This window comes from Cyprinus carpio, chromosome B9 (assembly GCF_018340385.1).
Source record: "Cyprinus carpio isolate SPL01 chromosome B9, ASM1834038v1, whole genome shotgun sequence".
NCBI lineage: Eukaryota > Metazoa > Chordata > Actinopteri > Cypriniformes > Cyprinidae > Cyprinus > Cyprinus carpio.
Genome location: NC_056605.1, coordinates 30,270,966 through 30,415,144, shown reverse-complemented (window position 1 = coordinate 30,415,144; position 144,179 = coordinate 30,270,966). Strand labels below are relative to the sequence as shown.

Here is a 144,179-nt window from a genome sequence, read left to right as displayed (position 1 = left end):
GAGCTGGATGCTGATTGGCTGTCGCTGTTGATGGAGACGTCTGGCACTTTGCTGCGCGGCTTCTGTCAGGAAGAGCAATGTCAGTCGACAGCGACACAAACAACCCCTTTCTGCCACCCATCCAGCTGACATGAAGGACTAAAAATAGTCCCAAAAAAAGGTGGATGATGTTTTCTGACACAACGTGTCAACAGCAGCATTTATAACACATACTGATATGAATGCTGCATATATATGGAAAACATTAAATCCCCTTTCAGTGCTCTGCTTATTTACAATACACAAGTCAACTAATAAACTGACTCACATTTGAGTTCCACTAGAAAATATAACAACATGTGGGATTATTATAACGACATGAGAGCGAGTAAATAATGACTAAATGAGTCTTTACCTCGTCTTTTGTCTTGTGTCTTGTTTTCTCCTCTAGCTGGTTTAGTGCTGGTTTGGGGCTGGTTTTCAGGCTCTTGGTCTGATCTGGAGGGATGAGGACTGGAGAGGGTGTGGAGGAGGCTGAGCTTGATTTCGCCTTTCCATTAATCGAGCCATTCAGTCCTGCTTCAGAAAACATGAAACAAACACATCTTTAGTTACAGCATGACCCTGTTCTGTAAATGTGAATAAACTGAAAATGAATGAGCAGATCATTTTTGTTCACACAACAAGTAGACAGCAAGGAAACTCACTAGCTTTTAAACTTTAGGATCATTTTCCAAATCATCTAAAAACAGTGAATGTGAGATGACTGTGAAATCAGTTAGGATTGTTTTCATCACGAGTGCAGTAGAGGTGTAAATAGATGCCGTCTATATGTAATAGATCAGATAAAATCTCAAATGTGTTTATTAAAATGTCGAAGTGACAGTGTGAGGTAAAAGCTGTAAACCGTAAATACAGTTTCACAGTAAATATCTGAATGCAGATGCACTCGTCATATACTGAAAAATGTAATAAATATATAGTAATGTACACATATATCATATGAATATAATATGTAGAAATTGTCAAAAGTTCACAATTTTTAAATGTTTTTAATGAAGTCTCATGTGATCAAAAATAGTCAAATCAATAATATTGTGAAATACAGTATTATTGCAATTTAAATTTATTTAAAAATGTAATTTATTGCTAAGATCAAAGCTGAATTTTCAGCATCATTACTCTTCAGTGCCACATGATCCTTTAGAAATCATTCTAATATACTGATTTACTGCAGTATTTAAAGAAACATTTCTATAATTATCAATTTTGAAAACAGCTGTGCTGCTTATATTTGTGGATATGCTCAGTTTTGCTCCTCAATTATTACTGATGCTCAGTTATTAAAAATTATCAATGTTAAAAATGTTAACATATACAGTATATATAAAAATTTTATATTAATATAAATATTTAAAACTATACAATTCACTTTTTTATTTAAATTCAGATACAATCAAAGGCCGCACAACAAATACTCCAATTATGTATAAACATTCAAACTTTTAATATTATTTAAATGTGTCACTTTATAGGAATAAGAATTTTTTTTTTTTTTTTTTTTTTGCATTGCAGTAACAATAATTTGGGGGTAAACTGTCACAAAATAATGTGCGTTTAATTTTCAGGAAAAAGAATGCATAATGACGTCATTGATTTTATTGGGGTTGTTTTAACCACACCAGAATGTGTCTGAATAAAAGAGTAGCGTTCTGCTGTATTTTAGTGGAATAAGTCATTTTCCTGACATTTATTAATAACATATTTTTTAAATCACAGTTTTTACATTATTTTCATAGATACTTGTCTGTGTTAAATGAAATATGAGTATATTTTTGATCTATATTTTAAAAGGATAAAAGCAATGCTTCCTCAGTATTTGGGTCAAATGCCATTTATATTGCTTATACTGTGGATCAGTCTTCATGTTAAGGAGCACAAAGATGTCTAAATATGCTGTCTGTGTAAACAGCTCACTACCTTTAGGAATGAAAATACACTCAGAGTATTTGAGAGGTAATGTAGCACCTTTCACCGGAGCGCGTCTGGTTGCGTGAGACTGAAGGAGGGTTTGCTCTTGGTTCAGGGCTGGTGCGCTGAATAATGCCGGCAGACTCAGAAGATGAGGGAAAAAGGCCGCCGACCCTTGACCCTGAGCATCTGCAAAACGCCACCAATCTGTGGAAACAGATCAAGTTTAAAGGGAGAGTTCACCCAGAAATAAAAATGGTCACGGTTTACTCACCCTCATCTCATTACAAACCTGTACGAGTTTCTTACATCTTTTGAGAACAAAGAAGATATTTTGAAGAATGTGGGCTACCAAACAGTTGACTTCTATAGTAATGAAAAAATCAATGGCTACCGTCAAGTGTTTGGTTACTAACATTCTTCAAAACATCTTATTTTGTGTAAAGCAGAAAAAAAGTAACCCTACAAATCAGAATTGCAATAATGAGTCCACTTTTTTGAGTTTTAAATGAATAAATCTACTGTAATACAGTGTTTTATATGAATCACCATAAATGAAAGGCAGTACAGTAGATACTATTATGTGTATAAATATTATAAATACACATTACTGTATGATTTCTTCGTATGTGTTACAGTTTTGTATTTGCTACGTGTTAAAAGTATTTGTGGTTCTGTATTGATTTTATTTGAAATTTTGGAGAGAAAAAAATTGCTTAAATGTCAGAAAACTTAAAAAATCTACAAAAATAAAAATCCTAAAATAGTTTTCATTTTTAGTGCTATATATAATTAATTTATCTAAAACTATATATAACATAGTAAACCCCCCTACTGCCACAATCAGCTAAAACTGTATTTATTTTCATTTTTTTCCCCTCCGGGCCGGTCATGAATAAGCAGCTATGGATGGTCGGATTTATTTTTTGGCTCATAACTTTTGAACATACAGGTTTGGAACAACTTAAGGGTAAGTAAATGATGACAGAATTTTCATTTTTGGGTGAACTATCCCTTTAAGCTTTCCTAGGATGAGTCTCTCATTCTTTAAAAGTCTCAAACTGGATGAAGTCTCAAATAATCTTCAGATTTCAGACGTTAACTTTCAAGTCAAATCAAGTCTTGACAAACTTCATTAAAGACTTTTCTTAGGTGCCAAATGACTCCAAATTATTAAGCAGTAGAGATTTGCTATGTACAGGTTTGGACAAAGTTACTTTTAAAAGTAATGCATTACAACATTACGTTACTCCCTAAAAAGTAACTAATTGTGTTTTTTTTTTTTTTTTTATATGGAAAGTAATGAGTACTTTTGCATCATTTTTTTCTCATCTGGGCTGGCCCTGGCAAATGTAAAAGAAGCCCTTTCACATCAAAAGTGTAATGAATAAGGGCCAGGCTGAAGGAAATGTAAATTCAAACATTTCAGCTTTGCTGCTATTCTGGATTGCATAAAGAAAAAGATGCAGGAGAAGAAGGTTCAACACTCGTCAGCAGCAAAAAATAAAACAGATGTTTTATCTAAAGTCATTTTTGTTTATTAGTATCCTTGAACTGGATCATCGAATGTCAGCAGTAAAGACAATGTTTAATAAAATGGGATTAAATGCATCAATAATGTGTGTTTGCATCATATTCTGAGTTTGCATTTCAGTGTTTTTATTAATTTTGAGGAATACTGAAACTGTTTTGTACTCAAGTGAGAGGAGTAAATGCATGTTGACATTTAGTCTAAAACTACAGTAACATCATGTTCACAAAGCACACATAACGCCTCTGCACTTACTCCTGATTTCTCTCAACATAGGGTCAAGTAAATAAAAAGTAATCTGATTACATAACCCGAGTTACTTTTTATTATATTTTTAATTATTGCATTATACCCCCAACACTGACAGTACTGTATGTGTATAATTAAAATGACATGTAACATATACAACTTTATATAGAAAGCTATGCTAAGAAGAGGTGTTTTAAAGCATATTTACATGTAAAACATACTACATAATGTTAAGGCCAAAAAGTGCTATTTCTGCATATTGTTCTCTCCTTATCAACAACACAGGACACAAAATTAGCTTCACCTTTGCTTGAAGCGTCCATAAAATGCACAAAAACCTCTTTAATTTATCCTCAACTGTGCCATAACCACAACCGAACTAGCTCATAAATCCTCAGCGAGCAAACAAATCTATACAAACAGTCAGTGAGTGATGCTAAATGATCCAGAGCTAGAGAAAATCCATCTTGTGATTACAAGCATCTGATTTCATCTCCTAACAGCGCCGCTTTACTCCATCCACTCTCATTTCAGTCCTTCATTATAAACACGCTAAAGATGGTAAATCTAAAGCAGACATTACACACCATTTTCTCCAATAGCCTGCTCACACATGGCTCACAGATCCGGCTGAAAACACTCGGTTCTGTAAACAACCACTTTATTACAAATAGTAAAGCATGTCCTGCATCATATGAATACAAGAAACAACCTTAAAAGCATCACTTTAGCTTGATTTGACAGTTTCAGTGTCTGATTGTCCTTCAGGACAAGGGCTGAGGTTTGCGCAATCGCCATCTCTTTTACAGCAACAATCTTGTTCAGAAAAGAATCATTGTGTGTCATGAAGTGTGTAAGTCTGTGAGGGGCTGAAGTCGCTGCAGGAGGTTAAAGCAGATCTCTGACCCGAAGCATTCAGGTCTTTATAAATGTCACGGCCTCAGCGTGGACCGCCGGACTGATGGAAAGCACTATAAAGGTGAAACATGCTGCCTATGTGCTCACAAAAACATGTCCAGATCACATTTCAACCCCCCTCCTAAAAAAAATAAAGACTACATTGTGATATTATTTTATGTTTTCTTTACTCTAACGGATCCAGAAATTTCACTGCTGAGGTATTGCAACTGCAAATATACTTTAACATTTTAACTTGACTTAAGACCAAAAAATAAATAAAAAGAAATCTAAAATACATTCAGATAATACATTATAAAATATTCAACTTAAACATGTTTTTGAATAAAAATGTTTTCTGGCAGTATTCTAAAAATTACAGTCCGACAGGATGTGTATAATAATATAATTAAAATCTAAATGTTCAATTACAATTAAAAATTATTAAATATTAATAAATATTATATACACATGACATTATATACATATAAAAATATAACATTTTAAATAAATTATATTATACTTATTATACAAATGAATAAATGCATAATTCTAATTATATTTATATAAAAATTATATTGACAAACATTTTTGTTCTTTAATTTAAATCATGATACACAACAAACTACCATGATGTATGAATATTTCAAAATATAATGTTATTTTAATGTCACTTTATTGTAATGCAAATTATTTTTTATTTTTTTAGCATTATGATAAGAATTTGGGGGTAAAATGTGCATAATGTTCAGGAAAAATAAAGCAGAAAATGATCTCAAAACATTTTCTTGCAATTCAAGCAATTTTGGTGTTAAATATCACACAGACATGTTTCTGACAGGTTTCATAATATTTAAACAACACTGTAAATCTGTTGTATGGTATGTAACTGTGAAAAAAAAAAACACCTGAAGCTACTTCCTCTGCTAAACATACCTGGTAAAGCACCGATCTGAGAGCGGGCAGCCAGAGCGGCCGACAATCCCAGAGTTCCCAGACCTCCGAATTCAGAGCGGACAGGAGAAGAGGAGTGCAGACTGAAGACTGGGTGATGGATCATGGGAAAGGCACCGGAAACTGAAGAAATTCCCAAACCCTGATTGCCAACCATTTGAAACAAATGACCTGAGAGAGAGAGAAATCATAAAATATCACTCATGCATGTGTAACAGTCTGATACATAAAGCCTGTCAGAGAAATAAGACCATTTGCAGTAATTAGAAAAGAATGTGTGTAGTTTTACATTATTACAATGAATTAAAGGGGGGCTACAATGGTGTTTCATGTATTCAGAGTTGTTCACAGTGTTAAAGAGATGGATTCTCATGCTAAACATGGCCAAAGTTTTAAAAAATAATTTGGACGAGTGACGGAGAATTTCTGTGCTGAGAATCTTACTTCCGGGTTGGTACAAGTTTCAGCTGTTTTTTTTTTTTTTTTCGTTTGTTGACGTAGACAATGGTGGAACTCCTTATATGAGCATTTCTCTCGGAAAAGCACGCCCACGCACACGTTGGCCAGAGGAGAGCGAGACCGTGCTCATCAACGCGCTTCATCAGGAAATCGGCAGCAGCGCTGCATAGGATTTGTTCGAGAATGTCTCCAAATAAGTGTGTTTTTTGGATGTGAGGGAAAGTTTACCGTGTTCAGCTTCCCAAAGAACCCCGCGTTACACGAACAGTGGATGCAGTTTGTTCTTCTGGGGCAGCAACGGAGTGTAGCAAGTGCGTTTGTATGTTCTCGTCATTTCAGTGACGAATGTTTATAAACAAGGCCCAGGTCAACGCTGGATTTGCACATGGTTTGCTATTAAAACATGGAGCGGTCCCAGTGATAAAAGACCCCATTCATGTACAACTGCATCAGATTTCTGTCTTTTGTTGGAAATCCGCACGTAAGTGAATATATGTTAATGGAAACAACACGAAACATCAGTATTATAGCTCCGCCCAGGAGCTCGACTTTTTCCGGAGAGAATCGGAAAGCTGTATTTTTCTTTTATAAATTTGAGAAAACTAAAGACTTTTTGGAGATATGAAGGATGCGGTACTACTGTATAGGTACTCGAGATTAACATGAGATTAGGTGAAACTGTGTGTGTTATGTACCCTTTAAAGAAGTTGTTCACAGATACAGCAAAGTGAAAGAAAATTCTAATTGTGACTTTTCCTGATAAAATGCTATTTAAAATGCAATTAAAACATTCTAGATTAGCTGTGATTGCTTGTAGGCCTGCATATTTTGGCCAAAATTGTGTAATTATATTTCAACATGGCTTTATGATAGTATAATAGTAATATTGTCACAATTATAATAATATATTATTAAAATGATTGTTATTATTTTTTTTTTTATTATTTTTATTATTATTATTATTATCATTGTTCTTTTATTATGGTTTATTTTTTTGTATTATGTTAAGTATTATAATAATAATAATAATAAAACCCATTATTATAAAATAATACAAATAATCATAATGATTATTACTAATATTAATATTATTATTACTAAAATATTTGAAACACAGTACTTAAAAAAAAAAACTTATAATAATTTTCAGAATTTACGGTTTGATAATCGCACCAACCCATATCAGTTTTGGCTTTAATTTCATTAACCGTAAATCCCTACTACATGCATGATTTCTATGAAATGCAAAGTAATGCTGGTTGGCGGGTTTGTTTTTAAGATATAACCCATAATATTGTCAATCAACGTCACTGTATTTCACTAATGCACAGTTTCTATAAACTGCATGCATAAGTTAAAAGCCATATTAAAAAAAAAAATCTCACTACATTCATACTTTTACTAAACCAATGAATTCCCCTATTTTGTGGCTGCTCAAGTGGGTTGTAGGCTGTTATTTTTCCTGAAGTCATTTACTGCTAAAACTCCTGAGGGATTCGCAAAGAATAGAGTAAGAGCACAAAAGCTGGACACAGGAAAAATCCCCTTCAAGAGAGACAAAAAACCCTTGTTCCCCGAGCTGCTGTGATGGCCGTTTACAGGCAAAAAAAAGACACATCTTTGCTTTGAATCTCATTCTAATGAGCTGCATATTTAGCGTCAGCTCCTTTGAGGCCCGGCCCGTCGATACAGAACGAGACGGCGAAAATAAATGGCTGGAAGAAACGTCCAAAAGCCCGGTCTCCATCCCCTCCCGCTGTCCCCCTCATCTGCACTGCAAGAGGCAATGACATCCGCAAATAGCCTTTAAATATTAATGCACTCCAAGCGGAAGAATAATCAAAGCCAAGAGGAAAGAAGTAAAAAAGAAAGAAAAGGAAAAGTATGAACATTTATTTGCTTTACCACTCACTATTTTTGCTCTTTCAATAATTCAGCCAGAAATGAACATTTTGCCATAATTTATTTCACCACGTCATTCAAACACTGTATTATTTTCTTGTTAAACAAAAATGTTGAAGTTTAAAAATATGACCTGAACAAGTCTAACTTTTACCGTTTTGTAATGCTCATGAGATTTTCCTCAGTCGATTTATAAATTATTATCTAAAGGGATGATTTTAGCCATCAGGTTAAAAAAAAAAAATCACTTAAAAATGAGGTGGGCTGTTTGTAATAACCTTTAATAAGGAGTTTTGTACACCAGTATAAAGCACATTAAATGTGACCAATAAAAAAGTAAATACTATGTTGCAAATATAAATTAAAAATAATAAATGAACCAAACCACATTAATATTTTGTGTTAAAAAAAAAAAAAAAAAACTTATATAAAAATATATATATAGAAACGTTTTCTTGCAATTTTCATATTAAATATGAACCTAGAAAAATATAAAATTTAACCATATAAACTACAAAATCTGTAATATGAACAAACTGTACCACCGTAAACATAATAATGTCACACACACCTGACTTTTGCTTTGAATTCATTACTCTGGTCAAAACAGGTTATCTGAAGCAAAATATCTTTGTATATGATTGTCTTTGTGTGTGTAAAAGGAGCAATTCATATACATTATTCATCAGTGAGAGTGAAAAGCTCTAGTAATTGCGTGGAACAAACCGACGGATTCTCTCTTGGCATTTCTTATCATGAGCGAGAACAAAGAGGCGAGGAGACAGGACAAAAAAAAACATGCACAAATCACAATTTATAAATTTGCATATTATTTTGTGGTCAGGCTAATCTGACAGCGTCTACATCAACAGCAGACATTCACCCGGCGGCAAAAAATGTTTAGAAAAAGGACAAACCGCCTCTGATTGGATCATTTCTCACAGGCTAAACAAGAGCAAGAGGCCTCATATTGGTGCTCATTAATAAAGTAGCTCTTCATATGAATCCAATTCATTTTTTCTTAAACTTTTTTTTTTTACCAAATTAATTTTTTATAATAAATTATTTGTACATTTGGTTTTAATGGTTAAACTAAACGTTGTTAATGAAAAACCATGTCTAAATAACAAATCATGAAAGGTACACAAATTAACAACAAATTATTAAATGTTTAATAAAAATGACATTCTAAGGCCCTATGATTTTTTTTTATTTTTTGCCCAAATTTATTATTATTATTTTATTTTTACATTTTTCTGAACTCCATTTTAATAAATTAAATAAATGTTGATTTCATGTGAAATCTAAATTGTTCTTAAATTCCATGTTTGCTATTTTAAATTTTAATTGATTCAATTTTTTAAATAGTTTCATTACATTTTAAGAATCAAAAAGTATGTATATCAATTTAATTCAATAAAACTTCAAAATAAAAAAATAAAGATATATTCATTTTTTTCTGTTTTGATTTTTCTGTATTTATGATTTAATACAAATTTATTAGTTGTGATAATCAAATGAAGGCGCAAAACTAACACTTTATTATTTTAAAATGTAATCAAGTGAATATTTAACTTTTTTTTGCAAACAGTGCTGCACAACAACAAAAGAAATAGTTACATTTCTTAGACAATTTGTACTTTTTATTATTATAATTAGTATTAGAATTACTATTTATTATTATTAATATTATATTATTATTATTAGAACACCAAAGTATTTCTGTCACAATATATTTGGTCAAGTTAAACTGAACTTTTAGTCTGATGGCCTGGACGGGGTGATTGTGTGTTTCTTACTGCTCTTGCTGTGTGTTGTTGTCGGTGAGGTTTCTGGGTTTGCTGCAGCTCTTATGGAGGTCTGACTGGAGGTCGGGGAAACCAGCCTCTCTGCTGACTCCATATCTGACAAAAAACATGAGCAACAATCAGTACAATCAGCAGAATCACACAAACATTATGCGTTTAGCCTAATCTAATCCATCTCTAATCATTCAAATGGCCATCAGTAAGAAAATAAAAGTCCATGCACACTCTAAATAAAGCAATGTGGCAATCATTTTTTACTATAAAACTACATGCATTTACAAAATAAGAAAACATTTTTCTTAAAAGAAAATAAATCCTCTCTCTCTTTTTTTGCATTGTGACAATGGCAAAAAACAAAAACAAAAAATATGATATAAATTTCCAAGTTTATACATCATGATGGTTTTTGATTTATACTTTTAAATGTATTATTTTAAATTAAATACACAATTTATTGCTTCTGAAATTAAAACATGCTTTACTTTCACAAAACAATTAACCAAAACAAAGATATGATTTAAGTTTTCAAATATTTATACATCATAATGGCTTTTGTTTAACAATTTAAAATTTATTCAACATATAGGTTATAAGATGCTGTTATGCAAAAAAATAAAAAGGATATAATTAAAATGTGAATTAAATAAATTAATTAATTAATTCATTAATAAATGTGTTTAAAATATATACTACAGATTTGTCTTTAATGCTATGTTCATAATGTCATTTCACAAAGCTTCTTCAATATTGAGAACAGGAGAGAAAAAAAGAAAAGCATGAAAATAAACTCACAGTAAGTGTTTAATTCTTGTAGCAGTGCACAGGGATGCATCTCCTACAGAATGCAAATGTCAGCCTCATTAGCGCTTAGGGTGCATCTGCATTACAGCAAATCACACCGACTGACAAGCAAAATAATTTGTGATTTTTCACAGACTGCAAAAGAAAAGTGATACGGGTCTTCTGTGGGCGGCGCTGACACACAAATAAAAAAGACTCCATCTAAACGATCTAATGAAATTTGCAAGCATATTTAAAACCAATCTCATTTTCCATAATGCTTTTTCTTCCTCAGTGAAATCTTAAACATGATTTCCTTTTGAGCCAATTTACATCTCATCCTTTATTCGAAAGAAAACTGAACACTGCAAATAAGTGCAAAGGTTTTGATCACATTTCACTAAACTGATAAGATACAAGAAATCACAGGGATAATGAGATAATGATGTTTCCATTTTTAATTAGCTACTTATTTGATGTGCATGGGTAAATTGACTTAACCTTTTTTTTTTTGCATAATTACTCAATTTTTACTTGTAATGCATATTACACCTTTGCATTCTAATGATTAGATACCGATGTATTAAAAGCAAAAATAAAATGACAAAACATTCTTGTAAATATGCAAAAATTTTATTTTTTTAATTTTAACAGGCTCACATTGCACAGGTAAATTATTATTATTTTTTGGCATAATTACTCCATTTTTACTTGTAATGCATATTACATGTTTGTATTGTAATGATAAGATGCATTTTAAAAAAAAAAGGAAATTTCTTGAATATATGCACAAATCAGTATCAGTCATTAAAAGGATAACAGTGAATTTCTAGTAATAATAACGAGATATTATAGGGTGGCTTCACTGCAAATGAACAACAGAGAGATGAACGGTTTGTTTAAATTGAGGACCGCTTTAATGAGCAGGAACTGCTGAATTAATCTGACATGGACTGCAGCAGATATTGACATGCAGCTGATGAAGCACACGCTGCTAGTGAAGAACAACACATAATAGAGTCAAAATGAAGCAAGAGAAAACATCCAGAGCAAATGTGTGGCTCAAGTTGCTTGTGTTTGTTAACAAGAGTCCATGTGAAAATGTCACTGATCACTGAAATGCCACTGGGTGAACTCACAAAAACAGCCAGAAACATGTCCATATAATTTTTCCATATATTTTAAAGAAAGATAATATGTTTTGATTTATCTTTTGATTAATGTAAATGATGCCAGTTTTAAGATAATTAAGACTTTTTTTTTTTTGCATTTTTTCCATGACAATTAATTGTTATAAATGCATATATTATCGGTGATTCATGCTAGATTTTACTTTTTTTTTTTTTTATTAAATATATATTTTTACATGATTTGTAAATTTAATATGAATTTAAAATATCTTATGAAAAATATTTTTATTTAATATATTTCATATTTACATAAATGCGTTTATATATAAAAATGTATATATAAAAAAGTATATAGATATATATATATTATATATATATATATATATATATATATATACTATATATATATATATATATATATGAATATATAAAGAATTTTTCCAACACCGTTTGGTGGCATTATGAACTTGAAATATATATATATATATATACACACACATATATATATACACACACATATACAGTACATACACACATATATATACACACACATATATATATATATATATATATATATATATATATATATATAAAAATATATATATATATATATATAGCCTATATAGATATATATTATATATATATATATATATATATATATATACACACACATAATATACACACTATATATATCACATATATAGATATATATATATATTATATAATATATATATATATATATATATATATATATATATATATATATATATATATATACACACACACTGATGAGAATCTAACAAGAATCAATCGTGAAAATAATTTCAAAAATATTAATATATAAAAATTATTATAATTATTATTAACCATTCATTATTAACATAAAATGTTAATTAGTTAATTCGCTACATTAGTTAACTAACTAAAAATGTAAAATACTTATAAAGCATTTATTAATCTCAGTTAATTTAAATACAATGTTAACAATTATTTACTTACTGTAATGAATTTATTGCTCATTGCTAATGCTACTTAATGCATTAACCAGTGTTAACTAGTGGAACCTTATTGTAAAGTGTTTTTTTAAATATTTATGAATATTATGATTTCAGTTTCCTGACAAACATGGTCTTTCCATGAGCATCACACACTCATCCACCATAAAACAACCCGGCACGATCCCAAACTCTGACACACAGGATCAGAAACATAATAACAAATGAGTTAAGAGGCTTTTCTCTATTCTTATCACATCTCGCTGCAGGATCAAAGCCCAGCTCGGTCGAGTCGCACAGACAGATGAGAGGAGATGGACAGCCGAGGTCAGGCCGTGCTCTTTACACACACGTCTCTGACACTTACTGCTGGCTTTTACATCAAGCCTGAGGAAAACAGGAAGTATAGAGACCAAAGAACAGGCCGTGTTCAGAGAACCAACCCAGCCATAAAGCTAAACCACTACAATTCACAAGAAAGCCTGGAGATATCCAACCAAAAACAGACACGGATCATCTGAGACTGCAAGGCTGTCATTTATTACTATTATTAAATAAAAATATGATAATGTAAAAGGAATAAGCAATATTTTGTACATAACACAGAAATTAAAATTATTGATAATTACATGTAATTTATATTTTATTAGAATTATGTATAGATTTAATATTTTTATTATTTTTGTTAAATTATTATTATTATTTTCTATTACTACTACAATAATAATTTAACAATAACAATTATAAAAATGTATAATATTTATAAATAGTTATATATATATATATATATATATATATATATATATATATATATATATATATCTATATATATATATATATATACACACACATATACATATATACACACACACACACAAATATACACACACGTATATATACACATGTGTATATATATATACATAAATAATCAAAAACAATATTATAATAATAATAGTAGTAAAATGATGATGATATGAATAGGATTAATAACTCAAATTATATTATTATTATATTATAGTTATAATTATTAATTGTTATAAATATGTATAATGTTTTTAAGCATAATAAACTGTTAATAATTATTAGTAATATTTATAAACAAAATAATAATAATTATTATTATTATCATCATTACTACAGAATTATAAACATTTGTAATTATAAAAATGTTATTTTATGACTATAAACAATAATATTAATAGAATAATTTTTTTAAACATCCTTCTGATGTTGACTTTACATTTTTAGCATTATTAGCACTTCTCGTGTCATTGTCTCTTTAGGATGAATCGCTTTGTTGTACTCCTCATTTGAAAGTCACTTTTGATAGAAGCATCTTCTAAATTAAATATAAAAACAATGAACATGGCATGTCCAATCAGAATTATTCCTTTGAACTATTTGTTTTTCTAAAAGATCATATTGCAAGATCTGAATTGCTCAGTGAAGTCTGCAGGAGCCCATCATCGCCACAGTGATGACACTGACTTTAAACCACTTCACTTCAGACATGAAAACAATTCTGGACAATAAGAATCTTAAAGAAAGTTCTTATTCAAAATTGGTTCCTTTTCTGAAGAAAAGAGCAGGTTAAAGGGATGTGACGCTCCTCCTGACTCCAGTCTCTCCTCAATATCAGCTCTCTGCTCTAAAGTGAGATTACTCCTCAGTCTAAAAGCACTGACGCTGCACAGCGCTTCCTTTCATTCCATTTATTATCGCTCGCATTTCACAAAGAGCAGGAAATTTAGGAGAACACACTCTTAATGTTGGTTTAAGACCAGTTCAAACCTACAATCAATGAAAGACATTTAGCAGATAGATGAAAGTCAGAATTTTTTAACATCTGACAAGAACGTATCAGGCTCATACTTCACCCCAAAATCTAAAGAATGATTACAGTAAGCTCCAAATGTATGACATCACACTGAAATGATCACATTTAAAATGTAATTCAAACCAGGAAAGAATAAAAAAAAAAGAGAAAAAAAATTCAAAAAAAACATGATAAAGTAAAAGGTATCAGCAATATTTTGTACATAACACATGAAATTAAAAACATAATTATTGATAATTATATGCAATTTATAATATTTAATTATAATATTTTAATTATTTTTGTTAAATTATTATTAAGTCTAACCATTTTAATTATATATATATATATATATATATATATATATATATATATATATATATCTATATATATATATATATATATATATAGATTATATATATATATATATATCTATCAATATATATATTAGAAAATAAATAAATATTTAATTTCTATTATACAAAATATACAGTATATTATGAACAATGAATATATAGATTACTTTTAAAAATTTACCGGGAAAAAACAATTGTCACGATGCATTTAGATATGGATATAAGACTTTAAAAACACGCTTAATTGTCATGGAACTCATTTTCTTCATATTTTCTCTCTGTTGATGTTGAGCTGAAACATGACCTAGAGACGTTTTCATAAGACTCACACAGAAAGAGAAAATTGCAGCTAACACTTGAGAGACACAATTACTCCAGGGTTATTACACCTGATTACACAAACGCTTGTTTACAGCCGGCTCAAATCATTCCTGCGGCTGCTTTTATGCCTCTGGTGACATCACACCATCATACGTGTCTGATAAGCCAATATCAAGATCCAAATTAGGGTCATGAAACACCAGCGCAAACATCCAATTTATTTTTAATCAAAAGCAAGAAAATGGAGGAGAATTCAGCTCAATTCGGCCTCTGCTGAATTCAATAGATGGGAAATTACAACACGATGAATATTAGCATGTCTTTTGTGAGATTACAGCCTTTTGCTAAAGATCATTAGAGTAATTAGTCTAAATTACAGGCATTTATGTCAAATTGAGAACTGAAGCCCACGAAAGTCTTAAATAGGCAACTGATCAATGAAGTACAAGGCTGCTTTAACAAGCTTCATTAATTTCTGAATGTGTTTTGAAAACACAGCTGGAAAGAAAGACAAAAGATTGAATTTTAGGAAAGTGTTTTTCAAAAGTGTGGAATGATGAAGTGTTGATTTAATTTAAAAGGATAAATGGCTTGTTGCAAGTGTTTCAAAATATTTCAATTTTTTTTAAGTGATTTTTAAAACATTTTATAACAGAAAGAAACTATTTTCTTCAGTTTAAAAATATTTGTATAATATAAAACTTTTAATTTTTAATGTTTTTTTTCTGTTTTTATATATTGTTTACTGCAAAATCAGCAATACTGCTAATAAATGGTGCTGTCAAACGATAAATTGCACCTAAAATAAGTTTTTGCTTACATAATATATGTATGTGTACTGTGTATATTGATTATGTATGTATAAATACGCACACAAACAGTACATATTTTGAAAATATGTACATGTTTTTAAATGTATATATTTATATTCTTATATTTTGTTATATATAATTATATTTAATATATAAACATTTTTTTTTTTCTTAAATCTATACTGCACTGTGATTCATGTTTGTATATTTATTATATATATATAGATATATATTATATATATATAATATATATATATATATTATATATATATTATATATATCCATATATATATATACACACACATACATATATATATATACATATATAGATATATATATATATATATATATATATATATATACATATATATAACATATATATACATATTAATAAACATATAGCTACACTATATATTATATATATATATACACACACATACATACACACACCTACATTACACATATACATAAGATTCATAATTTTCACATTAAATGCATGAAATTGCCTACAAAACCACCACTGGCTCTGCACTCCTTTACCTAAATTCATTACTTCAGATTATGTGCCTCTATGAAGCTTGCGTTCTGCAAGTGATCGTCCATTTGTTTATCCCAAAGAAGCACAAAGTCACTTTCACAGACTTTTACAGTAACTGTTCCCTCCTGGAGGAATGACCTGCTCAACTCAATCCCAGCAGCAGAGTCCTTAACCATCTTCAAGAATCAGCTAAAAACACATCTCTTCCATCCTTATTTGACCCTCTAACTCTAGCACTCTCTATTCTATTATAATCTACTTTATCTATTTATCTTCTTTTTTTATTAAAGAAACCCTAGCTTTCTATTTTTTCTATTCTATCTACTTGTTTTTCTTTGTGTGTGTGTGTACATATTAGGGGTGTAACGGTAGATGGTACATGTGTACCGATCATTCCTTCCTCTGTACTGCTTGTTTTAACGCTTATTTTAGATGTAACAAGTACAAGGTTGTAGCAAGTTTGTGTTTTGATTTGTAATGATGGTGACATTCATTTAAAAAAGACAAATGTTGGTAATCTCGTCAAGAACAGCCTAATTAGACAAGAGGAGAGCGTATGACCGTCATGTAAACTGACCAATCACATTATTTTGTTTGTTTTAACACTGTCCAGCTACCCGAAATAGTTTATATCATAATAATAAACCATTGAAAAACTCACTTCAAGCTACGGCCCATGACTGGATGTACAGAAAACACTGAAGAAATGATTGGAAATGTCTAAATTTGTTCCTCAATATTGTAAAGATGTGTTTTCCCTTTCTGACAATGTTAATAAAGCAAAGTCTTACGAATGCATCATTTGCATAATTTAAACTTCAATCACAATAGCAAATAGTCAACAGGCGCATTTCATGAAAACAACAAAAAGCGACTTCCTGTGCAGCAGGATGATTTGCATGCAAACAGGTGGAATATAGATGACAGGCAATCACAGACAGGAAAACAGAGAGCTCCAAATGAAACGGAGGAAAGGTGCAGAAGAGCAGAACCACCGCATCTTTACTGCCCATCTCTAATCACATTCAGTCATATGAGAGAGCGAGAGAGCGAGAGAGCAAGAGAGAGAGAGAGAGATTATTTCACTGTGTGAAAGTAGGAGAACCGAGCAAAAAAATGTGCATCTTGATTTCCTCCCCCAAAGCTGTCACTGGGACGATACCTTGGCAAAAGGTACACCTTTGTACCTCTTTTTTTTTTTTTTAACCCCTAAAGGTCCATATTAGTACCTTTTAAAAATAAAAAATAAATAAAATAAATTTATAGGCACATAGAAAAAAAAAGTGATAAAAAAAAAAGTGATAAAGTGGCAGGGTTACTGGTTTACTTTGGACATATTTTTAGGACCTTTTTTTTTTCTTTTTTGTATCTCATTTTTTTTTTTTTTTTTACATTTCTATGCATTTTTCCTTAATATTTGTTGTATAACTTTTAATTTATCTTAAGCTTAAGCTTTAACAGCACTGGCTGCACGCTGTATTCAGGGGCAATAAACACAGAACGAGTCTTCGCGTCTAAAAGCACGAGTTGCAGTGCTCAGGAATGGTTTTAAAAAAGCGCAACATAGAACATTTTTGAGACGTGATGCAATAATGACAAAAACGGGAATAACAGAAATAGGCAAGCAGCAGAATTGATAGATATGAATTCCAAGTTCTTCTTTTAAAGATCAAGTTGTGATAATCGTGTGAATTCTGTGTGAATGGCCCTTTATTCAGTCTATTTATTTAGTAATAACTGAAGTGAAGCTGATTTTAAAGTCCTGACCCTCGATAGCACCTTAAGAACAAGGACGTCAGCAGGCTGTTTGGATGGACGACACTTCAGACGTCAGCCATGACCAAATAAACTATGCAGACCTGCTATTTATAGAGAAGAGGGCAAAAGGGTCAATATAACTTTGCGTTGTTTCTCTGGGACTGTTGGAGACAGAAATCAAAAAGTCAAGATCAAGGTGAACAGCAGTACGACATGAAGGTCTCTCAGCACTGGTGGAGGAGTTTATACATGTGTGACATTTACATGAGTGTGTCTGAGCTAAAACGAAAACCATTATTCAGCCATTTGACATTATTATATATATTTCTCACCATTTATGTCATGAAGCATCATTTCAACCAATCAGCCATTTCAGTAGAGTATGATTAAAAATGTAAAAAAAATTAAAATAGGGATGTGCAAAATTGCATAGTAATAATAATAATAATAATAATAGAATTAACATGCATTTGTTTATAATTTTATTGTTGCATTTTGTGTTTATTCTCTATTTTTAATTTTTTTTTTTTCATTATTTTAATTCAATTTTGTATACTCATAATTGTTAAACATTTTCATATATAATAAAATATATAACATAAAATATTAATATAAACAATATTGGTAATATAAACCATTACATAAAAATATAAATAAAGAAATATTCTTAGTATTAATAATAATAATAAAAATAATAATAATAATAATAAAATTTTCAATCATATAAAATAATATAGAATTCAAACAAATATAAAAATATTTATGTAATATTTACAATAATAAAAAAAAAAATGCATAAATATATATTCAGTCTAATAAAATTTTTTCTCTTTTCACAAGTGATTATTTCTCTTTTAAAACTACTCTTATTTATATTATAAATTTAATTAAATTTTATTATCTTTTTTATTTAGTTAGAGAATGAGGTACACAGAGTGAATCTGAAGGAATTTTCTGCCTCGGCTCTCATCCAAGGACTCGGATGAAAAATGGATGCGTGTTTTATGTGAACAACTCCTGAAATGAGTTATTGAGTTATTGTGAGTACTGGAGCGAATGTCATGGAAGAAAGAGAGAGACGGAGAGAACAGAGCGTTACAGAAAAGCTCTCGATTCAGCAAGAGAACGGTCACGTTTACAATAATACTTCCACTGAAATGTGGAGGCCAAGCATGTTGAGTAAGGCTTTAGAAAAAAAAAGGATCAAATATGAAATGCTAAATAAAAATGGACTTATGAATTACCCTAAAGACATATATATCATATTATATATATAGTTATATATCTATATATATATATATATATATATATATATATATATATATATATATATATAATATATATAATACTCTGGTATGTCATGAAATTCAACCAATAACTGCAACACTTTACATTACAGTTTCTTTAGTTACCATGAAATCGATCACAGCGTTCGTTCAGTCAGGCCGCGTAGGCATAGTGCTGCGACCAGCTGATGTGGTCAAATCGCTCCAATCACTATCATTTTTTTGTTAGGGGAGGTATATATGTGGGTTTAATTATTGGTAAGTATGGTCAAACTGCTCACAACCCTCCCTCTCTCCCCATTATAAGCATGAGCATATTACTGTGCACCTTCTGGCCATCGTCTTCTCTGTTTCAGATCACTAAGGCTTTCAAGTCCCGGCTGGCATGGACCTCACTGCTGAGAGTCACTCATCCTCATAACCAAGCTACAGTAAAGACGTCCCACTGCCACATCTACACGATTACCACTGTTCGCTTTTAAAGACATTACTAAGTGTCTTAATTGTCTATGTATTTCCAAGCTGATGGCTCCGGGGGGTTAATGTTAAAGCTCTTGTGTGTTCAAATAATTTTGGAGCAAGAACCCCCATAAGGAATCATACCGCCAAAGATAAATTGTGTTTCAATAAACTCGAGTAACTCGCCAAGTGGTCCTGTCTGAACTATCATTAATAAATGCTTTAGAAGTGTTATTGTTTGTTTCAACATTTACTATTAGATTACTAAAATGAAAATTTAAATCATAAGACTAACTTGTGTACAGACAGGCTCAAATGTCTACTAAAATCAGATGTAGATAAACCATTTAAAAAAAAAAATATTTTGGAGTCAAGAATTATGTAGAGAAATAAGTTCTAGACCAGAGATAATTTGTCATTTTTACATTTATTTTTACAATTATTTAACAATTTTGCACGCCATTCTGATATATAATCAAATACATCACATATATAGTAAAATATGCACAATTTAATTTAAATAAGCACATAAATAATAATAAATAATAAATTAATAATAATAATAATAATAATAATAATAATAATAATAAACATTTTTGATTGTACAAAATTATATTAAAATATGTATGAAGTATATTTAAATACATATTTGGCTCAAATATAACAGACTAAAATCAACAAGTCAAATTATGTTTTTTGGAGTCAAGGCTTATTATGTAGACAGATAAATAAGTTCTGAACCAGATACAATGTTTTTAATTATTTACCTTATTTTTATAATTATTTAATGCAATTTTGCACACCCTTTTCATATATAATATCATATATAAAAAATATCTAATATAATAAATATGTAATAAACATACAAAAAACAACAACAATTATTATTATTAGTAGTAGTAGTTACATTTTTAAACATATAAAACCCATATATAATAAAAAAATTATACATGAAAATATTGAAGTACTAACTATATTTAAATAAATACATATTTACACATGGATAGGCTCAAAACTAATGGACTAAAATCCAAATATAATTTTTCTTTTGAAGTCTTGAAGGTAAAATATGTTATAGCATCCTGTGTGACTCTTGACTTAAATATCTTTATTGCAATGATTTTGTGTTGCCAATAAAGAGCAAAGCTCAGAACATCATGAAGACGGTTTTAATTTACACTCTGCAACAGATTCAAATCCCAGAAGAATATGAGCTTGATCTGCGGAAATTAGTTCTGATGAAACAGACACATGCAAAAACAACCACAATGGTACATTCTCCCATGAGCACCTAAAAACGGCCCCTTTTCTCTCATCAAGATGATTACAAATGGACTGCTGCTCGTGTACCGTACATGTGCCTGCAATTACTGCATATGTAAACTCAAGCAGACATCTTCAAATATTCCAAACTGTGATTGGTGTTAAGATTCAACATGTCTCTAATTGGTTATGGAACAAGTCCAAGCTCAACAGACAGTATGTGGTTGAAAAGCAGACAGATCTTATTAGAATAGAGATAAAAAAGCAGCTTTTCTTTCCATATACATAGAGGAATTCAATTTAAATGACACATAGGGTGAGAAAGCATACTGTTCACAGATAAAAGTGAGAAGAGTCATTTATATTCCGGTGCCATGAAATGAAAGGAGGGTCTGGTCTTGTTTGTTCATAATATAAGAATCCTGGTTTCAGGTTTGTCCCATATCTGCCTTTAGCTGTTTCTAAATGCTACTTTATTGACAAAGAGGGAGTCAGTTTGATACCTGGTGTAACTAGGTCTCCATTATAGAGTCAAAGTAATGCCATTCAAACAAGCAAATAACTGTTTATCTGACATTTTGTTGCATTATAAAAAAAGCCTTAAAATAAACATTAATAAATAAAATCTAATTTGAAAAAAAAAAGAACTAATAATTTAAAAACAGAATGTTAAAAAAAATTAAAGGTTTGGAATGACGAGGCTATTTTTCAGGGAAAAGGAAAGATTTTCAAGCATGTTTGGAAGAAAAAAAAAAGAATTATGAGTATTATAAGAGGTCCATATGACTTGTGTACTATATTTAAATTCTCATTCCCCAATCTGCATATTAAACTGTAAGACACATTTATATATGACAATACACAAAAATAAATGTGTTTGGCATCATCTGTGTCTTCAGACGGCTAAAAAAATCATATGGACTATGGATTTTTATTTTATTGTTTTGCTATTTTTTGTTTTGTTTCTTTTTAAAGCTGGACTGATATTGTCACAATGCTGCTGTTGCATGAAAAACAGTCTTTATTATTCCTTTAACAGTCTTTTATTATGTGACAAATTGGAAAATTCATTTGTTTACTGCAACAGTAAACCACAGCAAATAAAGCAGGCTCCCATAACAATGAAATAACGGTGGTGCTGGTTATTAGCACATTTCAGACACAGTCATTTGGGCTTTGACTGAGAAAATAGCTCACAAAGGCATGAACAAAGACATAATCAGCAATCTAATACTTACTTATCATTTGGTCTAGTAGTTCTGTGGTGGGATAATAATATAAAATCACTTATTTCTAAGACAGAAAAATGACTTCTCACTGTATTGAAAGTCAAAAATGCAAAAATGGACAAGATGTGTGACGGCCTCATCTTTATATATATATATATATATATATATATATATATATATATATATATATATATATATATATATATATATATACTATATATATATATATATATATATATATAAAAATCAATACAAAGTCAATACAACCCAGACAACATTATATATGAGAAACAACATGGTTTCAGCTGAAAACAATGTGTTTCACTGATGAGTATTATTCTAGTATAATTTTTGTTATTATGAATAAGATTTTATTTTTAGTTTATCTTTTCACTTTAAATTTAGTTTGTGTTTTAGTGTTGTGTGTTTGTTATTTGTATTAGTTTCATGTTTTATTTTTACTTTTTGTATTTTATTGATTTTAGTTATTTTAGTAGTTCAAGAACCTAAATGAAGATGGGAAATTGGCCTTTTTTTTGCAGTTAAAGTTTATTGTATTTTCAGTAGAATTTTTTTTTATGGATTTTAGTTTTAGTTAACTATAATAACCCTGTTACTATATCAAAATAAACCATTAAAAAAAAAAAAAAAAAAAAAAATCACAAGACATGTATGGTGTGTGTAAAGTTTTAAAGGTAAATCTAACTCCAATTAAACAAGCAATAAATCTGTAAAATGGCAAGGATCTGTTACTGAGCTAAAGGCCCTAAATATTATGTTTCATAAGTGCCAAGCAGCGAACCCTGTGAAGCCCCCATATTTATTTTTTCCATCAGGTTGAAAACTCCCCTGACACACAAGCAGAAATACTGTGAAGCTCAATGTTCACCCCCTCACAGCTGCTTCAGACAGATGTTCAAAGTAAATCAAGTTTAACCTCTGAAACATCTTGGCGTCTCCAGTGGAAGACAAGAAACCACAGCAGCTGCGGTTCAATACGGTCGCCGCTCCTCTTCAGAGAGTTTCATCTCATTCTGTTCACAGATTTCAGTTACTCACAGGAGTCGCACATTCACACATGAAAGATTCAGACAGAGACAACTGCGTATACATGAAATAAACATCCAGTTGTTAAGGCAAAGACATCACTCTCTTTATAGGACATGGACAGCTAAACTGACTCACCCTCAGGGCATCCAAGATGTAGATTTGGAGAAATGTAGCAGTGCACTTGTTCAGCAATGGATGCCCTGCAGTGAATGGGTGCCATCAGAATTAGAGTCCAGACAGCTGATAAAAACATCACAATAGTCCACAAGTTATCCACACCACCCCAGTCCATCAATTAATGTCTTGAGAAGCCAAAAGCTGTGTGTTTGTAAGAAACAAATCCATCATTAAGACGTCTTAAACTTCAAACCATTGTTCACGGCTGAAATACGAGTCGTCTATCCATAATATTACTTCATCCAGTGAAAAAGTAATCTTGTCTAAATCAGGAGAGAAATCTGCACAGATCAAGCACCGTTTACAAGCCAGAACAGTCTAAAACAGCTCTAAACAAATATGCAGGTGGATTTTGATGTCAAGGACAATAGCAGATGGACTTTTTCACTGGGGGAAGCGTTATTATAGATTATGGACTCGTATTTTAGCCATAAGATACAGTTTGAAGTTAAAAACACCTTAATGATTGATTAGTTTCTTACAAACATGCAGCTTTTGTCTTCTCCAGATGTTAACTGATGGACTGGAGTGGTGTGGATTACTTGTGATGTTTTTATCAGCTGTTTGGACTCTCATTCTGACGGGACCCATTCACTGCAGAGCATTCATTGCTGAGACACTGGTGCAATGCTACATTTCACCAAATCTGATGAAGAAATAAACTCATCCACATCTTGAATGACCTGAAGGTGAGTTAATTTAGCAAATAGTTATTTTTGGGTGAACTATTCCTTTAACAAACATAACCTGCTCGTAATACCTCAAGCTATTTTATTATATGTATTTTATATTTTACAACTGTATCTATCTCTAACATAATTTTAAACAGCACAAACTGTAATCCATCTGTTGCGATGCTTGTATATATATTTTACAAAGCCCATCTTCTGTCAACAGCTCAATGATGTATTCCAATAAAGCATGCACTGCTGCTGTTTAAATGCTAAGGAACAAATTGCCTTGTTAAAGTAATCATAAATCATCAACACCATCAAACACACTGGCACTGCCCTTGGCCAACGCTCATTCATCTCTAAAGAGCAGAGAACGCTGCCAAGAGTGCTGCATGCTTGTTACACCATGAAGGATTCATCACATTATAGTGCCACTTTAACGCAAATGACTGCAAACGTTAAGATGCATAGTTAAAAAATACAGCCCTTTAAAAACAAATTATGAATGGCATCAGCTCGTCTATTGCTTGATGTAAAATCAACAGGAAAAGCTGGCATTGCACAGGTCACTGTAAGATATTGCATGCACAAATGATTCCCAGCGCTGACAGTAAACATTTTCCAGTAGCACAACATGAGATAAAATTCCCAGGGCATCTATCACCAATTCTAATCTGAAGTGATTTATTCAGAAGGATGCAATCTGATTGGATGGCTAGTTTGCAGCTCTGTTGTCACCTGCGGCCTCATGCTCATGCAACTGAGAAAACAGGATTATTCTTAGCAACAATAAACTGCTTCTATGACAATTACATATTTGAACAGTAGCATGAGATCATTTTTTAAACTAATGTTAAAAAAATGCATGTAATTTATTAAATCATAAATATACCTAAATAATCATGAAAATGATCCTTTTTTCCCGAACAAAAGTAGAACTTCACAATTAATGTATAAAAACCAATTTATATAATATACCAATAAATATAATTTCTCCAAATTAGCAGAACTATCAATGCATTTCATTTATTCTATATTTTTTGAATACTTAATCTTTTGATAATCTGTATCTTAAAATTGGAATTTCCCAAATGGGAAAAAAACCTGTGCACGCTTAACAGAATCTTGTATTTTTTTCCTGAAAAAAAAAAAAAAAAAAAAAAAAAAAAATGGCACTCAATTTTCAAACAATGACAAGCCGCAGTACAACACAATGTGCATTCTGGTGCAGGAAGACACAGCGCGCATGACAATGAGGCCGCTAATGAAAATCAACCATCAACCTGCGATACATGCACATTACACCAGAGCCTTGATGTTATTCAGCGCTCCGCACGGCTGTTTCTGTTCATCGATTTCCCATTCTCAACATGGAATATGGATGTCAGAGAAATTAGAACCAATATTTGTGTGATTACGAACCTGAAACCGTTTCATCTGTTTAGATGGAAAATCACCATTAGAATTTCACAGCAAAAACAATGAATTCAAATGCACATCATGCTTAATCTCTCCTTCAGTCAGCAGCACAAAAACGTGCTCTGTGTTTGAACAGTGAATGCTGGGTAATTACTTCACTCCATAAAAGAGCCTTTAAATCATTAAATGTAATCCATTAAAAATCTTGTTTAATGATCGGGATACTTTAGTCCATTAATTATGCTAATTGTTAAACAAGGCAGGGTAAACAAGAGCTGCAAACAATTCCCTTTTTCCTTTTTAAATTCAACAGCACATTGTTTACCGTACGGTCTTTCATGCAAATACAAAAGGCATAATTGTACGGATAATTGTGAGTTAAAGATTAACACTGCTTTAATGAGAGTAACCTTGTGCATACTGTAATTCTGTTGCATTTAATACATAAAGAGCAATAAACGTCACTTTATTATAATCAGGGCCTGAACTTAGTTTGGGAAAATTGGGGGGAATTCCCCCTTTTGGTGGCTCTTATGGGGGGGATTTTTTTTATATGAGGGGGGAGTTAGGGTATTTTTTTAGGCATATTTTTAAACTACAATCATCCAACCTAAATGTTTCGTCACCCAGTGTATTTGTGTTTTACAATTTATAATATTGTTGATTTATATTTATATTGTGAGGAATATACTTAAAAAAAAAAAAAAAAATTCAAACTCTGAATTGAATTTATTTGAACTAAAAAAAAAGACAAGTAAGTTGTTGTCAAGTTGTTCCTCTGAAGGTGAAAAAAAGAAGGAAAAAATAAGAAAATAAAATTGAGCAGAGCACCAAAATATGTAATAACATAACAATATGCAACTATATATATGTTTTACTAAAACATTTGAATATACAGAAAATTTGAGACTGTGACCACTGAGTGATGATAAACTAATCATTGACTTGATTTTTCTGACATTGAAAGCAGACTTTGACTTTGATTGAATGGAAGTTTGAATTGATTCACTGAAATCAAACCGATTTGTGCAAATGAATCAAACTTTCCAAATCTAAAACTGTTTTTGGTAATGCATTTTTAAAAATAATTCTATATTTCAATACTGACAAAATTTAACAAATTCTAATAAACCTTTCTGTACTTGCATAAAGACATACATAGAGACACTACCAGTGTTCACAATCACAGCCTGTCCTAAAACAGCATGGTCTGATCCTCTTCCACATCCCTGGTAAACAAAGAGAGACTGCTAATTGATCAAGTAGTGGCGCTGGATTCCCCCGAGCGAGGAAGGTCATCCATACTCGCTCGATGTGGGGGAGAAACAGCGCCGCTACTCCCTCGCTGCCATTTTTCTTCACTGACAAAGACTCCATCTGCCACAGAGCCATTTGCAGCCTGTGAGTCAGAATATCAATGATTTCCAACCATTCTGCAAGTCTGCTTTCACCTTGGCGTCACCTCTGCGAGCGGCGAGAAGAGCTGACGGCACAGATATTCTCTCTCGGCACCGCGGGCATCACTCTCATCCCGCTAAGTGCCGTTTATGCAGCTCGAAGAGGAGAGCGGATATTACTGGAGTTGTTTCAGACACACATCCCTGAAGCAGCAGAATTTTCCAGCGGCTACTTGAGTCAATTTTTCAGAGGAACGAAAACAAGGTTGAAGCTACTTACATCAACTCAATGCTACTTGAATCAGTTCCTGCAGCAGCTTGTATCAAATTTTCCATGATCGTTTCAGATATAAGTTTATTGCACTGTGAAACGGTTTTTTTTTCTTTCTTTCTTTCTTTCTTTCTTTCTTTCTTTCGGTCTAAAAACTATATTTTTGGTCTTTTGAACGAATTTATGAATTTGCTCAAATTGTCTCTCAAATTAAAGTAACTTTCATTTTTATGAATCAAAATGATTAACACTTTTTCTCTTCATTAAATTGTAAACAGTGTGACAATGTTAAGATATTTATTAACATATTTAACTTCTTACATTAAACATTTCATTGGAAAAAAAAACTTCAATACAATATCAATTTCAATTTTTTTTTTTTCAATACATGTACCTTAATATATAATATAGTAATACAACAATATTTATATATTTTATATATTTATGAATTAATTCAGAAATTGTATTAAGGCATTTTACTTCTTACATTTTACATCTCATTGAAATTAGGTCTCCTTTCATTGGAAAAAAAAATTAATAAGTAATAATTTTCAGTTATATACACCATAATATGTAATATAATATAACAGCATGACTTTATTTATTTTTTTCTTATTTTTCTTATTTTTATTAATCTATAAATATTTAATTATTTTATATAATTCATGTTTTTTATATTTTACTTCTCACATTTAATTGAAATTAATACTCCTTTGGAAAGAGGAGGAAAAAAAACAGCTTCAATTCGATTTTTTGATTTTCAAATTTTCAATTAGATGCTCAATAAAAGGTAAAATAATAATGTAATAATATTTAACTATGCTACAGCATTTTAATATAAAAAAGAAAATCTGAGACTTCTGTGAACACGGAGTGATGACAAATGAATGACTTTGAAATTTTCCATGATCGATTTAGATAAGAATTCACTGTACTATGAAATGCACTGTAACTTTCAAAACTCAGAACTTGTTTCCCATTAAAAAAAACAAAAGGCAAAACGAAGGAAGGTGAACGGACCAGAGGAGGCTGTAACGCTGCGTGTCAACCCTTCCCTCCATGGAGTCTCAGATGGACAGATTTGGACAACCCTATCTGTGTGTTTGTCATGGTACTTAAGGAGGTCGACCTCACCTGACCTGCTGTAGCTTTGTCCCAGCTGAGCCCCACAGCTACCACACGCTCTCCTCTAATGAATCGCCACTTCACCGCCGTGATTACAGCACCACAAAACACACTGATTAGTGGCGGGATTGATTTTTCCAGAGATAAATCTCATAAGGTTCTGCTGTGACCTCAGGTCACAATCATCTCAGCAGTGCTTGAGAAGAACATTATAAAACACCTCTGTCTGTTTTCATCCTCCTCCCTGAACACATCCAGTGATACAATCATACCGAAAACCGTTCCTCTGCGTTTGCATTTCATTTGTGTGTTGTTTCAATGTTGCTGTTGGTAAATAAAACTATTAAAATGTTTTTCAATAACTGAAATAAAAACTTAAAATTAGAAATATTCAATTAGAAAAGTTTAAGTACTAAAATGACTAAAATTATAATCAAATTTAAATCAAAGCTAAACAGAAATATTAAAAAAAATGACAGCATATAAAATTGTTAAAGAAACTAAATAAAAAAAGTCTTATAAATACTGTAGTGGTATTACTAGATAAATTGTTGCTTAAAATTAAGTAAACATTAAATTAAATTAAAAAAAAAACTAGTTGCCAAAGCAAAGTTTCTAATTTTTGTTTAGTTATGGTTAGTGCTAAAATGTTTAAAATGATAAAAATGATAAAATATTTTTAAAAAAATGTAATAGTATATGTGACACCAAATTAATAAAAATGGTTAAAAATAAATATTTCCAACACATTACTTTTGCAATACTTACAAATATTTTTTTTAAAAAGGCATCCTGAAATAAATTAGTTGACAAAGCTTTCCAAATTATAATTATTTTCTATCAAGAAATAAGCATTCAGTATTCATAAAATGTTAGTTTGGTTCTACAGGTAGGTTTGTGAGGGAACTGCAGTAAATTTGTAATAATTAATGCAATCATTAAAAAAATAAATAAATAAATTAAATCAAATAATATAATATAATATAATATAATGTAATATAATATAATATAATATAATATAATATAATATAATATAATATAATATAATATAATATAATATATATATATATATATATATATATATATATATATATATATATATAAAATTATCTATTTGTTTACCTACATGTCATGTGACCTTTAACCAAGAACCATGAAAATGCAACGTGGTGTTCAAAATAATATCAGGGATACTTTAAAGGGATACTCCACCCCAAAATGAATTTTGTCATTAATCACTTACCCCCATGTCGTTCCGAGCTCGTAAAAGCTTTGTTCATCTTCGGAACACAATTTAAGATATTTTGGATGAAAACCAGGAGGCTTGAGACTGTCCCATAGGCTGCCAAATAAATAACAGTTTCAAAAGTATGAAAGACATCGTCAGAATACTCCATCTGCCATCAGTGATTCAACCGTAACGTTGTGAAGCGACGGGAACATTTTTTGTAAGCAAAGAAAACAAAAATAATGACTTTATTCAACAATTCCTTTGTCAACAGTCTCCTCTGTGTCTCTCCATATCACCGTATGCTGTGTATGCTCTTCTGTATCAGCCGTGCCACAAAGTATTCTCGTCGCTTCATAATGTTACAGTTGAATCACTGATGGAACCACAGATGGACTATTCTGACGATGTCTTTCATACCTTTCCTGGACCTTGACACTGTTATTTATTTGGCAGTCTATGGGAAAGTCTCAAGCCTCCCGGTTTTCATCCAAAATATCTTAAATTGTGTTCTGAAGATGAACAAAGCTTTTACGGGTTTCGAACGACATGGGGCTAAGTGATTAATGACACAATTGTCATTTTGGGGTGGAGTATCCCTTTAAGCAAATATTTTTGCTGTTCAGCTAACAAGTATATGTTTGGGGGTCGCTCCTCTACATGATTAGATGTGACATTGTGATGCCTTGAAAGATGGTCTGAAAGCAGCTTCCTCAGCTTTCTGTGAAGTCATTTACTGCTGTTGGTTTCGGACACAGCCATGAGAGGCAGTGACCAACTAAGCTAAAGCATTAGGCTCTACTCTGAGTTTGTGTGCAGCCTCCCGCTGGCTTTGACCTTAGAGGTGCGATCTGGTCTCTCTGATGAGCGTGTCATTACAGCTCAACACATTCCTGACCTAATGAGCCGTCTCCTCTGATCGCATAACAGCAATCATTCTCAAAGACAGCGCTGAAGGACAGACACACACGTAACCATCAACACAACATGCTTCCAGCTTCACAACATGGTTTATTTTGCCATAATGAACAGCTGATTGGATTTTGGACCACATATACACAACTGTGTCTAGATTTCAGTATGTGTGAGGTTTCACTTACTGTCAATGAAGGCCTCTGCTTAACCTCTGTGACATCACTGTGACATCATCGCTCCAGAACCTGGAATAAAATGCATGAGGAACAATTACTATAACTGATAAAAAAAAAAAATCATTACTCCTCTTTTAAAGGTTAAATGTGTTTTGTTTTTATCCGATGATAACCCTGTTTAAATATCCATAATATGCTGGTTGTCATGTTTTGAAGCATGGCTGCTGGTTTAAGCTGGTCATGTGCTGGTCCTGAGCTGGAGGTAGTTGCTTAGGACCAGCACATGACCAGCTTAAACCAGCTCAAACCAGCAGCCATGCTTCAAAACATGCCAAAGAAGACATGGAAATGAAGCCACAAGTATTTTAACATCTGCAATTAATCTTTCTTACAAACACCATTTATTTACATCTAAAAACTTCAAATAGTAAGGTATGGAAAATAAACCACCTTCAATGAATCAAAGCTCCTTAAAAGGAATAGTTTAAACCAAAAATCCCACTACCAACAACTACAAAAAAAAAAACGTGACCATCAGGCGACAAAAATCATGTTAATATTAGTTTATAGGGTTTCAAAACATGCTGAGAGGAGGAGGTGCAAATGAACTGCAAAAGACTTGATGAATTAACCAAAAAGACACCAAAGACCCTTGAGTTTCTAGTGTCAACATCTTTATGAACCAAAACCTACTGGGATTCTTCAGATGTTCAAAGTGTCAGGCTCTTGTAGAGATCTTTCTTAAAAAAGAAAGGTTATAGCCATGTCACAAAGATGGGCCAAGAAATACCGGAAGATTTTTTAAAGATTAGCAGGGCAAAGTTTGAACCTTCTCAGGTTGCAAATGAACTTAAATCTGCCCGTTTCTGGAAGACACTTCCTTCAGACAGTGGTACAAGAAGCATTCAAGAACATCATGATCTTTATGCAGCACAAGAAATCGCCTGTTTACAAGTCAGTCGCTGTATGGCTAACCGGAAAAGGCTTCAAAGAAAGACCCACTTGAAACTCTTCCCAGAAAAGGGAAAAAGGGCCATAACTTCCTTAAAAGTATATTTAAATAAAATAATAAATAAATAAAACAAATAAATTAATACTACAACAAAAATAAAGCAGAAAAATATAATATAAAATATTATTTTAAATTTATATCATTTTAAAAAGTTATTTTGCGTAGTTGCATGGTAATTTATTTTCTTTGTCAAACCGTATACATTTTTGCTATTAAATTAATTATTAAATTACTCTATTCTGAAAACTATTATGAAATATGCTTTGCCAGCCAAGTATTTGTTTGCAATATGTTGATGAATGTTCATTAAGTTTCTGTCCTGTCAAATTTGACTAGATATAACCTTATTCTTTAACATCACAGGACTTAATTTCATTTCATTCAGCAGCAGGCACAGGGAAACCCTCTCAAATGACCAACTACACAAAACACTCAGAGAGAGGCAGACAGATAAAGACAGACAGACAGAGATAATGAAATTGGAGAGAGACTGACTGACTGAGATGAGCTTTACACGAAAATCACGTCATTCCTTATGGTCTCTCTCAACACTGACATTTATGGAAATTACCACCAGATGAGCAAAACAGCTGAAGGGAAAAAACAATCGCTGCTGCCTTGAAAATGCACTTTGAGCAATATTAATCAATGTGAAGGCTAAAAATCCTCACAGATATCCTAGAACAGGCATCTGTACTAGCACATGCTCATGTATTGAGTGAATTATAAAATGAAGTGAAAAATAAAACTGCATTCAAACATTGCTAAAAAAAGTTCATAAAAGTACAAATCAAAATGACTAAATTTATAAAAATAGTCTTCCTTATGTTCATTTAGTATAGAAACCATGCCTATAAAGCTTAAATTAAGTTTGGGAAAAAATATTGTTAAATGATAAATTCAATTACAAAAATTGAAATAAAAAGTTAAATAAAATATATAAATTTTAATTATATTTACATTTTTAAAAATATATTCTTTAATGAAATACAAGTGTGTGTGTGTCTCTCTCTCTCTTTCTCTCTCTCTATATATATATATAAATAAACACACATATGCACACATATACACACAAATAATAAATATTCTTCCTTATGCCTAATAGTTTAAGTTTAGGAAAAAAATCTTTAAAAATGATAAGTTAAATTAGAAAAACTAAAACACATACATTTTTAAATTAATTATGTTCTTTATTTACATATTTACAATTATATTCTATACTATTTTTTAGTTATATATAAATATAATATATTATATAGACAACAAGCAGTCCTGCAGAAGCAAAACTACGAATACCTTTTATTATGTGATTCTGCTAAACACAAGCAGCAGAGGCATATTAGGGGAGGGATATTGCCATCCTACAGAGCATTTCATTGGATAACTCATGCTGCTGTGTGCATGACGAGCTATAAATATATTTTCCCACAAGATAAAGCATGCAAATTTCAAATTCAAAAACACAGCTGTTCATAAAGTGCTTGTCTCCCTGCTCCCGTTAAGAAACTCTACATTATGACAGGTCTTTACTGACGGAAGGACTCGGTTACTTTTATGAAGGCCATGTTTTATCCAGGTGCTGGAGGTCACTGCAAAGAAAAGCTCTTTCCATAAACTCTTTGAAGCGCAGAATTAAAGACATGGCTTGAGTTACAGATTGCCTCGCTGCCACTGTTAAAAGAGAAAGAGAAAGACACATTGTCTTCTCATGAAACAGGACTCATAATGATAGTTAGGCACAGCTGTTGAAAAAAGAGACTTTCCTGTTCATCCACACCCCACCCAGCTTTAACTCCAACAGACGTGATGAATTTATGAGATTATATGATTTCCTGGTGACACAGGAACAATATCACGCCTGAACCTTTCATTTCAAGACTTTGTTTGAGTTCTTCACACCTGAATTGACCTGAAATTCAAGAATCCAGTGGCACTTTCACAGAGAAGGCAAGGAAGGCCATGCCTCAAAAAAAAAAAAAAAAAAAACACTGACTGACTGAAAAGATCAATATAATATGTTAAGCACTAATTTTTATACAGTGACTGCCAGATTAAGTATCTCATTTGTTCTTTTGTTCTGTTCACACTGAGCTTCTAAAGCTGATGTAAATGTGATGAGTACCAGCAAAATACAGGCAAATAAGAGGAGGTAGTGCCTCCATAGCACTGTGTATGGCTGATTAACCTTTCAAAGCCTCTCTATCAGAGTGTTATTTTAGTATACACAATTACAGTTTTTGTTAATAATTTGATTTTTTTTAATTCAGTAATTTAGTGGTAAGTTATTAAAAAAAACAAGTACATCAACAGTCTCATTTTATTCATTTTTACTAATTTTAATAGATTTTTATTTTTGTATTTTTGTTTATTATTTTTAGTTATTAAAGTTAAACTAAATGTAAGTTTAATTTTTATATTAAATTTAATTTCAAGTAACTTTTTAATGATTAATATATATATATTTTTTTTTAGGATTAGTTTACTATAATAACCATGGTCTATCATGTTCATAACTGGTCTGCAAATCAGCTTGTTTTGTTGTCTGCATCAAATTACATTTACATTTATTTTAAATACATCCATTAAAATGCAAGTAAAGTGTCTAATTAATTAATTAATTTTTGCACTGAAATTTGCATAGATTTTTGTTTGTATATGCTGTCAATTATAGTTCTTAGAAATAAAATCGGAATCGGCAAAAAATCGGTATCGGCAGGTCACACTTCCAAAAAAATTGGAATCGGCCAAGAAAACTGCAATCGGTGCAATTTGCATAAGTAAAATTAATGGATAAAGTACTTGCAGAAAAATACCAGTATGATGTCAGAAAAAAAATTATTTAAAGCAGCAGCTGCATTTTTTTTTAATTTTTTTTATTTATTTAATTTAATATTATTTTATTTTATTTATTTATTTTGTAAATTGCACATCACTTTGGTTTACTCTGTGGTTTTTAAAGTAAAAAATAAATGTATTGATTGGATATTAATTGCTACTAGGGATGTCAAATTTCGATTATTTCCATGATCGATCGTCGTTTAAATTAACGATCAATTAATCGTTAACCATAATGCTGCAAAATGCTCTATTGCATGCACGCAGTCACCGGCATGACAGGATGTGCCAAAGCCCCACACACACAACGCTTTCTCACTTGAATTAAAGGGGTTTTAGTCTGAATAAAATGCTAGTAGCAGGATTATAAAATGAATAGATGTGTTTAAGATCATTTGATAAAATGAAGAGAGCGCGCCATACTTTTGAGGTAATTTTAGTTTGTTGACTCTTTTCTATCCCGCACGGAGACCGCTGAAACGCGCCTCTTTAAATGATTTTGTGGTGCTCGTTGTTGTATTTTAAAACACAATTGCAATGTTTTCAAATGACATTATGGTATTTAAAATAAAATTATCCCAAACGGAACTGTGGTGCGCGTGTGACTGTGCGCTGCACATTAAGTGAAACTACATCGGCGCTGCTGCAGCAAAACACTGTTGCTCACATTAATTTGATCCTGCTGGATTCTGTCCTATAAAATGTCCGATTTTTAATTTTTGCATTCCGGTAGGCCTGTTTGTTTTTAAAAATCCGGCACATAGTGCATTAGATAGTGACAGTGCATGTGTGCAGACGAGGACGAGCGAGCGCGGCTTTGGCTAGATTTATTTGGAGGTTATTGCTCATGTCTCATTCGGCACAAATCCAAATGTTTCCATATTTCCAATGTATTTGAATATTAAACTATTATTTATAATGTTAACTAGGCTTGTACGCATTAGCATATAGACGGAAAAGATCATCCTCTTCATATGAGCAAAAACGTCCTTGGCATAACAGCAGAGTGAACCGGTATAATGTCTATTTAAACTGACCAGTGTAACCTTTTAAATGTTTAGTTGACTATTTTATTTTGATAATGAACAGACTGCGATGTAAGTTTGAATCGCTAGAATATACGTGTGCAGCAGGCTCCGGCGCCATCGAAACAGCTGAGACATTAATAAAAAAAATAAAAATAAAAAAACTTTTCCGCAAAAGTGTTTACTTTCATTTGTGCGCACACACACTAAAAACAGAAGATTTGTGCTCTTGTAAAATAAAGCAAACAAACAGAATGCGTTGTCCATCCTTTTTTTCCCGTGAACTTATGGAGCGCCGCCACACTTCTGTTTTTAAATCCGTTATCTTAACTATTTAAGTCGGATTTATTTCGCATATTTAAAAAAAAAAAGATAGGTATTTTTATGTTGGGCCTATTACTTATATAGGCTATACATTTGCCTTTAAAGCATCATATTTTGTCCCAGGGCATGAGAACCTGTTCACTAGTGAGGTCCATGCAGAAACTTTAGTGACATCACTGAATGTTCCGGGAAAAAACGTATTGTCAGTGTCGGTCACAGCGCCTATTAATCTCTGTTTTGAATCCAGCAATTATTTATTTACAAATTATACGCTCTGATTATGACAAGTGTGGTATAAAAGCTTTGTTTATTAGAGGAATAATAGGAAAATGTTAGATCGTGACCATGCTCTGGATGCGCTCGAGCCCATAGCCTTCATTTACGCGGCTTTGTTCTGGTTTGCCGCGGTTAGTCACGAATTTCCACAAATTCAATAACATATAGGCATTGTTTCTATTCCTAAATCTTCACAGTCCTCTAATTTCGCAGGTTTATTTTATTATCTTTCACTTTTAATCACTGTTTTCGCATCTCTTACTGTGGTAAAACATGGGAAGGGAAATTAAAGATTTCATGAATTAGGAATTTGTTCGATTTATTAGAGTTTCCCTTATTTAGTTAAATCATGGGTTATTTAGGGAACAAAAATTAATGAAACATGGACAATTGCCACAAATTAATAAGTCGTAGGAACGAATTAACAAGTAATAGAATAGCCTTCTGTCCTGTGTCCCGCAGCCCTGCAAAGCGCATGATATGCTTTTTATGTTGAAGAACTTATATGTTGTTTCTATTTTAATGTAGGCTACTTTAAAGTTTAAATCACGTTAAAAGCTTAATTTATACATTGTGAATGAATGATGATGCTTTTACTGCTACCTTCACCGTCACTCACAGCGCTCGCACGTGTTTTGCGCATGAGCCGCACGCAGCCCAACATTAAAGCGGTTAACCGACCATCGACAGCCTTAATCGATTGCAACTCTTATCGACAATTAATCGATCGTCGATTAATCGTTGACATCCCTAATTGCTACTAAAACATTTTAGTCATCTCTGATAATTTTTTGAACAGGATATATTTCCATTGTCATTTACTAATGACAGGTAAAATTACTGGACATGTGTTGCCTCATTTTTTCATTAGTGTTTGTGTTTTATAAATCAGGTGATGTTGTTGTGATTTATGTATGGATAAAGACCTGTGTTTGTGTGTGGATGAGGTAAACAGCTCACGGAGATCTGCGGTGTAAAGTCAGTAATTACTGAGTAGAATAGATCCACAGTGAACAAGGGGTAATTAAAAGGGCCGCAAGCATTCAGAGAGGAAAAAAACAAGAGCAGCACATTTCACATACAGGTCACCTTCACATGAATCTCCATAATGGGATGTTCACACATGCAGCGATCTTATCTCCGCTGGTCTGTTCTGTTGGCTATTCCTTTCTAACCTTAATGGTCATAAGATGTCAATCTGATCTAATAATCTATTAAAATTTTATATTCTGGAAGAGAAAGTGTGAATAACCATACAGCCATACAAAATACTGACTCAGACTCACTTAGGATGCATAGAATTAATTTCTGATCTTTTTCCATGCATTTTTTACATTGTGCATGTAAACAGAGACAAATTGTAAATGCAGAAATCTCTCATATAGGGCTGCACGATAAATCGAAATGAAATCGAAATTGCGATTAGACAGAAGCTGCAATTATCATGCATATCTTTCAATGAAGCCCGGTTCTGTGATCAGTAGTAAATCTCCATCTGAAGGCCAGAGGGCGCTCTCACGTGGAAACTCCAAATATGCTTGCAGAAAAATAAACAGGAAGTAGTTGCTGAATAAACAGAGGATATAACTGCTTTCACTGATTCAGCGTGACTAATAAACACATGACTATGGCAATATGTGGTTTATTTGAGTTCTTATTATTATAATTTTCATTATAATAAAGCATATCTATAATGCAATGCTATCACTGCTTAGAATTCTATGAAATATGTTGTGTGCCTTATTCTGTGTAAGATGCCACATAATCTCTCAGAAGGATTTATTTCAAACACTCGGCTGACATTATGAAGTGAGTTTGGAGTAAAAACGTTATTTAATGTGGTATTTTCTCATGCTTTCGGATGGAGCAGCATTTACTACACAGAGCCATAGTTCACTGAGAAGCTACGCAAAGAGCTGTCATTATTGTGAACTAGATAATGAATTAAATATAATACTACTACTACTACTAATAATAATATTATATATTACAATATAAAATATATAATTAAGAGTAAAATATCTCATTCACTGAAATCAAAATTATTTTTCTTAGCAGACATTACTGCAACTGATAGCCTATGACAAACAGTGCTAAGCAGTAATAAAGAAGGTAAAAGAACAGGCATTTTAACCAGAGCTCTTAACACCATAGGAATCCTCAGTCCCTCCCTGAGCAAAGGACATGTGACATCCATTTACAGCAGATACTTAAGTGACAGACAGACTTAGAGAAAAAGAGAGATGGAAAAAATAAGTGTGAGAGAGGGAGACGGTCATTGACCATGTTTTTAATGTCTCATGCTCAGCAGTGTTACACTTAACCTAGTATCACTGACCTGTTACTAACAGCATAACATCTGGGAGGGCTGCACAATTAATCAAATAAAACTGAAATAATGTTATGGATTTCTGAGATTATGAACTAAAAAAAAAAAAAAAAAAAAAAAAAAATCAAAGTAGGCACACCACAGCTCCAGAGATGGAAAAATATTTATGTTGTCACCACAGGTGACGTTTCGAGCTTAGACGCTCTTCATCAGACAAAGAAATTATCAAAGAGATTTCTGAGATCATCAAATCTCATGAGCCATGATTTAATTAAATAAATATAATCGCTGCATGTTGCAGAGTAAAGTGCAGCACTGTGTTCATTTACACGTAAGCAGCTCATGATCCACCAGTGTTTTTAGCGTCTCAAAGCGACTCGTTTCACAGTAAATGCTGCTTTGAGACGATTTAACATGCATTTGGTAATGTAACATGCACCAACCCTCTTCCAATACTTTTAAGGAGAAGCGCTTTAAGGGCACCATGCAGTTTATCACCAAAATAGAAGTTTGATGATATGACATTAAGAAATTAAGACAGCTATGAATACTAGTATTGTAATTTTACAGTTGCAATGCACAATAAAATGTTTTATTTAGGAATTTTTCTATATATAATTACATACATATAACGTTAAATAATATCAATAATAATAATTATCATTAATATTATCATCATTATTATTTTAACTTTGCAGATATTTTTATTATTATTAGGTTAATTGTTATATTATTATTAGTGGTCGACCGATATATCACCAAGGCCGATATTTGTAATTTTTCAAATATCGGCATTGGTCGATACGTTTTTCTGCTTGGCCGATGTGTTCGAGGTGGGACTTTTATTTTGACGGGGCGACAGAGTTTTATTTTGATGGCGCTGAGAAAGGCAGCACCTGAGCGCACACAGCTCACATTCTCCCTTTTGTTCACTGTCGTCGTTAACAGTTGTGTGTAATACGGATAGAAGCCTGTCTAATAATCAGATAGAATGGTTAAACAAAGTATGTTTATTTTACACATTTATTTTTTAATCCATTGTTAAATGAGTTCACATTTCTTTAATAAAAAAATGATATCGGCTTTATATCGGCCCCCTGCTTTCCAAGATATCTTTATCGGCTGTCAAAAAACCAATATCGGTCGACCACTAATTATTATATAGCCATCTTCATATATAATCACAACATTTTTCCAAATTGTGTAGTCCTATAATTTAACTCAGCAAACCCGGATTTAAAAACAAACAAACATACATAAATCACTATGACCATTTAGATAAATAAAATAAAATACATTATTATTTATTAATTTATTTGTATTTTAATTTTTTTTAATACCATGTCAGCTGCAGGGCTATCTTCATGGAGAAAACAATAAATAGCATTGGTCATACAATTAACAAGAAGCTTTAATGGCCTTACAAGACATTTAAGGTTAATACTAGAGTGTTCTATGCCCTAAATGGCAATAACATAATACTAAGATATATATATATTTTTTTTACCTAAATTGTGCAGCCCTAACATCTTGTCCATTTATTCTGGCCAAGAAGAGTCCACTTGTACATGAAAGTGCCAAACACAGTTTGTTTTGCGTTCACATGCTTACCAAGCACCTTAAACAAAACTAAGTATCTTCTGAAGATTAAAAGCCACTAACCGGACACACCCCAGTAATCCTGCTAGTGACTAGTGCACTCGACTCCTAGAAGCTGCTCACTGTCAGACAATCTGAACTTGCAGTTTTAACAAGTGCTTTTCAGATGTGTGCATCACGCATCAGTGAACGGATCATGGGCGGTCGTGGGTGTGCCGTCTGAGACTGAGACTATACTTAACTCACAAAAAGACTCATGTCATGTCTGCAACCTTCCAAAACATCAACCAGAGACAAAGAGGAGATATTGAATTATGCATTCAAAGCCGTGTCACATTTATCCTGCTGCACTGGGGGCCTAACTGCTGTCTTCAGACCCCCAAACAACTCTGCAGAAGACAGACCTCCCGATTCCCCCTGCAGGAGCCCAGCTTCCTGATTAATGAGCGTTAGATTGTGGAAGAGCGAGCAAGAAGTGAAAGATGGATGGTGCAGCGCAGACGCAAACTCGCATCAAGAAAATTGCCCTAATTACTGATGGCCCTGTGGTTCATTTGCTTTAAATGCACACAATATCCCCCTTTTTTCCAACCAGGAAGAACATTCTCCCCTACAGCCTCATCCAATGACCTCATTCTCAACAGCACTAGTCATTCCCAATCAGTAAAACATCTATATGGTCTTCCCCTCCAAGAAGACCTGTGCACATGACAAAATGAATGCATGTACTATGATAAAGTTAAATAAAAGGGCTTTTTAAAGATCAACTAAAAAACCTAGTCTCACATAAAGATTTTTGACTGCTGGTATAATGTCTTGTCCAGTTTGCAACCAACTCTGGCAAAAAAAAAAAAAAAAAAGGTTGTGATTATATCTCAATACAGCCATAAAAAACAACAGCAGCAACAACATTTTTATATATTAATCAAAAACAACAACAATAATAATTATATGTACTATTATTAATAATAATAATTATTATTATTACCACTACAACAAATATCTAAAAATCACTAAATAAAACCTAAATAAAAAAAATATTATAAAATATTTAATATATATTAAATATACAACTGAAAAAGTACAGTACTAATATTTAGAGCTGGCTTAATTTCTTTATTTTAAAGCTTTTATTTTGACAGAAAACTTTTTTTTATTTTATTTCAATCACAGCCTTTGTGATTTGATAATGACACTAAGCTGCAGTTTCAGTTTTATTTTTATTCAGCTCTAGACTGTGTCACAATAAAATACCGGGGATGAAAAATAAATTCAAATAGCACAAAACTCTCTGCTGCAACAACACTCTGAAGAAAAATAGTGTAAAATGTGAATAGACTTCATAAGAATTTCTGTCTGTCCAAAATAATCAATCCAATTACTACTGTATGTAACTATTAATTGAAAATTGGTGTCTTTTATCATACTGCTGTAATAGTTATAGTAAAGCTATAAACCAGGTGTCCATCTCAAATTCTTGCTCAAAAGAAATAAAAGTAACTGTAACATAAGCCTCTCGTGGCTTAATTATCACTATATTAAATTAAAGCTGATAAACAAACAAATGACAGAGTAGGCTAATAGTCTCTGTCCACTGCAATCACAAGCTGCACAAGTGTTCGTTCTGCATTGAAAATGCATGCATCTGTGCAGTATGCGAGTAACATTTTGAATAATCAGAATCCAAGCAGTGATTCTGCTAGCATTTAAAAGTGCTGTTTCAAGCAGGATTACTGTAACCTTGAGCTAATGTTGTTGCCTGCCAGGAGAGCGGAGCCTGATAACATGCAGCACATTCAAATGGCACCGTGTTATTTTTCATCCCTTAAATACCAGACTATGATGCAGAGCGGTTTGTATTCATGGGTGGTTGTTGCACTTTCAAGGATGGCAGTTTTGAATAAATCTGTGTTGACCTTCTGACTGTAACTCTGCTTTATTATTTGAATCTCTGGCCAGATTAATTCACAAAACTGTCAGTATAATCTAATTCCCCCCATCACTGTAGGTCTTCCAGCTGTTTAAAGTGATGCATTTCAAAAGCAGGATCCATCTGTGTATGTGCTTTACATATTAGATTCACAAGTCAATCAGGTTGTGCGGGTGAATCTCACGAAACCTATCTACATGTCCAAGTACCAAATGAAGAAAAAAATAAATAAATAATATATACTTGTCTTTTTGATGATGTCATTTTTATGACAATTAGGCCTGCAAATGTTACTGTAATGCAAATAATCTATTATTAAACAAATATTAATTATTATAATATTAATATAATATCAAAGTGTGCTTAATTATCAACATAATTATGAAAAAAAGGGTGTGTTTTTTTGGGGGAGGATCTTATCATAAAAAAAAAAAAAAACACTTGAGCTTTTATATTTAAAACTATTGGAAAGTATGTATGTGTCTTTAAATGTCATAAAATAATTATGTTACAATGCAATGCAATGAATAAAATATTTTCTGTTTTTAAAATGCAACATTTTTTCTAATTAAAAAAACATTTTGATGTAATTTTTATGTGCAAATTCTGATTACTGTAATGGAAATCATGTATTATATTAATCAAATATTATTTGATATTAATATGTACAAATGTTGTAAAATTATAAGGCTAGTCATGTACTGGCTTCACAGTGATTTAAATAATTAAAAAGTTAAAGTAAAAAGTGATTTACCACTATCAAGAATTACCATTAATAAATAAAGTTGAGGTACATTACAGTAATAAGCTTTTGGGGCAAAATGTTCCAAAATTATTATTATTATTATTATTATTATTATTATTATTATTATTATTATATAATTTTTTTCCTGATTTTAGACCAAAAAAAAAAATTGACCTGAAATGATAAAGGATCTTATTTAAAAAAACTTGAGCCTGTTTCTAATGTTTCAGAAAGATCAGCACACAGAGACATACAGTAAAGACTCTTTGACACACTTCACTCTTTATTACTTCTTCAGCTATTGTTAGTTCTTGCATAATAGCATCTGTACTTCCTCTTTACCTCACGGTGACTAAACTGTTTCTGAACACCTAATGTGTATGGCTATGCATGTTTTCAAAGGCCAAAAGATCAAGGAAAACTAAATTCCCAGGAAACATGAACTGATATGCTACTGAAATAAACAGTATAAACCTTGCCTGTTCTGCAATTAGGTCATGTTGATTTTATTATTTACAAAATAAATATACAATATATATATTAAAAAAACGAACGCAAGGGTTTTTTACAAATGATTCTGAGAAATGTCTCAGAAACTGGTTTCAGTAGTGAGAATACGAATCTTTAATCACTGAAGGCTTTGATTGTGAAACGGTGTTTTCCTTTCAACTGGCAAAATAAAGGTACAACCACAAAACAAGTCCTGACAGCTGTAGATTCTTCCTGCAGCCGAGATACAAGTACATCACAGGCCGCTTTTGTGTTCAGCTGTAGCTCTACAAAAAACCAACAATAGACATTTGTTTGCACTACAAAACGTGAGTTTGAGAGAATGCATTAGTATAATCCATGTCTCCGAGTGTGTGCGTCTAAGCAAGGAAGAAAAAAAGAAAAGAGGAGGGTCTTTCTGTTCCTTTCAATTCATTTCCACTAATGGCTTCCAAGCATCTTCACCCAATCCGGCAGCTGCTGCATCAGCGAGGACGAGAAGAGATGCGCATTCCCAGTAGAGATGCGAAGAACAGCAGACACTCAGCAATACAGCTGCTGCCACGCATTAGCTCAAAGACACAAACGCAGAACTGTGCTTTAAAGCACTTACCATCAATAACAACTATCCCGAACGCTCCCCAGACTAACTAAAAGAAGCACTGCCGCTAACTTAAATGCATATTTCAGGAGTGTGACAGTATCTCAGCTGCTTTCTTTTTCAGATTTTCCAACATGCATTCAAGTCAATCAGTTTGCTCAGACAGAATCGATTAAAAAAAAAGATTCGCATAGATTTTTTTTTATATCTTCTGTGTTAAAACAGATCTTATGAAGCAGTGCTGAGACTTCATGCAGCTGGTATTGAGAGCTCAAATGCAGTGAGGTTTAAGCTCATTTCACGGATCTCTCGTGGCTTACAGCACAATGTCATGCTGTTAGGAAGATGCTCGGGTCTCTGGCGTCGTCCGTTCAGCCGCTGTCACCCAATAGAGCAGAGCATTTGCAGAAAAAAAGGCAAAGACAAATGGAGAGGGAGGGAAACACACAGGGCGAATATCACAAACTGGTCCCAAGTCCCAAAAACAAAAGAAAAAAAAAAGCTGAATTTTGACATTTCCATGACAATTTAGCACCACATTCTCATTACTGTAAGATTCTGTAGTTCCTATTATTCCCAACAGCAATGCTCCTTCCTCTAACTCAGACTTATTTATAATAACATGACAATGACAACAGTCTCAGTCACTGGACTGAATCTGAATCACATCTCTGGCTCGTGAGACTTGAGATCTCAAGATCTTGATCACATGCGCCGTTTCTAACTGTCGACGAATCTCTATACAAGCAAACACAGAAAGTTCAAGAGGTCAAAAGAACATTACAATACCTCGTTCCATTTAAACAGTGATTATGGAGGCATGTAACACTTCAAAAGTCAAACTGATCAAGGCTCAGTATGGAAACTCCTTTCAACAACCAATGCATTTATCTAATAATAAAAAATGTAAAAACACAACATCTAAGGAGGACGAGATGCACGTAGGCTGAAACATCAAACCCTGAACAACATCTGTAACATCAAACCTCTCCCACCCAGCTGTTTCCTTTCCTTTTTAACTTTAATGATTTGTCTAATGTATTCACAGAAAACACATACAGCAGACCAACAGATAAATACAACTTTCTGTCTGTTTGAGTGTTGATTACTGTGACAATTTCATGTTTCTCTCCTCTATTACTAACTGCAATCGACATCAAAGAGGAGTTAGAAAGAAAGAAAAATTATCTTTACAGTTAGTTTTTGCCTAATTATTTTGTTTTATTATAAGCTCACTTTAACTGATAGACGCAATAACTGTAGCCTACTTAAATATCCATCAGTCGTATAGCAAAATCACTGAAATAAACTACCAAAGAGTTTGATAGCTAACATCAAACGGCGAGATACACACTTATAAAATACATAGATTTTAATTTTCTTTTTGTTTTGAATATAAAAGCATCACGGACATGTCCAGCTGATGCTAGTTACACAAAGGGACTCTGAGCACTTGACGTCCCAGTAATGACAGAAAAACTACTTCACACACGATTTTAAGACTTAAAAGCCAAGTTTTAATTGAAATACTTTGACAGGTTTCATATACACACTATACCCGATGACTTTAACAACAGATTGAGCTCAATAACTGATCTTTCGGTGAGTTTGTGACCGTTATCAACCTGATTCAGCGCGCAAACAACAAACAGCAAGTACTGTACACAAACCAGGACACGCGGTCTCCTTCGGGTTAATGAAATAATTCACTCACCTTCCGCTTCCACTTGGAGTTAAATCATCCGGCGACCTTGTAAAAGGTAACGTTAACGGATAATTTCCCACCGGTTTCTGAGGAGTCGCAGCAGAGCAGCGCGAGACTCGTGCGTGCGCGTGAATCCTGAACGGCGGAGTGAAGCTTCACGTCCGACTGCGCTTGAAGGAAGCGGCGTGACGTCACCGGAGCGCTGGTTTAACATTTCAGTGCTTAATTTGTGCGTTTTCACTTTCATGCAGAACTAAACTGAAACCGCTACGATCACGCAATCTTTCCTTTTGAAAGGCTGATATCTCTGTTTAATCCGAGGAAGGAGACTTTAATTGCTTCTCTCTATTTTAGGACTGGCTATTTGATTTTTTTATGATTACATTTCAGAAACGGACGAAAAAAACAATGGCAAAAAATGAAACATTATGAATCTTGATTCCTTTATTGCTTAGCATTTTAACCGACTTAAAAAACAATCACGCTTACAAATGTGTGACCCTGGACCACAAAACCCTTAATAAGGGTCATTTATTATTATTATTAATTTTTAATTATTTTTTTATATATTTTTTTGAGATTCATACAGCATCTGAAAGTTACAAAAAAGCTTTCCATTGATCTATGTTTTGTTATGATAGTACAATATTTGGCTGAGATCATCAAAAAATTAACTTTTGATATATTTTTACGGTAAAATATCTTCATGGAACATGATCTTTACTTAATATTCTACTGATTTTTGGCATAAAAGAAAATTCATTAATTTTGACCCATACAATGTAATTGTTGGCTATTGCTACAAATATAACTGTGCTACTTATGACTGTTTTTTTTGGTCCAGGGTCACATATAGTAGATAGGCTATCAGAAACACTTTTTGCATGTCAGTCGTCAAACGTGTTTTTTATTTTAATGAATTAATGAATTAATTTAAATTTTTACAGCTTGATAGACGTGAGATTTCAGATAGCAAAAAAATTGCTACATGCAATTCACATATTCACATATTTGTGAGGAAAGAAAAGAAAAGAAAAAATCCTGAAGTGTATCAGTCAGCTTCAACAGCACTGAATGTGACAGTGAGAACACCTGACTTAAACCAGCAGACCAGCTGACAGGTGCCCAAACCCCTCTAAAACCAGTTTAGTGAAGCTGGGAGGCCAGCTAAGCATTTTAGGCTGCTTTGAAGCTGACTTTCTATAAACAGTTGGATTCATGAATGATTAAATGAAAATATTATTAAAAAGCACCATTGCTTGGAAAGAAAAAAAAATCGCCTTTTAGATATTTAGACTGCTTTACCAGCACAAAATGATGTGGTCGATATATTTTTATGAGAAGGTGAAAATTACTGAATTAACTGTTAAAATATTGATATGGTGTTTTTATCCACGGGGCCTGTGATTTCACACCTCGCTCCTGTTAACAGTAAGAGACCAATTTACTGACAAAGTCACTCCTGAATTAAAGATGTGAAAAAAATCCTTATTCAGCTCGCAGAATTTAAAGCAGGTTTCGGTGGCTGTTCACACTCCTGCGAGTTCATTGATTTTACCCTCGTATTCTTTTCAGGTTTGTGCGTTGCTTTTGGAGTGGCGTCGGGGACCAGCTCGCCTCTTTCTTCAGATGCATTTGTCACAGCAGCGAGATGCTGTGATTTTAATTGTATTGGGGAATCTTGATTGGGAAAAGCAGAGGGGGAAGCAAAAGCTCAAAGCAAATTCATTACCGCAGAGGCCGTGCATACCGAGCTTTTCTGCATGCAGTGAAAATGTCAGCCTCACCTCGGTCATTTGTAAAGTAATAAGCAGAAGCACAATGACGGCGAGGCGCAGCAGCGCAACGGGGGGAAGGGCAAATCTGCCTGTCGCCTTAAAAAGGATTTTTAAAAGAGTCTTGATTAGAAAGTATAATGAGACTGAGAGCAACGCTGCACACTATCTCTCCAGAGGCTGATGGAAAACAAATTAATGTAGCTATTTTGTTTTAATTCCTATTTTTCCACATTAGTCTGCGGTGCGTCCTGAGGAGTTGTCATCATTGTCCACCAGAGCCCATGCAGCCAGAGTTATTGATTTTCTGTAGACACATCAAGGGAATGCAGAGAGTAATCTCTTTTTTTTTCCTAAAAATAAATAAAAAAGGAAGAAGACAAAAGGAAGGGTTGAGGGAAAACATTTTATTCCACAGACGTATCATTCTTGTTCCAGACCTAGTGTATAATTTGATCAAATAAGAATAAACCAACTAACACCGCAAATTTCACAAAATTAATAAAAATGCTTTGATAATATGTTGTCATTTCCTGGAGGATGATGATATTGGTTAACACAAGACGTTACTTAAAAGAATAGTTCACCCAAACATGAAAAATTGCTGAAAAATCACCCTCAGGCCATCCAAGATGTAGATAAGTTTTTTTCTTTATGGGAACAGATTTGGAGAAATGTAGCAGTGCATCACTTGCTCAGCATTGGATGCTCTGCGGTGAATGGGTGCCGTCAGAATGAGAGTCCAAACAGCTGATAAAAACATCACAGTAATCCACAAGTAATCCACACCACTCCAGTCCATCAGTTATCAATAGTTCCTGTGGCTCAGTGGTAGGGCATTGTGTTAGCAGCACAAAAGGTTGTGGGTTAAATTCCCAGGGAACACACATACTGGTAAAAAAAAATTAAAAATGTACAGCCTGAATGCACCGTAAGTTGCTTTGGATAAAAGAGTCTGCTAAATATGTAAATGTAATGTAAATGTAACATCTTACAGAAGTGAAAAGCTGTGTGTTTGTAAGAAACAAATCCATCGTTAAGATGTTTTTAACTTTAAACCATTGCTTCTGGGCAAAATATGAGTCCATAATCCATAACAACACTTCATCCAGTGAAAAAGTAATCTCCGATTGTCTGACATTAAAATCCACCCACATATATGTTTAGAGCTGTTTTGGACTGTTTTTGCTTGTAAACAGTGCTTGATGTGTGTATTTCTCTCCTTATTCAGAAGAAACGACTTTTTCACTGGAAAAAGCAATATTATGGATTATAGGCTCGTATTTTAGCCAGAAGCGATGAGTTAAAGTTAAAAATAAACATGCAGTTTTTGGCTTCATAAGACATTAACTGATGGACTGGAGTGGTGTGGATTATTGTGATGATTTTATCAGCTGTTTGGACTCTTATTCTGACGGCACCCATTCACTGCAGAGCATCCATTGATGAGCAAGTGATGTAATGCCAAATTTCTCCAAATCTGATGAAGAAACAAACCCATCTACATCTTGGATGACCTGAGGGTGAGTACATTTTCAGCAAATTTTCATTTTTTCGGGGGGTGAACTGTTCCTTTAAGATGTCACAAGAAAATTCTCAAGAAAACATGTTTTGTCTGAATCATTTGGACTGGAGAAAGAAAGAAAAGAATGACCCATATACAGTCTTCTTAAGCAGGCCTCTTAGCAGTCACCAAAGATTTAAACAGTTACTTTAAAATTTTGACCTAAAAAAGGCTAAATTAAGCAACACACAATTACACCGTTTGTTTGCTATTAAGTTATTAACCTGGATTAAATTAAAGACAGAGTAACTGTGGCTTTGTCTCTCTGGTAAATGTTCTCTTAAATAGAGTAATTGCTCTTTTATCGCAGATGAATCTGACAGCAGCAGGAATTAATAACTGTCAGATTGTAGAGTGCGTATCCTTTAGATGGGCGACTATTCAGCTGCTTGTTGACATGGAAAATGTATTCAAATATTCAAACGATTCATCTCTCAGTGGTGGTTTTGAGTTTGTATTTATGAATAAAAAATACCCTTTTATTTCAATGCACAATTTAAATATGCATATTAATAATTCATGCATTTGAAAACAAACAAAAACAGTACATTTTGATTGGGCATCAAAGAAGGATTGGTGTGAAAAAAGAGCATTTGAGTTTGATTTATTTATTTATTTATTTGATGGATAGAATCATTACTAATTTATATTACCCAAAACATTATGTGAAACACAGAGAAATTAGATTCTGACCTTGCAATACTGACAGAAAAGAGATGTCAGGTTCAGTGACCTCTCAGACAAACCTAATGACTGTGTCTAATTGTACTGATTTGTAAGAGAATGTACAGTCAGCCGGTCATATTAGAAACTAAAAGGTTGATCAGAACCTCAATACACTAACCAAATACTTAAATAAATCAAGCTGAAATGACCGTACACTAAAAAAATTGTAGGCTTCAAATGGTAACATCTAAATGAATTAAATGAATAAAAATATCATTCAGCATCACTGAATGAACCTAAATATATTAACTTAATTTTTCATAGGTTATATCAGGTAAATTGCAGGTTGGCACTTTTTACAGTGTATTATGTGAGAAAAAGCATGAGATGTGAATTTAGAAGTAAAAAAAAACATGCTAGTAAAACAGCTTTTTACTAAAAAAAACAGACAAAACAAAACAAGTGACCTTTGACATAGGCACAGAGTGACCATGGTGGTGATATTAAACCAAGATGCATGCAGTGATATTGGAAAGGAAGGATCCATTTTGGAAACCAGTGTTTGGTTTAATTTAGCCTTAAATAAAGCAGCTATCAAAAAAACAAACAAACAAAAAAAAAATCTAAGACCATTTTTTAACGGTCCCATCAATTTATGAAAACATTATTTCTGAATTGTATCTGAATGTTCACAACATCTCATTTTTTTCTTGCTTTCTTTTTAATGGAATGTTCCATTTTGCAAACATTATGGGAATGTTACTTTTAAATGTTCTATGAGCATTGTAAAATTAGCAGTAAGATTTAAAAAACGTTAGATGAATGTCCAATTAAAACATTTCAGAAAAAAACATCCTATTAAAGAAGTACAGTAAATATTTTTTTATAGTAACATTTAGAGAACATTATTAAAGACCAGATAACTTTAAATAAACATTCAATTAATGTTTCTGGACGTTCATAACTTTAAGAGAACGTTCCCAGAACATTAGTCAAAGTTCTGAGAACGTTCACTGTTACCTGAGAACACACACACACAAAACTGAACATGACTTATTTAATCTTCCAAATCAAGAGAACAATCAAGCCATTGCAAGAATCAAGTGTTATCATATGACCCTGGAAAATCCCCAGCTTCTGTCAGGCAACATTAAGACCTGAGAAGGAATGTTCCATTAAGGAAACACATATCATCCAGCAAACAGCGAGAGCAGTGTTGATTTGACAAGATGAATGAGTGCAGGATCACAGGACTTGTATTACCCAGCAGCCTCTTGGTTCCTTCCGTGGCTCCTCCAGTGGGCAGCCGTCTTAATGGTGCTGCTTGTTTTGGCTCTGTTAATTGGAGCATGTTCACAGATGAAGTCCATGCCGGAGATGGTAGAGCACGAGAACAGAACAAAAGGAAAAAGAAGCACTATTGTTAAGAAATAATCATCAGTTTTGCTCGACCAAACGAAACAAACAGGAGCAGATGTGAAGGGAAACTCACTTTGAATGATGTTTTAGACATACTTGTCCTGATTAGCTGTTTGTCCTCTTAAAGCAGCTGCGTATTTGCGTAGCAGTCATAGAAGACTGTTTTTTCGCCTTTTTTTAATTCAAAGAAACAAATATACTATATTTTAGTTAGATTTTTTTTTTTACTTAAAGTTTTGTATTTTAATGGGATTTTATGGTTTTAAGTTATATTTATGCAGTAGTTATAATCCATTTTCCCCTTTTTTACTACTTTTTGCGCATATACCTGAAAACGAAATTTACAACCTAAATTGTTGTAAATTTAAGTTTAAATAAAAAAAAAAAAATCTTGAATGCTTTGGAGCAAAGACTAAAGTCTGGTCTCTTTTTAAAGTTTATTGTTATGAAAAAAATGCACAAAAATTCTATTTTCAAATTGGGTTGGAAAGAGGCGGAAAATTTCCGGTAACTTCCCGGAAACATTCCAGAAATTTTGGAAACATTGGCAATGGATAATTGTGGAAATTTTGGGATAGTTTCCTGGAAATCTGGCAACCTTTACCCAATTTCATGGCATTCCGATGAAGAAAAAAAATCTATAATGACCAAAGAGCACCAGAGGTTTAATGTCCCCAACAACTTCTGTAGTCCAATTTAGACACTTGCTAGCAACTGCCTTTTTCAAGGCAAGTAAAATCTGTCATGGCGTTCTGTGTGCAAACACCATATTGTCTTAACAAAGGACGTGAGAAAGCGGCACATGTCTGGTGGTGTGCACACAGCGTCTGGCATGCACATTTCCATGCCAGCTGTCGGTTTGTGTCTTGTCATATTAACACTGAACGCTGTCCCTTTTAATTAGCAGTGTCAGGTCAGCGCTAACCTTTTCCTCCTTCTTGCATCAGCATGAGAAAGCGAGAGATGTGCAAACGAGATGCTTTCGGTGTTATTTGATCAAAAATAGGTCATTACAGCCATAATCATAATAGTGTCAGCCTCGCCATAATATATGCTGCTCTGAAATCATCCATCTCCTGGACAACAGCAAAGTAAAGAGGGAGACGGAAGACAAAAGCAAAGGTCTGTTTGAAAAAGCAAGCACCGTGCGACACCATGTAATTAAGGGGGGGGAAGCTGGTGGCATCATTTTAAAGGACTCTGGCTTTTTCTGCATTAGTACCAAGAGTTCAATTAATCATGTAAATCATATAATTTGAGAAATGCTATGCAAGAGACACATCATAGATTCATTTCCAATGCTGTAATAGTTCTTTAAGCAGCAGCAGGGATTCATTTTTTGATAGAATGAAATTAATCAAACACTGGAAGGGTCACCAGATGAGCAGTAAATCATCACAAAATAAACAGCAATTTACTTAGGATGGAAACAGAAGTCAATTAAAAAATAAAATAAAGATGAATGAATGAATAAATAAAGTCTATTTTAGGCCAGTTACATTTTTGCATTATTTATGAAAATTAAAACATGTTTTCTTTTTGTATTTTCCATGAGATTCTCTGTAATAAAGTAATTGTAACTTGCAAAATTATTTTAATCATTATAAACAAAATGGTAGTACATCAAACACTTTCATTATGCACACGTTATTTGAATTTTGAATATTATTATATTTTTTTCATGAGAATTAGATTGTTTTGCATTATGGTAAGGAAAATTTGTGGGGGAAAATATGCTTTATTGTTATGCAATTCATTGATATGTGATGACTGATATGTTTTTTTTTTTTTTTTTTTTAAATATATATCTTAATGCTAATACTAAAACAACATAATGATGACAAATGGACATAGACAAAATTGTTGAAAAATGCACTTATTTTTAAGTTTTACATTTAAAAAGCACTGAAAAATGTATATTTATATGAATATTTAAATAAAACAAAAATTGTAAAAAGGGTTTATATTCTTTAAGCAAAAATATATTTTAGAATTTTTTACATTTAAGCAAAATTTAATTCTCAATTCTTTCCTTTGATCATGGGGTAAAATATGATTCACTTATGTGAGATTTACCCTTGTAAGAATACTGCTCCCCAGTTGAAATCTGATAGAAAAAATGGACAAGACACTCAAGGGAAACACTTTGGTTTGTCTATTGTTTCATTATTATTATTAGACTCTGTCTCTTTCTGCAGGAGGCTCCCCTCCGCACTGCCCGTTTCTCTGAGAGCAGCTATTGTGTCCTTCTCTAATAAATTAGGCTTTGTTGACCTGGCTTTTGTCATGTCCTAAGAGCTCCAGACAGCAGGCTGAACCCTGGGAAAACCAGAAACCAGTACAAATCACAAAACAATCCTCAGCTGCCTGCAGTCTGACAGCATTGCTGCTCTTCACACCCACAAAACCCTAGCAACAGCATAGTAACATACCGACAACTACTCAGAACACCCTGGCAACCACATGACAATTTCCTAGAAACCAAACAGAACACTGTAGCAACCACATAGCAACACACTAACAACCACTCAGAACACTTAGCAACCACATGACAACACCCTAGCAACCACACAGCAATACACCTACAACCACAAAAAAACACCTTGGCAACAACACAATGCCCTGGCAACCACATACCAACACAATAATGACCACTTAGAACACCTTAGCAACCACATGTCAACACCCTGGCAACCACATAGTGACACAAAAACAACCACAAAGAACACCTTATAATATGGTAATACTCTGGCAACCGCCTAAAAACCCCTAGCAACCACAAAGCAACACACCAGCAACCACTCAGAACACTTCAGCAACACACCAACAACCTCCATAAAGAAAACTTTTGAAGCCACATAGCAACACCCTGACAACCACCAAGAACACCCTTGTGTAAGCACGTAGCACCACACTTACAACCACTCAGAACACCCTAGCAACACACCAACAGCAACCATAAAGGAAACATTAGAAACCACATAACAACACCCTAGCAACCACACAGCAATACACCTACAACCACAAAAAAACACCTTGGCAACAACATAATGCCCTGGCAACCACATACCCACACAATAATGACCACTTAGAACACCTTAGCAACCACATGTCAACACCATGGCTACCATATAGTGACACAAAAACAACCACAAAGAACACCTTAGCAACACACCAACAACAACCATACAGAACACATTAGAAACCACATAGCAACACCCTGGCAACCACCCTGGAACACCCTAATAAGCACATAGCAACATACTAACAACCACTCAGAACACTTTAGCAACACACCACCAAGAACCATAAAGAACACCTTAGAAACAACCTCGTAACACCCTGGCAACCACATAGAAACACAAGTAACAAGTAAGTAACACTTGTATACTGTTGCTCTCTCGTTTGTCTGATTGCTTCTATTGTTCTCCTCATTTGTAAATCTCTTTGGATAAAAGCGTCTGCTAAATGATTAAATGTTAATGTAAAAGTAACCACAAAAAAACCAACTTAAAAGCCACATACTCTACAACAACCTAACAATCGCATAGCAACACGAGCAGCTACGAATAACACCTTAGAAACCACATAGCAACACCCTGGCAACCACCAAGGACTCCCTCGTAAACACATAGCAACATACTAACACCAACTAGCAACTACATGGCAAATTCTCCAGCATTGTAACAGTGAGTTTTGCACATGTAAACACCAAATCCAGTGTTTTCTAAGGTTTCATAAGACTGGATACAGATGCAGGAAGCACAAACTAAAGTGTGTGTGTGTCTTCAGGTGGACTTTGCCCTGACAGTTACTTGCAAAATGATCCACTAAACCACGCAAGGGATAACAGTGTTTCCCATCAGCACAAAGGCACAGTGAGATATTCAGTCTTTCTCATCAGTTCACAATAGATTCATAATAGAACAGCAGGACATGCCTTCTCCATGAGGAACAATCCAGTTTTGGTGTAGCTGACTTCATTTAGTTTAATTGTTTGTAGTCTTAACACCAAAATATCACATGAAATATGATGAATAGGATTTCATTACTTACAACATGAATCAGTCCTTAAGACTGGATTTGAAAAATAGATTTGTGTGCAGTGTGAAGCCTAATTACAGTCATTCATTTTTTGCTTTTTTTTACCACAAGTGCAATAAGAAAATCAGACTTTGTGTCTTTCTAATCGTCACATATCCTTGTTCCATCTTGCAGCTGAGTTTGGTGTTGTTGACGTGACTACAAGTCATTACTAATTCACCCAGCATAAACATAAAACCATAGAAATATGTGCAAGGTGAGCGCTTTCAGTTCCTGTCAACAGCAGAGTGTTTTATCTGTGGGAATCTGTGTGAAAGAGGCATATCATTGGTTTCTTCTGAACTCTTTTACCCTGCACTGAGAACTGTGGACTTATGAAAAAAAGACACAATGACACCAGCAGCTTCCTTACACTTCAACATCCTGATCCAGACTGGACACGTGACATGACTAAAATACATGTTCCTGTGGCTCAGTGGTAGAGCATTGCGTTAGCAGCACAAAAGGTGGTGGGTTTGGAACTGGTTAAAAAAATTTATAGCCTGAATGCACTTTAAGTCACTTTGGATAAAAGCGTCTGCTAAATGCATAAATGTACATGAACTTTCACAGATAACTGCATTCTTTTTATGAAATGACCATGCCCTGAAAACCACATAAAATCACACCAACAACCACAAAGTACACCTTATAAACCATATATAATTTTTTTGGCAACTACCCAGAACAAACAGCACCTTAGAAACCATATGGTAACACCCTGGCAACCAACCCAGAACAAACAGCACCTTAGAAACCATATGGTAACACCCTGGCAACCAACCCAGAACAAACAGCACCTTAGAAACCATATGGTAACACCCTGGCAACCACCCAGAACAAACAGCACCTTAGAAACCAAATGGCAACACTCTGGCTACTGCACAGAAAACTTAAGCGACCACATTGCAACACACCAACAACCACTCAGAACCACATAACAACATCCTGGTAACCACATAGAAACATACCAACAATCACAAAGATCCTCTTATAAACCACATGGCAATGACCCGGCAGCCACCAAGAATACCTTAGTAACCACATAGCAATACAACAAGAACCACTCAGATCACTTTGGCAACCACATGGCAAAGCCCTGACAACCACATAGATTCACATGAACGGCCAAAAAGAATATCTTAGAAACCACATAACAACACCCTGGTAACCACCCCAAACACCCTAGTAACCATATATCAACATGACACCAACCACTCAGAACACTTTAGTAACTTACACAAATAAGAACTGCATTCTTATTATGAAATGACAATGCCCTGAAAGCCACATAAAACCACACCAACAACCACACCTTAGTACACCTTAGAAACCATAAGGCAACACCCTGACAACGACCCAGAGCAAAGAGCACCTTATAAACCATATGGCAACGCACTGGCAACAGCACAGAAAATCCAAGCGACCACATAGCGACACACCAACAACCACTCAGAACCACACAACAACATAAAGGTGAACACATAGCATCACACCAACAACCAGAAAGAATACCTTAGAAACGACATGGCAACCATCCAGAACACCCTAGTAACCACATAACATCAAACCAACAACCACTCAGAACACTTCAGCAACCACATAAATACACCCTGACAAGCACATGGCAATCTGTCAACACCCACCAACAACCACAAAGAATACCTTAAAAACTACATGGCAATGCCCTGACAACCACCCAGAACACCCTAGTAACCACATAACAACAAACCAACCACCACTAAGAAAACACTTTAGCAACTACATGACAAAGCCCTGACAACCACATAGCAACACAATAACAACCACAAAGAATACCTTAGAAACCAAATAACAACACCCTGGCAACACAACCACATAACAACAAACCAACAACCACAGAGTAAACCGCCAACTACCATTCAAAACATCTTAGAAATCACATATCAACACCCTGGCAACAACCAAGAAAACCCTAGTAACCACATAGCAACACAACAACCACTCAGAACACTTTAGCAACCACATAGCAACACACCCAACAACCACAAAAACGCATTAGAAACCACACAACAACATAACACATAACCTAGTAACCACATAGCAACAGGACAACCACCACTCAGAACACCTCAGCAACCACATTGGAGCACCCTAGCAACACACCAACAACCATAAAAGCACCTTAATAGAAACCACATAGCAACACCCTAGCAACCATCTAGAACACCTTCACAATCACATGACCATTCCTCACAAACACAAAGCAACACACCAACAAGTAAACAACCACAAAGAACACCTTAGAAACCACATATTAACACACCAACAAAAGTCATGTGTCCAGTCAAAGTCTACAATATTTTTGCACAAAATTAATCTGTTTTTTGGTAGAATCTAGTCAAATTAGACGTACAGACATGGACAGGTAATGTGAAGCCCTCAACCTGAAAAATCATGGTGATACCAGATAACTTCAATTATTTCTGATTCTATATTTTGTAAACTCCAGGAGGTCTGAGAAGTGGCCTGAAATCTCCTCTCTGATTGGTGTACTGGCCTGCACACAGTCTAGCACCAGGGATGATATCATGAGTCATAGCGTCCTCTAGTGGTCATCAGTGACAACCTGTAATATGCTGACCAGAAGGGGACAGTAATATCTGGGTTGATCACCGAAAACACTGAACCTTGAAAGCGCTTTAATTACTGCAGATCATCTGTCAGTGAATTACTGCCTATGTTGATGGCAAATAAAATTGATAACTGCTAGCACTAGTGTGTAGGGTATACTTAATATTTAATAAATAAATAAATACATTTATCAAATAAATAAATAAATAGATTTATACAAGTAATTAAACAAATACATTTAACAAGATAGATAAAAAAAATGCATTTAAATAAAAAATACTTAAATACATTCAAACAAAATAAATAACTAAACAAACACATTTAAATGATTTATAAATGAATGAATGTTTTTTTTTTTTTAGCATGAATAAATATTATTAGTAGTATTTTGTGTTTTTTTTTTTTTTTTACTTTTCCAGTTCTTCTGGGTTGTTGTTGTTAATCATTAATTAAAATAACTTCTAGATTTATTAACAACATATTTAAAGTTCTAATGAGACTGTCATATCTAATATATATATATATTCTATATATTTACACACTATATACAATATATAGATCTACATATATATAACTACACACATATACATATATATATATACACATATATATACATATATATATACACCATATATTATACATATATATACACACATATAACTATATATATACACACATATCTTAGATATATATCTCACACATATAGATATCTAATATATATCACACATCTAGATAATAATATATATATACACATATATATATATATATATACACGACATTACATCATAGATAGATATATATATATACAACATATATATATTATATAATATATACACATATACTATATATATATATATACACATAGGTATCTATAACTATAGATAAATCTATATACACACATATATATACACCTTCTATATCTATACGTATATATAAAGACATTAATATATATATACTTCTCTCTACACATACTATATATATATATTACGTCTATATACCATATATCTACGTATCCTATATATACGTATATATATATATACACGTCATATACACATACTATATAGAACGTAATATATCTATACGTATATTATAGAAACTATATATCGTATCCACTATATATATAAGTATATACGTATATATATATGACTATATACTTATACTATCTATATACGTATACTTATATATCTATCTATTATATATATATCTAGCGTATATATATAATATATATTATATATATATACGTATTAGTCTGATATAAGTACGTATCTCGTATACTATATATATCCTATGATATATATACGATAGGTATATATTATCTATATATCGTATAATCTATCTATATCGTATAGTATATATATATATCAGGAGATATACTACATAGCTATACGTATATTATCTCAGCTACGTATATATATATCTACGTATATCTCTATCTAATATATATATACGCCATATATATATCTATAGATATATAGCGATAATACGTATATAGATATATATATATACGGATATATCTATATGATAAGCTACCGTATAGATATCTTATATATAGTACGCTAACCTATATATATACTATCGTAGTTATATATATAGATATACGTCTTAGTTCTGTATGAATATATATCTTAGTATATACGTACACGTATATCTACGTATATATATAACGTATATATATATATATAATATACGTATTATATATATATATAATATACGTTATATACGTTATATATATATATCGTATATATATATAGAGATATATACGTATATAATATATATACGTATCCTATATCTATATACGTATAGCTTATACGTATATTCTTATATAGTCTCTATATATATCTGTACGTATATATATATCTACGTATATATTATATTATATATATATATATATTATATATATATATATATATATATATACACTATAATATTATAAAAAAGATGAGCAAAATAAATTTAAGAAAGCTTTAGGCTTTGAGAAGAGTTGTGTTCTTCTAAAATAATAATTATTTTTTAACTTAATCCTGATACTGAAACTTACTGTTTTTCCACCAAACTGATGACAGTGATAACTAGCAGGATGGAATGTGACATTGAGGACACAGGAAAAACCTATAAAGTCGATTATCAACCCCAAATTTTCATGTCACGGTGGTTTAAATACAAATTTGTATGTACAGGCAGCCGTAATGCAGCAGCAGTCATAACATGGACAAACAAGTGCAGGCGAAGCAGCTGGAGATACAGAGGGAAACTGACACTTTCAGAGTAGAACAATGACAGTGATCTATAAAAACCCCAGAGGGTAATTCATCTGCCCTCAATTAGCTGACCCACTTCATCCTGATCGCTCTTTCATTACACACCCAGCACACACATTCATCTGCAGCAAAACCAGCATCTTCTGTTTATGTGTGCGTGGAGAAACTGCCTGCTAATCATTCTGCATGTCTGTGTTTGCCGACACGTATCAGCAGAGTACAGCCTGAATATGCTTACAGCAGCACTCAAATCTGAGCTATTAAAACGTATTAAAAACCATGCATTTCTGCATATATCAATTACTTTTTTTGTGTGTGTTTGGTTGTGTTTTTGGTTTCACTAAAAAACAGAAAACTGAAATGTTTGACGATTCTTTATTCATTTTGAAAGACCAACACTTGATTAGTTTCTCTGTGGCTTGTTGTTCATGTGTGGATAAATAAAGCCTTACTGTTTACACAATTGGATTCATTCATAACAATATAGATACAGACGACTGTTAGTAGCAAATCAAATCATTAAAACAACAATTACAACATTAAAAAATTATGGCAATCATGAAGTATTTGTATCTGCAAACTTGAGGTGCTTATAGAGTGCTAGCAGTGACAAACACATATTTGTAACCTTTTCAGCTGAGAAAGACAGCACTTAAATACTGGTCCTACCACAAAGGAAGGGATGTGATATGACTTAACTTTTTGTTTTTTTAATATCAGAAAATGAATTTGGTTTGCGCAAAATTAAAATTATAATTCAAAGTTTTGTGATGAGGACAAAATTCAACTGAATTACGACTGAAACTTCATTTTGTTTCTCATGCAAATAAACTTACAGTGCACAAAAATATATGGCAGCATATATGACCTTTAGGTGCTTGATAGTGGTGTCTATAAAAAAATATTTTATGGAAAAGAGTTGCAATCAATGAATTATCAATTATTCCTCAGGAAAAATTAACAGTACATATATATATTACCTTATAATAATAATAACAATAATTATAATAACTAATCTGATTACATTTTCAGGCTTGGAACAGCCTGTGGACATGATTAGCTTTAAGGACTCAATGAAACTTTTTTTCACAGAAGTGACATTGCAGCTCAGAAAATATTAGTAAATCAAATGCATTCACTAAACAGCTGAGTCTTCACGGAGTAGGAAAGATCAATGTGCTTAATTGTCCTGCGTAATAAAACCCCAGCAATTTATATCACACACGGCATTCAGACAGATCATATTTCCCCACACAGTCCTCCATTCCACCCCAGAGAAAAAGATCATTTGAGTCACGACAGCCTCGTTTTGTTCTGTGTGGACCGTCGCTGAGGAACCAGTGAAAAGGGAAGAGTTCACAAACTCCCATGAACACCTGCTGCTTCTTCTCACCTGGGCACGGATGAAAAACACTAAGGTACCACCTCGATTTCTTCAGCATCTACCAAGCAGGCCTGATCGGAGGAAGGGGATTTGAAGGGCGGATGGTACTCGATCAGGTTCAGGATAGATGAGCCTGGGTTTCTTCTTTGATGAAAGAACCAAATCACTGCAGAAACGACCAGTATCAACACCACGCTGATGACGACCAGAGCTGACAGAAGAGGACTGCCCTCTAGAGACGAGGAGAAGGAAGAAACAGAATCATGAACACAAAGACAAGATGCTTTCTGATGGTTTAGATGATTTACAATGATCATGATGGCTTTGAACTCATCAAAACACAATTACGGTCAATATGTCTCTTAGAAAAACTCAATTTTGTACAGATATAAAAGCAAGACCACAAGAAAAACATTACAAAAATAAGATCATGCTTACTAGGTGGGCTTATCCAGACTGCCTCTGAAAAACACACCACAGACACAAATTACACACATTTTTATGCTCAAAACATACCTAAATTTTACTTTCCGTAATGCTGCAAACCATAAACATCTTTCTACAAAATGTACCATTTTATTTTAATTTAGCAAAAGTATGATATTACATCATTCACTACACCTGAAACCTATGGAAGGCCAAATTACACAAAAATAAATCAAATACTTGAACATGCAAGAACTAGAAATTCCAAATAAATCAACTGTAACTATGATAATAAAAGTGAAATTTCAGGAGCTTGTGGTTAAATGAAAGTCCAATTATAAAAATGATTGTAAACAAATGCTAAAATGTGTTGGGTCATTTAATGAGTAGTACATTTTAAATGCTTTAAGTATCTAATTATTATTTTATGATTTTTTTTTAATGTATTTAATAAATACATTAAGTAATTTGGCTCTTCAAAAAACAGGCAACACAATTATAGTATGGAATGCTTTATAGTTTATGGTTATTATAGTTAACTAAAAAACAGTTGCATTTTGGTTATTTAAAAATATAATTAAAGATTTACTGAAATGATAATAATAAAAATATATATTTAAAAAAATACTGTTAACATATTAACTGCCAAAGCTACGTTTGTCATTTTTATTCAGTTTAACTTCATGCACTGAAATACCTAAACTATTTAAAAAAAAAAACTATGTGACCCTGGACCACAAAACCAGTCATAAGGGTCAACTTTTCAAAACTGATATTTATACATCATCTGAAAGCTGAATAAATAATCTTTCCATTGATGTTTGTCAGGATATTAGGATATTAAGTAAAGATCATGTTCCATGTAGATATTTTGTAAATCTCCTACTGTAAATATATCAAAACTTCATTTTTGATTAGTAATATGCATTGCTAAGAACTTCATTTGGACAACTTTAAAGATGATTTTCTCAGTATTTTGATTTTTCTGCACCCTCAGATTCCAGATTTTCAAATCTCGGCCAAATACTGTCCTCCTAACAAACCATACATCAGTGGAAAGCTTATTTATTCACTTTTCAGATGATGTAGAAATCGCAATTTTGAAAAATTGACACTTAAGACTACATCAGTGGAAAGGTTTTTTATTTAATTTTAAGATGATGTAACGAAATATTAATAACTACACACAAACAAATTACTGGAACTTTTCAGCAATTTTAATGAAAACAAAAAATACAAAACCCAACATATAATAAAAGCTAAACAGGTATAGTTGTCCTAATCCAGGAATTGTGAACTTACTCGTCTTACACACTACTCCATTCTCAGGTTCTTCCATGCAGCTGACGTTTTCCCACTTCCCCGTGTCCGAGTGAAGAACGACACACGTGTCCAAGAGCGCCAGATCAGTCTCATCAGAGCCGCCGTCCTCCCAGTTACTATAGCGCAACACGCTGTTATCATCGTGCCACTTAAAGACATCTTCTGCAAGACACATAGAGAGACACGTGCTTTTAATGAGACATATTTCACAGAAACTCTCAATGAAAATAAAGTATGCACTCAACAATAAGAATCAGTTCAGGATAGCTCAGATTTGTGCTTGCCTTGCTATCATTTCCACTGTAAAACATATTTCACAAGTTATAATGAAGGTAAACACATAACCTTGATGTCTATATGTAACACTTTGTTAAAATGCTTTGTAAGTAAGCATTTTGTTTACTTAAACAAATACTATATTTAAGAAATAATTGATACATTTAAAAAAAAAAAAAAAATTTTAATAGTTGGAAATTATAACTCATACACATGTTTTTGCTGGAAAACAATGACGTAGAGCTTGGCCATGCTTCCAATACAATAACAACTCATTCTCACACTTTCAACAAAACCTCACCTAGATAACTTTACCTTAATGACATAAAGCCAAATGTTTAGGCTTGACAGGGGATGAAAAACACATGTAAACACCTGATGAATGAAACATAATGCAGCACTGGCCTGAATCTGTGTCACATCAGGTCATTCCTACTGATCCATGAACACATGATCAAAGTTCACATTGTCCTCTGGTTCATTGTTCAATAACCAAGTGAGGTCTTTCATCATGAAGCCTAAACAGACTGATGCAAACATGTGGTGTCTGGAATATGTCTCTATAGTTTTCACTTGAAAGCATCTGGGCTCTGGGTGTGGATGACATATTCTTTGAATCTGCAAACCCCCCGATCAGCCCCCAAAATAAAAGGATTTCCTTGTGTTGTGATGATACGTGCGAAAATTGCGCTAGAGGAAGACAGCTCAGAAAGTTAATGTGTGTTCACGTGTACATTTTGTACGGGATACTGATTTAACCTGAAGATGCAGAGATAACTTTAAGGGGCCATCATTTACTCACCATTCAAAGCTGTCAATGTTGTCAAACCTGCACAGCGTTTAAAAAAAAGCCCCATTTGAATTAAGAACAACTTAAGCATTCTGCCTTAAATTTCATTTTGCATTTCATGCACAAAAGAAGAGCTCAGAATAACATGAGGATAAGAAATGGGTGCCAAAATGTTTCTTTTTGCATAAACTGACCACTTTAAACTTCAAGCGTGCATGATTCACTCAATTAGAAGTTATACAAACTGTCAGCAACACCAGACATAATGCTCAAAAATAACTAAACAGACTGGTCAAGATTTTCCAGAGCACTTCTCCTTTAACGGTCTCGACTAAAAGCACTGACTGGGCAACAGTCTGGTAAACAACTCTTTGTCAAGGCCTCTGGTTTGAACAGATTAGTCAAGTTCAGCTGCATTCCCGTGTAGAGACGCTGGACCACGTCCAATAATCTGCTTAAACATGTACTGCATAAGTTTTGTTTTTTTTTTTTTATGGGGGGAAAATATCTTATTTTTAGAACATTTTACTATTTGATTTAATGTTCAAGTTCTATTTTAGTTAATAAAACAGAACTTGCACATTAAATTAAATTGTAAAAATGCTTCCCAAACAATTAAATACGATTCACATAGTGAAGAACAAAAAAAGCAATAATGTACACAGAAAAACACAAACATTTCTATGTAAAAATTGACATGGCTCTGTAGATTTTTTTTTAATTAATTCTGACATTTACTCATTATAATTTCTCATTTATATTTAAATTACTAGTCAATTTCACACCAAAATGTCACTTTGTTGGTAAAAACAATACTTTGAAATCAAAATGCAACCCGATTTACTTTTGTAATCGTATGCATTTCTGAATGAAACGGGATAATCAATGAGGAAAAAAAATTAAGACGGACTTGAATTTATTCAGGAAATTGATTGGCTCCTGAAAAGTGGGTGTTACTTTTACCTTTTTAAAAGTAAAAGGGATTCGAAAGTTGATTCAGAGGTGGAGCAGGTGATTACTGATTTCTGTATTGATGAAATGCTCACAATAGGATACTGCATTAGAAAAGCAAATATCCCCAATTCTGAAGTTTAAACCCAGATAACACTAGGTTTTGAGATACAGGAATGCCTTTGGATGGAAATTAAACTTACCGTCGCTGTCGTAGTACATCCCAAGCCAGATGCTCATTTTACCTTTCCATACAGAAGGACTGTACTTAACGATGAAGTCACTCTCCTCAGCACTTTTTACTGTCAAGAGATCTAAGAACGTAATAGGGGAGGTTAAACTGTACCATATAGTGCACGAAAAATAATGCACAAGTTTAGATATTTCAGTGTGTTATAGTTTGCAAATTGTAAAAAAGTAACCACCATATCCTCTGCACATGTCTTTGGCATCTTGAATGGAGTAACTTTTGGCAACATTCTCCTCTCCGTGGACAAAGTGATAGCAGTTGAGGCTGAACGGCAACCACGTGCGTCCATCTGCGGGACAGTCTGTGCAGACAAGACTTTAAAGTTAACGTCTCAACAAGAGTCCTAAGGCAACATGTGGTAAAAGCTCTCTCTTCCATGCTAACTTGAGGTTTTGTTTAAACCGGATGTCAAATGAAAGAACATTTTGAAGACATTTTGGTTCAATTCCTTTCATGTCTTACTGAGTAGCCCTGTCCATAGTGAAATTTCAATGGTTCAGAATCAATGGACATCAAATGTGTACACTAATAGACTGGCTGTGATAGTGTGTCATGCAGCGTTTGAGCTCAGCAAAGACAGATTTTTTTTTTTTTTTTTTTTTTGATTGAAAAAAAAAAAAAAAATAAGTAAAAAAAATTATTGAAGTAAGAGGAAAAGCATAACTGTAATCCATATGATTTATGTGCTATTTCCCAAATGTTCTGAAAAAATAAAAATAGTTTTTATATCTGTTAAATCAAATATAGTGCAACAGGCAATAGTTTTGAAAACATTTGGTAACAAGAAAGGCAAAAACTAGTGATGTTTGGATAATGTAATTACGTCTAAATGCCTCCAGAAGACTTCTGATATAGCGCAAATGTCGTATGGCAGCAGACGGATGCGTACGAAAGTAAAGAGAGTTTTGATTTTTTTTTATAACTACAAAAATATTTAAAGATTGCAGTCTATTACTTCAGAGATAAAGACTTATTTTATTTCACTTAAGTTTGCATGCATGAAAATCGTAATTTCTCGAAAACCATTTCCCTGATATTTCCAGAAAGTTCTGTCACTGTCAGCATCAACAGTTAAACGTGACAGTTAACTTCAAAAAGCTCTTTAAGAAATGCATCACGGTTTTACAGTATTGATAACTGTAACAAAACAACATGTTGAGCTTCCTCTTTCAATGACTAGATTTTTTCCATTCTTACTAAGTTATTAGTAAAAGCTCGTGACAAAGCTTCTGACACGAAGAGAAGTTAACTGACATTTAGTTCCCGAACCTTGAAATATAATTCAACATAATGCAATAAACAATCTGTGTTTTTTTTCATGGCGAGAGAAGTGGAGATGAACTCGAGCACGCGCTGAACTTCTCTGTTGTTTGCATCGCCATTAAAACAAACCAAACAGTCACGAGCATTGCGTTACACACTGAACATATCAAACACTCGCTAAAACAAACTACTCACCGACAGCGTCCTCTCCTAGCGCAAAATGGCACGTAAGAGTCAGAAAAACGATGTAAAACAGGGTAAAATGACGAGAACTAGGGTCCATGTTTTCAACACAACCCAGCAGCGATTATGGCTGCGCGCGCTCAACGCCTCACATACACACAAACGTACGTGCGTGCGCGCGCACACACGATGACAGCAAGAAACTTTTATTTACATCATTACTACAATTTGGCGACATTTTCAAATAAACCACGCACAGTAAATACACAGACAATATATATATATAGGGTTAACGTCGGGGAAATTGAATAAATAAATAAATAAATAAATAAATAAATAAATAAATAAATAAATAAATAAATAAATAAATAAATAAATGACAGCCTAAGTCATTTGGTTTTAGCTGGTTTAATATGGCCTCTATGATGACCCATGCTGGTCTTTGGCTGTTCTAGCTAGTCTCCCAGGTGAACACCCCTCTGAAACCAGCTACCTAAACCAGTCTGACCAGCAAACCAGTTTTGTTGTTGTAGGTTATATGATGTGTTTGTTTTGTGGTGTGTAGTGCACATGTAATCTGAGACTTTATGCATGATTGAGTTTTGTTTCTGTATATTAAAGCACAGAGAGATGGTTGGTGAGCTTTTAAATATGATTTTGGCACTGTTAACTAGTTTAAAGACTCCCCAGCCATCAAATCCCACAGGAATGTGTAGACGTGAGCGCTGAGCCGTGTCTCCAACAGTAACCTGATGCCCTCATTACACTCCACAACACAAACCTGACCTCAGAGAGAGATCAGACTATTATTGTTTGTTTGCCTATGATTTTTAAATGTACTAACCAAATGCAGAAAATACAAGTAATTCAAAATAAATGAATGAATAAATAAACAAACATTAGAAGAAATGTACACTGCTCAAAAAAATTAGAGGAACACTTTGAAAACACCTCAGATCTCAATGGGGAAAAATATCATGCAGGATATCTATACTGATATGGACTGGGTAATTTGTTAGGAATGAAAAGATGAAAAAAAGGATGCAGCAGGCTAGTCCATTAAGCTGAAATTTCATTGCAGCAACTCAAAATGATACTCAGTAGTTTGTATGGCCCCCACGTGCTTGTATGCATACCTGACAACATCAGGGCACGCTCCTAATGAGACGAAGGATGGTGTCCTGAGGTATTCCCTCCCAGATCTGGACCAGGGCATCACTGAGCTACTGGACAGTCTGAGGTGCAACCTGGCGACATCAGATGGACCGAAACATAATGTCCCAGAGATGTTCTATTGGATTTAGGTCAGGCGAGCATGGGGGACATTCAATGGCATCAATTCCTTCATCCTCCTGGAGCTGACTGCATACTCTCGCCACATGAGTCTGGGCATTGTCGTGCACCAGGAGGAACAAGGACCCAATGCACCAGCGTAGGGTCTGACAACGGGTCCAAGGATTCCATCCCGATACCTAATGGCAGTAAGTGTGCCATTGTCTAGCCTGAAGAGGTCTCTGTGTTCCTCCATGGATATGCCTTCCCAGACCATCACTGACCCACCACCAAACCAGTCATGCTGACCAGGCAGGCATCATAACAGGCAGCATAACATTCTCCACCGCTTTCCAGACCCTTTTACATCTGTCACACGTGCTCAGGGTGAACCTGCTCTCATCTGTGAAAAGCACAGAGCGCCAGAGGCGGACCTGCCAATTCTGGTGTTCAATGGCAAATGCCAATCAAGCTACACGGTGCCAGGCAGTGAGCACAGAGCCCACTAGAGGACGTCAGGCCCTCAGGCCACCCTCATGAAGTCTGTTTCTGATTGTTTTCTCAGAGGCATTCACACCACATATTGATGCGCCATCCTGGAGGAGTTGGACTGCCTGTGCAACCTTTGTAGGGTCCAGGTATCGCCTCATGCTACCAGTAGTGACACTGACCCTAGCCAAATGCAAAACTAGTGAAAAACAATCAGGTAGGGTTGAGTTGTGGAATAATTGTAAGTGTCCTCCACCTGTAAAACCATTCCTGTTTTGGGGGTTTTCTAATGGTTGCCCATCTAGTGCACCTGTTGTTAAATGTATTAACACCAAAGCAGCTGAAATGAATTAACAACCCCCTCTGCTACGTAACTGACCAGATCAATATCCCAGAAGTTTAATTTACTTGATGCTATACTCTGATTAAAAAGCGTTCCTTTAATTTTTTTGAGCAGCGTATATAGTTCTACTTAATCCTATGGACATACAGATGCAAATTCTTCTCTGTTTACCATTCTGAATTAAAATGTTTAAAATTAAAAAAGAGTGGGTAATACATTATAATTAAATCATAAATGATTACATTTATTCAAGTAAAATGATAAAAATGCATTATTCATATGTTTGTTTAGTATCAGCTCAGTTTCGGGGTCGACTGAATCAGGAGCTCAGTTTTGACTTGTAATTAGGCACATGCTTCTGATTTTAAACTAAACTGTACTCAATAAACTTTCATCTGAAGCAGACATGGAAATATTATAAATATTATATATTGAATCTGAGACACGTAGTGCAAAAATAAACAGAGTCACAGTCGTTTAAACAAACTGAAAGACTCTCTCGCTCACCAGATGTCTTTAGAATAATAACAGGAATAAAATTAATGTGTAATCATTGCCAGCTCAGCATTACTAATACACCATTGTGCTGAGAGCTTTTTTCTTCTCTTTGAAGAAAGGTTTGGAAGGTTTTGTAAAACTGGATGGTGTGTGTCTTTGAAAACCTGCTGATATCAGAGCATTTACAAAAGCAAATGAAAAAAGTGTTGTTATTTTAAAATTGTCTTCAGAACAGTTATTTTAATATGATACTATTATATTTTTATTTTGTATTCTCTGTTTCCATTTTAATTTGAATGAAAGTTTGAATGATTATTTTGTTTTTATCGTTGTGTCTATATAGTTCTCATTCATTTTATTTCCTTTTTAAGTTGTAGTTTTTTAGTACATCACGTTAAACGAAATGAAAATGGAAAGTGTAGCTTAATGTGACAATATTATTTATATCTTATTTTAATTATTATTTTATTCTTTTTACCCTGACTCAGATCATCAGCAGAGACTCTTCATATCATCCCTTGAAGCGACAGAACTTTTACTGGACTGACTCTTCGAGGGCTGATATGAAAAACACCCGGTTCATCTTGCAGTCTAATGATCTGCTGAATCAGTGTTTGATTCATTCTTTACCATCAGGAGTGAGACTTACAAAGCAAAGTTCACATCATTCTTGATCATTTTGCATTAAAGTTACTTTTAAGCGCTTGTTCTGCTGGTATCTGAGAGCAGAAGAAGCTGAATCACACTCTTTATTTTCTCCTTTTATTTGTTCAGGATGCAGCACTGCATTGTGGAGGCGCTCACAGTATCAGGTCCAAAAGGAAAGCTCCTGCAGGCAGCTTTAGCAGAAATCTGAAGGTTTTTCTGTACAAAGAATTGTTTGGAAGAGATTTAGGCCTTGCGAGTTGGTTGCTGTGTGTTCTGGATTATTGTTAGGGTGATGCAAAGTGTTTGCTTGGGTGATTAAACAGACAAACAGCTCTGGAAGAAGGAACATCCACTACTTGTATAATTCTCTAGAGGTAAGTTAAGCACATAAGCAGGAAAGTGTGATTTTAAATATGTTGTATATTGATTTTGATTTCACATACCAAAAAGAGTGTAGTCACCTCAGTTTAATACATGTTATTATGTTTATTTACTTTACTTTCACTGTTTTGGGGCAATTTAAATCTGAAAAATGCTAAATCAGAATGAACTCATTAACGACATTGTTGACTAAAACTACAACTTTTCTAAACAATTTTTAGTAACTGAAATACAGCTGAAATAAAATAAAATATAAACACTAGATTAGGAACTTAAAATGTTATTATTTAAAATGATAAAAATTGCCTTTGCAAATAAGGTACAAAAAACTACAAAAGCACATAATAAAATGACTAAAACTATGAAATGAAAACTAAAAATAAAAGCAAATTCAAAACATTAGTACTGGAATATTTCTAAAAAGTATGCCTATAATTATTAAATAATTGTATATTACTAAAATATCAGTTTTCCTTTTAGGTTTGGGGTAGTCTATAGTATTTATAATCAATTTTATATTCAAACTGTGTGTATTTTCATAACCCCAAATACACACACACACACACACACACCCCTCCTCCTTCACTGATTTAGACAAAGTCTCCACACATGTTTGTCCTCCATGAAACACAAGAATTGGATTCAGAAAAGATGCTGTGTCATTTTATCACTCCAGACATTCACAAACCATGCCACAACTTCTAAAACCCTCACACACACACACACACTTCCACACTGACACACCGACACACACACACCCACACAGTAGAAGTAGAAATACTATGGAGTGCTGTCAGTTTCCATGATTTTATCAGTTGTTTTTGTTGATTTTGAACAGCATTGAGCTTCTGTTTGTTTTGGTGTCTGAAAATAAGAAACGAATGGAAATGAGAAATAGAAAATGATAACTCTTTGTACTGTATCATCAGTCAACTCCAGATCTGAACTGCTGCTGTAATTCTGCATCAGAAACACACTTTAGAACAGATTGGAAATAAAAACCTCTGGAGGACATGAGAGAATTATTAAGAGAGAGAAAGAGACTACTACAGTTTTTGCCTATTGCTTACACACGTTTTGCTAAATTTGGCTCATTGTGTCAAAACTCTACACACAAGCAAATAAGATACAACACTGGGTAATAAACCATTCACATCTATGTCAAATTATCAAAACCTAACAATCCTTTGTCAAAATGTCACTCTGATGACAAAATGATACCCACTTGCATATGAATACACTTTCAGATCAGCAGCAACACACTAGTCTACTTTATATATATATAAAAAAACTGCAGTCTTTTGTTTTCAGTGTTTTTATTCAGTTCCACAGAGGGCATGTTTTCACAACAACCAACAAAATGAAATACTGATTTCAAAATCATTACATTAGTATATTTTACAGTACAGTAAGTTCAGTTAAATCAAAAATAAAACAAACAAAACTACTGTAAAGAGAGAAAAACACAATCGTGCGCAAGTGGGCTTCTGGATCCTGCCGTCTGTTCTGTTGGGCTCTGGCCACAGGATCTCATCAACATCACAAGCAATGTCTTCTCTCACTAAGCATCGGGGAAAATATCCCCTTGTGTGTTGAATCCATGCCTGGATAGACCTCACCTCAATGTCTCTGCAGGCCTCTTCCATTGCCTGCAGAAGAGGCATACAGGCATGTGGTTGGCGGTCATATACACGCCATCTCAAAGCAGAAAAAAATTCCTCTATAGGATTTAGAAATGGCGAGTAAGGGGGCAAGTACAGAACTTCAAAGTGATCATGGTTGGTGAACCAGTTCTGGACCAGAGTAGCCCGATGGGAAACTAACATTATCCCAGACAACAACAAACCTGGGCTGCTCTGGTCCGTCCTGTCCAACTGCATCATGAAGTGTATCTAGAAATGTGATGATGTGTTGCGCATTATAGGGACCCAGTTTGGCATGATGGTGCAGTAGGCCTCGAAGACTTGTGGCAGCACACAACGTGATATTTCCCCCGCGCTGCCCCGGGACGTGCAAAATTGCCCTTTGGCCAATTATATTACGTCCCTGTCGTCTGTTTTTGCAAAGGTTGAATCCAGCCTCGTCAATGTAAATACATTCATGCAGCTGGGCAGCTCCATCCATGTCCAAGATTCTCTGTAACAAAAAATACATATTGTGGATGGCTTTACTCAAAGCACACACTTACACTACTACATATACAGAACCGACCCACCCCACCACACAGCTACCTGTGTAGATTTCTGAATGTATCTATGTGGTACTAATCCAGTGGTACATATTCATCAGTTACTGGACTTAACCTATTCTTTACTGCAGGGGTGTCCAACTCTGTTAATGGCGATCGACTGTCCTGTAAAGTTTAGCTCCAACCCTACTCAAACACAAATGAAACAACTAATGAATGTCTTCAGGATTGCTTGAAAATTAAAGGTAGGTGTGACTGATTAGAGTTGGAGCTGAACTTTGCAGGACAGTCGATCGCCAGGAACAGGATTGGGCACACCTGCTTTACTGTAAATGTAAAGGACTGAAACACTTACCTGTACATATTCATGTCGAAGTTCTTTGACCCTGACACTGTTCCTCTCAAATGGCACCCTGTACAATTGCTTCATGGTCATGTTTGTGCTTTACCAAGATGCGTCTGATAGTTGTAATGCTCACTCGATTTATGTTGTTGAATACTTGCCTATCTGAATAGATGTGTTTTCCCAATGGTACCCTGAGATTTCATGTTTGAACTAAGTGTCTTATGTATGAAAGCGTGTAGTGTCTAGGAGCAAGTGTGTTGCAGAAAGGAGCAAGTGTGTTACAGAATTGCAACTAAAATGCAAAGCAGCGCTTTTGTTTAAGGTATGGTTACACTTTGTTTAAGGTATAGTACTGTAGCAACAACTTCAAGTTATGTTATTTTAGTTTAAGCATGTGTCTATAGTGTTCAAGCAACGGGCAAAAACTGTAAAAAAAAAAATAAAAAAAATAAAACCCTTTTCTTTTATCAAGAAAAAAGCACAATGGCCACAAACAAAATCACATGCTTCCCTACTATATAGTGGACATTTGATTTCAGACACAGGCAATCTGTATATCTTTACAATATTCATGACAAAACTCATCATCCCTAATAACAACCTCTTATTTCTGTCTTAATAATTATTATAATCATTATTTTTGCATCTACCAGTGCGTTATTTAAGGATTATTTATATAGTAGCCTATTTATTGATATTTAGAATTTTTACTTTATTTTATTTTATTTTAATTTAAGGGTCAGTAATTTTGTTATTAGCTTTTTTTGAATTAAATTTTTTTTATTGAAATACTTCTATTTTTAGCTTTCATTTATATTTTGGTTTAGTAATTTTAATACTTCAAATTAAATGTATTAATTTAAGTTTGTTTTTTAATGTATTATTCCTATTTTATTTAATCTTTATTTCAATTTGATTGTTTTTTTTATTTATTTTTATATTGCTTTTTTAGCTTTGTTTTATTTTTGTTTTAGTTTTAGCAAAACATACTACTTCTATTACTAATTCTTTTTACATTTAATTACCAAAAATGATTTTTAGTAGTTTTTGTTTTAGTAACAGTCACTGCAAAGCTAATTAGTAATTTTGAAAATAGCTGAAACATTCAAATAATGATCTAGCAGTGACTGTCTGTGATTGGTTGTACATAAATCACTGAATAATGAGTGTAAGGAGTGTGTGTGTGTGTGTGTGTCTCAATAATGGACACAGGTGGCAGAGAGCGGGCAGATGCCGTCCAACTCTCACTACACGTCTGCTGCTCTCGGCCTCTCGTTATTGATAATGTACATCTTTTCGTATATAATTATAACCAAATTAAAATGCATTATAATATCTGAAGGTTTGTTTGTCATGTGTTTTTATGCATTATACTTTCTCAAGGTGTAACAATAAATAGATTATGGTATCATAATATATTATAACTGTGGTTACAATTATTCATGAGATACAATGCATTTTAAGGTGCATAATTACTGTATTAAAACTACTTTTAGAATGCATTATATAGAAAGACTTTATGTAAAGTGTTACAGGGGCTTTAATTGATTCTGAACCAAAAATAGCTGCTTCTATTCCTTATTTTCTTAGGAAAATTAAGAAATGAAAGCCAGGTTGCTGCAGGTAAACCAGTAGTAACTGTACTGTAGTGTAATAATGCACTTGGGAATTCTGACACTGAAAACAAATGATGCTGTGAGACTTTTGCTAAAACACTGACACCTGCTGGTAGAGATGAGCTACTGCTGATCACCAGGCAAAAATAGCTGACAGCTTCAACTCACTTCATCCAAAGTTTACTGAACTTCTTATTCTGTATTCAGTCAGTTCTAATAAATGGGGTTAACTTGATCTGTTTTGTATTGCCTGAATAATCTCTTATATCACATTTTGTTGATCCTATAGTATAGAGCATAATTCCAGTTTAGCTTAACATGATAATGTTCAAATAAAAGGTTTGCGCAATATGTTATTGTCAAAAATGTATTTCTGCATGGAAGAAATTAACAGCCCTTTTATCTCTGAAACCCGTCTGCTGCGCTGTATAAAACAGAAATCATGTTGTTTCATTTCTTAATAACTCTGAAGCAAAATAAACGTGTGGAAATCCCAGCCGCACTCGATTACGGACTGACAGAGAAGTGAAAACTCAGAGAAAAACTCATTCTGTTCTCAGAACTGAACATGAACCGCTGAGAAAAACCAAAAACCAGTTTCCGACTGAATCCAATCATCCTTTCAGTAAATCTGTTCTTTCATGCTTCAGGTTCAGCGCTTCATGTGTGTCGTATTATTGTATATCAGAAAGAAAATAATATAGATGTTTGTATGCTTCTGGACAACTTAATTATGCATGCATAAATCCATCTAGCCAAATAAATTGTATTTCAAGCTACTGACAGCTAGAAACATATCCACTACAGAAATGTCCATGACTTTTTAATATTTGATTATTATAGACATGCTGTCCATAATATTTGATTGATCTCCATATTTGTAGATATTCTGATGCATTTCTTTTTCAGTCAAATAGTTATGCTAATAATATCATTTCTAATGCAAAATAATGTGCTGAATCAAAAAACGTTTGGTCTGCATTAGCTGTGAATGAAAGACACGACATGAATAAAACAAAAATGTGTTTTTATTCAAAAGTTCTCAAAGAAATGAACAGAAATAAAGCTTCATTAACAATCTACCGGAAACAAAGGGGAAAGGGAGAAAACAAGCTTTTTTTGGCTTAAACACAATAAAAGAAACAAATACAGAGGAAGGTTTCTGATAAACCGAACACACCACTGGCAAGTGTGGCACATGTAAAACACAGAGAAAGAAATTACAAAATCAACTCTCATATAGACATCTCTATGAAAATCTTTTTATTGGTTTTATTTTTTCAAACAGTCTGTACAAAACGTCTCTCTTCATAAATTATTACTTTTTTCATATAACTTAATGGCTGTCTAGTACATGATTTTTCATATTCATGAGCAATTTCTCTCTGCACAACAAGTCTTCCCAACTCTTTGACCCAGACACAGATTGGCACTTCGGATTCGGATGTTACTAGCAGCATGAGCCACACAAGAACTCCACAGAAACACACACACACACACACACACGCACGCATGCACGTCAAGAATGGACTCGGCTGTGAGCTGAGCACCGCGGATTACGCCGCTAAAAGTCTGTCTGGACTCGTCTGAAAGCAACAGTATGGAAGCTGGTTTCCTACACGGGATAAAACAATAAAAAAACTTCTCTCACAATTCTGTCTTTTTTTCTCACAATTTATATCTAACAGTTCAGACTTTTTTTCTTGCAATCGCAAATTTATATCTCACAATTCTTTTTTTTCTCACAATTTTTCACACAATTCTGAGAAAAAAGTCAGAATTGTGAGATAAAAAGTTACCTTTTTTATTTTTTATTCTATGATGGAAACAAATTTTAAGTCACAACTCTGGGTAAAAAGATAAATGCAAGATATAAATTCAAAACTGTGAGATAAAAAAATTATGATTACCTTATTTATTGTTTATTCTGTGGTGGAAACAAAAAAAGAAGTGCAAGACAAACTCAGAATTCTGAGGAAAATGTTACGAGAATTTACGAGAATTAAACTTGCAATTCTGAAAAAAGAACAGATGGAATTGTGAGATAAGTCACAATTACCTTTTTATCTTTTATTTCATGAGAGCAGAAAAAATAAAACAGCATTGTGAGATACAGTATAAACTCAAAATTCAAAGAAAAAAGTCAGAATTTATCATTTATAATTTGCAACTGCAATATATAAACTTGCAATTCAGAGAAAAACAAATCAGAACTTTGGGATAAAAAAAAAATTACAATTCTGAGAAAGTCAAAATTCTGAGATAAAAAGTTGCACTTCTGTGATGGAATACGAATGAAATGAAAATTTTCACATGAGAAAAAAATCAGAATTGTGAGAGAAAGTTACCTTTTTTATTATTATTATTTTTTGGTGGCAGAAACAAGCTTCCACACAACAGTGATGCCTCGGGAAAACCGCAACTTTCAGCATCGCTGATTCTCATTGGCTCCGTCTCTCTCTCGCACACACTTTCTTGTCTACTTCCTATGGACTACTGGAATATCTTGTGATGAAAAAGCAGCAGTTTTTTTGCTTTCGAAACGATGAATCTGAATGCTTAATGACACGTTCAACGCACAACTTTCCTTATAACGATAAGAATAATAAAAAAAAACTTTTCTGTTTGAAGAAGAAGAGGATTAAAGTATTTCAAAAGAAAAAACCTGAAAGAAATCAAGTGTACGTGGGCAGCTCCTGAGCTGGCCGTTTGGTCTGGAGGGGCGGGCTGAACCTGCTGCCCGACCAATCAAAACAGAGGACAACAAAACTCTGAGGTAGATAACTGGTCAACAAGACCCACCAGGTCAAAAACACAGTCTTTTGGAAGACAAATTAATGAATAAAGCCTTAATAAACTATATTGTGAGATTAAAAGAAAATAAAAACCTTTTCCTGCAATGGATGCAATTATTATTTCAAAGGCTGTTTCCTAAAACCTAGTGAGCTGCCATCGGTATTTTCCAGAAAAGCACATTTTTTATTACCTAAAACATGTTGCATATATCTATATCATCTTGATGATGAAATTAATGTCAAGCATGCAAAACATGTTGATTGGATTTTTTGGGGGGATTTTTTTATTCCTCATCTGAATACTGTTAAATTTAAAGGATTTGTTGTGGAGTGAGGGGAACTAAAATACATGTTTATTATAGTGTTTATAAGCATTTCATTTTATCTGTACTTTACATTATTTCTGAATGTAATTATAATACAATTGTGACTTCTCTATGTCTTTTTTCTTGCAACAATGCAATTTTGGACCATTGTGACTTATATATACCTAAACAAATTATTTGTGACCCTGGAGCACAAAAGCAGTCTTAAGTCTCTGGGGTATATTTGTACCAATAGCCAAAAATACATTGTATGGGTCAAAATGACAGATTTCTATTTTATACCAAAATTAATTTGGTTATTTTTTTAAGATAATTTTATATGAAGATATTTTGTAAAATTCCTACTGTAAATATATCAAAACTTCATTTTTGATTAATAATACGCATTGCTAAGAACTTCAATGGAAAGCTTATTTATTCAGCTTCCAGATGATGAAAAAAAAAAGACCCCTTATTTTTGGTTTTATGCTCCAGGGTCACATATATAATGCAGTTACATAATGCACCTGTGTTTTACATTATTTCAGAATGTAACCATAGAACTTTGACTTATCTGTGTTTGTTTCTCTTAACAACGTAATTTTGACCCGGTGCGACTTTCCGCAAAATACGGTGCATAGAGAGTAAGTGCACTACTTTTGCCAAATTCTAAGGCAGCATCACACATACCCTTCACTGAAAAGTCAAATTCATAATGCATTTCAAGTGAAAAATCTATCCAAAAACTCTTCGAATTTATTCAACACAGAAAAAGAGCAAAATAGTTGATTCTAATTAAAAACTAATATTTGTACTGTAATTTTACTGCAAACGTGCCAATGCAAAAGTCTATTTGTATGATGCATTAATGAATTATGATGCTCCCTTAGAAGGCAGCAGTCTATGTAGGCAGCTCACTAGGGTTTCGGAACGGAGCCGTCATTTCAACCTGTCCTCGTTCCGTGTTTTAGTTTCAGTTGTCTCCGCTCTGTAGTGATGTCTTCGTTTAGTTTGTGGCACTTGCTGGATCCAAATCATCCTTCAAATCGGTGTCCGCACCTCGCCAACTAAAGACAGATGAATGCATATGTACAAAGAAGGCACATTCTCCACAACTGCAACCCAGTCTGTTATAAAGTCTCAGCGTGGCCCGGCTCGAGAGAAAACGACGTCACATCCGCGCGATCCGCTCGCCGACTGTCTTTGGTGACGTAAACTTGAAAGTGCCGAGATTTGTTTGCCTGCTATAGTAAAACGAGCACTAAAATCTACACCTCTCCCAAAAAAAGTTGTCACAGGAGGTTGCACTCTGAACGATATTCGATCTGACTGACAGGCCACGCCCCATCCCGCCCCTCATTAGAATACGAGTCAAAGCTCCTCCCCCTCCCACACAAGTTCATCTAAAGCTAAACTACAACACCGAGATTTATAAACGAAAAGGCAATTATCAAAAATGTGATCGTTCAGCAGAATTTCTACCACATTCAAACAACCAAAGGCTCGTCGTCACCTCTGATTATAAAAACATTAAATCCTATTAAAACTCCATCAACGTTATCACTCGAAACAGTTTGTACTCTAAAAGATCGGAAAAAGCAAAACACCGAAATCCAAGCGTGGCGGAAATGTTCCTTTGCGAGATGCTAAAAAGCCCTATTCAGCTGATTTACAAGGCAGCAGCCGGACGTCTTTTCTTCGGCTACTGTACGGGAAAGAGTTTAAGGCAAATCGTATAAGACGGACAGATCGGTCTGACCGAAGATGAAGCACACGACAAAAACACATCAACGACACTCACACCGCAAGCACAAACGCAATCTTTCTCAGGATGTCCGGCTGATAGATCTCTAAAAACAAACGTCTGTTTCAGTACAAAAGAAAAGAGAGAGAGAGAGAGAAAACAAATCTGAAATCATAAAAATAAGAAGAATCTCCATGACGAAGTTCCTGCATCTATGTGACGATCCTTGGTAAAAAATAAGCATTGTTTCCTTAGTAAAATAAAACTTTTTCTTCCCATTTCATTTGTGTTTTCTTTGTTAGCATCCTCTGATGAAATGAATCCTTGATTTGCACCTAATGGAACTTATACCAAAATAGTTGAAGTAGTTTTATTATAAAAACCGAGGAACTCATCGTAGAACCTGTGCAAAAGGTCGATTCATCGGTAGAGCCGGTCCTTCAAAGGAAGCTGTTATTGATTTAGCAGTCATCTCCTTCTCTCTCGAACCCCGACAACCCTACGATAGAAACAAGAACACTCTCAATCAACTGAGTGTCCAAATGTGAACATTTATTCAGCAAGGAAGCATTCAATTGATCAAAAGCGACAGTTAAAAACATATAGAATGTTTAAAAAGATCTGTATTTTAAATAGTTACAGTCAATGCATTTTTTATTTTCATAAAAGAATCTTTTTAAATAATTTGTATCCCGGTTTTAAATGATGTTTTTTTGAGCTTTATTTTTTTCAACATTGATAATAATCAGAAATGTTTCTTGAGAGGCAAATCAGTATATTTAAATGATTTCTGAAGATCATGTGACACTGAAGACTGGAGTAAATTAGGCTTTGCATCACAGGAAAAAAATACATTTTAAAATAGATTCACCCAGAAAACAGTTATTTAAATTGTTAGAATATTTCACAGTATTAGTATTTTTACAGTATTTTTCATCAAATAAACGCAGCCTTGGTGGGCAGAAGAATCTTATACTGAATAAATTTCATTAAATTTAACTTGATGTTCTGAAATAATTAAAGCGAAGCCTGAACCAAAAATTAATAGAAACTATAGAGACATATTTAAAAACAACAAAAACTATAAAAATGGCAAAAATACCCAGCACAATCACTAAAACTTTAATTAAAATTAACATGAATGCATAAAATAAAAAAATGAAAGTATTTCAAAATATTAACAACAAAAACTACTATTAAATGTATATTCAACAACAATTTCCAGGTACGTAAATCACAAATTTAATATTATTTTTTCCCCTCAGGTTTTCATCATTTATTCACTCTCGTGTCATTCCACCCTCATATTTTTCTTCTCTCTACCAGCCTTTATAAATATTTTCAATTATGTTCAACTGAAAGCGATGCCTCTGAATGAATCACAGCAGGTCTGAGATCACTGATTCCTCCGTGTCATGTGACTCAAGTTCAGTCTATACGAACACGTTCTATTGACTTTTTTTATGATGCTTTTTGGATCTCGATGGCAATAATCAGCATCCATTATCACTGTACAGGTAAAAAAAATCTCTGAAGAGAGAAAATAACACTAGTCTGGAATGAGTAAATTATGAACAAATTGTTTGTTTTTTTTATTGGTGAACTATTCCTCTAATTCAGACATAAATCACAGAAGCACTCAAACCAATATTGCATCTGTTGCACCTGTTTACACTGCCAGACCAATCATTTCAAACAGATGTAAACCAATAATGCAGCAACACTTGAAATGACCTCTAAACATTTAGATAAGAATCATGCACAAGGTTTCATCCTCCTGGAACCCAGAAAGGCATTTTGATCTTCTGTAATGTACACTTGTTTGGTGAACATCTCTGAGAATATACATACAGTACAGTTCTGGTGCATCTTAAACAGGACATCCTGAGCTTTTCACACATACCAGATTCAGGTTTGACTTCTCTTCAGTTTTTTAAAAATGGCTGACAATGGCTGAGGAACAGCAAGTTTATTATTTAGTCCTGATCAGTATCATTGAGATATATATAATCTCAGTAGATTTTAAATCAGGATAAACTTGAACAAAAAATCCCCCCCCTCCGGGTCCCAAGAGCTTATTGTAGAATGACACACATGTGCAGGTATGTGATGTGTGTGTGTGTGGACAGGTGTGATTTATTTACCTCTTCATCACTTGGCCTGCTGATAGGTATAAGGTGAATGATCACTGGACGATTCCACCTGAGGTTGTGGACTGTTCTCCTACAACAAAACATGAGGTTTATTTTCTCGCATTTATGCACCAAACCACCACAAATCATGAAAGTTCAAATCAAAACAGAGATCTGCAGTGCTAATGTAATATAAGTCAGAATATTAATGAGTGATAGTAGTTTTCTTCACATCTTTCAATGATTACATGCACTATTAAGGATGAATGTCACAAAAATTATTAATATTTCACCCTAAAATAATATAACATCTGATTTCACATTCAGTTTTTTTCTGTATTATGTTAAAACATACTGTAAAAATAAATAAATTATAATAATTTACTTGCAATACTTCAATTTAATTGTTGTTATTGTTATTATTATTATTATTATTATGCATCAGATGAATAAGGATTTGGGAAGAAAGTGCTTAATTGTCATAAAAATCATCTGGTTTACTGTAAAAATAAATTATTATAATACAGTAATTTATTTTTACACATTTTATTGCAGAAATTAACAGAAATTAAACCCACAATACCTCAAAGTATAAATACTTTAATAGTTTGATTTAAATAATAATTTACTGTTATTGTTATCATTATTATGCGTCATAATAATGATGATTTAGGGAGAATTATCTTAAGTGTCATGAAAATAATCTCACAGTGTAAAGCAATGTCATCAGTCCTAAAAATAATATTATACTTGAGTCAATTTGAGTATTTTCTGTATTACTGTAAAAATACTGTATATTTATTATTATTAATTTATTATACTGTAAATTAAATTGATTATTTTATTATTTAATATATTATTTATTAGGCAATGCATAAAGTACTACCATAATGTAGAAATACTTTACTTTAATTTACATAGTATTATTATTATTATTACATTTCTTGTTATATTATTATTATGCATCACAGTAATGAAGATTTAGGGAGAAAGTGCATGAAAATAATTTCACAGTTAAAAAAAAACAACAACAAAAAAAACAATGTTCCTTAAAACACGCATTATTTTCTTCCAAAGTATTCTATTTTATTTCTTTTGTTTGATTTAGAGTGAAGTTTAGTGATTTAGAGTCCAGTTCCCTGGAGATGTTCTTCACAGGTTTTGTGCGAATTCTCTCCAGAACATTTCAGCACAGTTGCACAAGCCCAGTCTGTTCCTGAACTTTTCTCCATTTATGGTGATTGTGAATTCAGGAAGTTCTTCAGTACAGGACGAGGTTAAATGTGTGTCTGGGAAAGTGTTTTTCATCATGAACCCACCTCTACTGAGACGGTGGTGGTCTGCATGTGAGTGTATGGAGGGATATACGGCCCCTGGAGAGCTGGACTGGCTTGCATGAACTACACAGAGAGAGACGAGAGAGATTCATATGAACACACCAACATATGCTACTACAAATCTGCACACACTGTGTTTTGTGCTCGCATTCCATCAGCAGTTTTATATTAGCTTGCTTTTGTGCATTTCTGCTGAGTTGTGCATGAGTCATGTGTTGCCTGCATGTTTAAATATATACATTTTGCAGGCTTTGTCCAGTATTTGCAGAATGATCTGTCTTTTGTTACACACACAAAAAAATATTACACTAAAATTTCCAACATAAAACCACATTTTCCATTATGCACAGAAAATGTTTTTCCATTTTAGGTTTTAATCGCAACTTGATTTTTCACCAGTAGGTGGCTTTCAAGTTTAGTCATAGAGCTTGCTATAAATAGCATACTAATTCTGCAGTATATCTTATGAATACTGTGCACAGCATGCACATTTGTATGCATGCATATTTGGACCTAATGCATTTGCCAAAATGTGCAGTATACAATAATCCACACTGCATAAAAAATTATCCCATAATGCAATGCAATCACTTGACTCAATGCACTTGACCTTTTTAGGTTTAATGACAAATAATATCACAACTGAATTATAATATTTCTATATTTCTATTCATTATTTGACTGGGTTGCCAAATGTTAGGAAATTAGGAACGTTTAATTAAAAATGCAAATAAAAACTATCCCTGCATACACGGCTTAGAAAAACTCTCATAATGCAAAGCACTCACTTGACTCAATGCATTTGACCTTTTAAAATGTAATGACAAAAGTAATATTGCATGCATATTTTAATAATTCTATTTTGATTCATTATTTGGGTTGCCAAATGTTAGGAAATTAGGAAAGTTTAATTAAAATGCAAAATAACTTATAATTTCATATGCAATGTGATGAGGTCATGTGACAGAAATTTACCATACAATTTTTTTTATCTATATAGTACTATATAGTACAGTATATATACTGTTTTGCAGTTTTAAAAAATAGTAGGCAGTATGCAATGTATACTGCAGTATGCAAACGCTGTTGCATTCCGTCTGCATTCACAGACACAGACTTTAACAGCTGGAAATGATTTAGCCGATCTTGAAGAAACAAAACAACACATATGTAAGCACTCAAGTGTTGATTGTGCTCACCGTTCCTGCGCTGCCCAGAGAGAGGTGACTCATTTGCTGAGCGAGAGGACCCATCATGGACGCGGGCTGCAGAGTCATGGAGTGATCTATAGAGGGCGATATCACTGCTCCCTACCACACAACGAGAGAGTTACAGTACATTTATTCATTTAGGAAGAAAAAGCAAGAAAGACACATACATAAATTTCCTTTTAGAACTGGCCAGTTTGAAATAAATCAAAATAAGTATGACTATTTTACTCGATATGTGTGTGTACTATTTATTATTAAACATTTGCAGTAATGTGAATGCATTTTCCAGTGTTGTTATTGTTAATTCAAACTATAGCATGTTGTTGCAATTAACTGAAATAAAGCTGAAATGAAACAAAAACGATAAATATTACACTTAATATGTTGCATTGGCTAAAATAAACATGAATAAATAAATGAAACTTGACTGTTTTACTCAACGTGTGTACTATGTATTTTCAAGCATTTGTAGTATGAATATAATATAAAATAAAACAAAATATAAAATAAAAAATAGATGAAAAACGTAAAAAAAAAAATACTGTTTGCCAACTAACTGAACAAAATAAAACAGTAAGTATAAATAATATATAATGTGTGTATTATGTTTTTTTCAAGCATTTGCAGTATGCAGACGTACATTATCTTTTCAGTGTTGTTATCATTCTCTAAAACTATAATTAATTACATTTGTTGTCATTAATTGAAAAAAGCTGAAATAAAATAAAACATAAATATAAAGCTTAAAAAATGTTTGGTAAATGACTCTATAAAAAAAATAAATAAATAAACAATGCTCTTACAAAAAAGTTGGAAATAAGCAACTTAATGAATATTTTTTGCTTATTTCAATAATAAACTAATTTGCTGTATTCACCAAAAAAGTACCAAACTAATGCTAGTAATACCATGGTATTCTTTGAAATTTGGGATAAAAAATGCTTGTGATGTTTAATATGAAGTAAATGTGACTTATTTGAGAGTTTAAGCGCCCTATGATCTCTTTTATTATGGCCCAACACCCTATAAAGCCCACTTGGCAGGCGACTGGAGCACCCTAGGTCTCTCTTGGACGTGCGTGATGAGTCCTGGTTTCTTACACTGTGAGTCAGACTCGGTGCCATCCGTGCCATTACTGGCCTTTAAATGCCAGAGTTTCCTCATTTCTGATTAACGACACTCAGCTCTATACGTCCTGACTCACACCAGTCATTATAGCACACATTACACACACCCTCTTGAAAACAAACACACACACACACACTCATTTAGACTCTCCCTGTATGACAGAGTCATTCATGCAGTTTCACTTATTACACACACACACACACACACACACACACACACACACACACACACACACACACACACTGTAATCCAGCATCTGGGTGTGATTCAGTGTTAATGCATGTATGCAAACACACACTCACACCAGTATTTCCTGCACAACAGTGATGGCCGCTGCCTCTATTCAGAAGTATGAAACACACATCAAAAATGTCCACTGTTTCATTCTGCTATAGGCAATGTTGCTTCTAAAAGCAGCTTCTCAAACAATGAAACTACTAAATGAAATATCAGACCAAAATCAAGGTGTCTGTTCTTTGTAGCAATGTTATATTAGTATCACTGATACAAACTATAATAGTTTCTGTTAATATTTTGAATTTGATTTGATTTTTGTATTTTCTGTTTTCACTTTACTTTTAGGTTAAAGCTTTAGTAATTTTGTTGTATTTTTGTCATTATATGTCTATAGATTTTTTAAATTGATTTAGTTTTAGTTATTTTATTACTTGGAGATTAAGTAAACAAAAATGAAAGTTTTTAAATATTTATAACTTTTTTACTATGATTTTGATAACTATAAAATACATATGACAATAATAAAATAAAATAATATTATATTCCAACTTTTTCACAGTAATGTTACAAATGCACATTTGTTAAGGTTACAGAAACTTAAATTTGCCTAATTTCCAACCGGCTGTTCATACGACAGCCTAAAGTTAAAGACACATACATGAGTATTGTTATTATGGTATTTTTATCATATAAAATAAATACATTTAAAATTATGAATAAGACAAAAAAAATAAATAAAAGGGAAAGGAAGAAAGAAAAGAAAAGAATAAAATATAAATAAAATAGTACAATAAAATTTAAATAAATAAAAAAAATATATAACAGTTATTAGCACATCCAGTTATAACAAAACAGAACAAAATATAAAATAAAAAAGTACAAAAATGACAAAATAATTAAAATAAAAAATTAATAATTAGAATAGCTAGTTATTATATTAATACTGGCATGTAGAAATAAAAAGAAACATTTCTTTAGAAATGTAAACTTCAGACTGATGCATGCATATCTTTGCACATTCTTTAATACTGTGCCCAACTGCCAGCTTATTAACAATTCTATTTGGCATAAGATTGATTCTGATGACTCAGAATGAATCCATAAATTGCTGTGGTTTCTGCTGTTAGTATGTCTGTTTGGACTCTCTGTCCCTGTCGCCCACACTCTCAGTCTATGAGCAGTCATGAGCTAGTTCAAGTGTAATTCTCCCACACAAACAAACAAACACTGCTCAGGACAAGCAGAGACTCACCGGATGCTGCAAGATGTAGGGCTGATGGGTGACCCAGGATGGATTCTGTACCTAAACAATAAAATACAGATTATTAGTGTCCCTTAAGACAGTTCTGATGCCTCCATCTCTGAGACCTCCATCAGTCTGTAAGCAGTAGAGTTTGATATGTTACCTGGTAGGTGGACATAGGGGAGATGTATGGAGAAATGGGGGTCTGTGTGATCATTCTGTTTGTAATACTGTAGGCGGTTGGATAGAATCTGTAGAAAGATAAAATCGGTATATTTAAGCAATAATTCATGACAGGTTGTAAATATAGCATGATAACCTTGAGTATGATTATGCTGCCTTCTAAGATATCTTATTATGGAATTATATAAATATAATTCATTTCATACTAAAAAGTATTAGTAAGTATTAAGTACTTGACTATTTTATTTAATATGTGTGTGAACTGGGCATTTTAAACAACTATTAAAACTAGAATTGTTCTTATTAATTGAAAAAAAGCTGAAAATAATCAAATGAAAAATGTAACTGAAATACATGAAAAAAAATTAACTGAAAAGAAAGAAACAAAAAATGTAAAACTTTAAACGTTAGTTATTTGGGTATCTAAAAATAAAATAAAATAAAATAAATACTCTCAAAGAAAAAAATAGAGTTGAAAATAATGAAATTAATATTTAAATATTTAAAACTTTAAAAAATGTACATAAAAATGAGAAATAGAAATGTTGCTTTGGCAACTAAAAACAAATAAACAAATAATATAAAATAAAATAAAATAAAATAATAAAAAATAAATTAAAACAGAGTTGGAAATATACAATTTAATGACTGGATGTTCCCAAATAAAAATACAAAAAAATTATCAAATTACTAAAATTTTATAAAAATTATACTACATTTAAAATTTCCTAAAAATTAAACTACATTTAAAATTTAACTAAACTACTAAAATTTAATTTAAAATAAAGCTGAATTAAAATAATCAAACAAAAAAAATTAAACTTAAAAAATTTGAAATGCAGAAGCATTTAATAAAATATATAAAAGCTAAAAGCTAAATATATAAAAGCTAAAAGCTAAATAGAAATAACAAAAATAAATAAATAAAGCACATAACAGTAAGTACTAAAACATGAACTAAAATTAAAAATTAAAATAAAAACGAAAATATAAAAATAAAAGCTAATTTAAAATACTAATAAATTCTACAATAGTGTATAAATAATACTACAGTAACAATGGCTCTTTCTCAGCTCTTGTTGTCTCGTACCCGTTTTGCATAGCAGCTGTGGTGGGGTCGTATGTGAGTGTCATGCCAGTCTATGAGAGAAAGAGAGAGAAATAAAACAATTATACACAATTCAACTCATAGCTGCTCTGAATGTTGAAGTGTTGAAGTGTTGAAAATGAAGTCAAAAGTGTTGTGCCACTTTTAGCTTGTGAATCATGTGAATCTGAGAAGAAATGACTTCATACATCCTTTTAAAGAAAGAAATGAGCAGAAATGAAGTTAGTTTAAAAGTTAGTGAAGAGAAAAGCTCCTGCAGCATTTCAGCACAGATACAGACTTGCTTTGATATTTTGTTATATTAACTCCCTGAAACTGCATAAGGTTTAATGAAATTATCTGGTGTGACAGAAAACCCATTATGCTGTAATTATCGACTCAATTAATTGATGTGATGTGATACATTTTACTTCTGATTTTCTTTATGAATGGTCATGTGACACTTTGAACACTTGAAATTTACCGTTCAAAATAAAATAAAATAATACTATAAAATAAACAAGAGTGTAATACTTTATAAATAACAGAATAAAAAAACGAAATAATAAATAAATAAAATAATAGAAAAAATGTAGTACATGGAAACGAAAGACACATTTCTTTATAAACAGATTGTGAGAAATGTGATCAGATCAGCAAGATTTAATTCTGTTCTGAAGAGTACTGTTCAAAATAAAATAAACTGAAAAATGAAATATTAAAGTAATAAATAAGAATAAAATAATAAATAACAATAATAAAATAAAAAATATGTTATTACTGATCAAATCACTTCAAGATGTCAGACAAAGCAAAAGAAATGCTGATTATTATAAATACAATTAATTCAATCTCAAAAAGTAGTGAAATATCTGTGTGTGTGCTATGGACTTTTAGACTAGTATCACACTGCAACTAAAATCTTCTGAAATTACCATAACTACAAATCAGTCACTTATAAGGGTACATTTCAGTTCCCTTGGTTTAGGAACAGCATGAGTGTCATGATGGGAAATCACAGGTGACTAAGCAGTTTACACACACACACACACACACACACACACACACACACACACACACACACACACAAGAAGTGTGAAAACAGCCTAAAATCGTACAGAATGACTAACTAACACACACACACACACACACACACACACACACACACACACACATATCTCAGTCCCACTTCTGTGGTTCACGTAATATATGACTGTACTGGTGTAGCTTGTATAAACACACACACACACACACACGCACACACACACACACACACACACACACACACACACACACACACACACACAGCCCTGCTGTCCATGCGCTCAATAACAAAGCTGTGGCAGGTGATATATGGCTGCAAAAAGCGGTACACAACATGGTGGAGAGAGCAAAAGAGCAGTACTCACAAGTCTGGTCTCTCCGTCTCTGGCCCAGGCTCGTCCATTCTGCACATATTTATTTTGACTCTGACGCTTCTTTTGGCCTCCGTCCGCAAACTTGCACAGCAAGGGTTCTGACGGGGCTGCAGACACACACATGAACCCTCAGCGTGAGTTGACTGCTCTCTCATAGACAGCAGAGCTGAGCGCTCCGACCAAAACCATCATAATGTGGCAGTAGAAATGGCTTGAGATTTTGTTCAACCCCAGCAGAACTGCTTTATGTTATTCAGCGCATCAAACAGGGAGGGAAAATACATTTTAGCAACCTCTGAAACGACTTTCCTTTTAGATGACATCACAAATGCCTCCCCCTCTCACTCAATTCTGGTGCTGTATATAAAGCCCACTTTTCACAATCCGATCAATGCACAATATATCAGCACCACGTCAGGTGAATATGGCCATTGAATGATTTAATTTGTTTCTGTGTATTCAAGATTTAAGATTCATTATCTAGCAACAACCCTTTAAGAGCAAAATCTATTGAATATTTTATTGTAATATGTTGTGCTCTTAAAAGGAAAGTGTTTTAGTTAGTTATTCTGCCGCATAAAAAAAAAATCATGCTTCGGTAAATAATTAGGAGATCATTTGTAATTATGACAAAATGTCTACATTTGGACTTTTTGTCTTAATTGTGACGTTTTAGCAATTTTGACTTTTTATCTCTGAATTATAACTAAGATATGTCATAATTTTGACATTTTATCTTATAATTTTAACTTTTTATGTCCTAATTATGAATTCTGAAAATTATGATTTTTTTTCTTGTGTGGTTGAAAATAACTGGAAGTTATTTTTATGTTCTATTAAGTTTTTTTTTAAACAAATTTTAAAACTTGCAATATCTACCATTTATTGTTTTCAGTCATAACATTTACTGTCCTAATTTTGACTTTTTATCTCATAATTATGACTTTTCATCTCATAATTTCAACTTTTTATGTCCAAAGTATGTCAGGATTTCAGCTTTTTTAGTATTTTTTCCCTATGTGGTAGAAATGTCCAAATATTAATTATTTTTATAATGTTTTATTAAGTTATGTTTATATTAAGTTATGTCTTTTTAACAAATCCAGATATATTTACAATATCTTCCTTTTATTGGTTATCAGCCATAACATTTTGACTTTTTGACAGGCATTCTATCTCATAATTATGACTTTTTATTTCATAACCGTAATTTTGAATGTCATAATTATGAAATGTAATTTTTATAATTATGACTTATTAAAGTACTTTTTTCTTATGTGGCGGATTTTTTTTAAGTTAGTTTTATTGTGTTTTATTAAGTTATGTTTTCTGTGTCTTAAAGATAGATTTGCAATATCTGCTAATTACTGGCTTTCGGCCATAACATCTTAATAATTACAGCATCAGCCACAGTTTCAGTATTGAAGCATCCCTAATTTCTGCCGCATAAAACCCAGTATTTTTCCACATTGAATATCAATGTTGCATGAAAAAACACATCTAATTATGGGGCAGAAATGGGATGCACTCATTGACTTTAATGCTGCAACTTGCGATGCTGCTTTGCTGCTAAATGAGCAGACTTGTTCTGTTATATATTTTTAACTTTATTCAATGTTTCTTTGTTGCACATGTAAAGGTTCAGTAAGTGTGACTCTTTCTACCACAGCATAAACGGCCCAGCAAAATCTCCACCAGTTACATGCCGTCATCTCAAGACCCTCCGGCTCCATCCGCAATGACTTTCCCACAATGCTTGGAGAACAGGCATCTAATTTGGACGCTGTCTTCGTATAATCCCCTTCCTACCTTTCTGACACGGTCAGTGGAGACTATTTCAGTCTAATAATCCAATTAAAATGCTTAGAGAGGCCACGCCAGGCCAGTAAGAGAAAATTAGCACACATTGCTTTCACTTCAGCCCCAAATGAGCCTTCACTAATCAATAAGCTGCATCATGCCCATGTAGTTCCTCCCAGGTCTGTAATTTCAGCATTTCGTGCAGCGAGTCTAAATCTACATTCGTGCGAAAGCCGTTTGGTATGGCTGAGCGGTTGCACCACATGCCCGAAAGCCTGTTTCCATTTAGACCCCATGCGAGGAGAATCATTACCAGAGAATGAATGAATGTGCTCGAACACAGCAGCCTTGTGTCTTTATGCTCAAACAAAACACACATTAAAGGAGTGGTTCACCCAAACATGACAATTCAATCATTTACTCCTATTACATGCAGAAAAGTGGCAAGGATACCCTTCAGAAATGTACCCTCATACAGTCATACAGATTTTGGAAACAACATGAGGGCTAGTATTTTAATTATTTTCAGCTATTGCATTAAAGTAGACATGAAGCAGGCAGACGCACACTTACCCATAACTCCAGCTGGTGTTTTGAGAAATTTCCCGTTGAAGTGAGAGATGACAGCTTCACATTTCTCCGTCGACTCCATCCTAGAGAAACAGATTACCGGTTTAAAAGTTTACACATTTCAGTATCGGTTTGAGTATAAAACTTCATTCCCATCACCTGCACCAGCTGTCAATGTTGAGAAACATGTAAAAGTCATATGAAAAATAGCTAGGGGATTTTGCATTACATAAAGCATAATGCACTCACTTTAATGCATTTCATTAAGGCATGGTTTCATGATACTTATTTTTATTTTCCTGACATTTAAACTTCAGTTAAGAGTTGGTAAGTTTGATTCATTTCAGTGAATCACTTCTAACTTTTCATTTTAATGAATCGGTTCAAAACTCTGATTCAGTGATTAATGCGTGCACTCAAAAATGTCCCTGCATGGCATTATTATGTATTCAAATGTTTAGCAAAACTACATGTAGTTAAACATTGCAGTTTATATTGTTATATCCGTGCATATAAATTTTGCTTCAGTTCATTTAGAGAGGAAAACATGTTTGGATAATTTTAACTGCAAACAAATACATTGTAATCAATTTCAGAATGCAGAGATTTGTACTGAATATCATCAGGGTACAAAACTGATATTATCATAAATGTTTAGATACGTATGCTGAGCTAGGCAATATACTTTGTGTTTATTATTAAAAACAATTTTTATTATTTATGTTTATATTGTTGTTATTTGAAAAATGACTTCTTGAAACATATTCATCCGATTATACTTGAATAACCCTCGGGTTAGTACAGTCAAGTAATCAAAAGAGGGTAAAAAATGGCCATTTTAGTGAATGTTTAGATTGCAGAGCAATGAAAATCCTAAGTTTTGCCAATGAATTCTGTGTTTATCATTAATAGCAGTTTTCATTGTTTATATTTATATCATTGTAATTTGAAAATGTACTTCTTGAAACACATTTATCTGATTAAATAAACTAGTTTTGTTTTATTTAAGGGGTTTTTCACCCAAATTTGCAGGAATAACCCTTAGGATAGTACAATCAATTCATCAAAAGAGGGTAGAAAGTCACATTTTCGTGAAAGTTTAAAAACGACAAGTTTTGCCAATGCATTCTGTTTATCATTAAAAACCGTTTTCGTTATTTATTCTGTTATTTGAAAATGGATCAGTTTATCATGAAAATCTCTTTTCACTTTTTATATTTATGTCACTGACATTTGAAAACGTACTTCTCCAAACACATTCAGCTGATTAGATGAACCGGTTCAGATTTCTTTCAGCGTTTTTTCACTCAAGTGCGTGAGAATAACTCTTAGGTTAGTACAATCAAGTTTGTACTTGTCAAAAAGAGAAGTTCAGAGAGTTCAGTTTCCTGGCTTTGCCGTGCTGATATGTCAGATACACAGCTATGTTTTCAAGGAGCTGACTGGCACTAAGAATCATGGGAGGGTCTGAAGTGTTTGTGTTGCGGCGGGCACAATGCCAGGGGCTTTCCATGACGCTTGGCTCCCTGACGGAAGCTGCAGACATGAACCACTGTTGGTACATTGAGGGGATTTCACAAAGAATGATAGCGTGACAACAGGAGTTGATCTGGTGATTCGGGTCAGATATTGGACTCTCACCTCGCAAATCCGACCCCTCGGCTGGCCCCGTTAGTGTCCCGCAGGACACGAGTGGAGACGACCTGTCCGAAGGGCTTCAGCATGGCCTCTAACTCCTGCTCATCCATGGTCAGCGGCAGGTTAGATATGTAGAGGTTAGTGGGGTCCTGCTCTTGTTGCTGTCGGGAGAGAAAAAGAAAGAAAAACGGTGAACTTTTTGCCATTTTCCAGGTGAAAAAGTCACTGATCAATAGCACCACAATGAACTTAACTCATACTGAACCTGGAACATTTGTGTAACTGTGTGATTATTTTTAGCACAGGTAGGTTACACACCTGTAAAAACACCTCAGATATTATCGTTCAGTTCATTCACACACTGCCAGAGTTTTGTCACAGTTATTATGTCACACACTTTATCAGTTAACGGAAGACAGAACACCTGGAGATCTGACAACAGAAATCACTGACCATGCACACCTGCCAGTCAACAATGGGCCTGTTTCAAAACCTAGTGAGCTGCATGCATGGATGCCTTCTTACATGTCCCAGCAAATACATAATATAATTACATAATATAATCACAGCCAATCAGAATTAGAATCCAAGCAACCAATAAAATTTCCTGAATAGTCAATCTAGGCATTAGTTAATTACACTAAATTTATATACATATATGCATACTTTATCTTTAAACATATATATGCTTCATATCTCAGGGAATCGAGTACACTAATATAATCAGCATAATAAGCACATATATATGTATATATATATATATATATATACACACTTAATATTTGTTTTTAGTATTTAATATAGACCTTATATATAATAATCTATATTTAATAAAATTAAAAATGTTATTATTTTATTATATTTCTATACGTAATTTTTTTTTTAATTATATATCGACACACACACACATATATATATACACACACACAAAATACAGACCTAACTGTACACACACACACACACAGACACAGACACACACACACACACACACATACATAGATATGTTTTGTCTAATATATAATCTGATAATATAAAATTAATATATATATATATATATATATATATATATATATATATATATACAAAAAAAAGTTAAAATATAAACAAAAATCTAAATAAAAAAAATATTAAATATTATATAATATATAATATAATAACAGTATTTTATCTTTCTGAACCTTTCACTAATTTTGACTAATTCATTATAGAACAGTAAATATTACACACACACACACACACACACACACACACACACACACACACACACACACACACACATACACACACACACAAAATATGAAATATTATATAATACAGGAACAGTATTTTATATTTGGGAAACTTTTTCACTAATTTTGTCTAATACATTATGGGATTGCAATCTCTGCAAATGATACTGTAGCTTCAATGCTGCCCACCTTTTAGAACAGGCTTTGTGTCAATGCCTTAAAATGCTGTCTAGGTAGGCAGCTCACTAGGTTTTACTAGAACTGTGAATGAAGACAATATCTAAATACTTACATGGTGCAGGTGAATTAAATTCATAAACGAGGTTAAAATGAAAGCATGTCTCCCTCTCCGGACTCTCCAGCTAATAAAGGGTGAACATTAATATTGATGAGCAGCTCATTTGCATGCGGCTCTCGGCCACCCCCTATCCAAGCAGTGAAACCTCGACTGATTTCCTGCCATAGTTTCCCTTCCATCAGCAGAAACGGAAAGCGAAACAGGCAGAGACTCTCTCCAGGGACAAAAGGGCCGCAACATTAATATTCATTAACATCCTACTGCGTTCAATCTCCACCCCTAAGAGATGGAGGAAAAATGAGCAGAACAAAGAGGAGACAAGGGAGAGGCGGGACTGGATTACTAAAGTAATACACTGACAGAAAAAAACAGGTGCTGGAGATCCTCGAGAGTCGTCAAAAATGATGTTTAAAAAAATATTAGCTATTAGGAATGACAGGGTCCATAACTACTAAACACTGAAGGACGAACGCTGAGGCTAATAGTGGGTGTTTTATGGGTCTGTTTTTGAATGGCAAATAATTCATGATGTGCTTGGCTCGCTCCAGAGGGAGAACTAAAACACTGGCGTGGTTTTAAACAGACTTATCCCGACTGTAACCTAATACCAGAGCCACATACCGGCGCTAGCCCTGCCAATCAGGGTCAGGTTACAGCAGCCATACGCAAACTCTCGAAGCAAAATAGCATGGATTAAAATATACTACCTGACTAAAATATGCAAACTTTAATTTTAAAAATGCATTTAATGCAGGGATGTATTTAAATATTCAAAAGTGACAGTAAAGACATTTACTTTGTTACAAAAAAAAAATCTATTTCATATAAATGCTGCTCTTATGAACTTTTCAACTCATCAAAAAATCCTGAAAATAAAAATATTCCACAGTTTCCACAAAAATATGAACTGTTTTCAACACTGATGATAATCAGAAATGTTTCTTAAGCAGCAAATCAGCATATTAGAATGATTTGTGAAGGATCATGTGATGCTGAAGACTGGAGTAATGATGCTGAAAATTCAGCTTTGATCACAGAAATAAATTACATTTTATAATATATTCAAACAGAAGACAGTTATTTTAAATTGTAATAAAATTTCACAGTATTTTACTGTATATTTGATCAAATAAATGCAGCCTGGGTGAGCAGAAGAGATTTCTCCGACCAACCAAATATATATAAAACACATAAGTATATATTAATATTAAATATATAAAATTTGGATAAATAAATTCAAATATAAAGTATATGTGTATTTTGTAGACAAATATAAATTGACTATTATTTCTTCATAAATCTAACATTTTTGTTATATTAGCTGCAGTGTTTTTTAGTATCATTGACATACTATTATTGTTATTGTTAATATTTTGATTAATTTGATTAAATTTTTATTTTATTTTAAATCTTCAGTTTTCACTTTAATATGAGTAAAAGTCTAGTAACTGTATTGTTTGTCATTTTAAAATATATCTATATAGTTTTTATTATTTTTAGGTATTTTAATACTTCAAGTTAAACTAAATGAAAATGAGAAATATTGCCCAGGCAACTAGCTAAAATAAAATAAGTTTAGGGTTTTTTATTATTATTATTATTATTTCAGTTACAGAACAGAACAGAACAGAAATGTTCCAATGTTCTACTTGTTCCAAGTGTGCATCATTTCCAAAATTCCATTAGTTCATGACATTTTTATGACTATTATTGAAAAATGTGCTCTAAAAACTAACTAAATAAAACAATATACATGCTACACCTAGGTTAAGTAATGCAGGGCTGGTGCATCTGGCCTCAGATTACCGGACAGAGCGAGGCTGTGCACACATGGAAATCAGCTCAGCGCTGGAACGTTCTGACACTGAGCCGCTTCAGGCACGCAATGCTGAATTACATCTCTCAGGTCAGGCATTAAGAGCTTTACGCTGATATCAGTGTACAGATGCTGAGAAAAGCAGAGCTTTTCCCTTTACATCAATCTCACACATGCACATCCCTATCAGCTGATTGCAATAGATGCCAAATACCAATTTCCAGCACAAAAACACAATATAAATCACTGAATCTTCAAAGAAATCAAGTGTAAGATATTCCACTAGACTAGTATGAACTAGAATAGCAGTGCAGGAAACATTGGTATCTTTGTGTGGGCTTGCATGTGTGTCACCTGCTAACAATTTACTCAACACGAACCATGTGACTTCGACAGAAAAAGCACACAATATGTGTGTGGAGTAAGTGTGTGTCAGACACAGATGGTACGAGAGAAATTGGGAGAAAAAAGAAGAGTATATAAGTGTGAACGAGAATGCATGGGCATATGTGAGAGTAAGAAGACTGTGCTCAGAACAGCATCCTAATCTTACTCTTCCTGCAGTATATAGTATGTATGCTGTGCACAGCATCTATCTATATGCACAGAATATCTGGATGACCTGTTATGCAAAAATGTGCAGTACACAAGAGAAAACACAATGTGCTCAGCTTGACAACATCTTTAAAGCAATAGTTCACCCAAAAATGAAAAATTGCTGATATGTGTTAAACGTTCTCTCTTAGCCCTTCTAAGATGTAGATGAGTTTGTTTCTTCATCAGATTTGGAGGAATGTAGCATTGCATCAGTGTGTCATCAATGGATGCTCTGCAGTGAATGGGTGCCGTCAGAATGAGAGTCCAAACAGCTGATAAAAACATCACAATAATCCACAGCACTCCAGTACATCAGTTAACATGCTGTGAAGTGAAAAGCTGTGTGTTTGTATAAAACAAATTCATCATTAAGGCATTTTCTAACTTCAAACTGTTGTTTCTGGCTAAAATATGAGTATATATGTCCATAATAATGCTTCCTCCAGTGAAAGTCCATCTCCTGTTGTCTCTCACATCACCACCCACATATTTGTTTAGAAATGTTTTGGACTGTTTTTGTTGTAAATGGTGCTTGATCTGTGCAGATATCTCTCCTGATTTAGACAAGATTACTTCTTCAGTAGAGAAAGCAATAATATGGATAGAGGACATCAGTTTAAAGTTTAAAAATGGCTAAATGATGGATTTGTTTCTCACAAACATGCATCTTTTGGCTTCTCAAGACATTAACTGATGTACTGGAGTGCTGTGGATTATTGTGATGTTTTTATCAGCTGTTTAGACTCTCATTCTGACGGCACCCATTCACAGCAGAGCATCCATTGATGACACACTGATGCAATGCTACATTTCTCCAAATCTGATGAAGAAACAAACTCATCTACATCTTGGATGGCCTGAGGGTGAGGACATTTTCAGCAAATATTTATTTTTGGGTGAGAAAGTCATAGTATTTCTTGTTTGCTCTTAAAGAGGCTGTTTGATTTAGTTTACCCATGAATGTTAATTAATGCATTAACTATCAAACAGGTACTAACATGTAGTTTAGGCTGCCGTTATTCATGCATGAATCCTTTTGACTCTGGATGTAGTTAAGGATAGCTCTTTATTAGTTCATGATTAGTTAGCAACTTCAGTAATCATTAGTATATGATGAATTAAGTATTAATTTAGCCATTAGTACATGGTTATTCATGTACCCTTATTATAAACTGTTACCACTTATTGTTGCATATTATGTTTTATGAGTCACATACATATTTTGAAGTATAAAGTACATACTTAAAAATAAGTCAGTTTTTCCATTGCAAACAAAGCCAGAGTGCAGGGTTCAGACACAGTGCCATGTCACCAGGTTACTCCAGGGGCTTCCTGTCTGAGATATTGATGTCTAACCATCTGTTTATATCATAAACAAGGTGAAAGGAAGATACATCCAAGGACAACAAGCCAAGGTGTCTGCGGCAGAAAGAGAGCATGACAAACGCACGCCTCTCGTCCGAGCAGCTCCATTTCTAATGCACTGTGCATGGAGGAAGAGAGACAAAACTTATACTTTTTAGGTGAACTATTTCTTTAAGAAAAAGCCTTATTTAAAAATACAACTGAACTGTGATTTTCAGCCATAAAAACCCTGCCAGTGCTGATACAGTTTAACATTTCCATGTCCCACCCAGCTGTGCCACTTGAAATCTGCAATTCTGTTTTAATTATGCACTTCCCCTTTAAATAAACATGCATGCAAATTCTGCTGCTTTGATGCTTTGCAAATTTATTGGTGAGCCGTCACAAAAGACCTAGAACAGTCAGGGCAATGCTATTTCAGTAACACTGGTATACTATTATAGCTTTTGTTAATATTTAAAGTGTGATTTTTAAAATGTATTTTACTTTTTATTTAGATTTTATATTTATGTTTTCACATATTTTAGTGTTAGCTTTTGTCTTTTTTATTAATGTATTTATTTTAGTTATTTTAGCACTTCCAGTTAAACTAAACAAAAATGAGAAATGTTGTCTTAGCACCTAGCTGAATGTTTTTTTTTTTTTTTAAATATATTTTATTTCAAGTAACAAAAATATTTTTTATGGTTTTGGTTTTATTTAACTTTATATCAACAATAACCCTAAACCTCAAACTCTAAAGTCAATATGAGTTGTCTTTGCATTTCTTCAACCAAAAACTCAAACAAAAATATAAATTAAATTGGAAATAAAACTGGAGCAAGAGGCCGTGAGGACCTTAAAATGCTGTGTACGCAGGCAGCTCACTAGATTTAAGAGTCCCTGATTCACGTGAACTGGTGAGAGCGATGAGACACACCCTGACCGAGGCTTTTATAGGCCTGATCATCAGGGCTTCAGACAAGCTGTCACCATGACGACCTCCAATTATTTACTTCCTTTTCTTCAGCGCAGGAATGCAAACCCCACAACTGCAACTCAACACAAATGCAACATCTCTGTCTTTTATATATGTGACCCTGGAGCACAAAAGCAGTCTTAAGTCTCTGGGGTATATTTGTAGCAATAGCCAAAAATACATTGTATGGGTCAAAATTATCGAAGTAAAGATCATGTTCCATGAAGATATTTTGTAAATTTCCTTCCGTAAATACATCAAAACTTAATTTTTGATTAGTAATATGCATTGCTAAGAACTTAATTTGGACAACTTTAAAGGTGATTTGCTCAATATTTAGATTTTTTTTTTGCACTCTCAGATTCCAGATTTTCAAATAGTTTTATCTCTGACAAATATTGTCTTATCCTAACAAAACTTATTTTGAAAAAGCTTATTTATTCAGCTTTCAGATGATGTATAAATCTCAGTTTCGAGAAATTGACCCTTATGACTGGTTTTGTGGTCCAGGGTCACTTATGCATTGTGCATTATGATATTATTTTCATTACAACTGAGAGCAAGTCCTACCAAAACAAATTCAGAAGTTTTTTTTATTTATTTACCATTATTCACAAGATTTCTAGTATTAATAATAATGAGCTTAATAAATATATATTTTTTAAATAATATCCAGTAATAAAATGTTTCATTTTTTATTTTTATTTTTAACAACTCTGCTGAACAATATATGTAATGCATCACTGACTTAATCTGCATTACAAAAATGAGAATTTGGTTGAAAATGTGTTTTATTGTCAGAAAAATGTCAATGTCACAATGCAAAATATCTTAATGATCACAATTTTCTTTATAGAACAAATAATTTTTAATATAAATTGTAGTGCCATAAAAAATTATAATCATGCATTATGATATTATTTTTTACTACTTTTCAGTGCATTTTATTTATATTATTTTATTTATTTATTAGAATTTATCGAAAATTCTACCAAAATTTTTCATTTTTTTAAATATTTTTTTTTATTAGCAATAGAGATTTTTATTAACATTAAAAATTTAACTTTTTTTTTTTTTAATAATTCCCAGTAATAAAATATTTTTGGTTATAGGAATTTTGGTTATACAATATATATTGCATTGCAATAATAAGAATTTGGTATAAAATGTGTTTAATTGACATGGAAAAGTCATTGTCAAAATACAAACAATTTTTTAAAATCTTGATAATCTAGAAGGCAGTCTACATTTACTTAATGGAAGATATAACTTTTTAATATTTATTTTAAATTAGTTTGCTGTTGATTTTAGTGGTGAAATGTGATCTGGACAGGTTCCTGACTGGCTCCTGTTTGTCTTTCAGTCATTCAGCCGGCTCGTCTGGATGCTGCACCTGTACGGGTGTGTCCTCTTTACACTCTCAGGCATCTGCCTCTGACATCACAGTCTGCTGACGTCACATGACTCAGTGAAGCGTGTCAGACGGATCTCGCTGCAGGTGACAGCAGGAACAGGTGTGTTCTTACCTTTGCCATCTGAGCCTGAACTCCGCTGGTCTTCAGAGCGCTGACGGCTTTCTGAGCAGCAGCAGGGCTGTCAAAGTCCACAAAGCCATAGCCTGAGAGAAAGACAAGCACAACAGCAGCTTAAATACACAGCACACATAAACCGAGAAGGGCAACACACAGTTTTGACATGAACAAACTACGGTACTTCTACTGCTTTAAAACTACTTTAGTACTTTTACTACAGTAAAAGGGTGAAATCATTTTTCAGCCTCAAATAATAATAATAATAATAATAATAATAATAGAAAAATAAAATAAAGACAGCACATTTTAGGACCAATAGATATTTTATATATAATTTTTAATTGATATTTTTATTTATTTATTATTATTATTTTAAAGAAATAAGTAAAAAATAAATAAAATGAAGCACATTTTAGGACCAATACATATGTAATATATATTTTATAATAATAATAATAATAATAATAATAATAATAATAATAATAATTATTATTATTCTTTACATATTCATGAAATATTCTGTTTTGTATATTTTTTTCTCAGTGGAACAAGACAAGACAAGACAAAATAAAATAAAATAAAATAAAATAAAATAAAATAAAATAAAATAAAATAAAATAAAATAAAATAAAATAAAATAAAATAAAATAAAATAAAGTTAGTCCCATCTCAAGTGATATGTTAACAGTTTAAGTACTATTTATTTTATCTTCCATTATAAGATACTTTTGAGTGTAGGATAAATTAATAATGTGACAAATACACCCATAAACTGAGTATTTTGTGTAAAACTTTTGTGTAATGCTGCAACAAACATAATATGATTTAGATCACATTTATCCATGCAAAATGTTTTGAAAAGGGTTAATGAAAACTGAAACTCAGTTACTGTAAACACAAAGGAACTTGTGTAACAAGAAATGATGTGATTTACAGAAAAGCACACAATTTAGTAGAAAATGAAAATGCAAGACTCTAAGGATCCTAAATGACATCATCTAATGTGTACAGCACTGATGTTTTTTTGATACACAAATCACCAGCAGACACAGAGCCTCCCGTGAGAGTGTTGCAAATACAAAGTGTGTATTGGGTAAAGACACTTTCTGGGCAGGAGGAAGCAAAGCTCTGCATGTAGAGAACATCTTATCTGAGTAAGTGTGAGTCATATATCAAGAGAAGCACTGCACTATCAGTGTTTGCTTCCTCTAATGAGAACAATTAAAAGGACACGAGAAAGCCGATCCAAGATAAGTCCTTAAGTTCAGCTCCACCCTTCACACTCCTCTGCTTCTATATTTAATCAGCCAACAGGTCAAACCACAAACGCACAACATCCTGACTAATAGCTCAAATACACGAGATGAAGACACCCTCACTAAACGCAGCTATGATCCACCTGGACAAGTAATAACGATAGTCTTTTGCTAATATACTGTATATGGATCTGCTCTGAAATTACAAGAAAGAGTGCTTTTATAAAAAGAGGAACCAACATTTCAACCAAATATAAAATACATTTATATTTTCCAATATACCAACACAGACAGATAAAGAACATATTCCTACACCTTTTTTTACGAAGACATTTTAATAGATGAAAAATGGAGAGTCTACTGTAAGCACTGTTGAGTGATTCATTAAAACCAGTTTTAAATTGATTCACTGAAATGAACACTTTGAACTGATCCATGTAAAGTTAACTCTATAAAGCCTATTGTATAATGAATTTCTTTGGCCTTTAAATGATCAACTTTGCTGAAAAACATTGCACACAATCTTCCTTTCAAAAAGGAACTTCGTGTAACAAGAAATGATGTGATTTACAGAAAAGCACACAATTTAGTAGAAAATGAAAATGCAAGACTCTAAGCATCAAATGCCCACCTTCAGTGTCTTTTCGCTGTGAAATCTTCCCTGATTTTTATCAAGTAAATGCAAAAATAACTTTTATTTTGTTATTAATATTTCAAGATGAACACTTACTGGACTGAAGCAATTTTTTATTTGATTATCCATCATTGTTTTTTTTTTTTTTAGAAAAATCATGTTCAGATTTGAGTCTTTTGAGGACTCATCTCTCAATCATCATTGTATTGCATTGCATTAAATGTTATGATCATAAAACTTAGCATTTAAATATCAACTTATTAAGACATAATCGGAGTGAAATTTTGGGCCTAATTAAAACTGAGCTGTTTTTCTCTCTCCATATTCTCACTGTATCATCCTATATGAGCCATAAAAGCCAAATGGATCAAATATGATACTTAACAAATGCACATGCAAACTTTCTTTTAATATATTTTGTTCAATAAACTGTTCAAAAATGACACTTTTCTGACTATTATTAACCAGCCTAACTGTAAATCTAGTCTAAACTAGAATCATTAATCAAACAAAAAGCTTATTTTTCGTTTCCAGCAAAATCACGTAACTATACAAGCTTGAGCAGTTTGATGTGAAAGTGAAAGTCAGGCTCTGCTGGTTAAACTATGGGTTGGGTCGGTCGTTCAGTCACTTTTAGATCATTTGCATTCGTGCATGATACTCTGGGTTAATATTTTCCATCAGGGTTGAGGGGGGCCGGACTGAAGCCGCTCCATCAACACCCTCCTCCTCCTCCTCAGGCCCGAGTGAAATTACTCAGCACATAAATAATCCACAGCGCTGTGACTAAGCCACAAGCTCCGAGGCAGTCGTGCCCCCGAGGTGCCAAAACCAGGAACGGAGCCAGATCCTGGACTACAGTGGCCTGGAACAAACCCCAGAGGCCTCTGTCAAGACAGCGAGGCCAGGACAGGAATAACAGCGAGGGGTCTGGGAAGCAGCGACAGACTGACTGGGTATCTGTTTCCTGATACACCCACGCCAGCATAGCTGCACAATGACACAAAGCAGGGCGTGCAAGCACACACACACACTTGCCTTTGTGGTTTACTGGGATTCTCCATAGGCGTAATGGTTTTATACTGTACGAACTGTATTTTCTATCACCCTACACCTAAACCTACCCCTTACAGAAAACTACTGGCAATTTTTTAATTTCATAAAACACCGTTTTGTATGTTTTTTAAGCCTTTTGTTTTACGGGGACACAGGAAGTGTCCTTATAAACCATGTTTACGTTGTAGTACCCATGCCATTATACACATTTGTGTCCTCATAAACCATATATGTGAACCTGGACCACAAAACCAGTCTTAAGTGACAATTTTTCAAAACTGAGATTTATAAATCGTCTGAAAGCTGAATAAATAAGCTAATTAGGTAGGACAGTATTTGTCCGAGATACAACTATTTGAAAATCTGGAATCTGAGGGTGCAAAAAAAAAAAAAAATCTAAATATTGAGAAAATCACCTTTTAAGTTGTCCAAATGAAGTTTTTAGCAATGCATATTACTGATCAAAAATTAAGTTTTAATATATTTATGGCAGGAAATTTACAAAATATCTTCATGGAACATGATCTAATGATTTTTAATATTCTAATGATGTTTGCCATAAAAGAAAAACCTATTTTGACCCATACAATGTATTTTTGGCTATTGCTACAAATATACCCCAGAGACTTAAGACTGCTTTTGTGGTCCAGTGTCACACACACACACACACACACACACACACACACACACACACACACACACACACACACACACACACACACACACACACACACACACACACACACACACACACACACATACACACACACACACACCAATGCATGCATAAACACTCACACAACACATAAGTGTGCTGACAGATGAGAAACTCGTATTTGCATGCACTTATATCATATATTGCAATGCTTCTGGTGGCAGTATACACAGTAGAAGCCTGTTTCTGCCACATGATAAAAACATAAAAAAGGTCATTTTGACTTTTTGTCTCAAAATTGTTACCCACAATTCTGACTTTTATTCTCATAATTCTGAGTTTAAATCTCACAATTCTAACATTTACTAAATTGTCCCAAGCGATAATTCTGATCCAACAATACGTGTATGTAACCACATCATACTTTTTTGTCTTATTTCACCAATGCCAAATTCAAACCTACACCTTGGCTGAAATGATGGTTTTTCTGATATATATCACACTTTTAAGGTATGTCAGAGGAAATAAATAAATTTTGAGATACATTGAAGATTATCAAAAGGCTGAACTTTTCAGATCTACCCATATATACAATGCCAAGGTTGTGAATCATGACGTGACTCTGATGAAAAGCACTAAACACAAGCGGAGGACCAGATAAAGCACGTTTTGGTTGCTCGAAATTACAGTATAAGATGCAACCCAGTCAAAAATCACTTCTATGCAATGTTAATACACCATTAGCTGATCCATACATTTATGACTGACAAAATATGTAATATAAAGGTTGCATGTTTGAAGAATGATGAGATTTATGAAAATGAATAAAGCCTGAATGTGCACTATATTGAAATGCTACTGAATGTCCAGTTTTTCAGAAGCGTTGGTTCTAAAGTATTTCTTCCAATTCATTTTTTTCCTATACTAAATTTAAGAAGTTTTTGTATTTTTCTACAAGGAATGACATGTATAGATAACAGGCACATTATTTTTATTACATACAGTACAATGTTTTTCTGTTAGCATTTAAAATGGGTTTCTCCATGAAGAAAATGAGCAGGATTTAGACCTGGCACTTTACTGCATAAACAGCTGCGTTCTTTCATTATCTCAGTCATAAGAACCATTTTCAGGATCTGTTTTAATTAAATGTTGATGTGCACACATCCATACAATATGATGATTCTGAATTTACTGAATTAAGCAGCTCTCAAAACACTAAACTGCACAGATTCTGAGCCACAGAAATCAGAACATGTACATACCTTTGCATTTGTTTGTGGTTTTGTCTAAGATGGCCTTGGTTGATACGATTTTTCCATATCTATAACAAGAACAAACAGAGATGAGTTAAGAATTTTGAAACACACAGATATAAATGGCTCAATTTAAATGCAACCTATATGTACCACGGTTATTATCTAACTAAAACTAAAACCATTAAAAACTATTTCATGACTTGAAAGAAAATAAACATTATATTAAATTAAAAAAAAAAAAATACATTTAAATTTCAGCTAGTTAAAAATAAATAAATATATTTATATATAATTATAAATACAATAATTAATTAAAAACAAAAAAACAAAACTTGCTAAAAACTATACAGACTTACTTAAAAAAATACAAAAATGGACAAAAATAAAAAATACAAAAACATTCAGATTCAATTGAAAACAGAAAATTTTAATATTATATATTATATTAAATTATAAAATAATATTACTATTATATTGACACTATAATAGCATATCAAATAAAAAATATTGATATGTACTTGCATACAATTACTGAAGAATGGAAACAGCACAATTAAATCATTCACAAAACTGCTTAAATTTGCTAAATATATTGTGAATATATTTAATATGTCACTAGTTTGAATGCATTTCTGTATTACAGTTGCTAAGTGAACATACAAAATACCTGCAACAATATTTAAACCAAGAAGATGGTTTAACACTTTTTGCCTAAAACACTGAAAAGGAGTGAATCTTTCACAATGCTTCGTTGTATTCTGGTATATTCTGTACACTTCTAAGACAGAAAGGAGTGCTGCAAGAGGCGTCGTCTCTGGAGGAGAACAGAGCGGGCGAAGGAGTCCTTGGGGGAAATGTGATTGATTTATGAGGAGGTTATAAAAACTGCACTGGAATGCTGTAAGGCACACGTGAGTAAAAACATGACCTTTGACCTCACAGCACGGGCACCGATACAACCTCACGAGTCACCGATGACGAGAAAAAAAGGGTCATTAAGTGCTTTTAGTTAATAACCAAATAGGAAAGACTTCATGAGATTTGAAATCCAATTACAGCAGATGACTCTTGTGCCGCGGTGACCCTGATTCTTCAGTGGGATGAAGGGTTTGCACCAATTGACCTAATATTAATCAATTATGAGCACCTTCCTCGTCCTCCTCCTGAGCCGCTTATGGAAGCCATGCTTCAATCAAAAGCTTGAAGGCTTTCAGTGGCAAAAATAGAAAGTAATTCACTGCTTTTCAATGTCAATGCATTTTTCCCATTGGGCTTTTAAAAAAGCAAGCCGTGATCCAAACCAACCAGCCGTGAGGAGATTTACAAAATTACAAACTTTGATCTGAAGCAAAAAAAGTGCTTGAAAATTGGAGAGAAAGACAAAGGCACAAATCTGTGAACTATTTGATAACCACTATAAACATCATTCACTCCATATATATATATATATATATATATATATATATATATATATATATACCTAAAAAAAATTATATTATAATATAAATACATTATTTTATATATGTTTATCTTATTCTCTTAATATTATATTATTTTACAAATTTATAAAGGAAATTAATAATAATGTTTTACAAAAGTTTCTCTTTAACAGCGTATTATCATTTTTACAATTATTTACAAGTTTATAAAACTTTAAATAATTGAAATTATACCATAAATGTTTTGCTAAATGTTTATCTTTAACTACACTGTTATTTTCATTTGACATATAAATAAAAAGTTGCATAACTAACTAAATAGTACTATAGTACATGTTTATCTTTGTCTAAACATTAAACAACAGTTTAAGTGTGTTCATATATGTACTTAACAGTTTAAGTGGGGGAAAGAACTACAATCCCATGCAGCACTGCGAATAACATAACTGAAACAAAACAGCTAAATATATAACTAGTGACGTAAAGATGTCAAATTTTGTTTATTTGAAAAAGATAAACACAAACACAAAAATATTAAAGAAGTTCTTTTTGGTGTGATTTGCTTGTTTCCGTGACGATTTGTCTGTAGAATCATGGGTAATGTAGTTTTTATGATGTTAAACCATTGTTTTAAAAATAAGCTGAAATAAAGCATCTGAACAAATGCATATACCATCGATTAACATCCTCATAGCTCACGGTAGGTCTGTCTTAATGATTTATAAGATACTGTTCAAAATCAATTCTCCTGTGGAGAAAATGAATGGGATTTTTACTTCCAGAAGCTGACTTTTGCGCTCTATAATCACAAAAATATACAGTATACACAAATACTGAATAAATAAATTTTTAATCCATTCTAAACAAAGAATATAAGTGATGCTGCATTGGAAATGAACTAAAGTACTCATCTTTTTTTATGTAGGCAGCGCACTGGGTTTTGTAACAGAGCGAACACGTTATGAAAAGTTGACAAATGTCATTCATTAATCTCGCTGTCCAGAGAGACAGCACAACAGCGTTTATGGGCCTTTTTATGTGCTTCATCGCCCGGTTTACCGGAAAATGACAAGGCCATCAGGAGGAAAAACCCATCCTAATAGGCTGCCTCTCCATTAGCTTCCGCTGAAAATCTATTACAATTGAATTGCAGCGGCCAGACGGTAGAGAAGAGAACGAGACACGGATAAAATGTCGTTCCTGAGAGGAGGAACAATGTGACTGGTGTTTCACCTGCCTTTTCAACCCCAGTCTTGATCCCATTATAGAGCTCCAGTTTCCCTTCACCAGAAGCGTATTGATCTCTGTAGTAAGAGCTCAGGGCTGTGTTTCATTACTCGGCTCAAGCAAACATCAGCAGCCCGTTCTGCTCTGTGAATACAGTCTTCATATTGGTCATATAAACATATGTTGAGATTAACAAGAAATGCACAATGTACGGTGACCATACCAGTACTGGTATGTAAAATAAACAATATAGATTCACAATAAAAATTTAATTTTAGGTCATTCACAAACACTGCATGAGGATTTTTTTTTAAGTGTTGAGCTCAGATAGTCTCAAAAGTAATGCATTCACTAAATTTAGTTTAGTTCATGAGCTTGCGAATTTGCAAATATAAAAGCTTTTTTTGGTTAATGTGAATTGCCATATGGATTTAAATTATTATTATTAAAACATTTTGAGCTAAAATAGTGTATATACACACACACATTTAAATTTATACATACACACACACACACACACACACACACACATATATAATATATATTTAAATATATTACATATATATATAGAAGTAATCATTTGTCTCTTCTTCTAGATGGAAATAACATCATAACCAAAATAACATTTCACTAAAAAATCAATTATTTAAATCTTGCATTGCAAAGATGTGTAACAGTCCAAAAAGTGACCCTCCATCATGAACACAACCTGAGAAAAGTTTGGCTACAGCATCCTTCGCTAATGCGATTTTTAGAGATGAGGATGCATTTGTACTTTCAAAAAATTTGTACTTCCAAAAATGTTATTCCTGTTTGATTTCAAACTGACCTGGCTCTATCCATATCCACCTTAAACATCATTATCTATCACATCTCTTTCAGATCTCATGATGCTGCAGAAGTGGAAACAAAGCAGCCAGGAAAATAACCAGACTATGGATGGGACAAGACAAAAACACAGATGAACCAGGAAGAGTTCATCTTTATCTTGTCTCATTATTGCACCATGTCTGGATAGACAGAGTGTAAAGCGACCCTTGAAAATGTTTGAGGAATTTTTCCTCCCTGATTTTGGTTCATTTCCAGCTGGACAGTGTTTACTTAAGGGACAGGCTCTTTAATCTGCTCTACTCTGGGTATATGCAAAGGTGAAAGTGTCGTGAAAGCCACATCCTCTGATTTGCATTAATAAGTTTTTTTTTTGGAGAGTAAAATCGTCTCAGCAACAATTCAGAAGCATACTTCTCATGCTTTTTTGCTATATCTTCAATAACATCCAGGATAAAATGAAAATCAAAAATAATTTTACATCCCAGCATGCTTTTTAAAAATACAAAGAAGCTGAATATGACAAAATAAACATTTTCTATGCACTTTGGCTTTAGAGGACAGTCATTAAGATAATATCCAAAGATTCCCAAGAAAATCCCCAGCAACATAAAGCAGACTGGACTGATTCCAGTAAAAGATCATCTTCACATTGTGTGTGTTTTATGATACCAGTTTCTAGGCTGCCAAAACATACATATTCAGCATATATAGCATCATGTGCAAAGAAATGCATCGGCCCTTCTGAATCTTGATTTTGGCAACTTCTGAGGTGTTAAAACCTACAGTGCTATAGAATAAACCTATATGGTGCTAACAAAAGCACCAAGAGAAAAATCTATCTACTTTACCTACCTATCTATAAATATAAAAGGATAGACAGACAGATAGATAGAAATACATTTTATGTGACATTGTATTATATATAACATTTAGTATACTATTTATTATGTCTAAATAATTTATGTATTTATTATATTTTCCTATATAAGTACATTGGCTGGATTCCTTTTTTTTTCCATTTAAATTTTGGATTCTGTTTTAATGGTAAAAAAAAAAAATATTCACCAAAAAGGATGTCTAAGTGACTGAAATCATGAAACTTTTATGAGTTAACAAAAATGTATTTAACAAAAATTATTAACACATTTTTAGGGCCCCATGACATACATTTTATTTTTTCTCAAATTCTGTTTTATTTCTGGTTAATTTCTGTGTTCTCGACTAAATTTTTTCTGGATTCCATTTTAATGGTTTAACTAAATTTTATACTATTTAATACATTTTAATTAGTGGTCCACTGATATATTGCCAATGCCGATATATACAGAGAGTATTATAACGATTGCTTTTATATTATTAGTAATAGAAAGGCAAACATTATAATACTTTCTCATTTGCAGTCAGCATTAAGCAAATACGCATTTATATTGTTTAAACAAATATTTGAATGACTAATGAACATTTAATTGCACAAACCTTAATTGAATCCAGCTGTTGGATCTTGTGAAGTGTGCATTTTCATCCAGCATGATCGTGTGTTCTCTGTGTGACGGTCGGTCCGTGTGAACTGAATGCTTTAAACTTTAAACTCATGATTTCAAATTATGCTGCACTTTATGCATTTGTTCACTGTCATATTTATGTAATTTTCTCTGTGTGCTGAATGTAAAATGAGTGTTACCCTGGCTTTATTTGAAAAATCCCAAACTTCCCAGAATACTGAATGCCCTGTTGGTTACACTGTTTACTTCCTTTTTAATTATATTTTTATTAAATATTTATTTATTTGTGAAAAATACTCTGTCATCTAAAGTATAAGTATTTATTTTACACATTTATTTTTTAAGTTACTTCAGCTGCACAGAATCATGTCAACAGTCGTCTAAAGCCAATGAATGGAGGATCAACTCAACACACTGATCTGATGTTTCATGATCCAGCATGTTATTTGAGTCTCCATAAGCTTATGGTATGACACTGATACCTCTGACCTCATATCGTTCCCATGGAAGTGATCTGGAAAAGGTTACATCTGAAAGGTCAAAGGACAAATCGCTTTAGGCATCAGGATGAGATTAAGTTAAATACAGCGAAGGGTTAGATGATCACACCACTGAATCGCCGATGCAAAGCCCAGCACTAATCCAGAGCCTCATAGCCATATATCAACCGAGCCCTTCTCTTTACACCACTGCAGCTTTCTAATTAAAGACGCCGATTCAGTTCCTTTGAGGAAAAATCTGTGAACACCACAAGACATACAGTCTGGGATCTGAAATGTGTGTATTTGCTGCTCACTCAGTAAGTCTGTTTGTTTGTTTAAGTAATTAATTAATTCGTTTCAAAATAAACATTTTAAACACTAAGACAAAAAGGAAAGAATAATAAATTGGCTTGGGTATATATATAGGCCTATAATGTTCACGCAAGAACTGTCATTCTGACTGACAACCGTGGAGAACAACAGATGTAGCCTACTGTTAGGAGTTTTATAGTGTAGTCTTGTGTTTATTAAAATTGATTATTATTGATATCTCAAAAGGATATGCACTTGTGCACAGCGTGAGCTTGCAATGCAAGATTTTAATAAAATATAATAATTTGCAATTTCGTTGTTTCTCACCAAACCCACCTTCAGAATGCTTGGAATATATGCCACGAGATGCATAGGATTATTTTACGACAGATATGCAAAAGAAAAAAACCAAAGTCACCATTCTCTGCCGTTAAATTGGCAAGTACGAGCAGGATTTTTTCTGTTAATTAAGTAATAAGCCTTTGAAACAAAATTAAGGCTAGTTGTCACAGTTCACACAGTTTAATTGCAATGGGTTAAATAAACTCAATAAGCAGAAAGACGCGACTACAGTCAAGTGCAGATCAGTATTAAAGTGCACAGAAAATAAGCAGCAGTCATAATTAAAGCAGTTTAAATATGCAGTTTAAATTAATATTGAGTACTAATTAATGTTCACTTGTTTTTCCCATCGAAGGGAAAATAACTTAATATTCTGTCATTTAAAGTCATATGGTAAAATGTAGTGCTGTTAAACGATTAATCGCGATTAATCGCATCCAAAATAAACGTTTTTGTATAAATAGTATATGTTTAATATAAGTTTTTATTTACACAGTATATCTGTGTGTACTGTGTATATTTATTGTGTATATATAAATACACACCCATGCATGTATATATTTAAGAAAAATGTTGTTTTTATATTAAATATATTTATATATAATATAAATTATATTAATATAAATATATACATGTAAATATTTTCAAAATATATACTGTATGTGTGTATTTATATATACATAATAAATATACACAGTACACACTTTTATTTTAAATGCAATTAATCGTTTGAAAGCACTAGAAATGTATATTTTTATTTTTGTAATGTTACGTTCAAAATAACTATAAAATGTCATGCTTTTGAAAAGTAAAGAGAACAACAGAATGTGCTGCTTGTGTATGTTTCTGCTTCTGAATGTGATCCTTGAGCATCTTTCTGGCGCACACCACAAACATGAAAAACAGAGAATACTTGTCTTTTAAAAGGCTTCATTTAGATTATTTGATGTTAAATGCATCATATAAGTCACTTTGGAATAAGTCAACTTTTTTTTTAAACTTAGATATTATTTTATTATTTAATATATAATGAATATTTAATCTTTTTTTCCCCTGAATAATTCACAAATGACTTTGTAGGATAGTCAATTGAATTTATTAATTTTATTTTTTAATTAATATTTATACAAGATTTTTGCATTAAACATTCAGCAAACATGACTAGCTACTGTGATACACAGTTACTCATAGCGTTTTGTCATCACATCCACCCTAACTCAGACTCACAGCACCATGTTCTTTCTCACATTGGATTGTTCTGCTCTTAAGTGTCATTTCTGTCTGCAGCAGTGCAGTATGGTCTATCTGTCAATCTACTCACAGGAGTCCTCTGAGGACCGGTCCTGTGATTCTGCTCGAAAATCACTTCAAATCATCCAATAGACTCAAAGCGACACAGCATATGTCTCATATTTTATTGATGGCATTAATCCCAGACCTCTTAGAGGGGAAAGTCATCCTGCAGCCCTTGACACACAATGACCGAAATATGAGAGTTCATTGAGCCGCAGTGCCAGGCTGAGTGAAATTACAATACTAAGACCAAAGAGCGGCCAGTGGTGCGTTCTTTATCCAACACCGCCCCAGATACTCCTATAAAATCCTGCATGTGCCAACTGATTCAGGTTCAGTCAACGTGAAGGACTGTAAGCAGCATTTGTGGCATAATTATTTGTCACATAATCCTTTAGTTTATAAAACAGCATTAATGCACTTACAGAAGAGCTCAAAAATACTACAGGATGCACTGATACTCAAATTATGGCTGATAATTTAACTAATAAGTTTTTAAATTAAACTGTATTTTTAAAGATTTGCTTTAAGTGAGTGTCAGATGATGGCTATAGTAATCTAAATATAAAAGTGGGAGAAATTAGCATGCACGATTAAAATATAGACCGAAAACGATACATTTTAAAAATAATCTTTCATGTTAAATGATAACCAATAACCCATTATCTGATGGCCTATAATAAATCAATGGCCCTTATTAAAATTTTATTAATAAATACATTTATAAATGTTCATAAATAAAAAATAAAAACATTGAAAATGAATTGTTTAGATGCTACAAGTGAATTTATGGATGATTATTATTTTTTAGATTTGCTAAAGATTACATTTAAAAGTTTATTTGAATAATTATTGTAATTACATTTTAATATTAAACTATTTTTACTTAGAAAGTAATTAGCATTAGAAAGTAATCGAAATATAAAAGTAGGAGAAATTAACATGCACAGTTAAATATTGGGCAATATATGTAAAATATAGACTGTTTTAAAAAAATAATCTTTTATATTAGCTGATAACCAATATCATTTGGATATACAGTATCATGCATTCTGAGAAAATACACAGTTTCAAAAGTAGATATAAGACTTTATACATGTTAACATGAGACTATTGTGAAATAATCAATGAAAATGTGTAAAGTTTTATCCAATCTTGTAATTTTAACATCAATAGCACATAGCCATTGCCGGGCACTTTAATACAAGAGAGTACAAACTTGAAGAATTACACCAATAATTAAGAGAACATCAACCTAGAAAACTGTCCCACTTCATAAAGATAATTTACAAGTTTACAGCTCCAATAATAAACAGGTGTCACTGAATAATTCACTACTGCTTTTAAAGTTGGATATACTTGGATACAACTGCCTGATTGCTTGTATTATTGCAAAATGTAAACAATAATACACAGTATATTATCAGATTTTATAAAAATTAATACAAAATCAAACACAAGATTCCAGATTTCTGCTTTTACAATGGAAGTGTTGCTCCATAGACTTATATTGTTTATACTACTTTACTGGAACCACAAATTTTTCCTTTTAAAAAAACAAAAATGCTGAACTTGCATTGAGCGAGAAACAGTCCTCAGATCTCAAGCAAAGCAATTACACTCAATAATGTGCCTCCATTTCTGAACAGTCACTCTCTGATCGATAGACTGACCTCAGAGCCGTTCAACCACATGTTAAAGCATTCATTGCACATTGTTTCAGAAAGAACTGAGAATCCACTACAACGATGACCCTGTAAGCAACGATTGGATTGTTGATCCAACGGCCACAGTAATCGATCTCCATTTCGAAGAGCCGTCATCTCGCAGTGAAACCGGGCTTAATGAGACACATCCGGACAAACCCGGGACGCCGGAGGCCACACTCTTCATCAACACCTCTCAGAGCGGGGTTTCTTAAAGGGATAGTTCACTAAAATGAAAAATTCCTGAAAATGTACTCACCCTCAGGTCAGCCAAGATTAAAATGAGTTTGTTTCTTCATCAGAACAGATTTGGAGAAATGTATAGTTATATCACTTGCTCACCAATGGATCCTCTGCAGTGAATGGGTGCCGTCAGAATGAGAGTCCAAACAGCTTATAAAAACATCATAATAATCTACAAGCAATTCAAAAAATTCCATAAGTGAAAACCTGCATGTTTTTAACTTTAAACCATTGCTTATGGCGTGTGTGTGGTGTTGATCATTGTGATGTTTTTATCAGCTGTTTGGACTCTCGTTATGACGGCACCCATTCACTGCAGAGCATCCATTGGTAAGCAAGTGATGCAATGCTACATTTCTCCAAATCTGATGAAGAAACAAACTCATCTACATCTTGGATGGCCTGAGAGTGAGGACATTTTCAGCAATTATTATTATTATATTTTTTTTTGGGGTGAACTGTTCCTTTAATTTATTTATATATTTCGTGACTCTTAAGCGAGCCCTTCTGACAGTATCTTAAAATTTGGCCAATATAAGGAGGTACTCACGGCTGGCAGAGCTTAACTAGGTCATGGTCGGTGGTGGTTGGTGGTAAACCACGAATGTAGAGGTTCGTTTTGCTGAGATGCTCCCAGCCGGCTGTGCTGCTGCTGCTGCTGTGATTGGTGCTGCTATTGGTTCCAGGACTGGGCGGAGCCATTGGGTGGGAGGCGGGGCCAACAGGAGGCTGGGGGGAAGGACACAAAACAAACTGTGGTCAGAGTGGAACAAGGTCAAAGCAAACAGGGAAGCAAAAAGTAAACAGTGGTAAAAGAAGCCATAAGTAAGTACACTGGACAGAAAAAAACAGACTACTAATCCAGAAAGCAGATGACTCTTCACCAGTAACAGTGCTCAGAATTAAATGAAAATTCATGCCTGAATTTATTAAACATTTCCTTACATTTTAAAAGGATCACAATATTTTCAATAACCACAAATAATGACTAATTTTATGACTGAAACCAATTCAGAATTTTTGAGGCTCAAACGAGAATCATTTAAGGAGAGATGAATCAATGAATTGATCTGTTTCCTGAACCTCCTCCGCTCTAATGCTACACTGCTCATGTTTGTCAGAGTGAGGATGAGTATCTGGCAGCGCTGTGATCCATATCTGCAGTGCAGTCTCTTCTTCTTCAGAAAGCAGTTGTCAGCATAAAGTGGGTCCACAGGGGCCGGAAGCTCTGACCTAGGAGCACGGCTGACGGAGAGGACGCTTCGGGAATCTAAAGGAAGCGAATGCGGCACGGGATGCCGAGGGGTGAGCGCTGAACATTTCTATGTGCTGAACCCTTTGTTAAAGCTTTGTTCTTAGATGAGCTTGATATGCAACAGACCTAAAGCCATTCGTTTTATCTCAATGCAGGTGAATCCTGATTGTATTATAGACATGAACATTGGTAGATCTGCAACAACTTCAAGAAGATCAGTCATTGTTCACATGGTAAAAACTCATTCTAATTTGCACGCACAAAGAGCCTAACTGCATTTTATGTCATTTTGGGATGGGTTGAAATTTGCAAAACGCTACACCATTTGAGCTAGAGACTTACGTCCTATTTCTCAAAACAAATATGCCTCAAGGACTTGTGTGTTACGAAATCAAAATATTCTCAGTATTTCACATTACAGGTAAAACCTTTTCTCTTCTTTACACATCATTGTTGGATATATCTTATCTGCACATTTTAAACAGATTTGTTGAGAAAAATATACTCTTTTATTTTACACGATATTCCAATGCTGTGAATATCATAGGAACGTCCAGTTTTCACTTGTCCCACGGACTTGTTGCCTTTCCACCCACAAGAACCAAACTGCAACTGTATGAGGAACTGATAATAATAACCATTTCCTGAAGGGATGACCACCAGAAAAAGCCTAAAATCATCCACTTAAGTCTTTCTCTCCAGTCCTGACAACAATTTAAACTCTAAATCAGAAGTTTAAATAAAACTGATGCAATACCGAAAGATTATTTTTGATGAAAGTGATGTAATACGGCTGCTGTGAATGTACAATTCTAATTCAAAATAAAGTCTACAGAAGCCTATAAGTAGCCTACTACAGTCAAGTTGCAAAAGGCAAACTTGATATATTGGAAAAAAGTATTACTTTTGGAAACAGATTGCAAAATTTGAAAAGATTTGTTGATATTTCACAGATTTAGAAATTAAAACCTGAGACCATCAATGCAACTGCACAGACTGTAATATTAAATGTTATTTTAAGAAAATTCCTTGAGTGATTTTTTTTCACTGAAATCTTTGATTTCACCAAAAGCCATCTGCTTTTGCATTCACATTTTTTTGGTTCTCATGGATACAATAAAGATATTTTTGAATCGATTTGAATAAATTTGTTGAGATTTCATGGATCTAGAAATTAACACCAAAGACTGTCAATGGCAATGTAACATTAAAGCTTTAAGAAAACCATTTAAGTGAGAGATACTCCAATCAGACTCTTTTATTTTACCACAGTCTAAAAAAAGAACACAAACCGGATGCCATGTACTTTGGCATTTTTTTGGTTTTGCTTCTTTTTAGTCATAATAGTGGTGAAAGTGTTGTGGTTGTCATGCATGTTTTTAAACATGCAAAATCCATCAATTCTCTGACCGAAAGGGAACTAAAACAAAACCCTACTGTATAAAATACTCACAAATGAAACACTGATAAACTGTTGCACAGTGAGAACGGGACCTTTGGACTGATTTCTCACAGATATATATTTTTGGTCCTAATAGTAGGGGAAAGTTTTGTGGTTTATCACGCATTTTTCACATACATGCAATATCAAGCATTTGCTCTTAGCAAAAGGGAAGTAATATGAACTAAAACAAAAGTCAACACAAAATATATAAGCCCTATCAGGTATGAAAGAGTCTGATTAATCATTGTACAGTGAGAACTGAAACTTTGGATTGATTTCTCATGGATGAAATAACGATTTCTGGTCATAGTGGTGTATCATGCATGTCTTGTACACATGCAAAATTTCTCAGAGCAAAAGAGAAGGAATATGAACCAACCAAAACAGAAGTCAACACAAAATACTCAAGCTCTGTCAGGTATGAAAGAGTCTGATAAATTGTACAATGACTATTTTAGATGGATTTCTCAAATGGAAACACCCAAGCTCCATTGCTAGCTACAAACATCAAGTAAATGTCACGCCGATCCATACCAAACTTTTGTCTAATCAGAACAGCTTAACCCCAAAATGCGAGGCCAACGGCACTGAATGGGCTGCGGATCTGTTTGAGGTCAATGCTTTTTCTGGCTTCATTCTCCGCGCTATAAAAGAGTTCTTGTGTGGTAAAGACATCACTTCCGTCCTGTTTTTATGGACACAGATGTTCTGAGCTGCGGAGGTCTTCCTGCTCAAGTGCTTTAGCAGTTCAACTGTGATTATCCCGCTCCCTCTTTTGTGGAAGTAACAAGGAGGAGGAAGCGTTCGGAATCTCTGGTATGCAGCAGTGACACAGTTCACTGGACGAGATCCAGAAAGAAGAAAACTCACTGTCCTCCAGTGTTCCCATGCTGCCTTTTACGCAACTTCTGAACCACCATAAAACTAACAGAAAGTTCATTGTGAAAATACATTCCATTTGTTTTATATGGTAGTGCACATAATATTATTTCACATGTCACATGGGCTCAACAAGGATCTAATCTGAAGGTACATTTATTATAAATTAGAATGAATGAGATCCAGTAATCTCTGTAAACTTTAAAAAACTTTTACAGCCATTAATCTTCCACTTCTGTCTTTATCTGCGATCTTGAAACCCATTTAAACTCATTAATAAATTTAGTGCAATAAAATAGAGGCAATATTTGATGCATTATTCATAGCATGCTTTATAGGTATAGGTTATAGGTCATTATGACTCAAAAATAAATTGTATATACACTGAAAAAAGGGTTTCATTCATCCAATTAAAACATTTTAGTGTAATGATTCACATCTATATTTTTTAACTTGAGCCAATGAAAAATAAATAACTTGCCCTTAGGCAAAACTTTTTTCAGTGTATAATTCAGTCAAGTTTCTAAAGAAACAAACATGTACTGTACCATGACTTGGCTTAGTGGATGAAAGTCATCCGAGAAACCAGTTTTAAAAAATGTTCTGCATTTTGCAATTTATATGCAAATACAAGATTTTCATTTGAGAGTAAAGGACTCTAAATCGAGTTGAACACTCATATAATAGCATATTAACATTGTTTGTACTTCATATGAGGCGTATAAGTCAAATTAAATATTGGGAACAGTGCCATGGGTTTGTTTAGATGAATATTATTTTATATTATGCTGTCACTGAGCATTGCTGTTTACATCTATTACTTTGACTCACATTTAAAAGAACAATTCAACCCAAAATTACAATATTATCATAATTTACTAACCCCTTTAGACTTTGTATTATATTCTTTCTTCCATGATAAAAGTAGATTTGATGATTTATGTGCAACATTTAGTTTTTTGAATTCATGTGATAGCTGAAATTTTATATTTCCCATCATTATATAAGCTACTATTTGTAGTTTTGAATGTTTTTTGTGTGTCTTTTTAGGAAAGTGACAATATAAATCACCATCCATTTTCATGATTCTGGAAAACAGAAGCTTGGGCATAATTCTTTCATGTTTCACAGAGAAAAAAAATAGTCATACAGGTTTAGATGGACACGAGGGAGAGTGAGCGATGAATACTTTTAATTTTAGCCTGAGCTATCACTTTAATTCCCAAACAAAAGCAGAGACAGCAATGAAAATGCTCAAGATTGGCAGGTGCTGAAAACCACAGACCTGAGCTCCATGAAATCCAGTAGTGCTGAACAAAATATGATTTCATTAAAGGTCTACACAACAAAGACAGCATTTACGGGTCAGAACAGAGTCAATGATCTATTAAAAATGGCCTGGCAACCGTTTAGCTGCTCTTTCTGCTATTGTCCAATGCAGCTGTGTAAAGACGTGAACACAAGACTCTTTTTAGGAAAATGTTTTAAAAATGTTTCACATAACATAACGGAACATTCCATTGTATCATTCTGCGAATGTTACTTTTAAACGTTCTCGGAATGTTCTGAAACAAGCAGTAACGTTTAAAAAAACACAAAAACTAAAATGTTTAGGAAAAAACATTCCATTACTGACGTATAAATTATAATTTTTTGAGAACATTATTAAAGACCTTTGAACAAACATTCTATTCATATTACTTAAGAACGTTTCTTCGTAACTTTGAGAGAACCTTGCTAGAACGTTCTGAGAACATTCCCTGCTTGCTAGGATCAAAGTTAATCAAGTTTAATTTCGAGTTCTTCAAGTTTTTATGCACTTCTTGCATTGCTTCAAAAGAATTTAATACAAAAATGCAGTAACAAGCACATTCTGTCACTTTTAGCCTGTACTCCTCCATTCACACCACACTAATTACATTCGCTCACGCTAATGTGAACATAACGAGCTAAAGAAGGCAAGAGAGATGATTTACTTGTTAGTGTCACAGTGAAAAATGAGTAAATATTGGTTTTGCTTTATTCGTGTACTACTTTTTACTATATTACTGTAGTTTATTTTTGGAGCATTTGACACGACTTGGTTTGAATAATCCGTATGTAAATATAAACGTTAAGAAATGCATAGTACTGGGTGTTTCATGATTTCCCTCCATCACATTCTCATCCAAATTTTTTCTGAGAAGTCACTGCCTCCCTGGCCTCGGAGAAAACGCCCCTGATTTCTATTTTAGATGAAAATAACCTCGTCATCCTGTAAAGCACAATGAATGCTATTAGTCAAGTGTTCTGAGAGGATTCGCTGGAAAAACGGCACAGTTAGTCACGTTGCCGGTCAAGCGGGAAGTCCTTGAAGCGTGCTAATCTCTTTAAACGCTCACAGGATGAATAGTTTAACGGCATCACATTTGGACATCCCAAACTGCACTTCATGCCACATGAGATTATTTTGTGGAATTTTTCCTATCAGAACGAAAGCTGTGCAACATTTCCATTTATTTTAAATGCATAAGCATTCAGTATACTGAACAACATGTGCTTTCCAAGAAAAGTCTGTTTTTCGACTTCAGGACAGACCTCAAAAACAAAACAAGACAGCTGATTTGATCTTTGCATTGGAGAAACAGCCGTGCAAACAGGAAATGAGGCACAAACATGGCCTACAAGTGGACAAAGAACATCTTTGAGGACGAGAAGCCAGTGTTTCCCCTCGAAGGTCCTCTGCCCCGACTGAAACCCACACATTCCCAGAGTGGAACGGGCTTTTCTTAGGAACTCAAAGCCTGTTTGTATCTCGCATCTGTTTGACTATTCAGCTCTGCGGGGAGAGACTGGCTTCTTATCAGAGCACCGCAGACCAAGTCAGCCCATCATATCCGTGCTGGAAATACGCTGAACTTCCAGTAACCGCCCTCACCCTGTTAGAGATGCTGCTCTGCTGCTAAACGTCCTATGAATATATGCATAATCCTCTTGAGTGACTACCAAACCCTTCCTCTTCCTCTTCCACCCCCCTCGCCTTCCTCTTCTATCAAGAAGTCAATCTCTTAGCGTTCTGCTGATAAATCAAATTTCATCATTAGGCGACGCGCTACAAGCGTGCCATTCGCAACACGTGGATCATCAAGGCTTTCGCAGATGCTGCAGATCAAAACAGCGACACTATCTAATCCCATCATGATGCGCTGATATGACAAGGTCACCTAAACCCGTCTAAACCAACCTCAAAAAAAGTGAATCGCGTGAAAACACCAGCAGCTCATATCTGACCCCAAAATCATATTAAAAAATACTGCATTAAAATCATTGAATGCAGACACTACTTTGCAGCTCCGTTATGATTCCTATTATTCTTATGTGTGGTTCCTGTGATATATTAATTCTATGTTAATGTTTTAATGCATTATTCTGGGGAAAAGTCCTTTAAATTAGTTACAAGAAATGCTAGCATGAAATATAATGTGTCATTGCTTTTTGGCATTAAAAGTAATGAGAATTTGAGAAGGAAATGTGTGTAATTGTTATGAAAATTTGTCATTTTCTTTATGCAAAATCTAAAAATATGGCTGAAGTGTGACTTTGGCATGTTCACTTACAGGTTTCACACAAAAGACTTTAAAACCAAACATATAACCATAAGGGTCACAATTAAAGTCAAATGATGATTTTTACCCATTTACAATTATGGAACATCCTCACTGTGTGCCCAGAATTTGCAAAAAAATCCATAACATAAGGATGACTCTAGAGTCATTACAACTTGTCATTTTCTTTATCCACAATCTAAAAATAAAATTACTTTGGAATTATGATTTTTACTTGTATACAATTATGTAACGTTCTCAGTATTTGGCCAGAATTTGCAAAAATCGTCCAGGTGGTTGAATAAATTTCCACCAAATATTTCTATCTTGTATGTTCTCATCATTAACATTTGTAATTTTCTATATGCAAAAATAAAATAAGGCTGAAATACAACTTGGATGTGTTCTTTTACATGATTTATAACTGCACAAATAACCATGAGTCAAATAAGATTTTTACCAGAATTTGGAAAAATCATCCACAACAACCGATGTATTTATTTATTCACCAACTGTTTCTATATTGTACATTCTCATTTAAATTTTCTTAATGCAAAATCTAAAAAATAAGAATGAAATAAGACTTGGACATGTTCGATTATAGCTTTCAACCAAAAGACTGCATAACCACACTGTAAAGAGCAAATAACCATGAGGGCCACAATTAAAGTCAAATATGATTTTCACCTGGTCATGATTATGCAAGATTCTCACTGCATGGCCAGAATTCGCAAGAGATCATCCTCAGCAACTGAGGATGGGTGAAAACATTTCCAGCGAATGCTTCTGCAGGTAGTGCATGTGAAATGCATGCATGGAGTGAGATTAGAGGAGGCTTTAATGAAGAGTGTCATATGAGAGGGCGCATTAATTCAGCGCTGTGACTTTTGACCATTACAGCACAGTAAAGCAGATTAACCACTGAAACCGAACACACACAGGCAGGGCTGTGAATGTATGTTTCCATCAGAGGAAAATGCAGTGACGTGCATGAGACACGTAAAAACCTGATCAAATAGAGGCCTATTTTTAAACTGGTGGGACGGGTTTGATCGGGAGGGGGAAAGGTGTGATAAAATTGTGAATGAGACCCAGTGCCATCAAATGAACAATCAAATGAAACGCTAGCACAACAAAAACACACCCATCGAAGGGGAGCGTCTGATTGGAAGGGAACCAATGACAGCTATTCTTTATGGATTAGTTTCATGGAAGTGCTGCTTTTGGACACAAGTAGTCTTTCATCCGTTGATCATCACTGGAACGCTCCATTTACTGTTATTATTACAAGAAAGTGCAAATAATAGTTTCCATAAAAACACTTTATAGCAGATCATTCTGAATTATGACTTTACAACCCCACTTTAGACAACAAACAACAACAAGGGCCACAATTCATGTCAAAGAGGCTTTTACCTGTTTACGATTATATGACGTCCTCACTGTGTGGCCAGAATTTGCAAAAATCATCCTCAACAACCGAATATCCACCGACGGATGAATAAATTTCTACCAAATGTGTCTATCTCGTATGTTCTCGTGTATCCAGGAGGGTAAAGTTGTATCTGTGGCTCTATAAACCATAGAGACCGAGCAGCGCTGTCATAGAGTCTCACTTTGACGTATCTTTAAGACGGGGGAGAAATAATAGGAGTTGCGGAAGGGTGTGCAGCATATATCCCACGGACGCTTGCTGTAGTCAGCGTGCCCAGCCCGTCTGTTTCGCTCAGTTCATTGATCTGCGGTGACTTCTCTACAGAACTACGCCTCCCACTATGGAAGAAACCACTGGGCTCTGTTTGGGAGGGGGGACGTGCAGACAAACAATACTAAAAAACATCACAAAACAGACTCTTCGCTTAAATACTAATGCATATTGCATGTTAAGCATGCATGCATGCATTTCCACACACTATGTAACGTGCACAATGCTCTGGTTTTTAAGCGAGGGGATATTACGTTTCATCAACCCCCCTTTGGCTGCTCTTGGTTTCCTTTGGCCCGCATACTTCACATTCCGGAGTGAGGCCATAAGGTTTTGTGGTTTTACAATTTCATATGTGCTTTACAAAATGATTTAACACTGCGTTTAGGACGAGAAGCCAAAATGAGTGGAAATGACTTAAAAAACAATGACTATGAAATAAACATATATTCCAAAAAAAGGGTTATTTATAGCTTTTTGATGTCATCTAACTGCAGGAAGAGCTTGTATGTAAACCAACTCTCCTCTACGGTTGGAAGACCTGGTTGTGTAGTTAGGGTGAAATTTATGAAAACATGTTCGGGTCAAGCTTAACCTTGTAAAGAGAAGGAATGAAACCAGAAATTATATTTTGCATTAATTAAATGAAGCGTATTGTGGAATCATTAAAGCTTTTTTGCATTGTGACAGAATTTTCATGGCAATTAGACACAGATGACCTTAGGAGTGCTTTACTTTTTCACATTTATTTTGAATTAAAGTGATTTTATTAAATGATATATTGTTATATTATATTATATCAAATTATATTAAATTATATTATTATATTTTACTATAATTTTATTTTTATTAAAAGAATACACACACACACACACACACACACACACACACACACACACACACACACACACATATATTAGTGCTGTCAAACGAGAAAGAATCTCATCCAAAATAAAAGTTTTTGTTTACATAATATGTGTGTGTGCTGTTTATATTTATTATGTATATGTAAAGAAACACATACAGCATGTTTAGAAAATATTTACATGTATATATTTTTAGTCATAATTTATATTATATATAAATATATTTAATATATAAACGTAACATATTTTTCTTAAATATATACATGCATGTGTGTATTTATATATACATAATAAATATACACAGTATACACACATATATTACTATGTAAACAAAAACTTTCCTTTTGGATGCAATTAATCATGATTAATCGTCTGACAGCACTTATATATATATATATATATATATATATATATATATATATATATATATATATATATATATATATATATATAAAATAATTTAACATTTATATATAACATTTTAAGTAATTTTATTAAATGAAATTCAAACTTTATTAAAAGATAAATCATATTCAAATAAATTAAATATTATTTAAATAAATTATTTATTATTTAAATAAAGCATTATAATTATTATCATTATTATACATAATTAGTATTCTATTATCTATCTGCCTAAACATTACAAATGAAGCAAATGCAAAGTTGACATTAAATGTTCACAGCATATTTTTTTTCACATTTTTAAAAAGAAAATTTCCAACCTATCAATTAAGAAGTTGATGTTTCTGTAGTACTGATATCAAGACTTATCTGAATAAATTAATGCAGAGATTCAACACAAACCAGAAACCACATTTAAATTATGACATAACAGACCAAAGGAAGTCTGGGAATGATGTAGTGACCAAAACATGTAACACATGTAACACATGCAACACAAACTCTCTTATATATTATACAGTATGAGCTTCCTCCAGCTATGCTCAATCCGGAAATTCTTTACCAACTTTATCCAGTGCATTAATGAAGGATGAACATGCATAAGAAACTCTTGGTGATGCTTCTTCTTCACTATCTGCTGCTACTCATCCATCTATACACAAAAACATCTAAAATGCATGCAGATTGTCTTGTGTTTCTCCATCACTCTTGCTCTGTCTCTGAGGCTGTGATGAATGTAAGTCGCATCCTCACACCTAAACACTGCATTTCCTGTTGTCTTCTTAAATAACTTCCACTGAGCTCATCAGTTTTCGATTTCACTCTACTGTTTCGAATATAAATGTGATCTTAGGAGCACCGAAAACACCTTGTGGTATCAATAATCCCCAGCTCTGGCCGATCGTGCTTAGACAGCAGTTTACATCGGATATTTAGGATGTAAATAGGTCATTTACAATCCCACAGAGAGCAGGAGTAAGATCTTTGCCCTTGGATCCCATCCATTTCCTGTTTGTGGACCAAAGAACCAGACTGGAAAACATCTGCTATTCAGGACAGAGCAAACATGAGTGCGTCAACACCAGCCACAGATCAGATGAGAAACAAAGCAGTCGGGCTTCAAAGATTTGGCTCAATTACACACAAAATAGCTTCTGTCAAATCTACGTCAGAAATAAACCAGTTCTCAGAAGAATAAATGCCACAAAAAGAGATAAAAACTGACTAAATATTTTAAATACGGGGGCAAAAGGGTCAATTGATGCATTTGAGACAACAAAAGCATTAAAAGTTTTTCATTTAATTAATGCATAAAATTGATCAAAGTGTCAGTAAAGTTATTTATAATGTCATAAAAAATCTATTTCAAACAAATGCTGTTCTTTTGAACTTTCTATTCATCAAAGAATCTTGAAAAATAAAATACTTCATGGTTTCCACACATTTACAAGGCAGCACAGCTGTTTTTGACACTGATGATAATCAGAAATGTGGGTTGAGCAGCAAATCAGCATATTACAATGATTTCTAAAGATCACGTGACACTGAAGACTGGAGGGATGATGCTGAAAATTCGCTTTTGCAACACAGAAATAAATTACACTTTAAAATATATTAAAAATTTAAATGGTTATTTTAAATTGTAATAATATTTCACAATATTACAGATTTTACTGCATTTTTTGATCAAATAAATGCAGTCTTGTGGCAATGTCATAACAATGTATCCTAGCAGAGCATTTATTGTTTTCTGTGACCTTGTGCATCCTGACCCTTAGTATTCAGACATTTTCAAAACAGAGAAAGTGATACGGATGAATTTTAAACCTTTACATAAGAAGAGAGGTGGAATAATGTGGTTTTCTGCACTCAAAGGACACTCAGGGTCATGATGGTGAGCTGCTGGCACCTTTCGCTCTGCCGTGTATGTGTTTGTATGAATGATGGCAGCATGTCAGCAGGCAAATGAGGTAGCAGAAAGCCTGATTCAGCTAAAGCAGAGGGTCAGAGTGCAAAATTAAATTAAAAAAGAGCAAAGAAGCTAACATAATTTATATATATAGACACACACACACACACACACACACACACACAAATAGTTTCTTGAAAATAAATGCAATTATATATTTTCACATGCATACAAATGCAAGTTAATGGCACATGAATGCCTGGCCCCAAATGGAACACCTTTTCATTTGCAACCACTATGAGCCAGTTCAAACTTCACAGCTGGCTATTACCTAAAATGTAGACTGGGAAGAGGACTGTGAGAGGGAGCCATTTGGAACAGGACCATAGTCTAGCACGATCATCCCAAAAGACAGAAAGATAGAAAGTGAGAGTGAGTTCACATAAAGCCTGGCACAACTTGCAGAGATATTTAGAAATGACCTGTCAAAAATATTGACTTAAAATGCAAAATATTGAACACAAACTCAACTAAAACAACTCTTATCTTTCTTTTATTAGCCTTTAACTTCAGACATTTACACTCTTAGCAGATTTCTTACTATATGAACTTGCCATTTTTGGCAAAATTCAAGAAAAACATATTTGTGAGTCTGGAGCACAAAAGCAGTCTTAAGTCTCTGGGGTATATTTGTAGCAATAGCCAAAAATACATTGTATGGGTCAAAATTATTGATCATGTTCCATGAAGATATTTTGTACATTTCCTACAGTAAATATATCAAAACTTAATTTCTGATTAGTAATATGCATTGCTAAGAATTCATCTGTACAACTTTAAAGGCGATTTTCTCAGTATTAAGATTTTTTTGCTCCCTCAGATTCCAGATTTTCCTATCCGATCCTAATAAATCACACATCAATGGAACGATTATTTATTCAGTTTTCATATGATGTATAAGTCTCAATTTAAAAAAATTACACTTAAGACTGGTTCTGTGGTCCAGGGTCACAATTTACATAATCGGAACAGAAAAACACAAGGGAGGAATTGATTTTATCGGCCAGTAACCGACTGCATTGTAAAAAAGTGTGCATTGAGAGCTGAAATAAATGACGTCATCCGAACCGGAGAGTCGTTTCAGAAAAAGTTGCATTTAGATGAAAGATTAAGAAGTCAATTCACATTTATCTGTACAGTGCTTTTAACAATACACATTGTTTCAAAGCAGCTTTACAGACAATCCAGATGTTTATGTTTATTATATTTTAATATCTTCATGCCTTATAGGTGTGTTTAGCAGATTAGAGTTGGACGATAATATAGCTTACTGTTTGCAAAGATACCAGCAGATATTTGCTATATTATATATCGCTTTACGTAAAAATACTGTACGCAGAAATAGTTGGACTTATAAATCCAACTTTATATAAAGAGCTAGATGATATATGGAAGTCTGTTTCTACCATGGATATAAAAAATAAAAAAGGTAATTGCAACTTTATTCCACAATTCAGACTTTGTTTCTCGCAATTTTTAAAGAAGAAAAGAATCCTGAAAGAATAAAACAGTCAGCAAGATATCAGCTCACAATTATAAGAGAAATTCTAAATTTACACACACACACACACACACACACACACAAATAGTTTCTTGAAAATAAATGCAATTATATATTTTCACATGCATACAAATGCAAGTTAATGGCACATAAATGCCTGGTTCCAATTGGCACACCTTTCCATTTGCAACCACTATGAGCCAGTTCAAACTTCACAGCTGACTATTACCTAAAATGTAGACTGGGAAGAGGACTGTTATAAGAGAATTATAATATAATCAATTATAAGAGAAATTCTAAATTTTTCTTGCAATTCCAAGTTTTACGTTTTTATTCCAAGATTATGTTTTTCTCAGAATTGCGAGAAAAAAAATCTGCTAAAAAGTTGCAAGTACGCATTCATTTAAATTCCGTAGTGGAAACGGGGTTCAATACAGATAACATAGTTACATTTTGTGATGATATAAACAATCACGCAGCTGAGATTTGCTATATACTGTACATAGTATATCTTGCTTTACATGAGTGTTCTGCACATGAAGTAGGATATACTTGTAAAGTACCCATACAAATATTTATCCTTTGGAATAGCATGCAAAATATGAATTAGGTCAATTTCAGGACTTTTTTGTTGACATTGCATGATAAACATCAGAGTCCAGAAGCAAAACCAGTTAAGAACTACTGGTTTATAATAGCAAGGATGTTTAACAAAATCTAGAGGAGCTTTGAACCTACAGGAAAGCAACCCACAAATCAGCCGTAAAGTAGCCCTGCTTGACACGGTACAGCTGTCCATGCTGAATGTGCAGAGAAAACAAATGAAGAGGAAAGCGTTCGCCGCCCCCACAGGCGATCAGAGCGACTATAAATCACACTCCAACCTGCCAACATGTGAGCACACATGCATGTGCATAAATCCACGCACCCTGTCTCTCTCTGTACTGAACTGCTAAACGAGAAGCTTTTGAACTCCAGTGCAACTCTAAAGAGCCACATTACAGCAAGTGTGCAACTTGCCCAGACCACATTCTCGACATTCTCCCTGCCTTCCACCGTAATGGAGAAACATTTCAGCCTGTCACTTCCTATATCGTTCGGTCTCAGTCCATTTGCTCTGTATAAATAAAATCTTGCAATTTGCACATTGTTGAAACAGTGCTGTCCTACGTACCTTCCTGCATCTGCCGACTGGCTCGAATCGAGGGCCCCATCTTCTTGGCGGGGGCCACATTGTAGTCGTCAACAGCGACAGCTTCGAGTTTGTCACTGCGAAAGCAGCGTGTTTACATGTGTGTGTGCGTCTGTCGCACAGGAAGACGCCTGTTTCACACGGATAGTCAGTGAGAGAGAAAGAGAGAGAGAGAGAGTTTGGATGTGTGCAGGGCTGCTGGGAATGAAACACTAGCTTACTACTTACTGAACTTACTGCACAGTATGCACTGTATACTGCCTACGATGATTCAAAAATAGTGCATTATGCAATGCTAAATGTTTATGTCTCATAAGCTCATCACGATGCATAACCATTGATGGGCTTATTTTGTATATAAAATACATTGAGGTTTATATATTATGGAGATGCTTTAATGCAAAGTGACTTGTATTGCATTTAAAGGGATAATTCTGTCATTTACTCACCCTCTGATTTTCAGTTTTAGGTGAACTCTCTCTTTGAGGTACACAGATTTATTAGTTCTTGCTGTATGCATGCTTAAATAGCGGACTTTTTTATGACATGTACAAAGAGAAGGTTACCAATCTCATGCATATATAATGCAAGGCTTCAAAATATTATGTTATTAAAATTAGTGAATTTTACTGTGAATTCAGTGTTATTAAGAATGATTTTGAATGACCGATTTTAAAAAATAGTCAAATCAAAAAAAGATGAGAAAATGAGTAGTCCAGAAGGTCAGAATGCTTAGAATGTATATGTGTAATTTATTTGCATATGTCATAACACGGCATGCTGAGATCTCTGATGATAACAGGAGTGATCTAGTTTTATTCAAATATGCCGACTGCATCCAGTTTAGACATGGATGTTGTGCGTATTAGGTTGCAGTCTTTAGTGTATGATTTTGTCTAAATTGGAATGGGGCTCTGAGAGGGATTCAGCAAAATGAGATCCTCTAAAATTCATGACTGTAATATGATTTGTGTATTTGCATGACACAAAGCAACATTTCGCTCCCGCAACCCACACATGTAATTTTAAATCGAGCACAACACACGAGATATTTCTCCAAAGTACATCTGGAGATTGAAAAATGACGGTTATGAAGTTATTTTTTTTGCATAAAAAACTGACAATCATAGCATTAATATTCCCGCAGTCCTGTGAAATATTCATATGTAAACTGGTTATTTGCAGAAAATGAGTGTAAGTAAATTGCTCTGAGGGAAATACAGTGTCAGTTGTGATGCTTTCATAAATGGATAATGAATCCATCATATATATATCAGAATTTTTTTAAATATTTTTTTACAGGAGTTTCTTATGCTCATCAAGGCTGCATTTATTTGATCAAAAATACAGGGAAAAAATTTTAATATTGTAAAATATTATTATGATGTAAAATATTGTTTTTCTATTTTAATATACATTAAAATCTAATTTATTCCTGTGATGCAAAGCTGTATTTTCAGCATCATTACTCCAGTCTTCAGTGTCACATGATCTTCAGAAATCATTCTAATATGATAATTTATTATCAGTGCTGGAAACCGTTATGCTGATTATTATTTTTTTGGAACCTGTGGTACTTTTTTTCAGGATTCTCTGATGAATAAAAAGTTAAAAAGAAGCTTTGCATCACAGAAATAAATTATATTTTAAAGGATATTAAAATAGAAACCATTGTTTCATAGTGTAAGATTACAGTTTTTTTCTGCATATTTTTTCAAATAAATGCAGACTTGACGAGCAGAAGAGACTTCTTTAAAAAACATTACAAGTCTTACTGATCCCAAACTTTGGACCGGTAGTGTACATATATATATGAATAATACAGTGAATTAAATACTTCTTTAATGTACCAAAAAAACAAAAAAATAAAAACAGATTATTGATAACAAATGAATGACAGTTTTGATATTTGTGCAACAACAGCTTCACATATTTTTTAAAAAGTAAAAATAAATAGATAAACAATAAAACTAATATATACATTAAAACTAAACAGCTTTATTTTTGGATAATGAGCAAATTAAAATGAATTAAATACTTAATACTTATTGTACAAAAGCTTGACATTATGGAATAGTTCAGCAAAAAATGAGCCTCATGTGATGATCACACAAAATTTTACAGTGATTAAGCTTCAATACTATCACCCTTTAACGTTTAATGCTCTGTATTGTTGCATCACGTTTCTTCATCATCCTCACATGTATCTGTCCATTGATATCCACACACAAATAACTTCCGCTATAGCAGAAACTCAACTGGCTGTCAGATTTCACTATATAGCGTCATCCGACAGTCTTTAAATACACAGCGAAACTATTTTTACCCCATTCAGTCTTCACATATTTACTTACACATTTACTGAATTGCCTGTTTACACAAACTAACAAAGCAGGTCTATTAATACCAGACGCGTCTGTGTGGCTCTCATTGACCTTGTCAGTTAAGCTGAAGGGCTTTTCCAGCTCTCCGCCTGTGTTTGTGAGACAGGCCCTTGGCAGAGCGATTCACCGCCGTGGTGGGTATTATTGTGAGCCGGTCCCTCATTTTCCTCATGTCAAAAAGTTCCCAGAATGACTATCGTAGGAGAACAATTGGAATTCTTTCAGCTCGGCACACACATAATGCGGCCGCCGCGGCGCTGGTTAATTGTGTACATTCTGCTGCCAGGCAACTCTTCAGACTTTATTGTAAACATTGTATAGGCCCTTCACAATGGCTTTGTTTGCAGGCTCTGTGTGTAATGTCCAATGGCAGTTAATGTGCTTAAACCCACCCCTCGATCACAGGCTCATGTTGACACGGCCAGCCCACCTACACGGATGAAAAACTGGTGCTTTTTAATTATTATTCATATTATTAATAATGCATTTTTGAACACTGGTGATAATGCAACAGCACGTCTCTCTTGACTTGTAAATTTAACATGAATGAATTGTTACAGTTCAGTTGCTTCTCAAAGAGCTACATAATTCCCAGTCCATTTCATGCATTCTCAAGAAAATGCATACCACAATCTCACAAAAATTCATCCAGGTTTAACATCAAAATGCTGAGGAAAAAAAGGAAGTATATTTTGCATAAAGAAAATTAACCTTATTTTACTACCATTTATATTAGTTGCACAATATTGCAAAATTCACCCACATTTCTCAGTGCCATAATGCAACTGAATACACATTTGATTTTTTTTGCATTTCCATTTATACTCTTGCTAAAAACTGTTTTGCACAGACTGTGCACAATTTGCCCACTATTGCAGAATTTATTATTCTGCACTTGCCAGATTATATTTACATTTTCATATACTTTTCTAAACCCTCATGCACTATATTTGCATTTGTTTAATGACAATGAATTGAATTTAATGCAATCTAAAAATGACAATAAATGGCTGTTACACAAAAACTTTTATTTAAATCAGCATAAGTTAAAAGCAAATACTGCTATGCATTACAGTAAGCATAATTTGGCAAGAAATGTGCTTAACAATAATGTCATAATGCAAAAACCTTAATGGTCCTTAAAAACATGCTCCATTTACTATAAACAAAATATAATATGATAGGAAGATTCTGACAGGTTTTGATCCTTTTGACACTTCAATTAATTATATTTCCATTTGCATAAACCAATATTTTCTGACATTTTTTCAACGACAATAACATTCAATTTAATGTAATCTAAAAATGACTATAAATGGCTGTAATACACTATTTTTTATTTAAATCAACACAAATTAAAAACAAAAAATGCTGCTATGCATTATGGTAAGCACAATTTGGTAATAAATATGCATGACAATAATGTCATAATGCAAAAACCCTAATGGTCCTAAAACATGCTTCATTATATGCAAAATGTAATAGTGTGAAATATGTGTTTTTGACAGTGGGAATGTGTTTCGACAGGTTTTGAGAGATTTAACCTTTTGATAGATAGTTAATCACAATCAGATCTGCTCAAATTCAGTGCACATGATGTGCTTGTAGCTTAAGCTGTACATTACGCTGTAAACAGTCGAGTGGAGCACCATATAAATGTGTTCTACCTCTCCGCCTCTCAAATGAAGACAAAAGCTGTTGGCTTCCAGCCTTGAAAGAAATCAAGCTGCTGTAATAATAAAAAAGGCCGATCCTCCCTTCCCTGTCAAAGCTTATCTTACAAAAGCATCTCAACTTGTTCCAAGCTCCTACAAGGGCATGTGCACAAAAATAGCATAACAGTCGACAAAAAAAAAAAAAAGGACACTGGAAACTTTCCGAACCAGAAAAGAAATTCTAATTGCAAAAATAAGAGATGATGGAAGATGAATAGTGTGTGGACTCAAAATGTGGTTTATTTATTCTGGCCACTTCACTGTGGAGTTTATGGAGCATTTATGGACTCTGTCTTGTATAGCTGTAAGTATATTGCAGTGTTTGGTTTAAGACACTTATGTACATACCGCTGGCCCCACATGAAGTCAACATGCTATACAACAATGCAAAGCTTTATAGCATCTGCTGTGCAACCTCAATCTTCCTTGACTCTCTTCCAAAGTTGAACGACTGATATCTTTCTATACTTACATTTCAATCAACTGGCACAAATTAATTTAAACTAATTAATGATCCTATCTACTTCCTGCTCTTACTGTATATGATTCATCAGTGCATATTGGTGTAAAGAATAAATACTGTGTTTATATTTAAATACAAAGAAAATCTATATCAAAAATATAAAGAAAAGCTATATCAAAATGCAGTTTGCTATGCCACTGAATCAACGTTTATTTTTGGATGACATCATTAATGCTAGGGATGCATGACTTGTGGGGAAAAAATCTGTTATTTAAATCTTGTTATTTAAAATGCAATTAAAAAGAAAAATTCCAGGTTTGCTGTGGTTGTTTATATGCTGCACAATTTGGCCAAAATGTGGGCTTATATATCAAAATGGATATTAAACATTGTAAATTAATAATAATAAATCATTGTTGTTGTTATTATATATTTTTTTATAACAATAATGTATTGTTATTATTAATAATTAGTTAATAATCATTAATAATTATAGTAACTAATAATCATAAATATTTTGTTGTTATTATCTAATCATTTACATTTTATTATTATTATTATTATTATTATTATTAAATATAATATAAAAAATTACTAAATAAAAACAAAATAAAAATTTGGTATTGTAATATTCCACTGTAAAATACAAAGTATTTTAAAATAATACAATATATTATTTTTTGCATTACTGTAAAATTAGTTTATGACCGCCTTAATTATTATTTTTTTAAACATTAACCAGCATACTTTTATTTTGACTGATTTTTTAAAAAATATAACATCTACTTTTTACTATCCAATAAATTCTCAATGAACAAACTCAAGTCCGGTCTTCAATGTTTGCCTTAGAAATACATCAGATTAAGATGGGTTGACACATTGACATTGATAAGAGTGAAATACGAGGCCTTGCAGGAGACGAGGGCATATAAATGCATAAAACGTTCAAAATCTGAAACTCATCTGACACTCTGTCAGCAGAACTTTCATCCACATTCATAATAATAAGGCAAAACAGTCGGATCAAACAAGCAGCCACTGCATTAACTGTGCCATGCAAAGCTTTGATTGACAAAAACTACTGTAGTAGCAATTAAGATATATGTTTCCTTAAATCAATAGGCTACTTTCATAAAGCTCTGTGATACGTGATATGTTCAGAAGGAACTGGATCTTCTGATAAATGAAACCCGATTAGCATCATACAGTATCTACAGTCATGTGCTCCACCCATAGACTGCCTCAGTATTGATCATCTGTGATCTCTCTGATAAACAGCAGCTACTGTACCTTCCTCTCTGCTCTCCATTTTTCATGCCAATTCTCATGTTCCTCTTTTAAACAGCCTTTAACACAACTTAAATTAAGCAGTGTGAAAACTGCATGTCTAATTTAGCATATTAAAAACATTGGCGAAAAAAAAAAATCAGAAATTACAGGTCGACCAATATCATTTTTAATGAAAGATGCTGATGGGGTAAATGAGCAAAAATACTCAAAATTTGGTATAATATTTGAAATCCACAAGATTTGGCCAAGCATCTAACTATAGGCATGTTTTTTAGCTGAATGCACTAAAATGTCAAAATATTCAGCTGATTGCACTAAATACACCATTTAAAAAGAATATAGAAGATCAAGACCAATCAATCAGCTAATATTTCGCCATTGATAAGAGATTATCCGCCGATGACTGGGCCTTAATGACTTGACTGAAGTAGCTGAAGAAAGTTTCAGTTTCAACAACATCTAACAATACCCTTGTCAATGGATAAAAAACATTTTCAGTTTTGATTTTCTATTTGAGAAAGAGATATTGCGTCAAAAAGTATTTATTTAATAATAAGCATTTTATCGCATAGTTTATTTCATTGGCCATGATTAAATTTACATATCTATAATATATCAGCCATTCGGCTTGCTCTGAATTCAGCATGTTCCAAAAAAAAGTCAGAACAATAATTTTTAGTAGATAGAATAAGAATAAGTGTTCGTTTAATAAGCTATTTCGATTTTTATAATTGTACTATCGGCATTACTATATCGGTGCATATCGGTCTTGACTGTGTAAACAAACAACATAACCTGTCTCCTTACAATTATTATTTTGAACTACATATATATAATAACTCAAAAGTGTATAAACTAGTGTGATAAATGAACAAGTTCACAGGAGAACCGATAACAACAACACTAGAGTTCACTGAGATTGACTTCAGCCAGCGCGCGATGTCATGTCACAGGAATTCACTGCACGAGAGAACGAGCAAAACATTTAATAACGCCAAAAAACGACGACCACAACGAGTTTAAACCAGCACTGCATATAAAGCATCGTCGATTGGGTTATATCTGGATTTGACTGTATTTATCTGATTTTAAAAAACGATTTAAAATGTCCGCCCGAAAATCCCCTCAAGTAGCCTATGCTACAAAGTAACATCGACCGATTCCCTAAAATATCGCACAATGTCCAATAAAACATGAGACACAGCAGTCGGATTTACAAACGAGATATCAAACATGAGGTAAAACTGCTTTTCGTACCTTGGCTTGCAGGTAAGGGGGGTAATAGTAGGTATATTGGGGGTACATCTGCCTCCACACCTTGCCCATGAAGATACGCGGTAAATTTAGACGCGGATGTCACTTCTGTCAGACCAGAAACCCGGAGAAAAACCAACACCGACCGCTGCTGTCGACGTCCAAACGCTGGGACTGGAGAGGAGAGGAGAGGAGAGGAGAGGAGAGGTGGGCGGTGGAGCAAAACAGAGCAGAGCAGAGCAGCCACCCTCCGGTGCACACAAACTCTGCTCAAAAGTCTTCCACTCAGACTAATAAACAGCAACCCAACACCGTGCATCTAAAGCAGTGGCTAAGAACTGGTCAGAGTCTGTGATGCATGTTTCAGTGTCTTTAATCTTGCAGTACGTGGTAAAAAATAGATGCACAAATGTTCTAGGCATATTAAGGGTTTGAATTATAGTGCACATATTGTTTTTTTTTTATTTTATTTTTTATACAAGTATGTAACTACTTTTAAATATTTTCAGTTTTATTGACTAGATACAATTCGTTTAAAATGCTGACCAATATCGGGGGCTTATTGTCACAACATATGGGGTAAGTTGTCAGAATGATGACTAGGGTAGGCTTTTTGGCACAGTGTTAATGTTTAAAACAATTAATGAACACAGATATATTTATGAAATTGCGAAATAAGAGAATAATATCAATCATGTAGCCAAATATTTCACTAACGTTCAGAATCGAGCAATCATGTTTCTAAATCTTGATAAAATGTGTGTATGTTGGCCTATTTAATAGTTTTTTATCGTTGTTATACAATAATACAATTCCACGAATGAATAAAGGCTTTGTTTATATGTAATATATAAAGCTAAAGAAAACATGTAATTGACATTTAATAACTTAAAAAAAAAATGAAACACAAAATGATTAATGAAACAGCAAAAAAGGGCAAAAATAAATATCAAACCATGTAGCCAGACCTTAAAGTGAGGCTTTTTGACGGGACATTGAGGCTAAAGGTCAAATTCATCCTCCAGAGCATCTATAGTGATACATGCTTCTGTTTCAGATCCATCTTTATCTTGTATTTTTGTCAACATCTTTGACATTAATTGGCATCAAATCACTGTTTTATCGAGATCGACTACATTTTAGAAACATGGCTGGTTTTGAATGCCAGTAAATGAAACTCTGTGCAAACAGAGGGTTAGATGCAGCTTTCGCAACATTTCTTTTGGTGTATGGTTTTGGTTCCAGCCAGATGCTCATGTGAGTGATGCTTCCTGTTCAGCATCAGGAGACCGGAAGCATCACGCATGTCTGAGCGCCCCGTGAAGAAGGGTTGGACCAAAGCCTGCTGTAAAAAGCCATGAGCGAGTGAATCCCCTTAATCTAGACGACAGAGAGAAAGAGAAGCGAGAAAGATGACTAAAGCTATAGTCATATAATCAGGCGCATTATACACCTGAAATTGAATGTTTCAATGAATAGCTGTCCCTTTCCAAGTTTACATGTGACCATTGTCTTAATTGCCTTGCAATTAGTCTCAGACGGCACTCCCACAAACTTGTCTGATGCACATTGTGCAAAAAAAAAAAAAAAAAAAAAACGGGACCTTAAAACATAGTTGCAAACTTCTGTTATACTTATTTGATATGCATGAAACCAGTTCAGAGTGGTAGCTCTCATCTGTAGCTCTTGCTATTGCATGTGAGTTTTTGTTGAATGTGCAATAATCACAGGACGAGATGTGATGTCATCCTGTGAGGCGTGGGAAGGGCCTCTTCAGGTCAACTTGCGATTTTTTTGTTCCCGTCCTGCTGCTGTTCCTCTGCCCTGATACCAGCTTCCAGATGGAGCGTGTGACGCAGTCATTTATCATAGAAACACTCGTTGTGAATTCTAAGTTTATTTGTTGCAGTTCTTTTTTTCTCAGAATTGCAAGTTTATATCTCGAGTCCATATCTCTGAATTCTGACTTTAAATTTTGAATTTTTGACTTTATATCTCAAAATTGCAAGAAAAAAGTAAGCATTGTGAGATATAGACGCAGAATTGTGAGATAAAAACTCCCAATTGTGAGGAAAAAAGTCGCAATTACTATTTTAATTTTTTATTCCATAACAGAAACAAAAACAAACAAAGAAAAAAGTGTAAACAGAATTCGATTCAGTCAAAAAAAGTGAGATGTAAACTCAGAATTGTGAGGAAAATAAATTTTTATATCTTATTTATACATTTTTAACTCATACTTTTTTATGAGTTTATATCTTGCAATCTTTTTTCTCAGAATTGCACATTTATATCCCAATTCTGACATTATATCTCACATGTATGACTTTATATCTCAAAATTGCAAGAAAAAAGTCAGCATTGCAAAAGAAAATTGCAATTACATTTTTTATCTTGTGTCAGAAACATGCTTCTATATTCTAAGGCCTTAACTCCAGTTTTTATGATTATTATTATTATTATTGAATATAGCAGATGAGATGCACTGCAAAAGGAAAGAGGAAACCCCAAAATTCACCAAATAAACTGCATAACAAACACAATCACATGGGTGTGAATATGCTAGACACCTGGACACAGTCAGGGAACAAAGATATCACATGGTCCTAAAACAAAGACTTCATGAACACAACCAACAGGCACATTAAAACAATACAAAAAAACTGCATTATATTGAATTATTCAGCTTATGTCATTAATAATTTTGAATGGTGTAGGGCCTGTGCAGTTTGTGGCATTTATAAATATATTGTTATCATTTTTAAGGACTATTTTTGTTGTATTATGAACTATTTTGTAGCTTGTTGGTTCCACCACATGATGTCCAAAGTAAAATCTGAGTGCTGAATTAAAATGATTCCAGCTGCGGGCCACTGAACTAGACGAATAAAAGCAGATCTAAATATAAGTTTAAACACATTTATTAGTTGCTGATAACTCAGACTTATTAGAGTTCTTCTTTATGTTTAAAAATTACCAAAATAGACCCAGATGAGATAACTGTTGTCATACAATATAGACGTAAAATAACTTAAAAGATGAGTTGGTAGTGGAAAAACTGAATGAGAAATTACTTTTGATCGCAGTCTTAGCTATCTTTGATGAATCTGAGCACAGATCTTTGTTGAGACGTGACATTACTAGGGAGTTTTTCTCAGCAGAAGTTGTGCAAACATCTCCGTTTGATCTTCAGTTACTGTCACTGCTGATCTTGTTAGTGATTTTCTTCCTGTTTATGGACACCGTATCTAAATCTCCCTTGATTTGGGGGCAAATGCAGGAACATTGTGTCAAGGTTCACGTGAAGAAACGGCTCAGTGAACGCATGTGTTTCTGAGGACATTCATTCTGCTGACCTGTGCTTTGTGTTGTCATGGCTTTTTGCAAAGCTCTCATTCTTTAGCTTGTTTTTCTCTCTTGTCCATCACCTCTGCGACCTTTGTGATGGTGCAAGCTCATTGGTCGGCCCACTCCATAGGCCACGCCCCCCAGGATGTTTAGAAAACAGCAGCAACATTTTTGGACAATAGAACAATGTCAGTTGATTTAAGAATCTGTGACACATTCGTGTGACAGGAAATGACCGTATAGGGAAAATCTCAGAAGAAAGCACTGACTGCTCAAGTTTCACTTTAACGAAAATATTTTTGTATATTTGTTAAAAAAAGGTTCGACAGTGATGAGATTTGCTTAGCTATAAGTCATCATTCAGTAAGTCAAATTACTTATTTTTTTAAATATATATTAATATTGTATCATTAATATATTAACATTTCTTTAATATATATATATATATATATATATATAATATATAGATATATTTTATATATATATATATATATATATATACATGCACCAACATGAAAATCCAGTGCCAAAGCTGAAAATAACTTTTTTTTTTTTAATTTTAAAATATGTTTTTTATAATTGTTTTTATATTTTTGATTAATGACTTTAAATCAGTTGTATTATTTTGTACGATTAGTTTTATTTGATTGTCTCTCACAATGCTTTATGGGACTGGACTGCGTTCATTCATAATATAATTTAAATGCAAAAGTCATTTTTAATGCCTTTTCATATATATTTTGCTTCAAATCAAATTTGATTTATCTCAGATCTGATTGTTTTGGTTCATGACAAAACTGCTGATGGTTTTTAAATCCCTAAGAAGAAGAACAGTGGGGAAAAATACCTGCAAAAAGTACCACAGATTTTCTCAGCAGCCTCGGTTGCATTAGTATGTTTCCCGTTGTGTTGCGCTATATATCAGGAAATTTTAAAATGGTAATTTCCAGTGGAAACTGGCTAAATGTTTCCACAATTTGGATATGAATTTCCATTATTTTTTTTTTAAGTCATGCACAACTCAAAAAATGTTATATTGATTTAAATTGCTCTTTTTAATAACATTTTTGTATTAATTTTAGGTAATAATAATTTTCCAGTAATCACAAATGACTGAAAAAGCCATGAAAATTAATTCACTGTGGACATAAAACATCAGCTAAACAAATAATTGTGTTTGTGTGTATATATATATATATATACAGAACAGTAAGATTTTGAATGCTTTTAAAGAAGTATCTTCTGCTCACCAAGCCTGCATGCAGCAAAAGCAGTCATACTGTGAAATATTTTTAATAATTTGGTTTTCTCTAACAGTGATTCATACACACACACACACACAAACACACACACACACACACACACGCGCGCGCGCACACACACACACACACACACACACGCGCGCGTGCACACACACACACACACACACACACACACACACACACACACAGTAAATGAAATGACTTATTAGTACATATATTGTGTGATCTGGGCTGTAGTTTTGGGCATGTTAGCATAGGATACTCTAGTTATGACACAAAGAAGTGAAACTTCTGAGCAATATGACGCCAGTTGAGTCATCACCAAAAATAGATGTTCAAATCCAAGCCAAATGACTAAGTTCCTTAAATGTTTTTTTTTCTTTGTCTCTTTCTCTGTTGTATGTCCTTAAATGTCCATCTAAGTAAAAGCTTTATCTTCTCTTTATCAGGGACTAGTATACAAAATTCACCACCACGACTCTCACAAATGTGTTGATATGTGGTTGCTAAGGTGTTCTCAGTGGTTTCTGGTGTGTTTCTGTATTGCCAAACCCGAAACATTAACATATGACTGCCCACATTTACTCGTCAGTGTCTATTCAGCGTTCAGAAACTAGCAGGATAGATACTATTATTCCTGAACAGCAGGAGAGCTACAGGAGAGCTGTATAACATTCCCTCGGCTCATCCTGTGAGTCCGTGAAATGTGATCTTCTGTGTTTCCTCTGCATTCCAGAGCAAGATTCCTCTTTACATCTCGCTCCCGTGGGACGGCCGGCTCTCAGCCGTGCCCTTTGTCTGATCCCAGACCTACAGCAGTCTGTTTATTCTGTGCTCTCAGAGGCATGTGGGGGAAAGCAGCCGATGTGCCAAAGATTTACCGGCTCTGGCATGTCACCGTGTCATTCTGCATCACCCTGACTGTGTCTGTAAAGGGGAACAAGAGAGAGAAAGTCAAGATAAACACAGATAGAGACTCTTTCATTTCTAAATGTGTTAATTGCTGCTTTCTTTGTTTACTCTGAATTTTTCAGTGGCTGATGCCAACATCCCACTCAGGCGTACTTCCTTTAGTCAGTTCTGTTTTTTGTAAGATTGTTACATATTGAAATAAATAGTACTACTTCTTCACTTGACGCTTAAAGGTTTGGCTTTGTAATAATAAAAAATGTGAACAGTTTTTTGATTAAAATGGCTGTATGTTTGTAATTTTCTGTTTTAATGTTTATACACTAATGTTTGTAAATCTTAATGTTTTATGATTGTTTTAACATCTGGCCAGAGGACTACAGTTGACAATTAGCCAGCTGGCTAATACTGGCATATTTACAGTAATGTTAATTAATATGCATTTTCCTCTTATATAAACTAACTAACTAGAGATTATGCTGATATACAAAATAAAATTGTACAAGATATTTTTTCCTTTTATAACCATTGAACGAAAGTGACTCGATATTGAACAATTTATCAGCCAATATGACTGTCAATAGTCACTTTTGTTTTTCTTTTTATGTTACTACTTATATCTTAAAATTTACTTATTTAATATTACTTTTTATTCATTTAAATCTAAATTCTAAATTCTTATTTGCTTATTTTAACTGAATATTTCACCAAAAAAAAAAAATGTACTCACCCTCATGTCATCCAAGTTGTAGATGAGTTTGTTTCCTCATCAGAACAGATTTCAAGTTTATTATTAAGAGTTTTTTTTTTTTTCAAACGGTTGAGTCTCTTATCTACAGTATAATATTTCTTTCTCCAGTGAAAAAGTTGTCTCCTCTGATTCAGGAGAGAGATCTGCACAGATCAAGCACCGTTTACAAGCCAAAACAGCTCTAAACAAACATGTGGGTGGATTTTGATGTGAGAGACAACAGGAGATGAACTTTAGGAAGTGTTATTATGAATTATGGACTTGTTTTTGGCAAGAAGCGATAGTTTGAAGTTAAAAATGCCTTAATGGATTAGTTTCTTGCTTCATAAGACATTAACTGATG

General features: G+C 33.5%; 3 protein-coding genes across 5 annotated transcripts in view; all 3 read right to left on the bottom strand.

Moving 5' to 3' along the window:
• Positions 1 to 45,967, bottom strand: part of LOC109048774 (bromodomain adjacent to zinc finger domain protein 2B) — a 78,372-nt gene extending 32,405 nt beyond the window's left edge. Inside the window, exons 1-7 of the mRNA XM_042731895.1 lie at positions 45,805 to 45,967; positions 30,935 to 30,994; positions 9,742 to 9,846; positions 5,564 to 5,752; positions 2,008 to 2,157; positions 395 to 558; positions 1 to 62 (exon numbers count right to left, since the gene is read on the bottom strand). The exon at positions 1 to 62 is cut by the window's left edge and continues 136 nt beyond it. Of these exons, the coding sequence (XP_042587829.1) occupies positions 1 to 62; positions 395 to 558; positions 2,008 to 2,157; positions 5,564 to 5,752; positions 9,742 to 9,844 (668 nt within the window). The 5' untranslated portion in view covers positions 9,845 to 9,846; positions 30,935 to 30,994; positions 45,805 to 45,967. The remainder of the gene's footprint in view (positions 63 to 394; positions 559 to 2,007; positions 2,158 to 5,563; positions 5,753 to 9,741; positions 9,847 to 30,934; positions 30,995 to 45,804) is intronic.
• A 15,221-nt stretch (positions 45,968 to 61,188) lies between these two features.
• LOC109074037 (CD302 antigen-like) lies at positions 61,189 to 67,190 on the bottom strand. The gene is made up of 6 exons (XM_019090088.2): positions 67,032 to 67,190; positions 65,749 to 65,874; positions 65,527 to 65,637; positions 63,286 to 63,468; positions 61,996 to 62,019; positions 61,189 to 61,789 (listed from the first exon to the last, which is right to left on the bottom strand). Exons 1-6 carry the CDS (start codon positions 67,117 to 67,119, stop codon positions 61,587 to 61,589), a joined length of 735 nt encoding a protein of 244 aa, XP_018945633.1. The 5' UTR covers positions 67,120 to 67,190; the 3' UTR covers positions 61,189 to 61,586.
• Positions 67,191 to 78,356: 11,166 nt separating this feature from the next.
• On the bottom strand, positions 78,357 to 137,835 carry LOC109087065 (RNA-binding motif, single-stranded-interacting protein 1). Of its 3 annotated transcripts, none has more exons than XM_042731892.1 (14): positions 137,570 to 137,835; positions 116,211 to 116,389; positions 106,290 to 106,348; positions 101,418 to 101,509; positions 93,632 to 93,789; positions 91,994 to 92,073; positions 89,612 to 89,727; positions 88,206 to 88,255; positions 87,096 to 87,183; positions 86,942 to 86,992; positions 84,313 to 84,423; positions 83,096 to 83,176; positions 81,789 to 81,867; positions 78,357 to 80,143 (listed from the first exon to the last, which is right to left on the bottom strand). In XM_042731892.1, the coding sequence occupies exons 1-13, from the start codon at positions 137,636 to 137,638 to the stop codon at positions 81,796 to 81,798; spliced, it is 1,206 nt and encodes a 401-aa protein (XP_042587826.1). In that variant the 5' UTR covers positions 137,639 to 137,835; the 3' UTR covers positions 78,357 to 80,143; positions 81,789 to 81,795. The 3 variants fall into 3 exon arrangements, with proteins under 3 accessions (XP_042587826.1, XP_042587827.1, XP_042587828.1); XM_042731893.1 differs by lacking the exon at positions 137,570 to 137,835 and adding an exon at positions 130,443 to 130,759; XM_042731894.1 differs by lacking the exon at positions 137,570 to 137,835 and adding an exon at positions 124,239 to 124,605.
• Positions 137,836 to 144,179: the final 6,344 nt, after the last annotated feature.

Coding starts and splice junctions, on each gene's coding strand:
- LOC109074037 (XM_019090088.2), bottom strand. CDS start 67,119: ATGGACCCTAGTTCTCGTCATTTTACCCTGTTTTACATCGTTTTTCTG. Junction 65,638..65,748: donor AGACATGTGCAGAGGATATG/GTGGTTACTTTT, acceptor TTACGTTCTTAG/ATCTCTTGACAGTAAAAAGT. Junction 63,469..65,526: donor GATGTACTACGACAGCGACG/GTAAGTTTAATT, acceptor TGTGTCTTGCAG/AAGATGTCTTTAAGTGGCAC.
- LOC109087065 (XM_042731892.1), bottom strand. CDS start 137,638: ATGGGCAAGGTGTGGAGGCAGATGTACCCCCAATATACCTACTATTAC. Junction 92,074..93,631: donor CGAGGGGTCGGATTTGCGAG/GTGAGAGTCCAA, acceptor CTGTTTCTCTAG/GATGGAGTCGACGGAGAAAT. Junction 89,728..91,993: donor AACACCAGCTGGAGTTATGG/GTAAGTGTGCGT, acceptor GTGTGTCTGCAG/CCCCGTCAGAACCCTTGCTG.